The sequence below is a fragment of the Juglans regia genome, chromosome 7 (genome assembly GCF_001411555.2).
Source record: "Juglans regia cultivar Chandler chromosome 7, Walnut 2.0, whole genome shotgun sequence".
Taxonomy (NCBI): Eukaryota; Viridiplantae; Streptophyta; class Magnoliopsida; order Fagales; family Juglandaceae; genus Juglans; species Juglans regia.
This window is the reverse complement of record NC_049907.1, coordinates 36,535,723-36,679,901: the sequence shown is the minus strand read 5'-3', so window position 1 is coordinate 36,679,901 and position 144,179 is coordinate 36,535,723. Positions and strand designations below refer to the sequence as shown.

Below are 144,179 nucleotides of genomic sequence, written 5' to 3'. Positions count from 1 at the left end.
TTTGTTGTGCATTCACCAACAAGTGCTTGTTTTATTGGACTGGAAGGAAGCTAATAGAGACCATTTTTAAGATGCCCTTGAAGAATTATTTTCTTTGTGCTGCAATCCTTAATCACAAAGTGAGACGCATGAAATTCAAAAAAGACGGAATTTTCATGAGCAAACTTACTAACTGAAAGAAGATTTTTTGTAATGTGTGGAACATGAAGGAGATGTTTTAAAACAAAGGAACGAGCGGAAGTGCAAAGAATAGAGGAGTCGATGTGATCAATAGACAAACCTGAGCCATCACCAACATGCATCTGATTAGGGCCGTTGTAAGATTCTGCATACAAGTTGAGATTGGAGAGATCACTAGTTAGGTGATGAGTTGCACCAGTATCGAGGTACCAATTCTCATCGGGTGCATTTTGTTGAGAAGTATAATATGCTTGAGGCAACTAACATAGGGCTTGTTGAACAACATGGTCAAACCTGTAGTGACAATTAAGAGCACTATGACCCGCCTTGTTGCATATCTGGCATGTTGGACAATGACCATTGGAAAAGGTACCCTTTGATGGGGAATGACGACCCCTACCGCGACCACGTTGGCCACGACCACCAGAGTTATGTCAGCCACCAGAGTTGTTATAGAAGGGCCGTTGAGTTTTGCCTTGACTTGGATGATTGCGAGAAGCCATATTGGCAGAGGACATGGCAAGATCAGTAAGAGGCTGATGTTGCTCAAGACGTTGTTCATGTGCAAGAAGGTGTCCATATAATTCATCAAGAGGCAGAGGATCCACACAAGTTGTCACAAACGTGACAAAGGGATCATATTCAATCCCTAAACCTGCAAGCAAATAGGAGACAGTTTCATAAGCATTTAAAGGCTGTCCAGCAGCAGCAAGTTTATCACTGAGGACTTTCATTTTTTGAAAGTACTCGAATATGGTAGAGGATCCTTTCTTCATGGTGGCAAGTTGATAGTGAGTGCGAGTGATACGAGCTTGAGATTGAGAAATAAACATTCTTTCGAGAGAGAGCCAGAGATCACAGGATGTGGTGCAGCCCATGACATGCGAGAGGATATTTTCGGATAGGGAAGATATGAGGGTACTGAGGATGATTTGGTCTTGTTGGCTCCATAGTTGGAATTCTAGATTTGAAATGGTGACAGTGGTATTTGAGGTAGATGTTGGATTGGGTATGGTGGAAGGTGGAAGAGGGTTGCTGCCATCAACGAAGCCGTAGACGTGTTGTCCACGTAGATAAGGAGTGACTTGAGCACGCCATAGGAGGATATTCTCGTGGGTTAATTTGATGGTGATCAGATGATGAATATTGGTGAGGCTAGTGATTGGAACAGAGGTGGGATTCGAGGATGGTTGTGGGTTGGTTTCAGTAGAAGATGGTGGTGAGGATACAGGTCTTTCCATTGGAAAAGAAAAGAGATGCAAGTGTTGGTGGCTCTGATACCAAGTTAGAATACACAAATAAGTGATTGAAACATAATCTCCCTTGCCTTCTTTGCAGGAGTTGACGTTGCTATATATAGATTATAAACAAAGGAGTTTGTTACAAGAGGTGGCAACTAGATAAACTAGATTACAGCAGAATATTTTAAATACAAAGTTTGTTGAGATAACTTCATTATTTGAATTTACATTTGTTGTTGATCAGTTTCAAAATTCTCGGAGATAGCTTCAACAGGATCCTTAACATTAAGAAATGTGAAAGAATGGGCCTGATCAAATGATAAACTAATTAAAAAAGTGCGTTGATTTGTATTTTTTAAAAAAATTGGCATGATTGCGATAAAAAAAATATAACTTTGTTCTTGAATTTAATGTGATTTGTCTCTGGGTGCCAATTGTCTATTTGAATGTCAGAAGGAAAAAAAAAAAAACCTAGATTGGTTTTTCTTGTTTAAGCATGTTATAATATTAACAGTTGTCTCTTTGTTTATTTAATTTTAATTCGTGTGGAGAAGAAGATGGAGCGGAAAGAGGGTGTATTTTTAACTAAGATAATTAAGTCAAAAGGTGATCATATGTAATGCAATATATCTTTTTTTCTTTACTTGAAGCTTTAGGTAGGCAAGACTCTGTCTTTCTTTTTGCAATTTCTTAAATATCATCAAATTTTTTTTTTTTCCAGGTGATCTTACTAGAATCAAGGGATAGATTTGGCAATCGTATTCATACAGACTACTCATTTGGTTGTCCAGTTGAAATGGGAGCATCATGGTAAGTTCACTTGTTATTTTTTGTGGATCCCTTTCCAAACTCTGGATGTTGTAAATACAAATGGATTCATTGGTTATGCAATGAAAATTAAATGGTGTCTTTTTCTATAAATTCACAATGTTGTTAGTTCTTGTGGCACACTATCCAACATATTTGCTCCATTATCCATTATTCATGGGCAATCTCTGCATACTGGTATCAGCTTTAGCATCAATTCCCCTCTTCTGGATTCAATTCCATTATCTATAGTCCATTATCTATAGTTCAATTTCTATTTTCACCTCTTTTTAACAGATACTTCATAAGATCCTTGAAATATCAAAGACAACACAGTTACAGAGATGCTTCTACAATACTTTGTTGCTCAACCATATCTGGAAATTAATCCCACCATAAATGTTTCATCTCAATTCATTGTTTCTAGATGAATTAATGTTTTTTTTTTTTTTTTTTTACAATACTTTGTTGTTTAAAGCTCCCTGAACAGCAGCTTCCATAGGGCCGATAACTCTAGCTAGGTGAATAGCTGCATTTCTTCTATACCATTCACACTTTTTTAAGTTACAGTTATAATGATTAAGTTATATTTTAACTTTGATTTATTTACTGATTTCTTTCTATTGCATAAAACTCATTTTCAATATTATTCCAGTTATTAAGCCACTTGCTCTCCTCTAATTTGATGAATTTGGGTTTTGTAACAGGTTGCAAGGATCACTAGTGAAAAGTGAAAAAACATGATAGAAGAACATAAAGGACCTTATGAAGAGGTTAACAATTAACTCATTTTCAAAGAAAAATATTGTGCCCCAAGTAATCATGGCTTAAATTCTTGTTTAGCTCGAGTCTCACTATTCTCTCTATTTGAAACTTACAGATGGCAAAGAAGAAAAATGAAAGTATTTGCAGGAAATGGAAGCTTACAAGCAGAAGAAAGATGAAGAAGCTGTCAACCTCAGAAAGGAAGAGAAAGAGCATATGAGACTTTAGAAGCATGAGGCCTTTCAGCTTCTGAAGAAGAAGGAGAAAACTGAGAATATAATCAAGGTACGTTAACAAACAATCGTTAAAAAAAAGAAAATTAAGTCTTCACGAGTGAAGACATTTACTTCTGCTAATATAGTTTTCCAATGTGCATAAAACGAAAGAAAATTGGTAGAAGAAGAAGCAGCAGAAGGAAGACAAGAAGTCTAACCCTTGATTATATTTAATGAGATTTTCTCCAATATTTTGCAGTTTTTAGGATTGATGCAAAGCACTTATCTCTTTCATTTGGTGAATTTATGCAACTGCACTGCTCTCACTTGAGTCTTTCAAGTTGCTCCTGATGTTAAAGAAATGCAATCTTTTATTTTTTGTCTCAATCTTATATTTTATTGTCACAATATTTTATTTATCTCTTTCATTTTCATTTTTTTGTCAGTCTTTTATTGGAATGCTTGGATGCACTTTGAAACAAAATGTATCCTTCTGTTTTGCATTCCATTATGAAAAATAGCCGAATTTGTATGTCTAGGTCATCGCGTGTGCTGTTTATATTGTATTTGGAACAATTTTTCTCATAAGATCATCATATAATTTGGAATATGCTGCACGTGGAGCCTCTGTTTGAAACTGTGAAGGATTTGAGAGAAGCTGAATTCATTATCAAAAGACTTTTATCAATTGATTGGTATCGAGGGCACATAATAAAGAACCATAATGGCCACCAAGATGTATTCTTTCCACATTGCTATTTTAGGATTAATTTGGGTAAACTTCCAATGAATATTTGAGGAGAATAGGAAGTTATTACGGTCATCTTATGGTTGGATTCTCTTATTCTGGTAAAGATGCTAGGCGTTTCACTGCTGCTTGGGAACTTTACAAAATCAAGAAGTTGTTGTCGTAACTTCCAATAGAGTTTGGTATTAAAGTTATTATGGTCATCTCAATTTATTATTATAATTTTTTTAAATTTTAACATAAAATATAATAAACAATTCAATTTTTTCAAATCTCAAAATAATAATAATATTAAAAAATAATATTCTAATAATATTTTATCATCTCAACTCACTTCAACATTCATACACACCTTATATTTACAAGGGCGTGGAGAGAGTATTGGTCGTTGTTGTGGCCCAACGTATCTCGCCATCCAATCCCAACCCTGGCTCTGAAATGGTGAGTGATCTATTAAATTTAGATCTTGGTATTTACAACAGTTTTCTGCATCCCATTTTCTCTAATGAAAAGTGGTGTATAACTTGGTTTTAGATGCTCCAATCAAATTAAAATATCTGAGTCATATTGTGAAATACAAAACCATGATAGTCCAGTTCACTTGGTTTCTTCATATTCTTTTATTTCGAACTTAAAAACTGTTTATTCACTGAAGTGTTCTATGTCATTTAATTGTTTAAACTGAAACTTGTATAAATGTCATGGTTTTTGCTATTTGGATTTTAATTCCTATAAACTATTATTAACTAACAATAAGGCATCGTTTGTTTTCAAAAAACATCTCATCTCATCTCATATCATCTCATCTTATCTAATCATTACAACTTTCCTAAATTCAAATAAAAAATAAAATAAACAATTTAACTTTTTTAAATCCAAAAACAAAAATAATATTAAAAAATATATTCTAACAATACTTTTTTTAACTTTTTAACTTTAATCTCAACTCATCTCATCTCATCTACGAAAACAAATAAGGCCTTAAAAGTAATTGTAAATCTCCTAAAACTTTTGATCTACTTGAATGAGAACTAGTACTTCTACCACTTTGATTTTCTTTTTTCTTTTTTGGCGATTTTTTGCATTAAGTTTCATTTGTAAGTTTTGCTTCAAATTTAGTGCTTAATCTGACTCAAAGTTCATAACCTTATGCCCCAGTGGTTATCAATATCATAGAAAAAATTTCTGGAATTGAACTAATCAATGTCATAGAAAAAGTTCTATGACCTGGCCTTTATGATAGCATATTGAATTTGCAAGGTACCCTTGGGTCAACTAAGCAAGGAAAAATGGTACCGACAAAGTTTGGGCTACCACAGACAGTGGTCAAACAATTGGAGATATACACAACAGTTCTTCTGCTTGCAACCCTATGTCCTCCACACTGTCCTGAGAAGAACAATAGAGAAATCTCATTGAGGAGATCTCAAAAATCAGTTGTCAAAATTATCGAAGTGTTGTCTATGAATTAAACTCTCAAACTATTAATCTTTTTGTAATACAATGATAAACTAGCTAATATTATTATCAAAATTATAAGCTAATAATTAACCCCGATTTGAAATATAAGTATGATTTATGCTCTTGCTAAGATATCTCCATTAAGATAGATGAAATGTAAGGGACATAATATGATTAAAAAAAAATGAATTCTAGGTAAGTAATATTCAGGTTAATATGTACTTGTGATATTTTGCCTAATCACAATATATATGCATCTTTCACGACTTAATTTAGACGATAATCATAAAGAGATGTCATGCATTGCATGGTCTGCCACAAACAAGCCAACCAGCATTTTGAACTAATCTTTTCATTAAACTTGTATTAAACAAATTTAGCAAAATTATCAATTTGCAAAACTTGTATTAAACTATGGTGTATTTTGAATTAATCTTTTTATTTTCTAATCTATCCGAACATGTAATTGTTATACTTCAATAACATATCATTATCCAAAGATATTTGTTAAAACTTGTTTTTTGATTCTATGCATTAGATAATTTATTAATCATTTTTTAAAAAAAAAAATCATATAATTTTTGTAAAAAAATCTTTTTCACCGACTAGGCAAACGTCCCTTTGGACGTTGCTCTACAACTAGTATATACACAAATATGGATGATGTATGGCCTATCCTATTGGCATGGCGGCTTAACTAGGAATATTGAACATTTGACTTGGGAAAAAGGACATTATCATTCGTAGTCTGCTTTCCTTTCACTAGCAAGCTGGGAAAAGCTATGTTTTCTCGTCTTCACACTTCGCACCAAAAGCCCTTTTCACCCTATATATCTTATCCATAAAGAACGTACGTACGTACGTAACTTCATATTCAAACCCGAATGTATATGCTACCGTGCATACATTAATGTTTCTCAATCGAATAGGCCGCCAGATGGTCAATGTTAGAGCATCCAAATCCAAATTCAAGTTATAAATTATGAGTTTTACATTATTTATGTGACAGTATTAAATATTAAAAAATTATAATCTATCAGACTCAATTTATATTTTTATCTTTTTTTTTTTTTTACAAGTCTTAGATATATATTTTTTTATCCAAACTTAATAAGCATCTTTTCGCATCTCTCCTCTGTGATGTCATTGATTGCATCACTAAGGGCAGGTTTGGGGTCAAAAATAAAACACAAAATTTTTATCTCATCTCATCTCATCTTATCATTACACATTTTTCAAATCTTCATACAAAATATAATAAACAATTCAACTTTTTCAAATTCCAATACACCTTTTTCAAATCCCAAAACAATAATAATATTAAAACTTAATATTTTAAACTTCAAAACAAAACACAAAATTCTCATCTCACCCCCCAAACCTACCCTAAATATACGAGGGATCTTTTCGTATCTCCTTGCAATATTGCTAATTAAAAAAATATATGATCCAGTTATTGCTGAGGTGGTTAAATGAAAAAATAATAATAATAATATAAAAATTAATGTTACATGCAATTATAAAGTGTGTAAATATCGTGTAGTCATTTTAAAAAAGAATAGATATCTATTATTAAAAAATTATTATTTTTCATATTGATCCTGTATTTATTCATTTTTTTCAAAGTGATTGTATGTTATTTGCACACTTACGATTGTAATTATCATTTCTCTAATATAAAAGGATTGTGGAGTGTTTTTTCGCCTACCTTGCTTATTGTCAAAATGTTATTTTCTTAGTCAATAGATACTTTATAAAACGTGGGGAAGAAAAAACGAATCTAAAGACGCGCATTAACATGTACGAGAAACAACGATCCAAATTGAAAAGGATTTGTGGGCGAGAAAATAAAGCCAACTGTAAGAGGAAAGTCTCATCAAGTGTTGTGAAGAAAAAGCAAAGCTTTTAGTTTGTTTGATGTCGTCTTTTAAAATATATATGACATAATATATACGACATAATATTTAATTTAGATAATTAATTTAAAAATTTAACTCTTACATGTATTATATTGACTGTTTATTCTTTTTTTCAATCAATAACTAATATTTATTAAATTCCACTTACATACTGCATGTATATATAGTATTTTATTGGGTTCTTTTCTTTTTTCCTATTCTGTTTAATTGGCTGCATTCAACAATTGAATTACTCTAAATGGTCACTGCAAAGGGCGTTGATCAGTTATATATTATTATTCTCTTTTAATTGGGACTCTCAAGTTGTGTCAGATTACTACGGATCGTTATCACATGCATGCATGTTGTCGCTAATTAAGGGTCACATGATGCATGCATTAATATTACACACACGTAAATGTGTTTATATTTAAGGGTCACATGTAAAACACAGCTAGCTAATGGTCTAATCAGCATCCCATCATTATCTGGTGAATTAATTTCCAGTACTGTCATTAATAATTAAGGAAATAATATTTAATTTCTAAGATTAATGTGTGATTTAAATAGTGAATGAATTGAAATGATTTTAAATAAAAATTAAATAAAATATTATTTTTTAATATTATTATTATTTTAAAATTTGAAAAAGTTGAATTATTTATTATATTTTATATGAAAATTTAAAAATATTGATAAAATGAGATAAGATGAATTAATACTTTTACTATTCAAATGAAGTAGTCTCATATATCAAAAATCTATTTGGTTGCTCATTTGGGTACGATACTTAATTTGATTACTCTTCAATAAGCTAGCGGATTTACACGTTTAATAAATTAATTGGGTACTATATTTAATTAATACCTGTTTTTCATCATTATTAATTAAAAAAGAAATGTTAGATGTCATCAATAACTCAGCATAGCTTATTATATAATGAGTAAATCAAGAGTTCTCTCGACATGATCAAACTTATAACGTCTGAGATATTTTCGCTGGAATAATATATATTATATATATATCGAACGTAATCAATTAGAATATGGCCAATGCTACTATAACGTGTATCGACGTTGAACGTGCTCTATATATAGTCATTTACATTTTTTGTTTTATTTTTCTTAAAATATATTTGGTTGGTAGTTTTGAGGACTCAAAAATTGGTTGTAATTTTCCTTTTCCTTTTGTCATTCCAAAAACTTTGGCTACCATGTGACGCTTTTTATGACTTTTGAAAGGGATAGATATAGAGATGTTTGGATTTGCATCAGTTCATCTCAGTCCATCTCAATTCATCTTAACTCATTTTACTATTATTCATTACTATTCAGTAACTTTAACTCATAAATTTCATTATTATTTATAATTCATCTTATTATTATTCACAATATATTTTAACTCATTTTAAGCCATTTTCAAATCTAAACGTCTCAATAGATGGTCAGTGCTGGCTTCCCCAAATTTCCCTTCATTCATTCGAGTGGAATATTATTATATAAACAACCCTATGAATTTGACCGAACTGTCTGCATCGCTAGAGTGCGTAATCATGAAAACTACGTACAGCCAATTAAACTTATTACATGAAAAACTGAAGGAACGTACGTGGCGATCGAATACTTTTCTTTTGATTCGATCGAAGACGTACGTGGCAGTTAACTGATTTGCAACTTAGAAAGCAGTGATCTCAAGCAACTTGTTTTTGATGGAATGGTTTTAATTAATTTCTTGGTCAGAAAGAGACCATGGAGCTAGAGCTAGAGCTAGAGCTAGCAGACAGATTATTAACAAGCATTTGGTTATACATGATGCATTATCTTATCGTTCGTGTATTCACATTATTAATTTCTTCAGCTACATACCTTATTAATATTGTAACTATTTGCTAGTCAATGGGGACGGCCGCCCGGGTTGACATTTATCTTCATTTTCATCTATTTTCTCGCCACTACGTACTACATATATATATATATTAATATATAATTATTTTTTTCATTTTAGTTCGCTTAAAAAAAAAATACAGGCCGAAATATCGGCCGGTACCGATCGAAATATAGGCCGGTACAGGCCGAAATTTAGGCCGAAATGGCCGGTACCGTCTGGTACGGCCGGTATTTTAACTGGTACGAAACATATATAGTACCTGTACTAGCCGGACGGCCGAAACGAAAAATTTCGACCGTACCGACCGGTACGATACGAAATTAAAAACATTGATACGTACAGTACTTAGCTCATCATGTACACGTCAAATAAGTCCTATGCTGTATCATTAATTCTTGCATCCGAGCTTCCTTAATTACATTAAATAGACAATTATAATTAATTATCCAATTTTTAAAATCATTATTCTTCTATCCAAAACAAAATCCAGAAAATTTTATAGCAGAATTATCCACATGCTACGCATCAAATTAATTAAATGAATTGTTTCCTACCGCCTGGGTTTCTCTAATGCTAGGCTGCCCCACGTGCGGTCTAGGTAAAATTATTTTTTTATTTTATATTTTTTTAACATTTTGAAATATTTTTAATTAAATATATCAATATATTAATAATAACTTCCTTAATTAATAAATAAAAAAATTAATACATTAACAATCAAAATAAAGAGATGAAATAAGAGGACAACTAACATTATTTTTCTCTCTTTATTTTTGTTTTAACAAGATTATTTTCATCTATTAGTATTTTTTTCTTAATTTTATACTTTATTTGCTTTATATCAAAGTCACCAAATTATCTAAATTCAAAAGAGAGAAAAAAATAATCTTAAAAATTGAAGTTAACCGGTTGACTAGCTAGCCAGCCTTCAAGTATGAACGTACACCAGCCATAGAAATAGACACGTGGAAAGATCTGGAGGTGGTGCCCACTAGTCGACATGAAGCGTCGTGGATTTCAACCTCGTGCGTTGTAACTCTGTATGTGATCTCTCAGAGACGGCCACCCTCCTCCATCGCCTATATAAACAACCCTCTCCCCTCCCTAACACCCATTACCTGTGCACGCACACATTTACAAGGAGATTTTGGATAAGCTTACTTTTGGATATCAGAGAGCTTTTGATATATATACACACATAGCCAGCTAGCAATCATGACAGGGGGAGGGTTCTCAGGTCCGCCCGGCGGAGGCACCGAGTTCGAGGCGAAGATCACGCCCATCGTCATCATTTCCTGTATTATGGCCGCTACCGGAGGCCTCATGTTTGGTTACGATGTTGGTGTTTCCGGTGAGTACCTACATCTTTCAGATCTTCAACTGTCGCTTCGTCTCTAGCTCTCACACACGGTACTCACATGGTGCATATGCATATATATGATACTAGATCTATCGAGTTAAGCTTTTTGAGAGATTAAAGTTCATTCACAGATATTTTTTGGGTTTTAACTTATTCGTTCGCTTCCGAGAGAATAGGTTAATTAAATTGCTTTGGTCGGTGTCTCCAAAAGGCAAGAAACGACTGTACTTCTAAATTTTCATGAGATTTCTGGTTGTAGAAATAACTAAAAGCTAGCTTTCGTTCAGTCGCTTTTTTTGAAAAAAAAAAAGGTAGGTTCCTCCGATCTTATCCCACTGATCATCATCCACTTTTTTTTACCTCGTGCATGCTCTCACAGTACCGGCCTCCATCCTGCTTCCTGAATATAAACAAAGCCTCTGCCGCCACTTCCCTGAAAAATGGAAAAACCTTTTTATCTTGAAAATAAAATGAGAGAAGGGTACTTTAGGCCTTGCTTCGTCTTATTCGTTTCCGCCATCATCAAGCCCCGATGTTGACGTCCGTCACGTGAAGTTGTTTGGCTTTCCAGCAGATCATGAGCTTGATGTCCAATAGAATCTGCTGGTGGCTGTATCCGAATCTACGACACGTGCCTAATTTTCTATCATTGGCAAAATTATATATTTCTAGTTTCTACCCGTTGTTGCCATTGTTATGTTACAACAAAGAGTTTTGTACAATATTATTTAATGTTTATGATAACTCAATATTATTATTATTATTAAAAATTCGTTAATTAATTTACTGTGAAATTCAATCGATATATGTAGGTGGTGTTACGTCCATGCCCGACTTCTTGAAAAAATTTTTCCCGGTGGTTTATCGAAAGACTCTGGATGAAGACATCAACAGCAATTACTGCAAATACGATAACCAAGGGCTTCAGCTGTTCACATCATCGCTGTACCTGGCCGGTTTAACCTCGACCTTCTTCGCGTCCTACACAACCAGAAGGCTTGGCCGAAGGCTAACCATGTTGATTGCTGGGGTTTTCTTCATTATTGGGACCATCTTTAACGCTGCGGCTCAAGACCTTGCCATGCTCATTATTGGTAGGATTATGCTTGGCTGTGGAGTTGGTTTTGCTAATCAGGTACTACGTAATTCCTTTAATTAAATTTCTTTAATGTTGCATATATATATATATATATATATCTATGATACATGAGTTTGCTACTTTTATTTATTTAAATATGGGGTTATTTAATTTTCTTAGGTTAATCGATCGTTTTCTTTTATCAAATATGTACACTAGTACTACTCCCCTAAATGAATCTCAAAGAATACATAATAATAAAGAAAGAAAAGGGGGCCCAGGGCTTTGATATTTTCTTGCTTTAATTGTTTTTCAAACACAACTGATCATTGTCACCGACTAATTTTTTTCAACCTTCTCCTCCCACACAAACACACACACAGATATATTTATATATATTGTAGCGTATGAACGGACTGTTAGATGTGACAGAGACATATCGTATCTTTTCTAGCTTGACCTAAGAAACATCAATGATAAAAGATAAAAATTCCTTGGGAGTCATCCAGGGAAAGTCGATCGACTAAAAAACCCATCAATTTCTTAATTTGTATCGTACCTTAATTATGCTTTTGGTATAAAACTTTCTTGCGAATGTCCTAATTGGGATTGTTATATATATATAAATGTGAAAAATACTTTAATCATAAAAAAAATTATATAAAAATAAATTTATAAATTAATGTGATTTGATGTGATACGTTAAGTTATAAAATTATTTTTATTATAAAATAGATTTAATAAATTATATGAAATTATATTAATTTATAAATTTATAAATTTATTTTATATAATCTCTTTATATTTCTAATAATTTTTTATATATAATGTGCTATAACATGAAATTGGATCCCTGGCTTTTTCTTCCAACTTTCTTGTCTTTGCTTTTGTGTGGGGTGCAATATTTTGGAATAGTTTATCTCGTCCTTGTATTATTATTTGGACCTCATGAATTTCATTTCAACGACCATATATGTGTATGGGGGGAGGCTGTAGCTGGTGCATATAGAAAGATGCGCTCAAGCTACATGTGATGCGATCCCAACATGAGGATTCTGTACAGTGTACAGAACAAAAAAAAAAGGGAAAAAAATCCCAAGTTGATTCTGCGAGGAATCGGCCGCGCCTCGTGATTAATAAAATAATTGATTTGGGTGATGCGATGTCACCATAAAAAAAAAAAGGGATAAATTTCGAAACATGCAATCCATGCAATATATAATTAATCAATAATTAAAGTATTGGGTCCATGCGATTCTCTTCTTTAATATTGAATAAACTTTTTGTTACGAGCTTCAATTATATATAATTAATTAGAGTAATATATATATATATATATAATGAATATTTCTAAATATTTTGAATGAATGACACGTACAGGCAGTGCCATTGTTCCTTTCAGAGATCGCACCCACAAGGATACGTGGAGCTTTGAACATTTTGTTTCAACTTAACGTCACCCTTGGCATTCTCTTCGCCAACTTAGTCAATTACGGCACCGCTAAGTAAGTTCATTTCTTCTATTCACTTTCTATTCCTCAGAAGAAAGAAAGAAAAAAACTACATGATATGTAGTAGTCATGATCACCACCTGCCCCCCAAGTTTCGACCGACAATATCATACAATGAGTAGTAGTACTAGAAGTTTTGTGTTATTAATAATTTCAAGTGAAAGAAAACAATTCCAAGACATTAACTAATAGCGTTTAATGCAGGCTGCCATTCAAATTAGGTTGGCACAATAGTACAGGTGCCGGCCATACAGAGATCATTCAGCAGTTCAAAAGTCAGAAACACAAACAATTATTATTTTGTTCAAATCTTAAGGCGATTTTGACTTGTCTTGCTTGGCATATATACATGCTCTCCAAACAGTCACCCCCAAAGTCAATATATATATAGACATGAGTGGGACATGTGTTTGTTTTGAATCCTGATCCGGATGATCGATTTATATATATAGGACTGAGCTAGCAATTGCTGTTAAGTACTTGACAATCTAATTAGCAGCCCCGGCCCTAGTGTGTAATATACTTCACTTACTTGTTTTAGAAGATGAATCTGCAAAATTTGTGGACAATATTAAATGAAATAATTTGCCTTTTCTCCAGACAACATTAGTAATTTCCAATGTAAGTGCTGGCTTTGTTGCTAACCAGTATTGATGTTTTGCCATGCTACTACGTACAGAATCGATGGGGGATGGGGTTGGAGGCTATCGTTGGGTTTGGCTGGAATTCCTGCTGGTCTCCTAACCTTGGGGTCTCTCATTGTGGTGGATACTCCTAACAGTCTGATTGAGCGTGGTCGCTTGGAGGAAGGAAAAGCTGTGCTTAGAAAGATTCGGGGTACTGACAATATTGAGCCTGAGTTCTTGGAGCTTGTCGAGGCAAGTCGTGTGGCTAAAGAAGTGAAGCACCCCTTCAGGAATCTCCTTAAGCGGAGGAATAGGCCCCAACTTATCATTGCGTCAGCCTTGCAGGTCAGCATCCTTCACTCTGTTCTATACACGTACGTGTATACTCCCATAAATTATACTAATTTATCCTGATGTTCTCTGGTTTGAATTGAATGTTTGTGACAGATCTTCCAACAATTCACTGGCATCAACGCAATCATGTTTTATGCTCCAGTCCTATTCAGCACCCTGGGATTTGGCAGTGATGCTTCCCTCTACTCATCTGTCATAACAGGAGCTGTTAATGTCCTCTCCACTCTTGTATCCGTCTACTCAGTGGACAAAGTTGGCCGTCGCTTGCTCTTGTTAGAGGCTGGTGTCCAGATGTTCCTGTCACAAGTGGTGATAGCAATCATTCTAGGAATTAAGCTTAAGGATCACTCTGATGACCTCCAAAAAGGTTTTGCAGTCCTTGTGGTTATCATGGTTTGCACTTTTGTATCGGCTTTTGCATGGTCTTGGGGACCTCTAGGGTGGCTGATCCCAAGTGAGACATTTCCACTGGAGACTCGCTCTGCAGGGCAGAGTGTGACTGTCTGTATCAACTTGCTTTTCACTTTTGTCATAGCACAGGCCTTCCTCTCAATGCTCTGCCATTTCAAGTATGGCATCTTCTTGTTCTTCTCTGGCTGGGTTCTTATCATGTCATTGTTCGTGCTGTTTCTTCTCCCGGAGACAAAGAATATCCCCATTGAAGAGATGACTGAGAGAGTGTGGAAGAAGCACTGGTATTGGAAGAGATTTATGGATGACCATGAGGATGGAGGAGCTATTACTAATGGTGCCAAAAAAATTGGTCATGATAATGGATTTGATCCTTCTTCTCAGCTGTAAACTACACCAAGTCTACTTGGAATTAGTGGGGAAACTTACCATACAAGAACATCGACACTGGATACTAAATAGGTAGAAACTTATTACCAGTGTACGGATGGTTGATTAGTTTCTTTTCTTATTTTGATGTCTTTATGCTTGTATTTTTGGGTTCATTAGGAAGGCCATGATTGAAGATGCAGTGTTTATATCTTTGTTGTATAGCACCCCAAGCGTGCGAATTCTTATTAATTACCACTGAACATGGTGAATATTGGCCGACAACTCTTATAAACAAAATTTTTAATGTAACCTTGAGTTGTTGCATCATTGAAAGAACCTTGTACTCCCAAACTTCTCTTCGATGATCTTTTCCTTTTATGAGTTGCAGCTCATGTTCTTTTCACGGCCTCTTACTCATGTTATGATATGATAAGATATCTTAGCCTTCTTTTTTCTTATGGGGTTGAGTGAGAACTCATGCCATCTCTGGATATCCCTCACCAGAGAGGAGAGAGGACCAATATCATCATCATCCCAACAAGGGGATCAACATCTCTAAGCCTTTTTGAAGAAGGACTCAGATGCCTGCAATTGTTAACCCATGCAAGTACCCAAATACATAAAAATCATATCCAACAAACATATTTATACGGTTTAAATACATTACTATGCCTTTTGAGGAGCAAGCGTATGAACCTATACCAGATTGAAATTAATGAATATATAAATTGAAAAAGTAAATGCTAATAATCAAATGGCAATTGGAATTCTCTTTAAGATTAAGTCTATACTTCTCCCTTGTACAAAGCAATAAGATCCCAACCAAAATGAAATTATTGGGGTTAGGCAATGCCATGATCATGGTTCTCAAATTCTATTGAAGATAAATCCACACCCTACCACACCAATTACCCCCAAAACATTCTTTCCTTTCAAGTCCCTCAAACATGGCCTTCAAAGTGAAGGCAACAATCAATGCCATAGTTCCGATCGTCGATGCTTCATTTCAATCATTTTTTTTTTTGTTTTTTTATTTGTTTTGTAGTTATCTAAGCGGTAAAATTAAAGTGGAAATTAACAATATGGGACCTGATTTCTAAGTATTCTATTATTACTAACACTTATTTAAAGAGTAATAATGCTACATATAATAATGGAGTGCGTAAGTACCGTGTAGTCGCTTCGTAAAAGAGTGAAATTCACTATTAAAAAATTAAATTTTTTTTTTATGTAAATCTTATATTTATTTACTTTTTTTTAAATAATTACATAACATTTGCACATTCACGACCATCATTTCTCTTTATTATTCTTTCTCTAATTTTAGTTCGAGGGTGCTTCTTGTTAATTTAAAAAATAACAGTACAGCACCAAACGCACTTTTCTGATCAAGCTCCAACCGCCACTTCAAAAGCTATGCAAGTCCAAAAGATTTATAAGAGGTCCTACACAGACAGCCTCTCCAATTCTCTCAACCCATCCAAAAACAAACATATTTGGTTCCTTCCAGCTTCCACAGGCCATGTCTTTGCTGGAGAGTGCAGTAGTTGTGCTCATGGCGATGGCTGTGGTGCATGTTTCCGATGCAGCTGTGCACAAGGTTGGGGACTCTGCAGGTTGGACCACCATTGGAAATGTGGACTACAAGCAGTGGGCTGCTGCTAAGACCTTTCGAGTTGGTGACATTATCAGTAAGATTTGTTCATAATCAAATTGTCTACTTCAATTTCATTTTGGGTACTCTGTACTTTGTGAGTAGTACTGGGTTTTGCTTCTGTGATCGTAATTCCCCTTTACTTGGATGCTCATTTAGTTCTAATTATGTCAAAGTTATGCTCTAATGTGTGAGTCTACTTCCTGATTCTTCTCAAATGGGCTCTGTGAAATTCTGTCTTGCTCAGTAATTGTTCTATGGGGGCAGCAGATTCAAGTTTAAAAAAAAAAGCAACTTGCTTCTATGAATAAATAGATAAAAATAGGCAATTAATGTACACAGGACCAGAAGCAAAAGCGTTGCCTCTCTGTTTTGTTTGGGTTTTTTAAGGAACCTGATACAGTATTTATCTCCAAATAGGTGCCCCCCAGACATTGCCTTGAATATAATGGGTGTAGGCATTGTCTGGCAACAACTGCTTTCCTTCTTTGTGCCAATGGAGGAAAGTAGCATTATGCCATTGAGTGCATTATGATTGACACCATTCAAACACCCAAATGGCTATACGCGATAAAAATAAACTTTCCGTACGTGGAGGTTTCATGATTTGGTCGGCCATGATGTATGGTGTTTTGGCGCCCCATATGCACTCACTCTTTTCCATCAACTCATGCGCGCTTTCATGATAAGTGCTCACACTTTGAAATTCAATGCATATTTGGTAGGGTACCACATCCACTTTGTGCATTTGGTACAATGAATGAAGATATAAAGGAGATATTAGAAAAAGCTAGCCTTCGTTTTTGCTAAAAGCTAAATTCTTGGTATTGTCAAAGAAATTTTGAGCTACTGACTGTTTATATACAACGGTGTTTATCTTATTTATATGGTTAATGTTGTGACAGTTTTCGAGTACAACGCTCAGTTTCACAACGTGATGCGAGTAACGCACGCAATGTACAAGACGTGCAATGTTTCAATCCCTTTGGACACCTTCACCACCGGAAATGACTCAATTACTATCACCAGTAAAGGTCACCACTTCTTCTTCTGTGGCGTCCCCGGTCATTGCCAAGCTGGTCAGAAGGTTGATATCAATGTTATGCCTCACAATCTTTCGCCTGCTCCAACTCCGTCTGCATCAGTATCTCCTATAGCCCCTGCCACTGGCGTGCCTGTTCCTTCTCCAAGCAAGGCTGCTCCGTGGAATGTTTTGGAGGGTGGTTTTGGTTTGCTTGGGTTGGCTATGGCATTTTTTGCTCATTTTGTGTGTGGATATGCTTAATCAAGGTTTTTTGTGGAATCTCCAAGAATTTCATTGTTTTGGGACTTGCGAGGGAATAATTTAGAGTGTGGTAAATATTGATACTCATTGATCATTAATTAGATCATACATAAACGTGTTACAAATTTCCCATAATTGTAATTCTTGTCTTTCTGGACTAAGACATGATACCAGTATCCCTTGTAATATGATGTTATACAGAGATTCACAAGGTTTTGAAGTTTTTAATTGCGGCAACTAGGCTTTCCGATTGAATATCCCATTAGAAACTTCCTTCCAATTCTAATTTAATGGTTCAATAAAGCAAAGGAAATAATACCATTCTACAGTATCAACTATCAAGACCCCTTAACCATTTCACCATTCACAAAGGGCACATAACTCCTACCTACTTCCACCTATTTTGAAGTCTTCGTTATCCACTGTCCATATAAACTGTTTCAATTACCCTGCAATGGGTGAACGGTTTACTTATTCTGGTTTGTAACACATCATCAAAGAAAGGAACTCCAACAATAGAAGGCCTCTGTTGATTGATGGGCAAGGAGGAGCAAAACCTAGCAACCCATGAAAAGAACCCACGACCTTTATTTTAACCCCTCCCTCGCTCACTCTCTAGTTCCACCGTAGCTCAATTAGTATATAATGTTATTTTAATCATGAAAAGAGCTTGCTCAACTAATCTGCCAAGTCATCATCCTTCTCGGTTGTATATGATACAAAATTCAGATAGGTGTGTGATCCATTAATCCTAGGGAAGAATAATCAATTAACAATTCTAGACCTACACGCTTCATGATATATTTGTAAAGACAAAATGGGAGAAACAATTAGATTTCAGGGATAAACACAAAATTATGTAATCCAGGACGGCTGGACGGCAACATCAGCTGGATGTACGAGCTTGGAGCAGAAGACCATTGAGAAGCGGTCTTTCTGCATCCCAACTCCCCGTGGACACACTTGTATCACCGTGCCGAATTCTGCATTCAGATGATCATCCACAGGATTAAAAATATGAAAATAAATGACTGACAGATTGATGTTCCATCAGAAAAGATTTAACCCAGCTATGGACCAGTACAGCGTGAAAGCAAAATATAATTTTGACATGCACAAGATCTCAACATCCTCCCTCTAATGTATTGGCTTTAAACAAACTGGCAGCTTCACTTCCATTGAAATACACCACTCTAAAATCTGAAGCATTAAATATAATAGGTTTTAAAAAGCAATTCCCCCATCTCTTGCAGTTCACCAAACATCCAGTCTTTTTTTTTCTTGTTCCAGGGATGGAACAACAAAAATAAATAAATAAACGTATCTCAGGCATGCTAATCAGAGACCTCAAGGCACATCACTACGTTCTTCTAAAGCTCATCGCTGCAAGCCCCTGATACTTTGAAATCATGGATAATCGCTTCAATGATGCTATTTAATACAAGCATTTAAAAGACTGGTTAATGGTTATCAAACAACTTCCATGAAAGAAATACAAAATTTTAAAATACAATCAGTCCTGTAAAAATCCAAAACCGAAATGCATTTTCACTAGCCCTATACAGTTTTTTTTCTTTTTTTTTTTTCAGATTCTCCAACGCACAAATATTATTAATGTTGGTATATCTGACATGAGTAAAGCATCATAGAGACCTTACACTAGTCGATTGGAGCTCCACTGTATCCGATTCCTCGTTATCCTGCCATGGAAATCATCAAATATCAGTTCTATTGGCATCCACATATATCAATTACTACAGATCCTATTATACTGGAGAAGATAAAAATAAAAAATAAAATAAAATGAGTCTAACACAGTAGCAATACCTCAATCAACAAATCCTTTCGGGTAATCAGGCCAATCACACGAGATGGACGAGGTGCAACAAATATGTGTCTCAAACCTAGTTGGCGGAAAAGATTATATACCTGCACAATTAAGAAGACGAAACTCTTAGCTGATACAATTAGAAATAGACATAGCTCACATGCAGGATGGAATCATCACCTTCGTCAGAGACATATCTTCAGGCACAATGTATGGAGATGGATTCAAAAATGGGGCAAGATCTATGTACATTTCCAAGTCATCTGGACTAAGCTGTATATCATCTATAGATATTCCTTTACTGGAAGCAGGTTTGACAAATTCACTAGGGGTATGCCTGGAGTTTGGGGAACCATCAAAATCTTACAGAGAGCGAAGAAAAGGCAAGACTTAACTGTGGTATGAAACCTTCAATTACCTGATAGGCCTGGATCCAGGTCTAGGATCACAGGGCAATGGACTGTGCTGGAAATCTACCTTAGACTGCAGAAGTACCAGCAAATGACTGCATCATGAACCAAATACTATAAAGTTATTTTGTTTTCAACAAAAATTGAAAAAAATGATATCCTATGTACAGAAAGAAAACAAACTCAATATGAGATACCTGCGAAGCACAAGTCCAATGACAAGTGTTTCCCCAGTTCTTGTATGATCAATCACCTGTGTCAGTCAAAGTATGATAAAATTATTGAGAAATGGGCCAAAATATTGTTAAAAAAGGGAAAAGAGAGCAAAGTAGAAGATAATCTTACAGGAAAACCATTATGACTGTTGCTCCGTAAAATAGAAACTACATCTGCAACCTTAACAACACGAGGGAAGGAGACCACCTTCAAAGGTAGGAAATAAAGAACCAAGTGAGTTCTTTAGGGCATACACAACACAAGGAATACAATAGAAACATCAACACAGGTATGCAATGAACATTTCAAGCATGAAGTCCACCTTTGATTTGGCAAGAAAATGGACATATCATTTGACATTAAAGTTACTGCCTCATACTGCTTGGGCCGAAGACCAGGGAAGTTTAGGAGAGATAGGGAGACCCAGCAGCTGCCAGTCAGGGAGGGGATAAGCTTGCTCCTTCACAAGCTTCCCCGCACCAAAAAAAAAATGAAACTGATCCTGTATTAGCTTTAGTTTTTTGGGTTTAGAAGTTTCTAAGTTTTCCTTTTCATTGTGGGGAGAAATCATTTGACCTCTTCACCAAAATCATTCTGACTTTGTCCACACTTTTCTCTTGTAATGAAACAATCATATTACAAAAATAAGACCACTTTTCTTTCTTTTCAAATTAATTGAAAGGCAGCAGGGTTTTCTAGCCTCAGTCAAATCAAGTGGGCCATAACCATTAGGTTTTGGCCATTAGGTTTTGCATGCCTTATTCCAGGTATGCATCTTCAAGTCTTATTGGACCAAGATATATTAGTTCTTGATATCTATACACTAGTCACATGATACATCCTGTTTAAAAGTCATTGTATGTAAGAAAACTGAACTGAAGCATTAAAGTGAAATTCACCCTTTGTCCAGAAGCCTCCTTTGCAGTCATTTTTCGCATTTGGTACTTAGGTTTCGATTCCAGTAATGGAATGCCCTTGAGTCGTGCTTGTTCTTCATATAGACCTTCATTAAAAGCATCACCAACAGCCTGCAGTGGAAAAAGACTAAGTATTTTCACAGAGAAATTATTAGTAAAATGACGAGCATTAAAATACTACCTTTGAAATAAGAAGAACGAGCATGATAAGGGGTAAAAGTTTCAAGTTATTTGTTATCTCAACCATAATGACGCATAGAGAAACCGTCATCCGCATCGACCCTCCAAGAAAAGAAGCAGCTCCCAGTAAAGCATATCTAGAAAGTCCACCAAGAATTACACAAAGCACATCAGAAACAATAGGGACCAAGCATACAGCAAATCGTATAATATTATAGTAACCACCATTCTTACAGAAAAAAAGTGTTGGCAAGGTGCAGATAGAAAGATATGAAAAAGAAGACACCTAATTATGCATTAGATAGAAATGACGAGATAAAAAGATTATACTCTTTCTAGCTAATTGTTGGTAGCACTCAAGTTCATTTTGCGTAAATAAGGAAACCTAGTCCCGGAGCCACAGGACAGTTATCTATACCTAAAACTAGTATATTCAGAAGTGAATAGGAGTTCTTTTCATCATATGTTTAACACACAAAAAATGTTGGTCAGACCCACATGCAGACACAAGACAGGAAAAACCTTTTATGGTTCCCAACCAACAACATAGGCATAGTACAACACAATTAAAATTGGAAATATTATTTTTTGGCACAGAATATCTAAGTACATGGGTGGTGTACAACGAGTAACTCCCAAGTTATGAGCTAAGATTACATAACACAAGGAAATCCAGCAAAGAATTCTAGAGCAATCGCAAAGCAAAGAATTCTAAAGCTCGAATAGCAATGAAATATGAATCTGATCCAAAAAATTCACATGAAAGAAACGACCACATTACTCACGTTCCCTCTTCAATGTTGGGCTTCTTGTAAAAGTTAACAACAAACATGCCGACTAGACGCCCATATGTTGATCCTATCATTATTCCAGGTACAAATTGACCAGCTGGAACAGCAGTACCAAATGTCACCACAGCTAAGGCATAAAACATAACCTGCAATACATTAAAAGAAACTCAATACTGAAATTGTACAAAAATATAAATCTAGCAGAAAAACAGTAATAATATTGTGTGCATCATGAGAACTTAGAAAGTGAATTCAAATGTTATTGGAAGTCCTGGTTCAACTGCCTTGTGGAAAGTGCCCAGGCACAGTGTGATTATTTGTAGGAAACCATATGATTTTCTAATCTCTTGTCAGTTAAGTTTCACATCGTGGGTTTCCTTTCTCATGTGGCATTCTTTCTTGGGGTAGCATGTGGTAATGTGAGCCATTTTCCTGGCATACTCATTGCACACTATCTGGATATGAGCATGCACAGATAAAGATATGGGTTTGAACTAAATTTTCTTGTCTGGTAGGTCAGCCACAACAGTACTTCTAGTTTATTGAAACAAGGATTGGGGTGAAAACAGCTTTGGCTTTCAAATTTCAACATTAGGATTTCACAACCATAAGAAACTGAGGAATCAACAGTATCTTTAGATGAGACATAAGTATGAAACATAGTTACTCGAAACATGATACCATAAAGTAAGAAAGTGAAAATACGATAGTGCATCAACAGTATACTTGTCCAAAATATGGGTTGTAGTGGTATAGGGTGGCTGGTGGCTAGTGTTACAGGCGAGAGAAACTTGGAATTCACAAAACACTTGCGCGAAGGTAACAAAGCCTTTGTGGCTCAACAAGACTCCAACGTACATGGTAGATACCTGATTGTTACCGAAGATGGTGGAGGAGGCAGGCGGAGTGATCTAGTCATTCTGGACGAGTATGAAGGGCTAGGTTGGAAGAAATTTACCGTCAAGTTACGTAGAGCCGCTACTATTTTTTATCCATTCCTAATGATGGGTCACAGCGGGAAAGTCAGGAGAAGACATCCGATCATCAGAACATTAATTTGGAGGTGAAACAAACAGACCCAAGCACAACCGTGGTGGCGAGATGATCGTATGCAGCAACTTTGAAGATGGGTCACACTCTGGCTACTCAATTTGATTCTAGGGGCAAGAAGGGGAACTATGAAAGTGGCCTGGAGTCTATGTAGACCACGCAAGGTCAGAACCAGCAGGAGGAGTCTGACTATGGCAATATGGCTGAAAGAGAGATGCTCAGTACATTAAAGAAGATGAAAAACCAACTTGTTGAGTTGGAGGCAACGGTTGCTTTTTTATCTACGAAAATGACTTGCTTTCAGTTGGAGGTAACATGGCTGTAAGGCCCAATAAGAGGGTGTCCAAGATAGGCTCGAATTTGTTAAAATCTAATAAAGGAAAACAGAAAGTCGAGTTCGGCCCAGTCCCTATAACCCGATCCAGAAGAGTGTGAAGGGTTAAAAGGAAAATAGGGTCATTCGAAGTGGGTTCTATGTCGAGTATCGGTGTAGAGACAGCCGAAATGGAATGCACTCCGCCACGGGTCAGTGTTCTCCCCGAAGAAATGATGGCACCCTCACCGGAGCTGAGTGTAATGACGAGGCTTGAGGGAGATGTAGGGTCTGCCGAAGTGGCACAGAATGAATCGCCGAGGGGTGACATATCTCTAGTTCTCACTGACGAAACGATGGCACCCACGTTGGAGGTGAAGGCAATTGGGGTTTGCCGTCAACCCAAAACCTCCAATGCTGACCATGGCCTCACCACTCATGACAGAGAGAACCAATTTTTCGGTATCTCTTCAGACATCTTGTGACAATAACAAGGGTGTTGTTGAAGAGGTACGACATTTGAATGCAGGGAATGGTGTGGAGGAAATTTTGGGCTTGTCGTTGGTGCCTTGCGAGGAGGAATGTTTAGGGCCTGGTGTATACTTGGGAGCTAAGTTTGGGGAAGATGTTGTCCCCTTAATATCTCTTCCTCCGTTAGCTAGTTCATCATCGGATTGGGTTCTGTAAAAGGCTAACGAAATACAACAGTGTGTGGGGATTACATGTAGAGGATTTGACGACCAATTCACAGCACGACTCACTGCTATTGAGGCGGGTCACTTACTTGAAACGAAATCAAGATTTAAGAAGAGCAAGGAGTTAAAGCGTCTTACTTAGGCAATCAACTACGCCGCTAAAGGAGGTAGTTTAAGTTAAGGGAGAACTAGAGGGAGGGCAGGATTGTAGGAAGGGGTGTAGTATTAGTTTCGGGTGTAGTATGTAGAATGTAACTTCTAAGGGAGTTTCGGGTGGTGTCTTAGTTTTGTGGAAACAAGGGGTTGGGGCAGTTACAGTGATTTGCTTTGTTATTGGGAGGAGCGTTTTGTCCCAATCAGGCTTGGTGTTTATTGGATGGACTTACTAGTCATTAGGGGCACTCTATTATGGGCTAGGTGTTCTCTCTTGTATACACCCAGTGTACTTTGTTACGCCTATTGATATTAATAAATTTTTACTTATAAAAAAAAAAAAAAAAAAAGACCGCACAATAAGTAAAGAGAATAAATGCAGTACCAAAAAGGTCAATAAACTTTGGGCACTGAACTCATGAACGGTTTTTGCACTGAACAGATTCCTAATAGCATCATCCTGCCCAACAAATAATTTATAGAATTAGAAACCAAAGAGAAACCATGGGAATATAGCATGCAAAGCCAAAAAGGAAGAATTTTCAGAAATAATACCTGAGAATTGAAGAAAATAGTAGCAAGGTCGTTGTATTCCTTTTCCTTACTGCAGTAAAACTGAAAATGGCATAGACAAAGATAAGGGTTTGCTAAAACTAAACCAAGATTCCACAACATATATCAGAACTGTAAAATTTTAAATAAAAACAGAAAGAGAAGAAAAAGGTTGATATTCAAGACTTTTTTGTAATCAGTAAAGAACTTTATTAATGAGAAAAGTAGGCATAGCCCAAGATAATTCAAAACTTCTGAAATGAACTTCATATAAAACAAAGATTTTCTTCATCTGACACAAAAAATTTGGTCAGAGGGGAAAATATGTGTAAGACGAAACATTTGTACACACATTGAGTCAGCAACTTTACAGCCGGGTTTAAGGTACAAATTTCAGATTAAACTTGATACATGACTGATGATAATAGTTCGTACTTAAAAAAAAAAGTCACATGCAAACAGAGTTTATGCAAAAGGATGGCAACAAACAGTATCAGATCTTACATTTACATAATTCCCGTACATTCCAGGAGGCCTTGGGCATTCTATACCGGAATCAGGATCTGCTTCAGGGCATGGACTACATTTTCTTAGAAGTGGTAATCCAAAGGAAATGAATGAGGTTATCAGGGAGACAAGGCATGCTTCAATTATCTGTAAGGATTTGAATTTTTGATGGAGATGAAGGGTACAACTCAAGTTTAGATAACTGTCCATCATTTGAAGAACATATAGATATAGAGCATTCAGTTTCCATAACTGTTACCCAAAAAGCCTACCTTGACTCGGTTCCCTCTCTTGTGTAAATGATTTCGGCGCCAATAAGATATATAAAGAGTAAGCTGATTAAACAATGCTCCTATAAAGAAGACAAAAACATTAAACCAAAAATTTTAAGGAAAAAATCTGATGTGTAAGGCAGATTGCAAAACTTACCCAGCAGACCTCCAATAACTCCGATAACTGCCATTGGAAGTAACTCCTCGAAAGAGTAGTCTTCTTGACCACTGGGAATAGGATTGGTCAGAAAAGGAGCAAAACCTTGAGACAGATGAACATAGAAAAGCTGAAGTATAGATGCTAACTCTGATGTGTCCCATATTATGAAGCCACCAGAGCCAAAATGTCCACAATTTCCATTCTTACACCACCCCATTGCAGTACGCACCACAACAGCCACAACAGCAGAAGTAAAAAAGACACGCCACATAAGTTGACTCCTCCACCTTCAATTGTATCATGCAAGTCAATTTAAAAGTTCACATAGACAAATGGTTAAACTGGACCACTTCTAGAATGAAATATGCAAGTGCATGAAAGGAAGTGCATCCCAAGGAAACCAATGCAGGTGCATGATCTTGAACCATACTTTTTTATGACAAGGAATCCCAAAGACCATGCAAACGCAACATGTCTTTAACTCGGTTAAACCCATACCCGTGTAACACGTCCCCATCACACGGATCAAGTAAATGGTTGCCTTTTGCCAATGGGACGAGGCCCCAAGAAACTATTAGCAACCGGGACTCAAACCTTAGACCTGAAGGGAGCACACCACCAAGACTAAGGACCTTATCACTTGAGCCAAATCCTAGGAGTTTTTGAACCATACTAAAACAGATTTGTCAAGACATATATAGATGAGAAAGGGGCAAAAAGGCACTCTTTTACCCACCCACACATCCACTCATGCCAACATTAGTTACATAAATTAAGCACAAAAATTTCCTTACCAAGATGTAACCTCTTCCAATGCAAATAATACACCACCAACCGGAGCCCTAAAGGCTGCAGCAACTCCAGCTGCACACCCACATGTCACCTTTTGAAAACATTAGATAAACGTAAAATGAGCAAAATTCTGAGAACAGAGCATAATATCATGTCCAATATTTTTTGTATAAAAGATTACAGAGTCTGGAAAAAAGATTGTTAAGTTACACCCACAACAAGTGAACAAATCCAAAAGATGCTATCTCCTACCCTTTGCATAAGAATAGAGATAAAATCCCATTATACACATCAACGCCAACAATGCAAGAAATTCATAGCATGTGGAGACTCGGCTGCAAGACAAGACGACAAGCATGGATGTTTTAGACTAATGGATTAAAAGGCTTCAAGTTACTCACAAGATCACGGCGATCACGATCACTCTTGAAAACTTGCAACCATCTTGAACTCAGATGGTATTTGGTGGATCCACCCTGAATTACACAACATAAAAAGTAAATTTTAGTTTGAAAAGAAAACAGTAGGCTGCTGTAACATATGATTTTAAAAACATGGTAGAAGGTTAGAGTTTTTGTTCCTTTAACCCAGCCAGCACCTTTGATTATTAGGATTATCCATAGAAATTTCAACAAAAGAAGTCCAAAGAGTTTCCAAAGTAAATTCCACCACAAAAGTATTCTAATGTAAATTTTTTTAATCACAACCCAAGTATATAGGAAGTATACAAGAAAGACACATTTCTAGAATGAGAAAAAGATACAAGAAAATCATGGAAGTTTTTCCCATTGAAGTCTATAGAAGCAGTCTAATCGAAAAATGTATTGATAAAAGAAAGCTTTAAACTTTCCCCACATCCATCTGCATTCCTCAAAGATTCCATTGCTCTTTTATAGCTGCCACCTAACCCTTTCCATGAAAAAAAAGACAAATGCATAATTCCTCGAGGCATGACCTAAGCCAATCCAACCTAACTGAAGAAGTCACTCCACAGTGCACCTATACAATGAAATAAAAGATGATAACTGGACTCTGCACTCTTACATATGCAGCAACAATCAATCACAACGATGTGTCCCTTCCTTAAATTGTCCATGGCAAAAATCTTTCGTAGAGAGGTTGTCCAAGCAAAGAACACAGCTCTCAAAGGAACCTTTGTCAGCCAAATACTCTTCCAAGAAAATGGGTTAATTTTGTTTTATAGGTAATCAAGAAGTTTTATTCATAGTATAATAGGCATCGCCAAGTACACAAGACGTATACATGAGTAATATCTAACTAGGATTTACAGCTGAAATGGAAACTCATGGACATTTAGCCCTTTAAAATCAATCGCCCCTGCCCAAAGGAACAAAGTTTTAAAAAATAAAGCTTTTGACTCATCCATTGTCCTCTTGTGATCTTCAAAGCTTCTATCATTTCTATCCTTCTAAATACACCAACACATACATATAGGGGTCATCTTCCAAATTGTGCCACTTGTGAATTATCTTGGAGACCACTCCAACTTGCTAAGCCGCCAGCCCTCTAGGCATGACCCATGTTAAGCCCACTCCCACAAAAAGGTCTTCACCATTCTTCAAAGCTTCTATTAAAGTGAGGAAAAAAGACATTATAAAAAAATAATAATACTGAACATCCCACTTTTGGAAGGAGCCAAAAGAATCTTGTTTTTACCTCTTATATTTTGCTGAGAAAAATCGCTAGAAATCTCCACGTTGTCTGCCATACAAGCATCCTTGGCATGAGTAACACTGTACACATCTGTGGAGAATTCTTTGAGGACCCTATTACCACACCACATATCATGCTAGAATTTGATCCTAGATCTCCCACCTCAAATTTGATATGATTAGAAAATCTCCCCCAACCTTTCCTCATATTCTTCCAAAAATATTATAATATAAATTGTTTCCATTTATCCATATTCCTAACCATAACTGTTAAGGACCAGCAACACAGCTTGCACAGTTCAAGCATACCAAAAGCCAATCTTACATCGCAGATAGTGATGAACTTCAGAGAACTATACACAACATGTGGTTGTAAAACCGATGTTTTTTTGTTTACAACAATTGATTGAGCAAATAAGTATTGGAGTCCAGATTTCTAAAATCACACATTATAAAACAAACCTAGACTAGTGTTGGCAAAGCCAAGGTCAAGTAACAATAATGGTATAGACAACCCAATCACCTGAATAACATTCTGGCACCAGTCAAGTCAGCCAGATTATCCATGTCAAAGAAAAGGACCATCCACTCAGATAAATAAGTACCGAACTTACAAATATGACCTCCCTTAATTCAGAATCAAGCTGTTGCAACAAAATTAGTAGTGGGATATGAACTTGAAACTCACAAGGGAGAACAAAAATGAAAAATTGAAAATAAAAAATGGGTCTACTCTAATATATTTAGCTTCCTAATGAAGCAATAGTCCAGCACATAGAGCCTTATTTCCAACCATGTGGTATTGGCATTAGAATGTCCACCCTGCCCCCAATAGAAGAAAATCAAGAGCCATTTATTTTATCTGATGTTATAATAACCATAAGTTGCAGGTTAGAAATATTTCCGTTGTCTTCTTGTAGTAGGGCCCTCAAGCACATAATTTTCAAAGGAAGTTATCGCCATGTAACCAACAGCGTTTTCACTTCACATTTATAATCTTTTATTTTTATTTATTTTTTTATTAGGCGATAGAAACCTTATTCTTCACATTAAAAGGGACTGGTGGAGGGAGGGGAGAAGACAGAAGAATTTATTTATTTTCTTATTGGTAAGACACTAGCAGCTATGAGTCTTGCACTGACAAAGTCACCCTTCACCCCATTCCTACAGGATGAGAAAGTGCAATTTGACCAAAGCTCATCTGCACAAAGGAAATTTGAAAAGAAAAATGCTCTGCCTGGGTAAAATGTATAGTTAATTCTCAGCAATATGTGCTTACTTGTCCGAGCAAAGAAGCAATACAAGCACCAGTATGAACAAGAGGACCTTCTTTGCCTAAAGCTAGACCACCTCCCACTGATCCAATGCTTCCAAATATCTATAAATCACCAGGGGAAAACCACAATCAAAAACATTTATGAAGTTTAACTTTAAAATTTGAGAATGTCAAAGTAGACCATACCTTCCCAATCAAGGTTCTGAAGAGAAGAACGCCATGAATATCAACTCCTGTACAGTGGAATGACACTTGTTAACATATATGACACCGAGACAGCTGACGCATGAGTAGGTCTCAAAGGTGCAGCTTACCATTCAAATATCCTTTGATTTCAGGAATTCCAGATCCAGCTGCAGCTGGTGCAAACTGTGTTATGATATACACAGAGGACAAGACTAAAACTAAGTTGATTAGTACATATACGATAAACCCAGCCACATATGATTTTTGTATTATAGAGAAAGTCAATGCAAACTTCCAGCCGGCAAAGTTCTCAACAGAAAGATTAATAAAAACTGCAGCTAATCCGGTACCTGGAACGATAAAAAAGGAATTAAGATAAATAGCCAAACAACATATATGATAAACACCAAAGATATGAATATCTGTCCTCTAAAGTGAATGTACAAACATGATATTGAAATTACTGTAAAGAGTAATAATACCCTTCATTAAAAATAGAGTTGTAAAAAAGGTTGAAATTACTGAACTTATACATTGGGCTTTGATATCCTCACAATAATCTAATGCCAAAAGGATAACTCAAAATTGAAACAAACTGCATAAATTTCACTCTGTACTGGCATCTAGAAATGCCAAAAGGGGAAAAACCTATCTGCTTCCATCTTTGTAGTGCAAATTTAGATACCCATTATATCATTAGCTGAATGAGCAAATGCAAGTACCTGGCAATTTAATCGGAAAATAGAGTTGAAAATTTGAAAAAAAATCCAAAATCTTATCAGAACCAATGAAAGTCTGGAATAAACTGGACTAATGTACAGACCTACTATATATATATATATGCGTGTGTGTGTGTGTGTGTAATGTTTTCTTCCTCATTTTGTTTTTGCCGAAGTGCTTCGATTATAGCATACTAGCAATTGGAATCAAAACACGCACATTTTCATCCAAAGTATATTTGGTCCTTAATCTCCATAATTAAAGTATCTACAAAAATCCATTTCCAACGATGAGATAATTCACCAAAAATTACGACGTGAAAATAAATAGATCAATTGATGGAGCTCGATCCTAGTCCAAATTAATCTAATTAAGACAAAGACTAACTCGTAAATATAACGACAAACTTATTAAGCTCACCGATGCCAATGAGCAAAGCAAAGAACCACTTCACCACCACATAATATCCAACAAAAATCTTCCCTCTCTGCTCCTATAGATCTCAAAGCACACAAATTGAACTCAGAATCCAACTCGGGAAAAAGGAATTGACCACAATGTTTGAACTAACTCAGAAACCCGACCTGCTCTTCCCAATAGGCGTGATTCTCGACGACTTCGTACTCGAGGCTCTCGACGCCACTCCCATCACTCTTACGCAAGAGCCCTGTATCCCCGTGGTCGCCTTCCTCGGCGTTCGGGAGCCGCGACCACACCATCTTCGCGGTCTCGAATCCATTTTGCAGGTGATTAGAGAGCATGATTGACCAGTGCGTATCAAATTATAAACCCTAAGTTCACAAACCTAACATATCCCTTGGAATCCAATTCCCAAAGTCTTCTTCGAGAATTGAATTCCGTTGCGGCTTTCGAAGTTGAGTCTCCGAGAAGCGAAGAGAAGCAGATCAAAGATTGAAGAATCGTTTACTCCAAAAATACAATGAGAAGACTTGAGAAATTGCCTAGAGAAGAGAAGAGATGATTGAGAAGTGGCGTTGAACCTTGACAACTCTCTCTCTCTCTCTCTCTCTCTCTCTCCGTCTCCCCGTGTATTTGTTTGTTGGAGTCTGCCATTTGAACATTTCCTATGAAACCTGAAGTAGGGGGTACGGGCTTATTCGAGTACATCGATGCTTATTGTAGAAACGGTGCAATTTCATTTCTCTGATCGGCTTGAATCCTGATAGGATTCTTTGATGTACAGCTGTCAATGAGGCAGCGCAAAAACGTAAATTCGCTGCTGAGTACGATGACGTGGGCCACTTTTGTCTGGGAACTTGAGGAATGTCGCTGTAGGCGATAATTGCTCTCAGGTTGAAAGTTGAAACTGGGGAATGTCGTTTGGACCCCACCGCACTTTGAGGTGGAAAATTAAAACAATTTATTTTCTTTATAATTTAAAAAAGTAATAAAAAATGAAAACTATAACGAATACACGTGTTGATACGCCACGTGGTGGTAACACTAGTTGCAGAGGGTCAAAGAAGACCTTAATGGAGTGGACTTGTCGCATTAAAGACTAAAGTGGAAAGCCTCCACGCTAGAGCTCTTCTGACATTCATGAACCCCACAAGTCTCGTACTCATTCATGTCCACGAAATTCCCTGACTAGTTAATTATATTAAATAGTTTTAGGGACAATGTTGTTCACCGGATTGCATCACTCCAATCTTATGTCATTTTTTAACAACGGATGTGGGTCATGGGCCGTCCCGTGCACCGAGCCTACTCCACTTTCTTTTTATGCTACCAGTGCATGTTGGTCTTTGTCAGATTGCATTGAGGTCCTTTTCATGACATTACATGAAAGAGGACTTTGGAAGCTCGAAAAAAAATTGACACCAAAAACACTTTGTGAATGCTTCATCGCACGTTAATATTCATTCTCATGATTTCAGAAGATTTTATCTTGGTTTTATAGGGATGTATAATTATCAAAAGAGAAAAACTTGGAGTCAGTTTAAAATAGGTATTTGCACCAACCAATAATAGCATGCCATGTAGGCACTCTAGGAAAAAAAATGTTAGAGCCGCATCCATCTGATCCCCCTTTTTTTCTCTAAATCTCTCCCTCCCCTGCCTTAGTTCATCTGCACGCAAGTCTCATTTCTTAAAAAAATCCTATTTCTTTCCATCTCCCTCTCACCCAATCCTGCTCCTACCACAACGAACAAAACAAAAAGAAAAGATGGACAGCACCCACCAAGACTGAGGACAATCAAATTAAAAGTAAGTTAATATTACTGACCCAGAAAAAAGATAGGACCTCCACCATTTCTCACGAAGACCTTTGACATGGTGGATGACCCATCCACCAATCACATAGTTTCCTAGAGCAGGGGAGGCAACAACTTTGTTGTGCGGGATCCTTATTCATTCTCTACACATCTCCTTCCAAGATACATAAAGCACAACTATTTCTCAAGCTTTGTCAGGCAGCTCAATACTTATGTAAGTATCCTCTTCAACAGCTGAGATAAACAAAAGTATTCTCTTCAAGAGTATTCTTTTAAAGGATCTCTCCCCCCCCCCCTCTCTCTCTCTCTCTCTCTCTCTCTCTCTCTCTCTCTCCACGCTAGAATGTTCAATCGGTACCCTCTTTTAGTTGTCTTGTTTGTACAATAGCTTTGCATTACAAGCCGCAATTTTCTTCCCACTTATGATTTACTTTCTTATCTTTGTGGTTTTCTTTCTCTCTCTTCTTTTTTTTCGGTTTGGATGGGAAACTTTTTCAATTCCACCTTGGTCTGTCTCTACTCTTTTACCATGTATGGCACATAAAAAATTAATCTTACCTACCACTAGCAGAAAAACTAGTAAGGCTATCCTAATAGAAAATGGAATTCCGAATGTAATTGGTGATTTATTATTAATATTTTTCTTGTTTTTGACAATACTGAATACGGGATTTAATATTTCTAGGACTTTGAAAAGATTGATCCTGATAGATGGAAGTTTGCCAACAAAGGTTTTCTGAGGGGCCATAAATAACTTCTATAGAACATCAAGAGATGAAATGCAACTTCTCAACATTTCTCTCTTCAGCAAGCTCTGAGTCCTTGTGTTGAGGTTAGGCAGTTTGGAGTAGATGGAGAAATCTCATAAATGAGACTTGCATGCAGATGAACTGAGACAGGGGAGGGAGAAGGAAAAGAGGCGGATTGAGTGGGCACGACTCCAGCACTTTTTTTCCTGGAGTGCTTACGTGGCACACTATCAATGGCTAGTATGAAAACTTCTTTTAAACCCATCCGCCGCAAATTTTTCTCTTATCAAAATCAGTGGCTGGCGAATATCCTCAATTTCATGATCATCAAGTGTGGAACTGATAACACCATTAAAATTATTTGAAAGAAGATTAATATTTTTTCATTTTGACCATCATAGTTTTATTATTTCTTGGCGTGACATCAAATTAGGAAATAATGAGATGATGAATAGTACTTTTTTTTTAAAAATTTGAAATTGCCATTTTATTGTTTAGCACTTGTCAATTATAATTTATAAAATGATTGTTCAGTTTGTTCTGTTGCCAGTAGTGTTTTACCTCTGAACCTTTTACTTCTCTTCATTCCCATTGGCAATAATAAAAGAAAAGAAATTATTTACTTGCCAAGAAAACAATCAGATAAGTGCAGAAATAAATTAGTTCATTTAGATAACAGTAAAGGTTGTAGATGTCTAGTTAAATCATTTTATTTTGAGAGAAAATTATGATGCAGGATGCTTTGCAGATGATGACGACAGGTCCAACAAAGCCAGCAGTCACCACTAAGAATAATTTTGCCGTTCGAGGATGTGTGCGCATCATAAATACTTTGGCTTGTTCTTAGTTCTCTGCTTCTTACAAGTTCAACTTCACAATGGTTTCTGGGAGGGGTCTGAGGTAGAGAGCTCCGCGTACATGTTAGATATTGCTTTTCCAAAGTATTCCTTCGCTTGGGGTCTCTTGATCTGGTGAAATACAACGAAATAGTCAAAACAGCATGTTTGATCAAACCATGCAATTGTTCTCAGGTACTTCAAACTGATCACTTGCCTTAAATGTCGGAGTAAGCAGGCCGTTCTCCTCGGTGAACGGTTCAAGCACCAAAGTCACAGCTTTTACAAATTCAAAACCTATCAGCTGCAAATAAATTTGTAAAGTCATGGAGAAAATTTTAGGCAGAAATCTAACGAAGGTGAAATCAGACAGCCAAAGTGGCATAATACTGAGATAACTTGCCTGAGCTTCTCTCCCAACAGCATCCATGTCAGCCAAGATGGAAGCCCTTGTTCTTGGATCATTGCAAAGTTCTCCAAGATCTTGATACTGCATTACACATAGCCAGAGAATCACAAATAAGAGATGCATTTGCATTTTATCTTTTTTCCAATCTTTTCTAAACTATTTTTTCCAACTCAACAGTCAGCCCCATAATTACTTTTTAAGATGGAAAAATGAAGGCACATGCTGTTTTATGAACTATAGATATTTTAACAGAAAAATTACTCAATCCTTCTACTATAAGAAGAGACTGGATCTTGTTAATGAAAAAATTTTCAGCCTTGATTCATTCTCAAGGACTCTTTTCCTATATAGATCACAGACCAAAATTTTCTAACCAGAGAACAACCAATCAGATGTTTTCTGTCTCTTTGGATCTATAAGAAGTAGAAACAAGCAAGCATACAATGCCATGCATTGGATTTCTCACTTACAAACCATGTTAGCCTACATTATAAAGCAATTACAAGTTTCAAAATGCAACAAGAAAACAAGTCAAATTCATCAAGTTCACAAGTATGAAGGTTATCTCCCTTCTTTTATAAGTGGGCAGTGATTATCATCTCCTCTTTTTCCAGATTAAAAAGACCAATTGAAAACCTTAATGCCTTCAGAAGCAGCCCATGCTTTCAAAACATCTTGGTCCACACAGACAACAGCTACCAAAGAAGAATTCAGGCTATCACCTACCGAGAGCAACAAATACGCAGTTAGTGGCTCAAATGAGAGAGAGAGAGAGAGAGAGAGAGAGAGAGAGCCAGATGCAAAGTACCACTTTCTTACCATATACAAAGCACTGGGAAATGAATTTGCACTTTGCATATACATTCTCAATTTTCTCTGGAGCAATGTACTCTCCTTGTGCCAACTTGAAAATGTTTTTCTTCCTAAACCAATTGGCAAAATACAGTAAGCATTCACATCTTCTAAAGATCAGCATTACTATGTTGACGTCACAGTTAAAATCAATATGGATCTTACTTCATATATGAGCTCAGAGAAATTGTATTTTAATAAATTAACACAACCATCTAGTCTAGTAAAAACCTTGTGCACACAAGCTGAAGGCACTTCAATTGCTTCAGCAAAGCCAGTGCACGTTTTGAAGAAATAGCATAAACAACTGAAACTAGGGCATGTGCCTTGTTGTTCAATGAGAAAAACTCCCTCTGTTGAGGTGAACGGCCAATACAAAACTATAGATACCAGATTTATAAATGATGCTTTGGCATTACATGCCAACTAAATAACTATTTAGAAAAACTCTACCAGCCACTCATATAATGAAAAAGAACTATACTTATGGACCAGAAATATTTAACTCAGATTTGACAATATCAAGTCATCACAAACTCTTAGTGGGCACGCACTTGCTGAATGTTAAAGGAATGAAGAGACCAATTTCTTATTCTTTTTTTTTTTTTCCGACCAAGTTATTTGAAGCTAATGAACTCAATCTACCAGAAGTCCCCTTGCAAGCTTAAATTCCAATGTATATGCTGGTGGTGAACCATCCTTTCAAAAGCTTCTTCTAAGGAGTGGGCCTGCAACACATGTTAAGAGTACAACACAATAGCCCCACCCCCCACCCCCCCAAAAAAAAAAAACACAAAAAGAAAAAGAAAAAGTTGAAGGGAATGCGAGCTCTGCATCTAGAGAACAAAAAACATATATACTTGAAGGGAAGTTTCATCAACTGCAAAAAATATATGTTCTTAGGAAGAGGCCAACAATGTATATCAAGCATATCACACAATAAAAAATATACTAAACCCATCACAATTAGGAAGATGAAAAACATGGCATAGTTTACCTAATCCTAACTTGAGTAAGGCCAAATATTGAGGATGGTATGATCTTACCTATCAATAATTTTTAAACGACCACCAGGTAACCACAGCCCTATGTCTCCAGTATGAAGCCACCCATCTTCATCAATCACTTCTTTCCTATGCAATTGAATAAACCATTAGACGCATTGGTATTTGATGGATGTAATAATTCCCAAAAGAACCAGTAAATACATAAGTTTCATACGTCTGCACTTCATCTTTGTAATAACATTGGAAAACAATAGGACCCCTAACGCAGATTTCACCACGGGGATGCGGCTTATCGTCAGATGTGTAGTTCATTTCTGGGACATCCACAAGCTTTAGTTCTGAAACAGGCAATATGACATAAGATATTAGATTCTTAGCCCAAAGTAAAAGCAAGACATGACAAAAGGAAAAAAGGAAATCCCGAGTCAAGAGGTCCCAATTTTTTGAGAGGGCTTGGTAGTCTTAAGAATGGTTCGGGTGGGGGGTTATCTTAAATTTTAGTAAAGAAGATTAACAAAGCAGTAAAACCTTCAATATCCACTAGGTATATATTACATGTAATCACTGTTCACATCCTTGCAAGGTTTTTAGTTAGCTTTACGTTTTTACAACTTAAAAATTAGAATTGTTCAATCTTTTGCATATACATCCTGTCAGTTCTAACATGACATCCATAGAAGATCTCTAACCTGCTGCGATGAATTCTAATGCCTTACTTGCCTAGTGTGCTACACAGATCACTTGAATATGCTGACATTGAAATGACTAGTGGCAAATAAGGATAGGAAGATATGCCAAGAAACATATATATATATATATATAGAGAGAGAGAGAGAGAGAGAGCTAATATGCCCTAAAAAACATCCACAGACCCCACATACACACACACAGAGAGACCAAAAACAGATGTATATATGTCAGAACCAGTAATTGAACTGGTTTTAAATAATTAACCTCTCTTGTCTACATAACTCTGATCACCACTTGATTATCAAAAAAAAAAAAAACTCTGATCACCACCAGCTGGTATGATCAAATGCAATTAAAAAAGTCAGCCTGGCTTGAACAATTGAACCTTATATGAGAAAAACCCAAGACCAAACCCAACCAGCAATAATAGAAAGCTTAATGTTGCACAAGTCTCAAGCCAAAACCTTCTGTGAGTAAATATAGACGTGCTATCTTTAACAAAGAGCTTATTCTTATGAAGCCCTCAATTACGCATAAACTGTTTATGCATCCACTTTTGTGCCGGCTTATCAAATGACTGGCTATTTATGATGCAAAAAAGGTCGGTACATCCTATGCAGATAGAATTTCTTGCAGATATACTAAAGGATAAGAATTTTCAAATTATGTGAAACTCACGTCAATAACTCACCACAGGCCGGATTAGGGGCGCCAACATGGCCAGATAGACTGTCACCCTCCTCAATGGCACTTATGACACAAGAAGTTTCAGTCATGCCATATCCTTCAGTTACTTGACCACCAAAGCAGCTGCAACGTATAACATAATATTGAGCCTCATTTTCATTTTTATTTTTTGCACCAGTGGGGGGGGATTGTAAAAAAACACAATGCACTTGGTATTCAATACACCATTAAAAAACTTACATCTTTAAAAATTCCATGATATCAGGAGACAAGGGTGAGGCACCTGATACCATAAAACGAACTCGTCCTCCCAGCTTTTCCCTTATCTTATTGAATACCAACTTGTCCCACATGGGAGAAGGGTTCTTTCCTGAAATAACCAGATATATCACCATCAATAGACACCAAAAGGGTAAAAAATTTCTGTGTGAAAAAATGGTAAAGAAACAAATGAACAGGTTCATCCTCTGTGGCTGACACCAAGGCACTCATGAAAGAACAATGCAACTTTAAAGTTTGTTTATTGCAGAGAATGTTTTAATAGATTTGAAAAACTCTTATGTCATTAGATATTACTATGATGTTTGTTTCTTGAGTGAAAATCAATGTTCTAGCGGATGACCTTAACAGAGATTCTATCATGTGTGTCTACATGGTGGCAGCTAAAACTTGTTTCAGAGAAAATTGTAGGATAAAGAAGCTATATGAGATTGGGGAATGCCAAAACATTGCAGATCTAGTTCAATGCATGCTAAAAAAAAGTTGACAAAGGATTTTTTTTTTTTTTGGATAAGTAAAGTAGACAAAGGAATTCAATTTGTCAAACAAAAAAAACAAAAAACTAGAAAGTCTGAAACAGCAATGAATCTTATGCTACAAAGATACATAGGTCTAATTGATAATATATTTTACCACTCAATATTGCTTGCTTCTTAGCATTGTATGCAGCATTAAATAGCCTCTGTCGTAGCCCACTGGATGTCTTTACAGCATTTGTAATGCTGCACATCAAAGCATCCAACTGAATGAGTGAGAAAGTGTGTTACAGATTGTAAAAAACAAATTTCCAAAGCAACAGGCATCGATTTTACCCAGCATATATTCTGTTATACAGCCTAGGGACACTGCAGAAGATAGTTGGTCTTAGAGCAGCCATATCATCCATTAATTTCATATTATCCTGCATACAGCAGTTACAAACAAAAGGAGTGAGGAGAAAAGGTTAAGGCTAGTCTCAGAAAATTTAGGAAAATCAGTTTCATATCTAGAACGAATATAATCAAAAGGTCAGCCTGCATTTTACTTGAATGGATTGGCTCCTAAGTTCAATTTGGATGATGATTTATGTTTAAACAATAAAGTTTTCGTTCTCGGTATGGTAGCCAAAATTGCATAATTTCGCCCACTTAAAAGTTGATGACTATAACAAAAAATAACAAACAAAATAGACACTTAGAACCGCTGCAAGTAGACAACAGTTCACAAAATCATAAAGCACTACTCTTAAAACAAAGGTATACATATTTGCTCAGAACATATAATCATGAATGGCATATTAAATATAGAGCAAAGCATATTACATTGCAATGAATATTTCGACTCCTTTAGCAAGAATAGGGGCTCGAGGATTCAAACCATCTTGAGAAGAAAAAACACCTGCCGCTTCATTTAATATACCTTCATATATAGGTACGTACATACCTTTTGCGCATACCTATTTACATAGGTATGCATATTCATGTATGTGCATACGTATTTATGTAGCATATGTATTTATGTATATCTCAGAAAAAGAAAGGATGAATTCATACCCCCTGATAGAATCCAACAGCAACTCCTTGATATGTCATCGAGACCATGGTTACTCGTTCATATATGTGTGCCAAAGGAAGATATGATATGTAACTGGAATTATAGAAGGTAGTTTCAGCAAACACCAAGTAGGTCATTAAAATTCTCATAATAGAATATGTACTATATCATTAGACAAAACCACCAGTACTCACACATCTGATGGGAAGAATTTGGCACAAAGGGAGGTCCCGGCAACATTTGCAATCAAGTTTCCATGCGTCAAAACAGCTCCCTGTCAAGAATTCATACAAGGGAGAAAGAACCGGGTGGTTGGACAGCAGTCCATTAACAAATCATGTCTACAATCACTCAATAGGCCAGAAAGCTGAAAATGCTACACTAAGTTATACCTTTGGTGTCCCAGTTGTACCACTTGTGTAGCAAATGGTAGCAACATCATCAGGTTTTGGAGAGCAAAAAGGCTGAAGATTACTGCGGCCCTAAAAAGAAAGCATTCACGTAATTAGAAACAAATATATTTATCTACCAATCAAAGAAAGTCACGTTATCTTGTAAAATATTCATGTATTTAAGCAACAGGACCTCAATAAGCATTTTAATGACCATGTCACAATATGGCAGAGAAAAGCAACTTGTTTACTACATTTACGAGAAGATAAAGCCTCAGCTACCAAATAGTAGCTGTAAATTCTGCTACATGTTTGAATAGCAAAGTTGTAGATCATATTGGCTCTCCAAAATGTAGCCATGAAAATATGGCCGCATGACTGTATATTTTGTGCATGTCTATGAATCTTTTTATGTGTACATGCATTAGTGTGCACATAAATTAACAGAGAAAATAGCAAATCTCAGAAACAAATGGCGTGATCTCAAGAATAAGCTAAGATCAATTCAAAGATCTAGTATCTTATAAACCAGATATGCCTGATCCCATGAGTTCACTACTGTGACCTAGGACTATATTGACAGATTATAAAATAAACCTCCGCCAGAAAGATGAAGGTAGCAAAAAGAAAAAGGAGCAGGCTAAATAACACGTGTTTGCAAGTACCCAAATAGCTAAGAGTCCAATGAGGAGTTAGGCCCAAAACCTTTAACATTTTGTTGATAGGGAAGAGTACATGATTACCTGACTAAGAAGTTTTGAATATGTCACAACCTCTACTCCTGTTGATGATGGAAGCTTCGGAATTTGATCATCTATCCCTCCAACGACCTATGTAGTTGAGTAAGCAGATGAAATCAGATGAAATTACTAGCAAGAAAAGGATCGAAATCAGGGGCACAAGGTGCACATGCATACCACAATTAGGCGAACTGTTGGAATATCTAACAAAAAGCTCAACAACTGCAAAATCCAAGTGACAAAATAAGAAATAATGCAGAAGCAAGATGAGAATCATAAACCACATAAAGCAAAGAGATAGGTAGACCCAACAAACAAAGAAATTGTCTACAAACAAAGCAAACTACATGAAATGATTTTTGTTTGGCACCCGATATGAGTAGTTATAACACAAAATGGAACATGTTAAGAAGAGGGCTCCTGCATGTAGCTTGTTATTATCTCTTATCACCTTTACAGAAGAAAAAGCGCACACACACACATATCTAAAAGGGTTGATTGGCTAAATTTGTCATGATCGCCCTAGATTGGGGCAAGTGCTGTAAGACTGTACAGCATATGGTCAACATAATTTGTGGAGTCCAATAGGGTTGAGCTGGTTGGCTCCTCTCAGACATGTATCTTGACACATGCACAGCATCAATATATAGCAGACCATAAGGAACCTATTCTAAAATCACATTTAAAGGGGGATTTAATCATCTGGACTTGGCTCATGAACCAATTGAAGATTGCATCTCAATCCTTAAACAGGTGTGGCAGAATTTAAGTAAACTTTGACCAGCCCATGTTGAGATAGTTTAGACAGGAATTTCATTTGTGAGACAAACTCGATGTGATAATGTGGCGCATGTTGATATTTTATATGGGCTAAAAGTAAAAACTCAGGCAGCTCGTAGTAAGAGGGATAAGGGCACCCTCAACTAGACGGCAGAATTAGTGAAGTCAGGCAAAAAAGTCAAAAATACATAAATAAGGGATTACATTCAAGTTGAATATGCTGAATGGCAGTAGGCCATAAAGGAGATGGAAATAAATCGAATGTAATTGAAATCGAATAATTTATTGAGTTGGATTGAGTTGAGTTTTCCTTTGTTCAAGAACCAAAAATATATGTATCTCCTCCGAGTTTCTTATGAATAATGTTCAGAAAGGGGAAAATTTCTCCTCCTATCCATTACTCTTCTCAGATCTCAGTTTACATAGATTTATGGTCCTTTGCTCCAGAGTAAGCAAAATAACATATGATAGAATCTAATCAATCGATATGTATACCCTCCACCCTGCATTACATTTTGGTCAAGAATCCACAAGCCAATCGCCAATCCTATCCACAATATGCAAAGTCGTCATTGATTTTATTAAGGTTGTCATTTCAAATTTTACATTTTTAGGCCTAGTTTGATTTCACAAACCTTTCAAACCATCTCATCTCATCTCAACATCCAAACACCATTCAAACACAAATATTTTTCAATTTCAAATTTTCAAATTTTTCAACTTTTTCAGCTAATCATTACAACTTTCTCAAACTTCCAAACAAAACACAAAAAATAATTCAACTTTTTCAAATACCAAAACAAAAATAATATTAAAAAATTATATTCTAACCCTCTTTTAACTTTATAATTTTTTTATTGAACTTTTTCTTCTCATTTGCCAAAACCTCATAAAAATCTTAACTCAAACCATTTCACTACTATTCATAAATTATCTCACTACTATTCATAGATTTCTTATCTCATCTCATCTGTGTAACCAAACGAGACCTTAGCCTAATAACATACAAAGTCTGAACTGATGTCCGAAAGCCAATATCAAGTGAAACTGCTTTTGTTAGCCACAGCTGAGCAGAATCTAGATTAAACTCACAGTATTTAAGATTTGAGGCACACAAAATATAACTTGTAGAGCAGCATGATTTACAATGTACTTGACTGCATCGGGACCTGAAAAGTATACAATAATCTACAATAATTTTTTTTTTATCAGTGACAATAATCTACCATAACGTCTGCAGCTGCAAAACTAGGCAAGATCTTAATGAAAATATATGAAACGGCGTGTAACAAACCAAGAGTGTCATATAAAGGAACCGATATGAAAGAATATGCAGAGCAAGCATGATCAACAATAAGCCATTCAGGTCTGTTGATGAAGTACAACCCAATGCAAGACCCCTGTAAAATAAAGCAACAGTAGTTACAGACTGCAAGAAAATATCAAGGACATCGACTATCAACAATGAACCAAATTAAAATATAAACTTCAATGAAAAAAAAAAAATCATCTTCGATTATAAAATCAATTTTTCAGACGTTCACCTTTGGTATCCCATGAAAAATTAGGCCAGAACCTATAGCGGACCGAGCAGTACCTGCTTCTCCATATGTCATCCATTTGTACCTTGACGGGTGAAAAGTAATGCAAATGAATGAGGAAACAATATATGAAAAGTTTAGTGCTTAGCTTACATACCCAAGAAAAGAAAAATATACATACTCTCCAATCGTGCCGTCAACCCGAATCCGTGTTCCCAGATATTTGTAATCTCGGAAAGTGTCAACTGAGCGCCTATGTTTACAAAAAGGAAACCTTTCAGTTAATACATAAAATGAAAATAACACGGTGCTAGTTGAAAGTAGAAGAACTAAGGCTGTGCTTGTTTCACCAACACTCGGAAAAGAAAAATAAGAACCAGTTTTTGTTCAAGGAAATATTTTTCTATAAGAACCAAGACTTTTAGGTAACAAACATGTTATTAGATATTTTAGGAAGAAATTTCTTGGTAAATAGTATGTATCAATCAATTCATTAAGGTGTGTTTAGTTGTTGAAATCAACTCAACTCATCTCAAATCAATCATTGATGGGACCCACTACTTTTTCAACTTCCCATAAAAAAGTTAAACACATCTCAACGTACTTCATACATTCAAACACATATCTCAAACTATTTACATTCAAACACATCTCAATGGGACCTACAAAATACTATTATTCATAAATCAACTTAGATCATCTGAGATCATCTCCACATCCAAACACAGCCTTAGGTCTAATCTATTTCAATCAACTTTATTAATTCTAGAAAAATAACACTTCTGCCGACATATATAATAGGGGAAAAGGTTTTGAATAATGGAAACATTTTCAGGAAATAGAAGCAGCCTAAACAGTAATTTAGCAAGAACTCATTGGGGATGCTCACGCAAAATTATCATGAAGTGTGCCAATTTCAGGATGATCATGGAATCTACTCACAAGCTTCAAAGGAGAACGTACAGATCTGTCACAGCAAAAAAAGAAACGGCAAATGATTATGGGGCAGTATGGGGCAAATGGCAATCTAGTGCAACTAATGAACTTTGATTATGGAGCAATATAGGGTAAGGGTAATGTTATATACAATTCTGGAGTGTGCAGTTCCTACGTACTCCCTTTGAAAAAAAGTGGGGGCCACCATTAAAGAAATAATTTTTTCATGGAGGTCCCAGTTTTATCCATTTTTTCAAATGAAGTACGCAGTGACTGCACACTCCAGGACTACAAATATCATTTCTATATAGGGCAAATACAAGAGAGTGGAAAATCCCTACCTGTATACATTCCACTTCCCTGACTGCAATTTCTCGGGGAGCACGACACTGTAACCCTGCTCTGTTCAGGATTAATGCCAGCATTGGCTATATCAGTAATGAACTCATACACGTATACAACAAAGACATGATCACAAATAGTTGAATTGGGAAATCACTCTAAACTGGATTGCCATACATATATATATATATTATATATATATATATGTCCACAACTAAACAATTAGCAACAGACCAGAAGGAACAAAATTTGGGTATACTTTTGATCGCATGGTTACACCAACAACCTTTTAATTAGATAAATGGAGGTATATTAGTAATTTTACAGTCACAGATGTTTAGGGTCATGTAAATTCTGTTCTCGTTGACTTCACATTTAACAGAGATTTTTTATCTCATTGAATTAGGCCTGGTTTGAATAGCAAGATCATCTTAATATCTAAACATCACAAACACAAACACTTTTCAATTTTAAATATTCAACATTTTCATCTAATCATTACCTGATCATTACAATTTTCTCAAACTTCTAAACAAAACACAAAAAACAATTCAACGTTTTCAAATTCCAAAATAAAAATTATATTAAAAAATTATATTCTAACAATATTTTCTTTATAATATTTTTATTCAATTTTTTCTCTCTCATTTCCCCAAACCCCATAAACATCTTAACTCAAACTATTTCACTACTATTCACAGATAATCTCATCTCATTATCCAAACCAGGCCTTAGTCTCTAGCATCCAATTCTATAATTAATAAGCCCTAGTTTGGATAGTGAGATGAGATGATCTGCGAATAGTAGTGAAATAATTTGTGAATATTAATGAAATGATTTGAGTTAATATGTTTGATAGGATTTTAGGAAATGAGAAAGAAAAAGTTGAATAAAAATATTATAAATTTAAAATACTATTAGAATATAATTTTTTAATATAATTTTTGTTTTGGTATTTGAAAAAGTTGAATTATTTTTTGTATTTTGTATCTTGTTTGGAAGTTTGGGAAAGTTGTAATGATTAATATTTTTTATTCAACTTTTTTTTATCTCCTTTCCCAAAACACAATAAATACTTAACTCAAACTATATTACCACTATTCACAAACCATCTTACTACTATTTACAAAATTCTCATCCCATCTCATTCCCCAAGCATCCCTAAGTCTCCCAATCAATGAACTTTGATTAAACAAGAATTCTTGCAGGTTACAAACCATTTTCATTAGTAAGGTGAGAGTGTGAGACTCCTAACAGTAACCAGACGAAGATTACGAGGTTTCTATTTCTTTCTACTCTTTATTCCCATGAAAAAGCTATAGGCAAACCCGCCTATCTTCTCCTCACCCACAACCAGCCTCTTTGGAAGAGAACAAGCTGCTAGTATGTGAACAGGAATGGAAGATAAGACAATCAGGCAAGTGGATCATTTATGATGAAGGATGAGCTCATTGCCAGTGATCAAAAAGCATCTATTGTAGCTCAGGTAGTGACTACTAAGAATGAATGATTCATAAATGAGAATGATCACCCTAAACTTACCTTTATAAACTTAATATTCTAGGAAATGCTTAAATTATGTTGCTGATTAGTCCATCATCCATTTCTTGACTCAGCCAGTAAAGCGCTATACGATGCCTGTTACAGAAACTAACCTTCTAGACCATAAACCATACAATTTAAACCCATCTTAATTCAGAATGCTATATCTAATCAAGGAATTAAGAACTAGAGAAGAAAGAGTCCTCATTTCTTCTCCCACTCAAGATCTCCATCTCTAGTTCAACAATCTATTTGCTAAAATATATCCTGAACTACAAGTTCTTTTTTTTTTTTTTACAAGTAAAACTACAAGTTCTTTAGTAGAGTTTATCAAATCATATGGAATATATGGATTGCATCTTTCCCTTCAATATTCTTTATCCTTGAAAAATACTTTAACTACTCATGATCGGGAAATGGGAGAACGAGAGACCAAAACCCTTTTTGTTTTTATTTTTTATTTCTGAAACTATGAGACATAAAGACACTTCGTCAGAAGTTTTCATTTTGACAGAGCTTTACATCTGATGGCCATACCCAATCCGGAAACATGTCTGGGGGTTCGAAAAGCATGTAGCCAAAACATGAGACTCGTACCCTTTGTCTAAAAGCAACTGCAGTTAAACCTTTTGCATATATCTCGCATTCTCACACTAACAATTACCCTTCGCCGAAGTTTCATTGGTCTCAGAATTTTGCTCGAGTGTTTATGATCTATCTCCGTGGTAATTTGTTTTTTTTTTTTTTTTTTACTTAACAATATTTCAATGTTTGGGAATAAGAAACTTCTGAAAAATTCTCAAAATTGTTTCCCACTTAACCCAAACATCTTTTAGAAACTAGTGCTAGGATTATGACAGAAATCCCTCTGAAAGTGCCTCTTTGGCCTCGTCAAACAAGTCCAAAAGAAGCCCAAAAGTGCCACTTAAGGTCATCTGGGTTCCTAAATCAAAGAATTGGAACAAAGCAAGGTTTGCCTATCGTTATCTACCATTTCGATCAATGCTCACCTACAAACAGACATTTGGGTGTCCCGATTTGGACTCTTTCCTTTCCAGATTCCACAACAGAAAAAGGAACTAGCGGCCAGTCGGATAAAAACTACATTCGTGGAATCAATAATTGAGAATGTTGGAAGCTCAAACAAGATGTCAATCATTGTTTAAAAGCCTACATACCAAACAAGGACAAAAGATTCTGACTAAAATGGATATAATGTATTTCGGTAGAGTACTAAAAATTCTCATTTCATTATAAGCATCGATAAAGTAACATTTACCAAGAAAAGTACCAAAAGCTACCACATCGTTAAATCGATCGACATGTATCTTACAATACACCTACTTTTGCAATCTATTATTGCGCCTTCCCCACCACCACCACCAAAAATTCCGTAGCTCCTTTTTATTTTTTTTTTTAATTACAAAGTAAAAGCTACCACCTAATCTAAACAAATATTTCAAACACGAATAGAGAGGAAAATTGCTTGGCGCACGGCACCATTTACACTGTTCATGTGAGGGTCCGTAGTTAGTAGAACTCATAGAGAGAGAGTACCCATAACGAACTCTGTAGCGGTGGGATTGGGACGGAGCTGGGGGTGAGACTCGCCGTCAGCAACCAGGTGGCCGTGAATGGCTTTGAGACGACGCTGAGCTGTGGTGGAATCCATGGCAGTTATGTTTCGTTTGTCCTCTAAGCGAAGGACGAAAGTTTCTCTTGCTGGGTCAAAGTGATGCACTTTCAATTTGGTTCTCGGGGCTAGGAACAAAATGGTTGAGAGGGATGGGCCAGGTACGCTTCTCAAGGCGGGTAACGAGGATATGGCGGTGATGATGATTTATTTGTTGTATATAAATAAAAAGGATATTGAATCATTGATTATGCTGCTTGTTTTGTCAGAATTGGAGTCTGTAACTCGGTCCTGAGATTCGCTTTTTTTGGCAGCCGGCACAAAACCGGCAGCCATTGCTACTTTTTTTTCTCCAGGGTCTAGTATTCGTTTTTCATTTTAGGATAGGTTTATTACTTTCTTGTTATCCTCTTGCTACTTCTTTATTTTTTTTTATTTAATAATTAAGAAAATAATTATAAATAAAATTATATATTTTTTAAATATAAAAAAAATATTTAAAATAAAATAAAAAATTTAAATATACTATAAAATTTGGCAACCTATCTTTTTCTTTGTTAAAAGTTTTAAGATGGATTTGAATGTTGAAATGAGTTGAGTTGAATTGAATTGAGATAATAAAATATTATTAGAATATTATTATTTATTATTATTATTATTTTAAAATTTAAAAAAATTAAATTATTTATTATATTTTATATTAAGATTTTAAAAAATTATAATAATAAATTGAAATAAGTTGAACTTCTAAACCAAACCTTAGTTTATATTGAGACATAAATTTAAGTATAATGATACACTTACGTTTTATCGCCAACTTGTTTGCAACTCAGTCCATGTGGCCTTTTTTCTGTCTTTTCCTATGAGTGTAGGGTAGTGTCCTCTGAATCCATGTGGCCCGCCGTGCACGCTAGCCACGATGGTAAAAGACGACGACGTTGTTTTGTGTTTCTTGAGTGTGCGAGAAAGAAATGAAATGGGAAGAAACAGTGTTTCATTAATTGGTTCTATCTCGAAGGTAATCTCAAACTTTTTGATTGAAAATGAGAAACAAACACAGAACTTCCTTTAAATGTAAACCGAAATTTTTTAATAAAAAGAAATGTTTTAAAGATGAAAACAAAAGATCAAATTTCTTCGATACGATGAGATTGCCCATGGCTAAGATCGGAATGTCATGTTGCTTGACGTAGCGAAGATTGGTCGCTACTAAAAACGAGATCGGAATTTGCAGGTTACCAAATCAAAACCAGAGATTGGGGAGGGAGGAAGAACTTGAGCTTCTTAATAAAAATTTTTGTAGCAGACATTGTTTTAACTTTTCAATAAATTTTTTTGTGGTGAACATTGTCTTAACTTCTCAACAAATTCTCTCCTAACAGGGAAAGCATTCTGTAAACAAAATTTGAAGGCCCCTCTATCTTTCTAGGGAGGAAAGATACGAAACACTGCTATGGATACTAAATTCAATAGCCTATTTCTATTTTATTAAATACTAAAATAACAAAATAAAACACATTAATAACTAACTACTACTAACCAACAACTAAACTATAAAACCACAAGCCTCGGTGCGACCCGAACGTCATGTCCACCGCAAGCATCGGCATCTCGAGCCCTGACGGCACCATGCACGGACACAACAACCTCTACTACGCAGGTAGCACCTATGCGCGAGTACTGGTCATACGATATCACCGCCCGCGCCCCCCACTCTCGAATAGCTCTTGTCCCAGATTGCGTCCGATCTAAAGACTCAACACTTCACTTGAGTCAACAAAAGAACAGAAAAATAGAAAAACAAACACAACAAAATACTAGAATAGAACAACAAAGAAACAAAAAATCAAAACGAATGAACAGTGCACGATGTGTCGGCAGTGGCACGTGCAGGGAACTGGTCACTCGGGGAGGAAGACCGACGGTCAGTCTTGGAAGCCCCAAAGTCAGGGAGTCCAGAGAAGCCGAGAGTGGCATCGGCAGAGGACTCCGTGGTGGCGCGTGATGGGCACGCATCGACGAGATCTAGAGTTTTGTCCCAAGCATGCAGGCTACGCTCCTCTCCGATGAACCCATGCTCTTATCACTTTTTCAACATGCACATAACAATTTTTTAAAGAGAAAATCTCAACTTACAAATGAATCTTACAAAAAAAATTATAAATTATTGTAGTTTAATATGATACATTAGATTATTATATATTTTTTATTATAAAATAAATCTAACATATCACGCTAAATTATATCATTTTGTAAATTTATTTTTTATCAAATCTCTTTGTAGATCTAATACTTCATTATTTTTTTTAAAATAAATTAGAAAAAAGTTAAGAAGAAATCCTCTGTTGTATTACACTCCACTCAACTATTATTTATTTTATAAGATCACTTTAAAATGTATTACTTATTTTATAAGACCGCTGTAAAATGTAAAGGGCGTGATAGGTAATTTACATTTTCTTTTATTTTTTTTCTTTTATTTTTGCTCAACATTTTGGAAGAATATTCAGTTTTCGTGCTCCATCCATTTGAGCCGTCCTACTAAACCATCATTCTCAACTCTAGTATTCCCTCGAGCTTTTAGGCCATAACATTAGTCAAGATTGAAGTTTGCAGTACTTATTACCCTTCAATTTTCAGGCAGTACAACTCATTAGGGTTGTTGGCAATACTAAACATCATTTAAGGGAAAAAAAATAGTAAGAATTGTAAGGGATAATATCTCAAATCCAGACAGATCAGGTCTAACCCACCAAATAGTCATCATTAAAAAATAAAGAAAGAGAGATGAAAGGAAGATAAAGATGGGACAAGGGAGATCAATTTATCAGGAGGAAAATATAGACAATGTTAATAGAAAGTGAGAAATTGAGAGGTGGTCAAACACGCAAAAATGAGGGGAGTCACTCCTCACTACTGCAGGGAGGCAGGCAGAAAGAGAAATCAAATAAAAAGAGGACTTCGACTTCTTCTTCAATTTCTTCAACCTCGCAACAGGGGTTCCGAAAAAAAGAATTCCTCCAACAAATAGATTTCAGAGATCTCCATTATACAATGAGGATGAAAGACTACGAGAGACTATAAAACAAGCATATTATTATAAATTTCTCCTCTCCAATTGCCCCGTGAACATAGACAATATGTCGAACCACGTAAACCTATATATATCTCTCTTTATTTTTTCTGTACTTATTTTCCTTTCACTTTCACCACTATGGATATATGCATAGACACTATACAGCCACACAAAACCACTGCCAGGAGCTTCAGACCACACCGATCAAGGCTCAGATCGTCATAACATGTTGAGAATGACTTTTTCTCCTCTTTCGGCCTATTGTGCGACTTCTATCATTAACAAAAATGGCAATAGTCCACCCATCTAATTTCTACTAAACCCTATTTTCTGTGTTGGTTATTCAACATTCTGGCAGAAGAAACTGTCTTCATTCTTATCCTGATTATTGTTACAATCCGATTCGTGAACATTTACTTCCACGCTCCCTACAAAGGCAGGCTCCAAGAAAAGCAGCAAATAGCTTGCGTGTCACTTACAAATCCGATCTGATTTTCTTTCCCTCATTTGGAGAGGAAAAAGAACGACTGAATTGTACTATGTTTTAATAAGGGTTGGTAATTCATGTCATCGCCTAAGAAAACCAACAATAAAACGGGGTGACCAAGCATGTGCCACTAAAAAGAAACACAGGGAGGAAGAGGAGAAGAGACCTTGCTACAAGGAACGGTTTGAAATAAACAATATCATTTTTCTCAAGGAAAAAAGGAGAAAAAAAACAATACAAGTAAACAAACTTACTAAAGACTATAGTCATCAACTCTCGAAATGTATTTTTTGCAGATCTTTCACCCATTTTTTCTGAGAAATACTTTAGCCAAAAATAAATTCTATAAAAATAAATTTATAAACTGACGTGACTTGATGTGTTACATTATATTGTTTATTGTAAAGTAACACTAACGTATTATATAAAATCATATCAATTTGTAGATAGATTTGTTTTTGTGGAATCTCTTAATGGTCGTAATATTTCTCTTTCTTTTCTTGTGGATTTGGTATTTGCCGCTGAAGTTATGAGCAATGAGCATAACTCAATTTGCTGCTTGTAAAAATACTACTCATCAAGACAAGTTCTGCTTTCAAGGTACTTCAGCCAACCTTCCCTCCATATAAAACAGCAAATATATAACAAACCAAATCAACCCCGCTTTATGCACTGCAGGAAGGACTCTTTTGGCATCACCAATAAATCAACCCTTCTTTATATTATATTCAATAACAACATACCTGAAAGTCCAAGACAAGTTATCGCAAGCGGCTTGTAATCTGGGCAAGCCACAATCCACAAGAAGAGATGGAAACACTCAAAAGCAGCGAAAACAAGGTCCTTGCAGATCCGTGAAACAATCTTGTCGTTTATTCTTTTTGGACTATCCTTTTCAGGAATGCCGAGAAAAAAGGGACCACCTTCTTTTTCTCAACTCATTTGAACGATTTTTTATCTTGTAGTGGCACAATCAGTCCCTCAAACACATGGTTCATCTCCTCTAATTTGCATACTGGTGATCTATTTCCTATCAATCTTCTTGCACTAAAACCTAAACTATGCAGATGATTGTTTCATCATTTCATAACTCATATATCCCAACTTACAAGAATATTTACCCACAAAACCTGGAGAGTACCATCGCGATAGAACTGACCCAATTCTATGTCCCAACTCAGTATTCAGCTAGCCTTCTCAGAAAAGCTCCATCAATTGCTGCGATACATCTGCATCAAGTATGCAAGCATTAATTAGCATCCAGCACCATTCTTGCCAAGGGCTTAAGCAAATAATTATTCAATTTTAGAACATAAAGACTGATGCTTCTAGAAGATTTTATCCATATTAGGTTTTTATGCTGTCATATATTAATGATGACAATGAACTTTGGCATCCATCAGAGAATTGTAGTATTGTAGAGTGTGGCACACACTCAAGAAGTCAAGTTCTTGAAATGCAATGATGATAATTTCAGTTTCAGTTTCAAAGATTGCAAAGGGTCACCTAACCATGCATAACAGAATACATTGAGCATAAGTTCAGGAAGTAAATCACCACAATGGTAATACCTTGAATAATTTCTGGTGTCGTTTGGAACTCCTGCCAGATATTTTGATAAGAAGTAAGATCTAAATTCAGAAACTTAGCAGCAAGGAAGACGGCTCCAGCAGCAATATGATGAGATTTGAATTGAAGCCACAGTGAGCTTCGAAGTCTGCAAAACAAAGTATTCAACAACTTTAGAAGGCGATAATATTAAAGCAGCAGCACGTTCACCATTAATAAAAGCAGGGAGTGTGATACATGAATAGTCAAACCAACCATCTGGGGCAACACAAAAACAACATTCATTTCCTCGTACAATGAAACACACATTTCCACATTGCCAAATCATGTCAGCTACAAAGGTACAACAGTTATCCATAGCAGAAGCTAAAAGAAATAAGAAAATTAATCAGCCATTCATTTCAACTCAAATGAGCAAGTCAAGTTATTTTTCCTTACCAACTAAAAAAGCAGCAACTCAGGTAGAATAGTATCCAAGAATCTCTGCAGGATTGCTGATAGAGTACCAAAACTATAGCAAACAAGTTATACTCATCTAGTGAATACACCAAACTCCCAGGAAAAATTCTGCTGCTTGACCTTTTAACTCCAGAGATATACAAAATTCAAATGAGAAAGCAAATAGGAAGTAACTGTTCATTGTCATCAAACCTCTTAAAGCAAATGCACATATCCCGGCTTCTGGACAGGCTGGTTGACACGCATGCTTTCGTGCTAATCTAGCACGCATATAAGCCCCACTATAGAATACCACCCAAAATTCTCTATTGTAAACAGTATCACAGGCATAGATCACGATAGAAGCATCATTAGTATCATATTGAATGAAACATTAGGCACACCAAGAAAAAAAATAAACATTAGGCACGATCGCCATGTATCTTTTTTTATTTTTAATAAACAATTTTTTTTTCCTTTCATTGAAGTAGTCTTTAAAAGTAATAGATGCATAGCATTGCCCGTTGATAAGCTTTTCGAAAAAGCAGAAAAGCATGTTCTGCAACATGCAACAGAATGATTCTCAATAAGAGTTGCTTTTGCAGACGGACAAGGGGTTTTGTAACAAGGGAGGAGAGATAATTAGAGGAAGAAAAAAGGGCAAGTACAGACGTTACTGACGAGAATATGTGAGAAGGGGGGGGAGGGGGGGAGTCTTCTAAAATATTAGATACCAACTTAAGAGTGGTAAGGTTTCAACATATAAACCATTTTTTTGTAATGTTTTTTTCCTTGAAACCTCAGCAATATCAATTGAAAAACTACCCCTCGTTGGGATAGTCACAGTAGATAATGCATGTGTATGCACAATGAAAAGTTTAGAAGAATTTGCACAAAAGAAATAAGTCAGGGAAAAAGACAACTTTGCAACTTTCAAGTGACCAGGGACAGACTGAGAATATGGCTTCAATTCTTTCCTTTTTTCCCGTTTCATTCCCACAAGGAGAACCTTTTTAAGAGGGGGAAATTGATAACATTTTGAAACTAAGACACTCTCTAAACAACTTAGATGGTCTTTGGGGAGATGGCACAGCCCTCCTCCTTGCCGAACAACGGCCATGGAGATATTGAAGAAAGCATACAAATGCCGCTTTTCACTTTGAAAAAAATAAAGATGAGCAAATATCATCCCATTCCACTCCTTAAATTTGTAAATCCATAGATATGCAAACTTTGAGGAAGAAGAAAAGCATGATCTGATAGGGTGCAGCGTATTGGTGAAAGGACAGGCTTTGATATTTTAGAGTCCAAAATATCAAAGGCATCAGTCAATATACCTTGAAACAATTCTTCATTACTTTCCAATATCAACAACTTCAAAAGCTTATCAGGTTATTTATAACACACACACACACACATGTATATATATTTTTTATGAGTAAGAAAGAGTGTGTCGATATATATACACCTTAAGAGTGGAAATGGCAAAGTAACATTGACAAAAATGAAAATATGATTGTATTGATGACAATGCTGATTAAAATGGTTATAAGATTTCACAAGTAATTAGAAAGGAATAGTTCATTAGCATGAACGGATTGATTTTATTCTTCGTACCTTACATACTTTTCATCGATATTTAATATTAGGGCATCTGAATCATGAGGTTATGCCATTTTGGGAGATGGAGAGGAAATTGGTCATGCAGACACCTTTTTTTTTTTTTTTTGTAAGTATAAACATCAAATTATTGGAATTAATAAATGTGTAATTAGCCTCAAAAATACAATGAGAACTGTAGATATGGATAGATGGAGGCACTTATGTAAGGTTTATTTGGTGTGGGAATAAAAATCATAGTTGTGAATTTCGTACCGTACCGGCCAGTACAGCCGATATATTTCATACCGGCCGGTACAAGTACTATATCTATTTCATACCGGCCGATATTTCGGCCAGTGTTTTTTTTTTTTCAAACTACAAACTTATTTTTTAACCCCCAATTCAGATTAGACTATCTATAATTTATATATATATGTATTTATATATAATTTATTTATATATGTATTTATATATAATTTATTTATATATAGACTATTATTTTGGAATATAATTTTTATATATAATTTATTTATATATCGACTATTCCGAAATGTTATCCCAAAACGCTATTCCGAAACAGTACCGGTACTGAAATATTTCGTTCCAGTGCCTTGACCGGTACAGCATCTGGTACGGTATTCAAAACATTGATAAAAACGATAAGCAGTGTGAACATCAACATCAAAATTTGATGCATCATATGATAAAGCGTTAAGCTATAAGTGAAGAGTTCACAAAAATTTTGGCAAGCAATAGTAACAGCCATCAATGTTTACATCATAGTTTATAATGAATCAATGAGTGAATAAAAGAAGAAGAAATGACTCCCACTTCATGTTTATGCTTCTTTTTTATAAGTAAACAAAATTTTATTGAGAATAAGAATAGGCAAGAGTCTATGTAAATGAGACATATATAAGAGTGCCACCTATGCATGGTAATCTAGTGATACTTATGCTTCTAAGACAAGGAAAAAAAACAAGGAGATTATTTAGATACAGTTTATATTACATTAGGGCTGGTTTGGTTACACAAAACTAAACTATCTCATCTCATCTCATATAATCATTACAACTTTCCCAAGCTCCCACACAAAATATAATAAACAATTTAACTTTTTCAAATCCCAAAACAAAAATTATATTAAAAAATTATATTATAACAATATTTTATTCAACTTTCAACAAAATATCTCATCTCATCTCATCCTATCTCATCTGAACTGCATAACCTTAATAAGAATCTCTCTTCCCTTCTCAAGATGCGGGAAGAGACATCCAGTCAACTCCTCCAATTTTCCTCCTCCTTTAAAAGTAATATTGAAATGGCATAGTGTTCATTATTATGTTTTTCCAAACCAAAAGTCATATATAAATGTGTTTAATGAATGCCAGAAGATAATTCTGTTCATAAGATATGTTGGCAGAGTAAACACATAACCCTAACCTCCAATCTATAGGCTTTGGCTAAGTCATCACATTTCCCTGAGAATCTCAACACATCAGAACTATATAACTTCGTCAATTTAATCCATGTAGAAGATAATGGCCTTGACAACAACCACCGAATTGAGAAAAAAGTTTAAACATATTTTTACTTTCTAATTGACCTACCCAACAAAAAAAGACCAGTCTGCACCTGTTAAGCATCAATAGATCACAACTATTAGAAAAGACCATTTAATTTAACGACGCTGGTGTTACTCACCAGCCAACCACTAGCCTCTAAGCTACAAACCATGAAAATAATATAACATAAATGGCAGGGGGTAAGACTGTCCTTTTTAGCACATTGCAAAGGCTGATCCTTTCAGTAACAATCCATCCCAAGTGAGTGGTACTAGAGAAATTTTTAGTCAGCCATTCTTTTCAACGGGCAAGAGAAAAATAATAGGAAATCAAGTCTGTCCCAAACCGCAAGAAACTACTGATAGAATACATCAGATGTGGCACTTCTACATTAAGAAGCAACAGTTGGAGCAAGGTTTTCACTCACATAATGCTTGGTTAAAACTTAAATCAAATTCAAGTTCCTTATTATCAGAGAAGTTCATTTGAAGTACTAAGTACGAGAGGGTGAAAGAACACATACTTGAGTTTATCAAAACATCCAGACTAGTTTGGAAAAAAACAAAAAAGGGTGCAAAATTAAGCCAATGGTTCAAGGTTTCATGGCAGACAAAAACAACTTGGCAACATGTTTGGGTAAGCCCAAATATGCCCCTAGCTAACTGAACCCTAACCAGGTGGTAAGCAAACTCAAAGGCAACAAAGAGAGAAATTCCTACCCAAGAAGGTCAGTATGGACAGCAAGTGAAAGTTGCCATGCCTTAAAAGTGTAAGTTTGTGTAAGAAGTCTAGAGGGCATTCTTTTTTTTTTTCTCTCTTTTTTTTTTAGGTAAAAGTCTACGGGGAATTCCAAACAGATTCAAAGAAAAATGGGAGGAAAAAAAAATTAAAATGGTAAAGAAAAAATGGTTTTGCAGGTCCTGTGGCCATCCTTTTTTTTCTTTCATTGGCATTGGGTGTCTAGGAACAACGTCCCGACTGATCCTGGGGGTGCACAGACCCTCAGCATGGCATTTCCCGCAAGTGCACCTCAGGTAATTCTAGGGGACAATCCCCCAGTCCGATGGCCCCTAGAGATTGTTTGCACCCAAGGAATTTGAACCTTAGACCTGGGGGGAGCATACCCCCAAACCCAAGGCCTTTACCACTTGAGCCAACCCCTAGGGGTTTCCCATGGCCATCTTTAGTAGCCAATGACCAAAATCATGGGGTTTATTGGTGAAAAAGTCATCAACACCACATCAGCGGTTCAACTTCAGGTGTAAAACAAAACTTTCCAAGAACAGCATATCAATCCGCCAGGTAAGAAAATCATACATGCGAGCACGCTAATCAATCTTGTGTGGACCCTGCAATTATATGCATGCCAAAAGAATCAATATCCCATACGAGAATAACTACAGAGTAGTTTCTCAAAGAAGAAAATTATTGAGACAAGCAAAAGTCAATTTTGAATTGCCCAAAGAAAAGGGAAAAAACCAGTGTAGCCATCCCATTGGCCAGAACCTCCTCCAGAACCCAATCTGCTCTCTGGTTGACCTTCTTCTAAGACCCACTGCCCAAATCCTGTTTCCTACACTACGTGTTCAACTAAACTACTTCGAAAGGATACAAATTTATGACAATGGACAGGCCCAAACCACAAATGAAAGAAAAGGTCAGAGTCAATGCATTAACTAAGATCAGCAGGTTCAAGGTGCACATCTTCAGGTGAAATTCAACATGAGCTAACTAGACAGCCAATGCAAATATATTGCACTAGTAGGAAATATAACATTCGATTAAAAAAGAAGAAAAACTATTGAAAGCAATTTTTTTAGAACTATTGAAAGCAATAAACTTACCCTTCACTGACCAAGTTCAATGCCAAATTGACCAAAACAGTTTGTGAAAGACCTAATTTGTCAAGAACAGACGTAAGAGGAGCATATGGATGCTGCACATTAAGCTCAAAATTTAGAGTAGACAGTATCCTATGCTCAGCCTCAATCACTCGTTCCCGATAAAGCTCAAACCAGCCCTGTTTAATACAATACATATCATGTCAGCATAGGTAGAAGTTGCAGTTTCAAATTATTTTTTATAACCAAAAATACATTTTAGAAGCATATTAATGGACACAATAAACATGCAGTAGCAGGAGCCTTACTTCTGTACACAAAACGCCTTAACTTTGAATTTAAATGCACAACAGGAAATACCATTTAATTTAAAAGAAGGAGTGTCAAACATCAACGGTGTGGTTCCTCAAACAATTTTAGAATTTCTGAGCAATCAGAAACTGCTTTTGATGTGACATATTCTTAAGGTAAAGCCGAGACAAATCAGTCCTTCAAATTAAAAACATATTCTTTCTCAGTTCAAATTAAAACATAAATGTAACACAAGTGGTAAAGGCCTTGAGCTTGGGGGTATGCTCCCCCCAGGTTTAAGGTTCAAATCCCCTTGGGTGCAAACAATCTCTAGGGGCCATCGGATTGGAGGATTTTCCCCTTGAATTTCCTGAGGTGCATTTGCCGGAAACTCCTTGCCAAGAGCATGTGCACCTCAGGGATTAGTCAGGACACCATTCCTGGACACCCGGTGCCAATAAAATAAAAATAAAAATGAAACATAAATGCCAATGATTTGTTTTCCTTAATGAGGCTACTTACAGTAGGAAGCAAATGGGACAAGAAAGAAACATCCTGCCTACGGGAAATTTCACAAGATGCTCTCAGCACATTGTTTAAAGGGCGTGGAGTCTCCTCAGACTTTGCAGCGAGAAAAAGAGTGGCAGTAGCAATCAACTGCAAAAGAGATAGATCAGAATCAGTAAGTAATTTGCCACAAGATTGAAAAAATTCATTTCAAAGAAAATGTCACAGTGTGGCAGAAAATGAAGCAGCCAACAGTGTTTGGACAAAACGACATCTCCCCCCCCCCCCTTTCTTCTCAAGATGAGAGTGTGAGATCAAATGCTCAATCTCGTAAGGATAAACCAAGAACTCAGATCAGGATCATAGGAGCCATTGTCAACTGAAGCCAAATTTATAAAAATAAAGTACTTGAAAGAGTGAAGAATATTAAAAAATGTTGGAACAAGAACATAAATCAACCCATGAACAAAAATAAATACAACAAGAGCATCTCATCCTTTCAGAAGACATCAACATCCTTCATTATAAACTAGAATATTATCCAAGTCTCCCTTGAGATGAATGCTCTAAATAGTACAGGTTCTGGGAAATCATTATTTTCTGACAGTGCATGCACAATTTTATATAGGTCACAAAAGTAGAACAAGTTTTCCTACCAATATCTTACTGAGTTCTTGGTCATCTATTCTACAAAAACTTGTACAGATGTACTGCAAATTTTACTCATAACAGTAAACTCACAAATCTATCATGGGAAGCATGTGATTGTCGAACAAAAAACCGGTGGCACAGAACCATGGCAGTGCCAATAGTGGTTTGGGGCCTGCAAGATGCATGCCACAGAATGTCAGTTATATCAAACAACCTTGCAAAAGAAATAATAATAGTCCAGTTTGAAAAGAAGAGCTTACAATTCGAGTTGCAATCCAAGATTCTGAAGGAAGGTGCAGTACGAGTACCGCAAATGAGCTTCACGAAGAGCATCGATACCATCTTTTCTTGACGGGGAGTGTCTCTCAATCTCATCCCTTGACATGAAGGCTGGTTCATCATCTTCTAATTGTGAGCGGTCACGTTTAAAGTTAGTGGACATAGAGGCCTCTGCATTGGATCTTGTAGGACAGACTGCATAATTGCAGGTTGAAGGGGCCAAATCATATGTCCCAGGCAACACATAGTGTCTCCCACTACCTCCCCAAATAGAAGCTGAAAACTTTCTCCTTTTCAAAGATGGCACTCCCATGCCATTACGATTAGCATGAGTGAAATTTTCCGGCTTAACGTGATAAAAACTGTCATTATGCGGCCAAAGTGTCCCTGGGAAGTCATTGATATTCCTATAATTCCTATTGCTATAATTGTTCCTTCTATTCCTGTTGTTGTTGCTGAAATTGTTCCTGCTGAAGGAGGACCGATAGTCATCATTAGTGGTGCCTCCTTGCGAATGGAAATTCCATGGAAAAGACATTCCTGTTCCTGATATATAATAGAGAAGATAGAAAATTTCAGAAAATTTAAATGCAAATATGATTTGCTTTAACAGTTTAACAGTTACAAACCCAGAGTCCAATGACTGCCAAGCAATCATTAACATGTTTGCTTTTTGTTAAATTTACGTTCTTATTATTGTACTCTTCTTATTATAGAAAGTACAGCTAACGTTTCTTAGCTTTAGAAATTTATAAAGCTTAATTGGGTACCGTATTGACATTTTTTAAAAAGTTCTGATTATACGGCTCTTCATTAAATATTTGGTGGAAGAAGAAAATTTTCATTTCATATTAAGAATGTATGAAGCAAAGCAGTGAGATGTAGAAAATCTGGGTAACTAGACCCTGAACAATCAAGGGTTTTCTTGTATTTCTTTTTTCTTTTTTGGATCGGTCCTAGGCCCTGATAACTCAAGGGCTTTCTTACCAACATAGTTTTGTTTTTTTTATTACGGCGTGAAACCACACCAAGGCAAAGCCCACCCTTAAGGAATAAACACAGATACATGATCCCACCCACAAAAACGCAGATACTCAACCCAAGCCTGCACTTTGATCACTAGAATTGCCTTCTCACCAACAATAATCTACCCTAACATATATATATATAAATAATACGTATTAAAAAAACATACATATCAATAACAATCATAATAATAGTAACAATAACAAACCATAAACGACGTCAATTCCATAAATATTAGAGACGACGGTCATTAAAATTAAAAAATATATATTAAAATGAAACAACTCTAAATGAACAGCGAAAATCTCAAAGGAAAAAAGATCAAACCCCTGGAAACGAAGAACAACAGCCAAGAAAAAAGGTTTAAAAAACGAAGACAAAGATAAGAACAATATTTACCTGACAAGCGAGGAAATAGATCTGAAACTGCGTGAATTTAGATTAGGTTAGGGAAGAGACTAAGATCGAAATTGCGATGCGACTATGGTTTGGTGGAGGAAAGCGTGATAAAGGAGTCAGAAGAGAGAAAAGGAAGGCGAAGCTAAATGAGAGGATAAAAGCACCGAGGGGATGTAGATATGTATATATCATAGAAAGTAGCACCTGCGTGCCGCTTGCAGCTTACCGCTGCAAGTTACCGCTAGTGTAAAATTAGTGTTTTTTTTTATTTAATTTTTTTATTCATATTTTTTTATTATTTTAAAATAATAAAAATATATTAATATATTTAAATTATTTTTTTAATTATTAAATAAAAAAAATTAGTAAGTGATCAAACTGAGCGATATGATTAAAACGACAGACTAATTTTATTGATATCATATATGAGTTGGACCGTAAATATAAATATATATATATTACACATTTTAAAGAGACCGATAAATATATTAGGAAATTGGAATAAAATTATTAGCTACATATTACATATTAAATTTATCATATATATATATCATATATTTATTATCAAAAAATTAAAAAATATGTGATATAAAAATAATAAATATATTTTTTCTAAAATTATAGGGATAATAAAAGGGCGTTGGTTTGCTTTATCGGTATTCGGTGAGACTCTGTACCACCAACTACCTACTCAATCCACCTTTTCTTTTGCTGCTGTGATTTTCCGTATCGGTTTTGAACACCGATGCAGTGGAGGTTTGGTTATCAAAAATCTTTTAATAATATTTTTAGCTGTCATCTCATTTTATTTATTAATTTTTTAAAATTTTTTATATAAAATATAATAAATAATTTAATTTTTTTAAATCTCAAAATAATAATAATTTTAAAAAGTAATATTTTAATAATATTTTATTCAATTTTCATCTCAACTCATTTTATTTCAACTGAGTATTCAAATCTCTCATAGAGTTTGTGTTATATAACAACCCAACTCAATAATTTTAATATTGAAATATTAGTAATTTTTATTGAACCTAAATTATATTTAATTGATCGTATTGGATAAGTTATTGAGATTAATTAGGAGTCTTAATTAGACTCAATAACTAGGTTAAATATCATTTATTATTTATTGAATGAGTTAAACACATTTTATAATTTAAAAATCGATTATTAGAAATTTATTTCAATTTAAAATTATCACTGATTGAAATCCTTTATGCAGTCTCAATCACTGTTAATTCTACATTAAATAAACTACTAGAGTATATCTTTAATTTCAAACACACCAGAATTACAATTCTATAATCCTCTTCAGCTTAAATTTCCTAAACCCAACTCATACCATCATATAAATAAAGTCTTATGTATTGTACGTGCACCTACCTCTTCAAGTATGGCCTTTTTGTTTTTAATTTTTTTTTTTTACTTTCAGCATGTCGTAGCCTCATCTTTTCCACCATGAAACACAGCAAGATCACCATCGTTTCTTCCTCCCTCCTAATCACGACCACCATTGTCCCTCTATCACACCGTGATTGATTTTATATTAAAACTTTTAGTAAATAATGATACAAAGTAAACAGATTGATCATAAAATTATGATTAATATACATTATCTAGTAATATATATTATTAAAAAATCCAATTCTTTTGAAACTATTGTTTATGTATCACGCATGTCATGATATTTGCAAGCACGTCATTCATCATGTTTTATTTCGTATATTATAGTCATATATGTATTATGCATTTCATGTTACATAAAACACGAAAGATTTCATAAGATAAAGTGTAAGATAAGTTCAAAACAATTAATCAAATGATCATTCAAATGCACGGTACCAATGCAATTTCAGAATGGATGTGCAAGTCACAGATTCAAGCGTGGTCTACTATAGTATGTTAGAATACTATCAGCGACTCTCCTTGCAGCTGCGGGACGTGTGGTCAGTGCAGAACCTCATACACATAGTTAAGTGTGTTGGCCGGTCAAATTAGTCATATAAATCATACCAGTCAATTAATTCCGATACATTAGTTATGCATAGTATAAACATCAGTATAAGCAATCATGATTTTATTCTCTATGCATAAATTTTTTTATGAAAAACTTTATGTTAAGTATGTTTACGTTATGATGAGTTTCTTATTGAGTTATCGACTTATTTTAATTTGTTTTTATGTTTTTAAAACCATTTCAGATCAAAATATTTATGAAGGTATAACTGTAAGACGAGACTTAGTCTAGGGAGCCATGACAATGACCTAGATAATGTATAGAGATTTTAAGTTATAATTTTTTTTGCACGAACTTTAAGAAATTTTAATAAATATTTTCGCATACTCTCTATTATAATTTCAATATTTTTAATAAATAATGATTTTATTTATTACATAGAATCTCTGTATTTGGCACTAGTATAAGAAAATATGTTTTAGTCAAGTTCAGTGATAGTATTTTGGCTTTTCCAAATCTCTAAAAACGACTTTATTAATAACCGCCGTGGGGAGCGGGTGTTACATGTTATAACTTTAATAAAGTTGTCATGCAATCACAAATATTTAAAAATCTTTCTCAGTTTAAGCATTCAATCTCAAGGAAAAAAAAAAACTCTTAAAAAATTATATCCTTGTAACGTTAAAGAGACAACGTTTTGTATAACTATTTTACAGTGTTATTTTACAGAAAAAAAAAATGATGAGATCTTATAAAAGTAATGGTTGATATTTTTATAAAATAATGGCATTCCTGCAACTTCGATTTAAATTGAGAGTAAATTTGTAATAGAATTATTATGTGTGATATCTCATATGACATGGATAATAATGAGTGATGTATGAGATTCTATATTGTTTGAGAATAAGAAATTCTTACTCTTTATAAGATTGCAATTGTATCATTGATTAATTATTTTGAAGTATATGTCATGTGGTTTGAACCTCCTATTAGGATATTACATTATGTCTATAAAGAAATTTGTAATATAAATTCTTACATTTGATGTGATTTAATACAATACATCAAATATATTTTATAATAAAACGAATTTTACAATATAATTTATTTAAAATAAAGTTGTTGAAATTTGCATTTTTTTTTATAAAGGAAGTCATAAAAAAGTTGTCCCCAACTCCCAAGTCCCTATTAGGGGTGATTAACGGTCCGGTCGGACTGAACGGACCGACCGTTTCAGTCCGGACCGGACCGAGACTTGGACCAGTTTGATCTGGTCCACATTTTAGAGGATTGAAAACATTCGGTCCGGTCCACGGTCCAGGATTTTTTCAGACCGGACCGAATGAAAAATAAAATAAAATAAAATATTTTTTATATAATAATTGTACAATTAACAATATAAATTTTTAAATATATTATTAATACTTGTTAATATTCTATAAATTAACAATATTTTATATATATCTGCATCTAACCTATCACTATTAACAATATAAAATTTTAACTATGCTATTAACACTTGTTAATATTCTATGAATTAATAAATATATAATATTAATTAGTTAATTATATAGTAATTATATAAATTAATAATATAATTTTCATCTAATTTATTATCATTGACCATATAAAATATTTTTTTATTGAGTTTGTTACATAATCTACATTAATAAGTCACTTAATTTAATTTAATATTTTAAATATTTTTTTTATTAATTATTTAAAAAAAAAAGTTGGACCTACCGGACCGGACCGGTCCGGAAAAATGATGGATCGAAAATATTCGATCCATCGCCGGACCGGACCGGACCATTTGCAGCCCTAGTCCCTACCACTATTTCTCCAAGTCCACACCACGGAGCCGGCGAGTCCACGATGTATTGGTAGGCCATAGCCGGAAAGGGCCGAAACCGGGCCTAAATTAGACAAAGGAAGGATCTAATTTTAAACAAACATAGGCTTCAAACTCCTTGTCGGGCTGTCATAGTCATGTAATGTATCAACATTCCAAAGCCCACAAACAGCTCACTGCCCAAAATCTTTTATTCCGGTCAGCTAACTTCTACTATTGAAAAGCGTTATCGTTACAAAAAATTCTATAAAACTATATTCAGATATGATTTTAAATATAAATACATTAAATCTAAATGTAATTTGACAATCTAACCTATTATATAAAACCACGTTAATTTGTAGATTTATTTCTCTTTATTATATTGTCTAGCGTTATGTTGACCACTGAGTTGTTTATTCTGAACTACTTTAGTTTAGGGTCACTGGATCAGCTCTCACAGGCACACAGCCAGCGCCATTCACGGAAGCTGATATGAATATGCGATGCAAGTTTTGTAATTTACATTAATGTACAAAAGTCTCATAACAATCCATTTCTGTTATCTAAAGATCAATAAGCTTTCGAGTGATGATGGTCAAGTCCCACGTATTGTCTCATGGACTTAACTAACCAAACTTTTAAAGACTTTAGGGACGCACACCCAAATTCATGTCACACTAGTTTCAACTTTTGCTTTTTAGCACATTAGGTTTGACACGAAACATTATTGGCATGCATGCATGATGGGGACCGATGAAAGCTATAGACTGATGATCTGTTAATCCAGCAAAACATCATTTTGTAGTTTGCATCTATGCAAATCGTCAAACGTGGGCTCACAGGAATCCATTTTTTCTTCCAAAACATCCCTCTCCAATTCCCTTTGGATATATTAGACCTCTTTCGGCTCTTCTAATTCCTAGATCTTGATGCCTCGGCAGCCAAACCTCTAATGAATCACCACGTATATGATGTATATTTAATCTTCTTTTCATAATATTAATGGATAATCTTCGATGCCAGCTCGAACAGCTCCAGCCTCCATGCATCCTAGATGACATGATTGGGTACTTCACTTCGATGCATTTAAGGTACAAATAAATATGAAAGCGTGTTTTCAAAAAACGCATTAATATCAAGAAAAAGAAATATTATTTTCCATTTACTGCAGTGGAGAGTCTCCATCAGGCCAGCGGGGAAGCTCGACGCCCGACGGCCTTGTTTTTACTAATTTTGATTTGTAGGTTTTTCTTGGATTTGGCCGCACAACCTGTACTACTACTAATTAATGCATAAACCTCTATTCCAGGCAAAGCATCTAATTAAGTTAATGCTGCAGATCCAGCGGTGAAAGCATCTTTTAAGTTTATGCAGATAACTATAAAGAATCAAACAAATTAGTAAGCTAATTAAGTGAGTCACGTTGACCCATAAACAGATCGAACAAGTTACAACTATATATATATATATATATATATGTATGATCCGACTCAGCTTCATTGCCTATACTAATTACCACTCACAAGAGTATTAGCCCGACGTAAGTAGTATTTAAGTAATAAAAGAGATGTAGACCCCGCCCTCTAATTGAAGTCTAAAGTATGAATTAGCTCAAAACTTTATGATCTGAGACCCCACTTTTCACGTTTAGGGCACGTGACACCTAGCCACATGCAATCCCAACACCGTTACACATGCAGCCTGCATGGCTGCATCACACACATTGCACCAGAAAGGAGAGAGAGATCCCTCTCATCAAACTACTACCATGTGACCTGTTCAGAACCCAGATCCACCATTTTCCATTTCCTAAACCAAGCTATATATTTAACGTGCAGAAGTTACAGAAACACATGGTGGTACGTTGTTTCCACGCCCCACCTCTGCGCGTTTGGGGACCTGCAAAATATTTGTTTAAACCACAATAATAAGAAAGTTAAACAGCCATCTAGTGACTCTAGTCCCTCCCACACTTTGCTCTCGATTCAAAGTCATCTCTTTCTTTCTCTAAACACGTACAGAGAGATGATGTAGCGGCAAGAATCGATGGGGAAGAGAACGGAAAAAAACCCCAAATCCCATACTCTCCCATCCTCGCCGTCTCACTCTTTCTCTTCCTCTTCCTCCTCAGATTTCGAGTTTACCATTTCTGTCTCCCCTCGCAAAGCTTTCACCACTCTCTGCCCAGCCGATGAGCTCTTCTACAAGGGCCAGCTCCTGCCTCTCCACCTCTCTCCCCGCCTCTCCATGGTCCGCACTCTTCTCGCTTCCTCAAGCACCTCCTCCTCCGACACCACCACCACCGCCTCCCGAGACTCCACCGGCAGCTCCAACGACTCACACTCCTCTTTCAACAGTGACCTCGTCTTGCTCGTCGACTGCGACTCGTCCAGACCCAGCTCGGTCACCGAGGACGACGACTTCAAGCGCCTTCACAACCCTAAACTCCAAAGTCAAATCCATTTCGGCCACCAGATTAAGAAGAGCAAGTATTTCTCCTTCTCAAGATTCTCATCTGTATTCCGAAAAGAACCCAAAAACCGTGACCCCGATAACGTATCCGCGTCTTCCGTTAAAAGAATGAGCACCACGGCTAAAGAAGTTATCAGAAGGTATTTGAAAAAAGTGAAACCGTTGTATGAAAAACTATCCCAGAAACAGCAGCAGCAGCAGCAAAAAATGGGAGGAGTTCCGTGTACGATGCTAGCTACCGCTGTGTCTTTGCCGTCGAAAGCAGAGATATCTGCAAAAGACACGGAAATATCGGGCAAAAGTACGAGGAAAGAACAAGGCGGTGGATTTTCTCACTCTTTCTCAGGCAACTTGAGGTATCCAAGAAGGAGAAGCTGCGTTTCAAGCTGTCCGTCGTCGATGCGTTCGTCGCCAACTCACTCGGGGGTTCTTAACCGTACCGGGTATACGGGAACGGGCAGGGTTGGAGGGGTGAACTACACCGACACGTCGTCAATGGAGGAGTTGCATAGCGCTATTCAAGGAGCAATTGCCCATTGCAAGAATTCCATGATTCAAAACAAGTCTATGCTCAGTAACGAGATCTGATCAAATCTGAGACTGAATCAACTGAGATTTAATTTAGTTTATTGTGTAACGCCTCTGTGTTTGTAGTTTTTGTGATCTCAGACACAAAAGGATGAGGAAAAAAAAAGTGTTTAACCTTTTTGTTATTTTTTCCCCCTCTTTCTCGCCTGAGACCAACGTGGGGTAAAAGCTGCAGCATGCATGTGATGGTATTTGTTGGATTTGCTCGTAAATTTGGCATCTAAATCCAACTGATCTGTGAACCTTTCTGTTTCGTCTTTGGAACTTGTAATCGTTTTAGGTACTTCGACAACGAGTGTTTATCTCTGCACCTTTTGTCATTTCTTATTTTCTTCAGTTCAACTGTTTTTTTCTTTGGCTTATTGAGATAACATTTACGCCATTAATTTTTAATTACATTTGCCGTCTTTCTGAAACGCATACTAATCCTGCTGCGCATCGTACTGTTATTTTTACAAATTTGATCTGAAAAAAAGAAAAAAAGGAGTTCCAGATCAACTCTTCCTGCATGGATCAATATAAATCATATTATATAATTGTTGAACCTTATATATTGTAAGAAAAATCTACTCTAAATATTTAACTGATTTGGTTAATTTATATAATCTTGAAATTATTTGCCGAGAAAAAATAGTAGGTTCATATATTTTGTGCGATTAATGTACTAGTTTACCTTCTCTTATGTGCATGGGTTTTGAATAATTCTGATTATAGAGTAATAGCTAGCGTAATGCCATACATACAAACATAAATATATATATATATATATATATATTAGGGCTGTGCAGAAAATTCTATGACCCGATCCGTCCGTATGAACCGACCCGACCCGATCAAAAAAACTGGTTGAGGAAACTTGCGGGTCGAACCCGCTGAAACCGCATATTGACGTTTTAAATAGGAAATACAAATTAATCTGTTCACAGGTGAATTTAAAATGCTCTGTGGTAAACAAACCCTAGAGGAAGCCGACAAAGAAGGGGAGTGGGAGAGAGCTCGGAGAAGGAGACCTTTCCACCATTGACGAGTTTTTCCACCATCGACGAGTGAGTTTTTCCACTGTAAAACGAGTTCAAAGTGAGGGCAAGTAGGAAGTGGCGGTGGAGCCCTGGACTGAAGAGGAGGAGGTGGCTGGAGTGGTCTAGTGGAAGAAGAGGGTCTAGTCTGTTGGGCGGCTGCAGCCATTTTCGCTTGACCCAGACTTTTCTTTTGGATTCAGATCTACTCCTCATCTTCTTCAATATTTTTCTCACCTTTTCTCTACTGGTGATGATGAAGATCATAGTGCACCATTTCCTATGGAAAGCATTGATTTTTAGTACTATTTTCCTTTCTTTATTTCTTTCATTTGTTATCTTTACATCTTTAGCTGCATGTGCATTGTTATCGAGCTTTTGAATCGAATTTTTGAAGTGAAACCAAAGGCAAATGGAATGTGAGAACGAGAGAGATTCGGGTTTTGTATTGATCGATCTGGAGTTGATTCGTTTGGCTGCTTCCAATCTCTGGTCGGGTCGGCCCATATCGGGTTGGCTTGTCCTTGATTCGGGTCGGGTCGGATCGGGCCCAAACATGGATCGGGTTGGTCGGGTTGCAGTCCTAATATATATATATATCTTCTTATATTTAAAAGCATTTATAAGATATGAACAATAATGAACATAGTAATTCTTGTTTAACATTTTTATTCCATCAATGCTCTTGGTAGTTAGTTGTTATTACGATTTTAGCCTTACTTTTTGTACTTTACTTTTCCATTTATACTTTGTCAGCCACTCTTATTTGATTTGTCATTACGGTTTTAATTTTCTGATTTTGTCAGCTAACCCTTCATCTTAAGTCTCTAGATTTGATCCGACGGTAAAGATTAAAACATTGAAAATAAACTAAATTAAATAGATAATTAAAATATAAATATCATAGTATAAGTGGCTATAAGATATGAACAGTAATGAACAATGATGAACAATAATGAATATTAATTCTTGTTTAACATTTTTATTCCATCAATGCCCTTGGTAGTTAGGTGTTATTACGATTTTAGCCTTACTTTTTGTGCTTTACTTTTTTCATTTTCACTTTCTCAGCCACTCTTATTTGATTTGTCATTACGGTTTTAATCTTCTGATCTTGTCAGCCAACCATTTATCTTGAATTTCTAGATTTGATCAAACGGTAGATGTTAAAACATTGAAAATAAACTAACTTAAATAGATAATTAAAATATAAATATCATATCATATATTTAAAATTAATTTTAATTTATAAAATACTAATTTTTCATCATTAAATAAATGATGAAATTTTGCTAAATATTTTTAAGAGAGTAAGACTATATTTAACTAACATCTAATTTAATTATTCAAGAATTTGTGTTGTATATAGAGAATCACACTTTATTTACGGTTTGGACATATTATTTTCAAGAATTTTAATTTTTCTTTCAATTAGGCAAATGTGAGAAACCCGCGTTGCACGTTAAACCACTGCTAGTAAATATATATATATATATATATATATATATATATATACTTAAAAGAGATTATCGGTAAGTGAACATGAATGAACAGTAAACTTTGTTTAACACCTTTCATTTCGTTTATAGCTATGTGTGAATAGAACTTTATGGAATAGATGGAGAAGTCGATCTGGCCTGGTTGTCGAATCTCTCAACAAACAAATACCACTTCTTTTAACGATAGGTTGCCAAAGCAATAGAAAAATTGACACTTTGATTTCGCTACCGATGCATGATGGAGAAAGAGACAGAGAGAGAGAGAGAAGACGAGGAACCGTGAGAGAGAGAGGTCTGGTTCCAATGAATGCAGAGAGAGGAAACATTATGAAAGATAAACATGTGAGAGAGTGGGTTTGAGAGGGTAGAAAGAGAGAGAGCAGAAAGTGAGGGATCAGTTTGTGAAATTTCAAGATGAGAGAGAAAATCAGACGAAGAGGTGAAGGTTGAGGAAGGGACCGAAATGGGAAAGAAAAAAAAAAAAAAAAAAAAAGAAGAGATATATATGAATCCTTTTATAATTAATCCATATATATATATATATATATGTATGATCCACATATATATATATATATATATATATATGCGTAAGATTATTTGGTATATATATGGTTTTCGTGCCTGGAAATCATCCATGTATGTCATGTGCGTAAGAGTACTTAATGAAGCTTCGGCACCTCTTCTTAGCGGACAAGACGGTGATCATATTATTGTAGGCCGAGGGAGCTGGCCGCTGCCATGCGTGAAAATTCAATTAATGCCATTTTCAAGTTTTTATATAATTCGAAAACTCAGGCTGGTTTGGATTTAAAGATAACATGATATGATTTTAGATAAAAGATAAAAATTAAATAAAATATTATTAAAATATTATTTTTTAATATTATTATTATTTTAAAATTTGAAAAAGTTGAATTGTTTATTATATTTTATATAAAAATTTAAGAAAATTATAATGATAAGATATGATAAATGAGATGAGATGAGATGAGATGAAACACTTTCTAAATCTAAAATGGGCCTCAAAATTGTTGGGTATACTAAGTTTTTCTGAAGAATAATATAATTAAAGAGGATAACTTAAGATATTTTTATAGAAGATACTGCATGCATGAGATTTATATCGTATGATAAAATAATATATAAATAATTTTAATAACATAATAGTTTATAATAAGATCAATGTGTAAATATCACCTCATTAATTCATATTATTGAAAAATATCTGATAATTGTTTTCTAAATATTACTAATTTTTGCATTTGTAATTAATAGTAATTTATTGATAATTAAAAAATTTTTGGTGATAGACTCGACTTAATTATCATATTATTTGGCGGTTTTTGGGGTGTATGGATTCCGTTTAGAGCACGCTTTCCCCGAATATATATTATGCTAGCTAGCTTTGTCATTATCTGAAAAAATGCATTATGCACATCCACGTAATATATATAGAGTTTGCACGCAACAGTCTCATCTTTCATGTTTTGTCGTTAATATCTGGCCTAAAAGAATTTAATTACGTAACCTCTGTTATCTGAATTGACGAAACACGCATTTATCAGCACATTAGCTAGATCAGAAGATGGATGGCGTGCATGTTAGCATTGGCATTAATGATCGAGTGTCATTTTTAAAATTTGATGAATTTATATTTAAAATTATTGTATTGAATTCAACATTTACTAAAATCTTTAACTTTGAATTACCGTATATTTAAATTTATCTCTAAATTTAAAGACTAACTATTCACACTCTATAATTATTATTTTATTTACTTAAATTATTATTTCCCAATTTTGAGTCACAATATATTTAAGTTGAAAAATAATAATTTAAGTATCAAACATATAGTTAGTGTAATTGTAAACTATGAAAAAAAATAAATTAAAAATATTATTATTAAAAAAATAAATTAAAAATATTATTACATTATTATTTTGACTAATCCAATAGTTAATCCAATGTGGGGTTATAGATAGGGAGGTTTTGAATTTATGAAAAACACGTACTTTTCATCAGATTTTAGAGATAAATTTGAGGAAACCAATGTCAATGCTCACATGGTTTTAACTTGGTATACAATTTTGGTCAATATGTGCCAAAAAACCACTACATTAGATTAGACATTGCTATAAAATTTTAGATTTCAACTACAATGATTCAAAAAATTGTGGGAGAACAGTAACTTAACCAAACATTAATAATATTTTCTCACTCCAAACAAAATTGTGGGAATCCCTCTCGTTGAAATCCCATTCTTGTGAAACCCTCCCCATCACTCCCGAAACCCATCCTCGTTCTCTCAATTCTGAAACCCTCTGCACATTTTCTCAGCACTGCATTAGCAAATCCTATCTTCAATTTCTCTTCGCAACGCAATAAAGAAGTCTAGCAGTTTCTCTCGGCAAATGTCTTTTAAGTCATTGATCTCATATATATGAGCAAGGGGGTCTACGTTCACTATTAAGCCTACGCCCGTCCATTCGTTTCAAGCTTGATTCCGCCCATGGACTTGTTAAGAGTACTAGCAATGGCTTATTCATTTTTATCTTCATCTTCATATTTGCATAATATGTCTTTAAATTCATCTATATTGGCTTATGTATCTCTAAATTTTTACATAGTTATGAATAGTATTTCTTCAAGTTTGAAGAAGCACTATTCACTCTTCAAACATTATTTTTAATGTTTTTTCCTCTCCTACCCGTTAAAATCAATTTTGTGGAATTTGTATTAAGATGATTTTGATATATGAAATTTGTATTAAATTGATGATACAAAGTATTTTTTAGTACATATTAATATTAATTGATAAAATTGATCATTTTGATACATGAAATTTGTAATATTTAGATATATGAAATTTGTATTTTTGAGCACATGGTGCTAATTGTAAAATATATAAAAAATAATAATTTTACGAAAAATAAAAAATAATAATATTTTATTATTATTTGGTTTAAAGATGTATAATCCAATGTAAGAGTTTTTCTTGATATACAAAATTAATTTTCAAAAGATGTGATTTTGAATATGCATATAGAGAAACTAATGCTAGTGCTAAATCCCTCTGCACATTCTCTCTCTCACTCCCAAAACTCAGCCCCTTTCTCTCAGTCTCGAAACCATCTATGAATCCATAACTTCCCTTTCTCTCACTCCAGAAATCCCTCTCCACCGTTGAGCCGTATAAAAAGGGCTATTTAGATCTAGAGGCAAGTCATTTAAATTTCACAGTTTTTTTTTTGGTGATTTATGTAAGGAAAAAATAGATTGAAGAGGTTGCATAGGTAGAATGGAGGAAATCGTCTTAATAATTTCAATAACAAACTTGAATGTTAAATAGCCTTACAGAGAACTGAAATAAAAAATTGAAAGCAATAACATAGTCCACGTTTAATAACTGCTACATACATTGTAGGTAGACTAAATCAACAAGTAACAAACATCCCAACATAAAAGAAAAATACATATGTGGTAATAATTGACCACTTAAACAATACACTAAACATAAATCAACATTTCCTACCTTAAACTGAATGTTGCAAGCTTCAGTTTACATCAATTTCAGATTAGATTCCCAAGTGTTCTCGCATCTTGACAAAAGTGTTTCGCTTGAGTGGTTTTATCATTATGTCAGCCAACTGATCTTGTGTATCACATTGTACCAATTCCACAGTTCCATCCTTTGTAAGATCTCGAAGAAAATGAAAACGCACATCAATGTGTTTGCTTCAACCATGCATCACTGGATTCTTTGAGAGCTTGATTGCAGAGCTGCTATCACACTTAATAATACATGTCTTGTCTTGATTTTGATCCAATTTTCTTAACACTCTTTTTAACCAAACTGACTGACATGCACATGAGGTTGTAGCAATAAATTCTGCCTCTGTGGTGGATAAACTCACTACTGGTTATTTTTTGATGACCAAGAAATTGCCCCTGAACTTAATAAGAAAATATAACCCGAAGTGCTCTTTCGATATTCTAAATCTCTAGCATAATCACTGTCAGTATAAGCAATAAGTTCAGCATTTCCTCCATTCCTATAGAAAATCCCAAAATCAAAAGTTCATTTTAGATATCGTATCACTCTTTTTGCTGCTTGCAAGTGTAATTCAATAGGATTCTCCATATACCTACTAATCATACTTACTATAAACATTAGGTCTGGTCATGTAGAAGTGAGATACATGAGACTCCCTATAATCTGCTTATAGTAAGTCTTATCTACTTTAACTCCTTCATCTTTTACAAGTTTACAACCAGGAACAATAGGATTGAAAACAAAGTTGCTCTTATCCATTCCAAACCTGTGCAGTACCTCCAATGCATATTTCTTTTGACTAATAAAAATACCATCAGACTTTTGCAACACCTCAAGACCAAGGAAATACCTCATCTTGCCAAGATCAGTCATATCAAACTCATGCTTCATTGAATGTTTAAATTCTTCAAACATTGATTCATCACTTCCAGTAAAGATTAGATCATCCACATACAAGCTCACGATCAAGACTTTACCTTGCTTATTAATCTTGATGAACAGAGTGTGCTCATAATCACATTTCTCAAAAATTTCTTTCATGAAATAAACTTCTATACGACTGTAGCCAGTATGAGGTGCTTGTTTAAGTCCACAAAGTGGATTCCTTAGCTTGTAAATTTTTTCTTCACTGCCTTTCTGTACATAACTGTAAGGTTGTTTTACAAAAACTTCTTCATTCAATTCATCATGAAAAAAATGTAAATTTCACATCTAGTTGATATATAAATGGACCACCCCTTTTGAGCTGCAAGTGCTACTACCAAATGAATTATCTCCATTCGTGCCATAGGTGCCAAAACTTTAGTATAGTCTACTCCATATTGCTGTGCATAGCCCTTTGCTACAAGCTGAGCTTTGTGCTTTTCTACTTTTCCATTTTCATTCAACTTAGTCTTGTACACCAACTTTACTCCAATTGCCTCTCCTCCCTTAGGTAATTCTGTTAATTCCTAAGTCTCATTTTTGTTTATTGCTTCCATTTCCACATCCATGGTTGTTCTTCATTTTTCACTTTTTACAGCTTCTTCAAAAAGAATAGGATTAGCAGCTGTAAACATGGCAAGTTCCCATTCATTTTCTTCATCAGAAAGTCTCTCTCCTATTTCATAATTTCTCATCCAAACAGGTGCTCATCGATTTCTGGTTGCACTCAAGTTTTAAGGGCTGTCTGTGTTCTGAATTAAAGAACCTATCCCAGAAGCTTTAGCAATAACATCAATTATACTGTCTGATGCATTGTCTTATATATCAAGATCAGAATAAGTTTCACTTATTTCCTCATTCTCAGTTACTTCTTCTTTACAATCACCCCATTCTAAATCATATATAGTGACTTCCTTATATTTCTTATCTCAGTCCCAGTTCTTGTTTTCCTCGAATACAAAATCCCTACTAATTATGATCTTTTGTGAAATAGGATCATACAACCTATAAGCCTTTGATTCTTCACTAACTCCAAATAAAACACAACTGAAACTCTTATCATCTAGTTTAGTTCTTTTATTGTCAGGCACATGGATATGAGAAATACATCAAAATACTCTAAAATAATCAATTGAAGGCTAAATTTTACTCCAAGTTTCGGGACTTCGATTTAAAACAAGTACAGTCCAGTTAACTGCTTTAGGCCAGAAGGACTTTAGAATTTTCTTTGCTGAAAGCATACTTCAAACCATATTCATAATTGTTTTATTCTTTCGTTCCGCAACTCCATTCTATTGTGGCGTATATGCAGCTATTAACTGTCGCCGTATACCATTTTTATCACAAAAATTGACAAATTCTTGGGATGTAAACTTGCCTCCTCGATTAGTGTGTAGACTTCTCAGAAAAAGATTTGTTTCTTTCTCAACATGAATATTAAAACTTTTGAAAAAGTCAAAAGCTTCTGATTTTTCCACACAAAAATAAACCCATGTTTTTCTACTAAAATCATTAGTGAAAGTAAGCAGATACCTTTTCTTGCTGTTAGAGATGGGTTTAATTAGTCCACAAATGTCTGCATGCACCAATTGAAGAATTTCTGCAGCTCGCCAGGTGGTCTTCTTAGGAAATGAATTCCTGTGTTGTTTCCCTCCCAAACATTCTTTGCACAGCTTCGAGGGAGGTTGAAAATTCGGCAAGCCATTCACCATCTCTCTTTGTTGAAGAGTCTTTAACCCTTTAAAACTCAAGTGTCCATATCGATAGTGCCAAAGCTGTTCAATGTCTTTAGTTATTGTTTTAAAACAAGTGGAAGCTATAGGTTGGGATATAGCATGCAGGACAAACATTCTATTGGAAGTCATTTTCATATCCATAATCAAACCTTTCTGAGAATGAAACACTTTACATTTGTCATTTTGAAACAAAACAATATGTCCATTTTCTTGCAACTGTCCAATACTTAGCAAATTATTCTTCAATTCAGGTACATAAAACACACTTGTAATTATCTATATTAGACCATTTACTTCCAACTTGACATTGCCCTTTCCCAACATAGCCATACTTATGTTGTTGCCAAGCTTCACAGAGTCTCGAAAAATACCATCAAAGTCTAAGAAATACTCTTTGTTGCCACACATGTGATTGCTGCAACCAGAATCAAGAAACCACATGTCTTCTCGACTGACTTTGTTGGTATCCATATATGCAATCAGCAACATTTCTTCTTAATTCTCTGCATAATTTGTTTCTGTGTTCTTATTTGGACATTTCCATGCAAAGTGTCCTAGCTTATGACAATTGTAACACTCCACTGTGGCCTTATCAAAAGACCTGTTGTTGTGTCCTCTTCCTCTTCCTCTGTAGTTTCCATGACCATGATCTCTTCCTCCTGAGGAATCTCCATGAGTGATCTTCAAAGCTTGCTCTTCTTCAACATGTGAACTCATGTGTTGTTCATGTACAATTAGACTGCTCTGCAACTCATCAATAGTTAAAGTGTCGATATCTTTAGACTCCTCAGTAGAACATACAACATAATCAAATTTTGGAGTCATGGATCTTAAAATCATTTTAACAACAACAATACTTCCCTTATCTTCTTCATTTGCTTTCCTCTTGTTGGCTATGGTAAGAGGGCAAGCAAAATATTCATTCACAGTTTCTCTAGTTTTCATGTGAAGAACTTCGAATTCCTTTCTAAGAGCTTGCAAGTTTCCACGTTTCACTCGCGTTGTGCCTTGATATTTCTACTTCATGGAGTCCCAGATATCCTTTGAAGATTTCTTGTTAAGAATTGTCTCCAGAATAGAAAGATCTAATGCCTGAAATAGATAGTTCATAGCTTTCAAATCTTTCAACTGTTGATCTTCAAAGTGCTTCTTCTATGCATCAATGAGAACAACACCTTCTGCTGCTACAGGAATGCCATTCTCCACCTGGCCCCAATACTCATTTGATCGCAGGAAATTTTCCATGAGCATTGCCCAGTGATCATAGTAGCCATCAAACTTTGTAACTGTTGGTTGTACAAACGAACCTTGTGTCGTCATCCTTCAACTAAAACTACTCGTAGAAGACTGCTGCTTCTAAATAATTAGGCCCCTGTGATAGGGCTCTGATGCCAATTGTAAGGAAAAAATAGATTGAGGAGGTTGCACAGATATAATGGCAGAAATCGTCTTAATCATTTCAATAACAAACTTGGCTGTTAAATAGCCTTACACAAAACTGAAATAAAAAACTGAAAGCAATAACATAGCCCACGTTTAGTAACTGCTACAAACGTGGTAGGTAGACTAAATCAACAAGTAACAAACATCCCAAGCTACATGAACGCCATTCTCCACTTGGCCCCAATACTCCTTTGATCACAGGAAATTTTCCATGAGCATTGCCCAGTGATCATGGTAGCCATCAAACTTTGTAACTGTTGGTTGTACAAACGAACATTCTGTCGTCATCCTTCAACTAAAACCACTCATAGAAGACTGATGCTTCTAAATAATCAGGCCTTTGTGACAAGGCTCTGATGCCAATTGTAAGGAAAAAATAGATTGAGGAGGTTGCACAGATAGAATGGCGGAAATCGTCTTAATCATTTCAATAACAAATTTGGCTGTTAAATAGCCTTATACAAAACTGAAATAAAAAACTGAAATCAATAACATAGCCCACGTTTAGTAACTGCTACAAACGTGGTAGGTAGACTAAATCGACAAGTAATAAACATCCCAACATAAAAGGAAAATACATACGTGATAATAACTAACCACTTAAACAATGCATTAAACATAAATCAACAATTTATGTGTAGGATGTGGTTGTTTAGTCTTTGTTTGGTTTTTCATGTTTGTTCATTTTCTATGTGCTACTGATTGGGCAGGTATAACTTTTTTTTTGTCCAAAATTTTCTCTTGCTCGAAGGTCTAAATTGGGTAGGTATAATGCCTCTTCTTGCATTATCTGAGATGGAAATGACTTTTTTTCAGAGGTGCTTTTTATTCTTGCGTGTTGAAATTAAGCATTATCTGGGTAGGTATAATTTATCTTCTTGCGTGTTTTTTTTTTCTTTTCTTGTGTTATCTGATATTGGAGGTTGAGCACTACTTGATTGAGGTTTTTTTTTTTTTTTCCTTCTTTGCATTATCTGATATTGGAGGTTGAACACTGCTACTTGGCATTTTTGTTAAGTATGAACTGATGTGTAAATTTCAATGGACCTGTAGTACTAGATTGGACTTTTAGTCAATGGATGCTCATGGTTTATGATTTTAGTTAATATCTACTAATTTTAGCATGCTTTAGTCAATGGATGCTCATGGACAGATCAAAAAATGGATAATTGGCTTGAAGCTTGTGACTACTATGGGCCGTTTTATAGCTAATTGATTTGTTATATTTCTATGTTTTATGGTTTCTGTTTAGTGAACTACTGTGTAATTCAATGGATGTTATGGTGACTTTTCTTTTGTTAAGTATGAATTACTGTGTAATTTTCAATGGACCTATAGTACCAGATTGGAGTTTTGGATGCTCATGGTTTGTGATTTTAGTTAATATCTACTGATTTTAGCATGCTTTAGTCAATAGATGCTCATGGACATATCACATAATGGCTAATTGGCTTGAAGCCTGTGAAAATGACTAATTGGCTTGAAGCTTTTGACTACTAGGGGCCTTTTTATGGCTAATTGATTGGTTATATTTTTATATTTTATGGTTTCTATTGTAGTAAACTACTGTGTAATTTAATGGATGTTATGGTGACCCTTTCTTTTTTTGTTAAGTATGAACTACTGTGTAATTTTCAATGGACCTATAGTACCAGATTGGAGTTTTAGTCAATGGATGCTCATGGTTTGTGATTTTAGTTAATATCTATTGATTTTAGCATGCTTTAGTCAATGGATGCTCATGGTTTGTGATTTTAGTTAATATCTACTGATTTTAGCATACTTTAGTCAATGGATGCTCATGGACAGATCACAAAATGGTTAATTGGCTTGAAGCCTGTGACTACTAGGGGCCCTTTTATGGCTAATTGATTGGTTATATTCATATATTTTATGGCTGCTATTTTAGTGAGCTACTGTGTAATTCAATGGATGTTATGGTGACTTTTGTTTTGTTAAGTATGAACTACTGTGTAATTTTCAATGGACCTATCGTACCAGTAAAGTGTTTTATGGTTTTTGATTTAGCATGCTAATTTTATGGTTCAGTAAAGTGTTTTATGGTTGCTATTGTATGAAGTTTGAGTGGGGTTTGTGACTTTGTTGCATGGTTATTGTTTTATGAATGATAGGTTCACAAATAATGGACAATCCCTTTTTCATCACACTCTTGCAAAGTTGTGGAGAAGGTATTAACAACCCTCATGGCTAGTGTTTTGCACGATAATGTTGAGGTTGAGTTTGAAGTAACACAACTCGAAAGGGAAGTAAGGGCACAAACTAAGAAATCCCAACGGAGTGTGTCCTTCACCGTGGAGGAAGACAACCTCCTTGTATTAGGGTGGCTCAACATTTGCATAGACACTATCGGGAGACTAACCAAAAGTCCACCCAATTGTGGATAAGAATCTATGATTACTTCAATACCTTTAAAAAATCTAACTAGCTTGAATGTTCTATGTGCTCGGTTACTAATTGATGGTCAACCATCCAAAAAGTCACAAACAAGTTTTATGGTTGTTTAGCCGAAGTTAAATCAATGCATCCAAGCGGTACAAATGAACAAGACAATGTATGTTTCTAATTATTATAAGTTTTCATTGAAATATGTATTAATATTTTTATAATTGTTGTTTAGATTGATAAGGCAAATGTAATGTACCAATCGACACAAAAAGCTGCCTATAATTTGGACCATTGTTGGAACCTATTGAGGCACCAACTAAAGTGGCAAGTGCATATAGATAATTTGCCAACAAAGAGATAGGGAGGCTGCTCTACCATTCCAACTGCCAATGCCAAAGATAACAACATTTGTGAGAGTATGTTTGTCAATGCGAAGAGGTCATTAGGCAAGAAAACTGGAAAAAAGGGAAAGAAAAAGGAATCGTAAAGAATCTTCACCTACTGAGTTTGATGAAAGGTTAAGTAACATGGAAAGTGATAGGAAAATAATGATGATTGAGCAATGAGAAGCAGTAATCTGGGTTGATAGGGATAGGACTTAGATGATAGAACTTAAGAAGAAGAAGAAGAAGAAGAAGATGAAGATGGAAATCATGAGTTTGAATGTTGATAACATGAATGCGTTGTAGCGAGAATACTTCAGATCACTTCAAATAGAAATTCTAGAGAAACATAGGAATGGATCACTACAAATGTAGTAGCTGGAGGAGGGGGAAGTGCACTGAAGAGTATCATAAATGGCAAAACCTGGTAATCCCTTGATTCTTTTTTGTTATTTGTGTAATCTAACATGCTAAAACAAAATTTGTTACAAATCAGTAAAAAAATCAACACTGTATGTAGGTGTAGAGTTTGTAACTGCTATTTTTGGTTAATATATTGCACAATTTTGTAATTCTATTTTTGATCAACACTATATTGCACAGTTTTGTAATTCCAAACTTAATATTGCAGAGTTTAGATATGTGGCTATAAACAAATTAATACTATAAAACTATTAAAGTTTGTCTCATTTAGTTTATCTTATTAAAGTCTGCATCCCTTTTTGCTGTGCCAACATTTATGGATGGCTGTGTTTTTTCAGGTACTACTCAGAATAGTTTTTAGCTACTGAAGATCTTTGAATACCTAAAACAGTTATGTGGATGGTTTTTGTAACAACTCATGTGGATTTTTTTTGTAACTTAGTATTACATATTTTTGGGTTTTTTTTTGGTTTAGCATAGAAGATGTGTGTAACTCATGTGGATGTTTTTGGTTTTTTGGTAATTGTCATTATGTGTTGTAATCCGAGATTTCTTTTTATGCTGTTGTTAGACATGATATGTTGCTAGAAATGGTGTTGGAAGTGCAGACATAGTAATATCTGTACGTGCTGGTGTTTTTTGTAATTAAGATGTAGGTGCAGATTTATGTAAGCGTTGGAAGTGTAGACTTAGTAATTTCTTATAGGCGTTTATGTATGTGCAGATTTTTTATTGACATGAACATGAGTATGTTACTAGATATTTGGTTAGTAATTAAGAAATTTATATGAAATTCTAGATTAATTTAATAAAATATTTTTGGTTATTATCATTAAATGACATTTGAAAATATGATTTTTAATATTAATTTAATTAGAATATAATTATTATTAACATTTCATTAGTAAAACTATAAAATATAATAAAAATAAATTAAATAAAAAAATTATTAAATTAATAATATTTTATTATTATATAGAGAGTAAATAAATAATCTAATATAAGGATTGAATTTAAATGAAATCGATAAATGTAAATTTATGTGATATTAGTTAAATTTTAAATATATATTTAACCAATTCAATAAAGATGCTTTGAGTAATTCTAAATAAAGTGGTGAGTTGTGTAAATATTATGTATTTTTGTTTAAAAATTAAAATTTATTATTAAAAAATTAATTTTTTATATGTATATTATATCTACTGATTTTTTTAAAAAATAGTGCGTCATATTATACGACTTCAAATATTATTTTTTATGATTTTATATTGGACGTGAAGTTCACGCGCACTTTTTGGGATCAATGAGTTTGGCAACTGCATTATTTGCATGGGGGAGGGAGAGAAGTCATGGGAAGCAATAATGATCGGTACTGGTACGGTTCATGATTGAGTGACCCAATCAGGACCATTGATTTTGCTTTGTCTTTTAGCTGCTCCGTCAAGTTCCTGTCGCTTCAAATTTTCCATCAGATCGAATTGATAGTTTCCAACAAGAACATTGCTATTCATAAGCCCATACATCACACATTAAGATTTTTTTTATTTTTTTTAAATTTTTTTAAAGTTTTTTTTGGTTTTATTATTCTTAAAATAATTGAATTATTCTACTCATAATCTACATATCACACATTTGATAAGAGAATAAAATTAAAGAAATCATAAAAATGATGGTGTGTGGTGTATGAGGCTTAGGAATAGAATTTTTCTTCCAGCAAATATCACCAAATAATCGGCCGGAGATATTTTTAGAAAAAAATAAAAAATCTACGTGTAAATACATCTATTAACAAGAAGAGCGGCGCTACTCGTTTATACCGCTAATTTCACTTGTAATTTTTTTTTAATATTTGTTAATATATTTAAATATTTTTAAAAAATAAAAAAATATATTAATATACTTAAAACTACTTTTTTATTATTAAATAAAAAAAAATCACTAAACAATCAAATTGAGCTGTAAATTTAAGACGGCATAATAGTTTTTATCCTAAGGAGAAAGTGGAATTTTTTGCATTCGTTACTATTCATTTTTATATTTCATGTCTATAATTTTTTTCATAAGATTTATGAATATTTTTCATGTGTAGAGTGTAAAATAATAAATAATAACTAATTAGCATAATTTTTCTAACAAAAAATGATATATACAAGAGAAATCTCGAAATATTCTTTGTAAAAAAAAATGTATTCTACTGTAAAATATTTTTTTTAATTTATAAAATCTATATTTTTACAAGAAACTTATACAAAATTTATATATTTAGAATTTATACTTAGTATTACTTTTTATTAATCTATTAAACATATGATTGATTTTTTTATAAGCATAATAATTTAAATTTACTTCGTAGTACGTAAGTGATTATAACATCGGATAAACAGCACAAATTTTTTTTTAATTTATATTTGATTTATTGGGTCATGAAAAATATATATATATATATAGTGAAGCAGACGGAATTTGGAGAAATTTAGCCACGTATTCAATGGAAGTACAACCATTAACTGTACTTTGAGTATAAGTTGTACCGATCTAATGCTATTCTTTGCATTTATCTTAAATTTTATATATTTTAAATGACCTTATAAATTAATTATGAAAATAAAGAAATTATTTGGCATGTGATACTCAAGCGGATAATTAAGATTGTGAATTTATAAAGTTTAAGATAAAAAATAATATTTTAAAAAAAAGTTTCTAACATTAAGCTTTATAAATTAATCATATGCATATCTATATACTATATAAGATAATGATAAGTTTACTATCATTCTATTACTTATTTATTATTATTATTATTATTTTATTTAATAATTAAAAAAGTGATTATCAATAAAAGAGAAGTACTAGAGAGTATCTACTGTAGTGGTGCACACAATATACACTACGTGAATGCCTCTCATCTACTTTTTTTTTTCCTTCCTTCAAATGCAGCGGCTTCTCTCTCTTATCTCTCTCATCATCTCCGCTCTCTCTTATCTCGATCTCTCTCTCTCATCTCCGCTCTTACTCTCTCTAATCTCCGCTCTCTCATCTTTGCTCTCGCTCTCGCTCTCTCTCTCTCATCTCTGCTCTCAATCTACTCTCACTCTCTCTTATCTATCTTTAATTTTAAATTTAACAGACGTGTAATGTAAATTTTGATACATAACATATACAAAAATAACTGTTATGAATAGTGATTTCTACCGATAATATTTCTTTATCTATATACCAGCTGCTAGCTAATCTTTCTATCCATTTTGTGTCCCAGTCCCACGAAAGTACTACTGCTTTAATTTGGGGGACCCAGGCAGTGTATTGGCCATGGCTGCAGGGCGGCCGATTGACTGTGTAGGATGCTGCGAGTCAGTATAGCTTATCGTTATACTGTTCCATGATTGTGTAACATGTTTGTTTCTTTCGAAAGAGGCTAGCTAGGCGTATAAGTGGCATGAATGGTAACCTATTCTTACGGTACTACCACTCCCAATTCTTTTCATAGATTGTCAATCGTTATCGATGAGTAAAGCAACAGGAATACGCCGGGAATTGATCGAGCTGAGATATTGAGATGGTTTTCGATTCACTTAGGGCTGGTTTAGAGGTTAGCTAAAAATTTTGTATTTTATTTTAATATTATTATTATATTAAAATTTAAAACAATTAAATTGAGATTTAAAAAAATTAAATTATTTATTATATTTTACTTATAAATTTAAAAAATATGTAATGATGAGATGGAATGAAATGAAAATTTTGTATCTCATCCCATCTCTCAAACTTGCCCTTAATTGGACTCATCCCTGTAAATTTGGTTTTGAACTATGGAAAGGTCGACCAAGGTCATCAACATCTCTATAATATGTACAATCTGTCAAATCATTTAGGCTATATTTAGACGTTGAGATTAATTGAGATTAGTTGAGTTGTGAATAATAATATTTTATAAATCTCTACATTGAGATGTCGTTAATTTTTTTTAAATTGAAATGAGTTTAACTTTTTAGATTGAAATATATGAAGTAGGTTAAGATGAATTTAACTTTTTTTATAAAAATTAATTGAAAAAATTGTGAATTCCATTAATGATTAATTAGTTTAAGATGAATTGAATTTGATTCAATAACCAAACAAAATCTTAATCTAGCTAGCTAGGGCATAAGAGGCTGCCATGCATGACTACACACACACATATATATATATATATATTATGTGTATGTATGAAGCTGGTTTAGGGAAATACGTTATATGCATGGCTTCCTTTGTTTCGGGAATTAATCTCTCCCTTAATTAGGTTTTTATTTTTTTAAGTAAGAAAAAGATCAGTGTAATCAAAGGTAGCCTTACTATTCAAAGTGTGACGGCCATTATAACACTAGTACTAGCATATTTGAAATTAAATTCAAAATTTAAGACACGCCAAACTACGTTAGAGTAACTAAAAAATCTAGACCATTAAGCCACCATGCATGCATGCATTCTTGATGTTGTCTTGGTATAGCTAGCTAGGAATAAACTACTTTAGCTTATTTTAATAAATAATCAAGAAAGTAGAAGCTCCTTAATTGATTATTAAAAAACAAGGAAATAGATATATAAGACAAAGGGATTGTACGTACTGGAGCATTATATATTTATTTGTTAAAATAAAAATAAAAAAATAAGTGGCCACAAAAAATGGCGAAAGAGATTCCAGCCAGAAAATATATAATTAATAGGATCTACTTCTGGTACTGTACAGCGATGATATGTCAAATTGTCGAGTGACAGAAACAAATTAGGATAATATATATCTTGTCAATTTATAGTATGCAAAAGCACATGATGATCACACGTGAGTTTCATTGTTACATATGATTCGATTAGGCTGAGTTTTGGATATGGAGTTGAAATAAAATGAATTTAAGATAAAATAAATTAAAAATTAAATAAAATATTATTTTTAATAATAATATTATTATTTTAAAATTTAAAAATATTGAGTTATTTTTTTTTTATATTTTATATAAAAATTTAAAAAAATTATAATAATGAGATAAGATGAGATGAAATATTTTTATTATCTAAACGAGACTTAAATCTAACCCGCATTAATATTCTAAACATATAAGTACTATGGCGCAAGTCTTTTATAAAAAAAATAAATTATACTATAAAAAAGTGTAAATTTTTTTTTTTTTTTTTTTGAGTCCACTTTTTTAAGATATATAAAAAATTTAAACATTTTGAGCTTATACCTATTACTCTTGCGATCGAAATCCATTTTTCTCAAGAGCCAAGCTACGTACGTACCGATCCCTCACCATCTAACTCTAGCTAGGCGCTTCACGTTGTTTTTGTGGCCGGCCTTAATTCGGTCGAGAAATTTAGGTATTGTACGTGTTGAAATAGAAGGGTTTTGGAGAAAATAATACATATATATTTTATGTGTATAAAACTATACAAAATGGGCCTATATATAGTTGATTATGGCCAAAGTAAATAAGGAAATATAATGAAGGAGGAAATATTCTAACCTAGAGTTATTACAGGAAATTAAGAATATTATCATAATATTCTAAGAATATTAGATATAATCTAAGATATATATGTATACACTAACATCCTCCATTAAACTCGTGATGGCAAAGTCAATAGAAGTTTGAAAATAAGATCATCAAGCTAACCAGGTGGATGTGATTTCGTAAAAATGTCAGTAAGATTATCTTCGGAGGGGACTGAGAGTAACTGAAGGACACTGTGCTGAAGATGATGGCGGATGAAGAGATAATCAATTTCAATATATTTGGTATGCTCGTGGAACACATCATTGTGCTCAATCTGGATGGCACTACAATTATCATAGTGAATAGGATAATAGGTTGATTGAGGAACACCCATATCTTTCAGAAGCAAGCACAACCAAGAAAGTTCAGATGTCGTATCAGCGAGGGCACGATACTCAACCTCAATGCTAGAATAGGCAACAATAGATTGTTTCTTACTATGCCATGAAATCAAAGAAGTACCAAATAAGAAACAATAACCAGTGACAGAGCGACGATCGGTGGGATCACCAGCCCAATCAGAATAAGCCTGTAGCTCAAGGGATGAGAAATGCATACCATGAAATAGAGTGCCCTTGATATAGCTTAAAACTCGAAGAACATCAACAAAATGGGTAGATCAAGGCGCGCTCATGAATTGACTGACCAGATGAACAACATATAAAATGTAAGGCCTGGTGACAATAAGATAAATGAGACTCCCAACTAAATGTCGATAAAGTGTTGCATCTGAAAGTGGGGCACCGTCAGTGGCTAGGAGTTTGGTATTATACTCAAGTGGACTAGTGGGTATCTTGCTATCTGTCAACCTAGTTTTCGAAAGTAAATCAGAAGCATATTTGGCTTGAGTGAGATAATAACCGTCCTGACTTGAAGTAACTTCAAGACCGAGAAAGTAGTTAAAGTGTCTCAAATCCTTCATCTCAAAATTCTGACTAAGAAAAGTTTGAAGATCTCGAATACGAGCAATATCATCACCATTAATAATTATATCATCCACATAGAGAAGAAGAATGATAATACCTACACCAGTAGTACAAAGAAATAGGACAGAATCTTATGGGCTAGAAATAAAGCCTTGTTAAGAAATCACTGACCGAAATTTATCGAACCAAGCTGGAGAAGTGTTAGTGTATACATATATATCTTAGATTATATCCAATATTCTTAAAATATTATGATAATATTCTTAATTTCCTGTAATTACTCTATGTTAGAATATTTCTTCCTTCATTGTATTTTCTAATTTATTTTGGTCATATTCAACTATATATAGGCTTATTTTGTACAGTTTTATACATAGAAAATATATATTATTTTTTCCAAAACCCTCTATATTTCAACAGTGTACGTACGTAGAGAGCAAATTAAATGTGGTTAATTTATGTGAAGAAAATGAAAATGTACGTGCTTTAATTAGATGGTAGTGTTTGTCTGATCGATCATCAGATGAGAGATTTTGCTGCACCGATCCATGCTTTTATGGCCAGTTCATGATGAAGTACTTACTCATGTTCCATATATATATAATAGACGTTAAATATATATTTAGAGTAATACTCTCCACATGCCAAAACTAGATTTAGATTTTCTGATAGGATTAGCTAGAACTATAATTTAATTCGTAGCTAGTCATGTTTGTTAAGATATTATTTTATTGTATTCTTAAGAGAATTTAAGCGCGCAGCAACTTTTAATTAAGACAGTTAATAAATTAATTATCATAACTTTCTTCTTTAACAGTGGATTGTTTTGGTGTTTTGCTTTCACCAACAAAACCACATCGTTATTTTGTGTGTTTTTCTCGTCTGTTCTCTCAGTGTATTTTGAAGTTAAACTCAAAATTAATTATGATGTCATTATCAAAAAAAGAAAATATTCAGTGCAGAAGTGGAATGAATCTCTATTTTGTAACAAGCTGTCTCCGGTACTATTGACTCAGGTTGGTATAAGAGAAATGATAGTTGCAGTCGTGAGTGAGCAAGCATTACGTAATCATTTTGAAAAAAATAAATATATATGAGACCTATGTGTAAAAAAATTAATTTTTTAATAGTAGACATTATTCTTTTTCAAAGTGACTGCACGGCACTTGCACCCTTCACGACTGCATGTAGCATTACTTTTGGATTAATGATAGTGTTTCACTTCTATTAACAAATCCAAAGATTAATTGGCGGAAAAATAGAAAATTAATTAAGAAAAGAAAAATGACTGACTCAAATATATAAACACCCCCTAAATGACTATTATAATCAACTGCATGCAATTATTTTTGGGTACGTAGTTCCACCTGACCTCTTTCTGCAAGGACGAGACACTCAAAGAAATTAGCACAAATGGCCTGAGACAACAAAACATCATAAATCTATATGCCATTGAAAGTAATGCAGAGCGAGGAAAGTTGGCATGATTTTGGTCCTCAGCATCCATATTATTCCATTTCTTAGGTTTCAGTTAGCTCTTACAAGTGTGACTCCCCCCAGTCTCTTGGCAGATCCAGAAGTGTTGCTGTAGATACTCGAGGGCTATGTTAAAATGTTTTGAACTGTCTCCATTTAATTTGTTGTATCGATCTTGAAGTAAGACCCCCCAATGATCATAACGCAACATGCCAAAAGGCAGTAACAGATCGAATTCATACTTCTGTCCTTGGTCTTGGATCATTATTGTTTTGAAAATTGCATTTTAACTCAATGTCTGGGAATAGTACATCAGAAAGAGACAGAAAGAATAGTCAAATGCGGAAAGCAATGCTAATGAGGTATTCTGCATCACATGCATTATGATTGACTGTGATTGCACTTTGGCTGTTTGCCAACTTTCTTCATGTCGATTGGAAGGTTTTTATTTTTCCTTTCCAAATTTTATACTCTCTGGCCATCAATTTCATTTTTTACATACTCTGAATTAGCTAACATAAAAATTATTTGTAATTTAAATTTTTTTATGGTTAATGTAACAATATTACAATGAATAGTATTGTGTTTTTACATTGACTTGTACGTATTATAATTCTTATTTGAATTATTCTATCTTCAAATCGGTATGTAGATCACATAATTTATATCGTTTAAATAAAAAAAAATTGATTTATAAGATTCAAATTTTAAAATTTATTTTTTAAATTAAATTATACTTCATACACAATATGTTTTAGAGACCTTAAAATAGGCTAAACCCACATACATCCCCCATGACATGAGTAAAAAAAAAAAAAAAAAAAAACATGCTTTTAATATCGATCCATTCAATCTGCAAATGGATTCCCACTTGAAAGCGCCTTCCCCAAACTTCTCCTTTAATTAACAAAAATTTGGTCATGGTCAGAACTCTCTCTCTCTCTCTCTCTCTCTCTCTCTCCTACCAAACAGCTAATGCATCATGCACAGAGCCTAATGATGCAGTAATTAAAACCTAAGTGATCATGTTACCCATGCATCTGGGTATTGCATGAGACTAGACCAAACCCCTCTCTCCCCTAACCCTAAGCATTAGCAAGTTGCATCCCTTTATGTTAATAGAATGGTGTATGGTCCCCCCACGCCACTAATCTACAGTTTAGCCACATTACATTGCTGTTCATAGGGCTCTTAAATTATGCACAGTGCACCACTTGGGTCTCTCTTCTTTTGCATATAAAGAAAAGATATTTGCTCAAAACCCCAAAAACTTTGTGCCCCACTCTGACCTCTCCCATAAAAGTAACCAAATGAATACTTAAATCTCCTTGTCCCTCCAACCCTTTACTCTTGTCTGTAACAAGAGTTTGTGGTACTTTGGTCTTCAATTCTGAAGGGCCCCACTTAAATTTTAAGAGTCCAAATGCATCTCAATGCAGTGTTTTGACCACCTGCATTATGACAGAGTACTGTAATTGCCAATAAGCTTTGATTTCAAAAATCCCCAAGCTTAGAATTGTTTGTCTGCAACCAAAAAAGTGAAATAGTTATTGTGAAATGCTGGTTGGTCAATCAGAGGGCTAATCTTGGCTGTCCATTACATGTTCTGGCTGTAAATCTTCCACATCACTACCTCCTTCAATTATTAGGACATAGGAGGGCCACAGACTGAAACTCCAATATACAGTAATCCAAAGACTACCACTGCTCTATGTTTATTAGCTGTATGTCTAGGTTTAAGTATATTAATTAGAGCTGTCCAAATCTTAATGGAAGCTTTTCAACAAATGAATATAATATCTACCACTTGTAAACTTAATTTCTCAGATGACAGGAAAACCCATCCCCAGTTGTTGAAAATAACATGCTGCACCAACAATGATGAAGCTCTTCAAAAGGGCAACTTGGTCAGTGAGTGTAAGTATCTTGTAGATATCGTAGATTCAGCTTTCACATGGCTAGAAATTACTCTCATGTGACCACATGCTGCTCCGGACTCCTCCCATGTTATAATCCCTCTTATAAGCATGGGAGTCAAACTACAAAGCTTAGCCACCCTTTAATACTCCATGACCACCACTTTACTTTTTAGTTGAAAAGATAACCTAATCTAAAGCTTAGCCACCCTATTATCCCTTTGCTAAAATCTTCTGGCAGAGTTTTCAATTGATCTCATCACTAAATTCAGATATAATAATATATTCATAATATATATATATATTATATATTCAGAATTGATAAATGAACCAGCCTAGATTATTCTATTGTAACACCATTTTTTAAAATCGAGAGTATTAATCCACAATTTCATGTGAGGAATCAGATATGGTCAGCCTGGGGGATGCCATTTATTTTTCACACGTTTTAAACGATATCAACGATTCAACAATAAACTCCATGGATAACTCCATATTAGTATATATATTACCCTTTTATCTTTTATTTTCTTGTCTTATATTTTATTTTATTTTTGCATTTAATTATGCTCCCCACCTCACTAAATAAATAAATAAATAAATAATCTTTGATTCTCCTTCCTTTTGTGGTACTAGAAAAGCAAGAAGAAATTGTAAAAGTCTGTTTAAAATTGCATACAAAAATGCGGTACTGAAAGCCTTTTTGGTCTTGAGTTCCCAAGGTGTCCATGTGCTGTTCCTATATTCTAAACACTAACTTGGTTCACTTGTTTCGACTTCACCAGACCACATGATATTTTATAATCCCATAGTCTACAATTTTACTGAAATGACAAAACAAAGGGATTAAAATATTATATATTTATATATATTTATATATACAAAGGGATTAAAAATATAAGAAGCCTCAAAGCATGTCCTTTCCTTTATAAATCACAATCTCATGCATCCGATCAAACACAAGTTACAACTACACAACCTTATTCCCATTTTCTCTGAACCCAAACACGGCCAAAATGGTCTTCCTGGAAACTGTTCAAACTACTTCTAAATCCACTGAACAGCCTTCAAGTCCCCGGATTTCTTTCTCTTCTGAATTCCTTGATGAGAAGAATTTCATCTCCATTAGCCCAAATCCCCTGGGCGTGAAAGATGAAGAAATGGAGATAGATAAAGCAAGAAATGCAGAATTCGAGTTCCTATCAAGCAATACGAGTAGCCATAAAATGTTAACTGCGGACGAGCTTTTCTTTGAAGGGAAGCTCCTTCCCTTCTGGCAAATACAGCATGCAGAAAAGCTTAATAAGATCAGTCTCAAAGGGAAAGACACAGAGGCACAAGAAGTGCTGGAAAAGGAGAGGAATACAAGGGTAGGTTGGTTTGTTGATGATGACCCATCTCCAAGGCCACCAAAGTGCACTGTTTTATGGAAAGAGCTATTAAGGTTGAAGAAACAACGCGCTTCCTCTTTATCACCATCTTCTTCCTCATCATCTTCTTCTTCTTCTAGCTCCCTTGCCGACATAACTACACAAGATGAAGGGAAGCAAGGCTTGAGGAACAGAGAGAAGCATGTAAAGAGGATAAAGAAAGGATTGGAGAGGACAAGACCAGCTAGTATTAAAATAAGGCCTATGATTAATGTGCCGATTTACACACAGGTGAAGAGCACTTCCTTGCCACCTCTGTTTCCACTCAAGAAGGGAAGACTAGAGAGGTGAAGAGGAGAAATTGGCAGCTAAAGTTCCATTTGGTCTCTGCAGAGTTGTTCTATATATGTTCATCACTCTCATTTCTTTTTTCTTTTCTTTTTTTTTTCTTTTCATTAGATATATATATATATACTTCTCTGTTTTCGAATTTAGATTAATGTTAATTATGGATTTGAAGAGTGGACAATGTAAATGCTGGCTATTTTTGCTTGTCGGATGATATTAGCATTAATTTTCGTTGCATATTCCCTTTTCTATCACCTGGAAAAAACATGTATCTGTCTCACACTGATAGGGAAGTAAGAAGTGAGAAGTCATGCCCCAGTGCAGGATGGAGGACCTGTGAATATGTGGGTCTCGCATTCAGGCATACCAGACACAGAGTTTGAATTTAATTGTGGTAGAAGAGAAGTGTTGACGGTTTGCCCTTTATGAAAGGTGAAAAAGGAACTGAAGGAGCAAATATTATTGTGCATTTGAGAATACAACAGCTCCGAGTACATCTCACTATCTCAGGTATGTATAATCTGTCTAATTCTTTAAAAAACCAGTTGCAAATAATGAATCTGCAAAAGCTGATTCAGTCCAACGCGTAAGATATTCTGTTATCAAAGTCCCTCTAGGGAAAACCCAGCAAATTTAAAACAAATTAAAAGATATCAATATTCATAGCGCAAGGTAACAACCAAGTGGCGACAGAAAAATAAAAAGAGAAAATGGCCTTGGAATGAAGCCACTTGCCATGCGAAGAGAATGGAACCATGTCATATTAGAAATACGTGAATAAGTAATGTTTTACAAGTATACAAAACATGAACAGATACAATCCACGACCTCACTGAAAACAGAACCTGTAGTATATTAGCGAACAAAACTATACAACAAATGAATAAGGTATGATTATATATGCACAATCACATAAATTTTAAAAGCATGATCCAATTACATTTGACTAAAAAAAAGAAACAACCATTTCGAGTGTAGAGTTTTGAATGCTCCAAATTGCTTTGGAGAGCAGAGCAATATCTACCCCAAGTACAAAAGTCCAAGCTTGGAGAACTTGCATAAACAACTTCCAGCAGACTTCTTGTAACAATAACAGCTCTTTTATGGAATATATCGATACGTGAATCAATGGTCAGAATCAAGTTTCTGGAGAAAGCAGCCAAGTCGCTCTTATCATTAGATCCTGAAGTACTTGCTCAAGAAGGTGGGAGAGATGCAAAATTATTTCCAGGAGAAGTCCTATCAGTAAAATAGAAACAATCAGCATAACCAGTGGTGGATGAGATATGGATAATAAGACTAGAGAATGTTCACACTTACTTGAGGTTCAGCCCAGGTTTTGTAAGGATACTTGGAACTAGACCAGTCAGATTGTTGTTCTGTACGAAACTGAAAGACAGAAGAACCAAGTCAAGCACATAATACATATAGTTGCCACGTTTTTAGTTGAATACTAGCAGAAAGAATCCCCCAACAAAATCATATTAATGTCCCCTCATGTTGTCAATCAATGGCATTTTCAGCAGCATGTATAAAAATGGAAATGATCTCAATCTTCCAGAAAAGTGAAGAAAAAATTAGCACAACAGTGAGTCGCAATTTTAATAATTAAAGTAGAAGGTGAATATTTACATCTGAAAGCATGGACAAATTAACAGGCGATTGCTACCCAGCGACGAATAAGATAGATTACATGGAAATCCTACAGTATCCAGATGTAACTTAACAGCAAAATAAAAAAGCAGATGTTTCAGTTGTGGTTGTTCTCATCCTGATACAGGATCGAGAATCGAGTGAAGTACAGGAAGTACATGGGTAAAATCTAGTTAAGATATGCAGCACCATCTATAAAGGTATTTACAAGATATGTTATCTATATATAAATGTATGAATATGTAAACATACATACAAAGTATGCGCATATTAGAAATTAAGTTAGAAAATTCCAAATTTTTTTGATAGGTAAAAGTTAGAAAAATTCCATCAAAATCCACTCGATCCTTTTTTTCTTCACTAATTTGTGATGTAAGTTACAGATTGCATGCAATGACATTGTCTCATCTCATAGTAACAGAGGCATATTCTAAGTTTTTGGTCAAACATGAGGAGTATTCCAAACTCAAAATAAAAAGTAAACCAACATTTTTGTGTCCCATCTTTTGTGCGAACTTACGTGCTAAAATAAAGCGCTAAATCAATGATTTAAGATGAGATCCAACAAGGGAACGATCAATAAGGATTGTTTAGACTCCTGAAGGCTTCATGTATCCCTTCTTTTCTCAGCTCATTTTTTCTTAATTTTAGTTTCCCAGCCATTTCCTCTCAAGGCCACATACCCAAAGTCAAATTCCGACATATCTTGTGAATATGTCTATTGGTTGGCAGTAGCATCTTTGGTTAATTTAATAGTCTAAATAAACATAACCCATTGCTTTCAACAAAGTTCAATTTGTAAGCAAGCATCAGATATGCAAAGAATAGAAGAGGCACCCCAAGTTTCATTGAGCCTCAACTACAAAGGTACAATGTTTCTAACATGTCATCTAAACCACCGCTCAAAGTCGTATGAGATTCTGAAAAAACAATCTATATGAATCTGATTTTGATAGGAGATATCTTCAATATGCTTTTAGATGTATCATGGTGGTGGACATCCAAAAGGAAATAGAAAGGATGGGCTCCTGATGCTTGAAAAGGGAGATCGAATGGTCTTGAGCCTCTTTGGATTATGGACCTCAAAGGATCACTAGAAGATTGTGTTTTAAAGGCCCTCAAGAGCTTGGACTCCTCCTCCCTCTCTCTCTCTCTCTCTCTAAAACTTCTTCTCCTGAATGAGCCTCATATGAGTGAGGGTTTCAAAACCTGGAGGTGCAAATTCACTAATTCTGAAAGTAGAAATCATCCCCTCTAGTATGCTGGCAAGCTTCCCATACAACCACGCCCAATAATCTGATGAGTTTGGTTGTGTCTAAGCACGTTATCAGGAATGGAATTGCAAGACCATTAAGAATTTAAAGAAAATGAGAAGAGATTGCAGGAATGACGTGGTTAGAAGTTCTAACAAAAAAATAGAACCAGTAGAGATGCAACAAACAAATATCTTATTTGATATGGCTAAGCCAGCACCAGTTAACTTAAAAAGGATTTACGGAGTTGATCCTCAGTAGTTGACACCAGGCCTTTAGTTGTGTTGCTGTAGTATACTAATGTATTGATACATCAGTCATGGTTAGTTTTGGTTTGATACAAGGGATGGTGACTAATTCTCATTTTCTTTGATACTTTTATCTATCAATCTAACTACACCCAATGTACCAACTAATTAGGATCAGCTACATGAATCCTTTGCTACCATACTTAATCCATGCAATTGTATCTTGTATCATGAATAATCCAACGCATTATAAGAACCTCAGCCATAGAGCCATGGCTCAATCTGATCAAAGTTTTACAAGGACAAAGGCAGTAGTGGTTTATCGTGATGCCTGAGAGCCGAATGGCTATAACTAAACCTTTTAACACAATATTTGGACTATAATGCATCAATGACATAAGACAAGTGCTCAAATTATAAAATAACATGAATTAATATGCATGCACTAAAAGGGAGAGGGGGAAAGGTACACCGATTTTAGAGGAAAAAACACTTACAGTTCACGCAATCCGTCAATGGTCCCAAGTGACGAGGGAATTTCTCCACTGAACTGATTGTTTTCCAAATGCCTTCAAGGAAAATGGTATCGAAAGTAGAGAAGGAAAACATCATTAATCACAACAATAGTAATATCAAAAGGTCTCAGGATCTAAACATTCAGGTGATACAATCCACACAATGAAATATTTATAATGAAAGAAGCAGTCAGAGAAGACAAATGCCTTCAACAACATATGCACAATAGAGACCATAGGTTTCACGTCATTGAAGCACGTAATACTATCATAGAGGAGGCTCATGTGGTAATTGCTTCTTATGAAATCATGCTATCTTTTAATGTGCTCAATAAAAAATGATGATAGCCAAAAAAAGCTTACAGCATCTCTAGCATCTTCAATGAACTGAGTTCAGGAATAGGTCCAGTCAAATTGTTATTGCCAAGAAAGCTGCCAATAGCATTAAATTACCAATCATCAAATCCTCATCTAACAATCTCATTAATCAATAAATTCATCATCTAATACCTACATGCCAGTCAATGCTGTCATGTTGGCAATGCTAGGTGACAGCGTTCCTGAGAGACCCATGTTTGTCAGGTTTCTGGAAACAACAGGAAAGTGTGAGCTTCTTGTTATGGAACAAAAAATGCAAGCATACAAATTATCGTGACATAGTGAGTCAAGTCTTACTCACAAGGTGATCACGCGAATCTGGGGACCTTTGGAGCAGGAAATGCCGGTCCAAGAGTACTGGCGGGGTAAACAAGGATCACCATTCCAAACAAGTGGAGGATTCTTGAGACTGTCTTTTACTTTTTCCAAAGCTATAACTGTGACAAGATATGCAATTCCCTTTTAAAAGGATCATATAATTGATGACGATTGTCATGAAGTGTAATGTTGAACATTTTCAAGAGGTTGGGTGCTGGGAATGTATGAATTCAACTACCCCTTCATCCAGGTTAAACACATCTCACTTTGCGGGGTAAAAAAAAAAAGACCTTTCTGAACCATTAAGTTCATAGGGCACTGCTTACTGCACCACAGCCAATGATTTAGGTCCAAGTAAACAAAAATAACATATTTTTTATGAGTAAATAATGAGGACGTTATGATGAAACTATCAAGTTGCATCAGAATGAAAACAAAAAAAAAAAAAACCATACCATCTCGGGTAGTAGTTTTTCCTTCTAGAGTCAGCACCTCAAAAACCTCTCCCGCATTTATCAAAGGACCAATGTTTGAACCAACAGCAGGGGTCAAAGTTATCTTTATAGCACCGGCAAGTGGCCACTGGGTTGCAAAGACACAAGCACCAGCTGGAGTGACATTCAATTTGCGGTAATATGATACATTATTTATGCTTACATCAAACACCCTTGAGCTCCAATTACGATGATCTGCAAAGTATAGAGCAATGTAGTATGTTGAGTTTGGAAGGGAAAGTGGAGGCCAGTTCAACTCCTTTGGTTGTACTTTGGTAGTGTTCAGATCCGTCTCAAATATCTTTGAAGGGGGAAGATTCCAGAAAGAAGAAACAGAAATGTTCCTGTTTCCTGCTGGTGTAGAATAATTTCCTCCAAATGGCACCCAAACCCGATCGAAATGATCATCGGGATAGCTGGTGCACAAAAAAAAAAAAGATTAATAAATGCAAAAAAAAAAAGAAAAAAAAAGAGTTTAATCATTGTTAATATGGTAATTCACACTTTTGAAACCTACTATACACACGGGCACGCACACGAAAACTTTCTCAGACAAAATTATTTCATGAGTTGCTAGTTTTGAATTGTCTCTTCTTGGTGGGTTTAATGATTCAATCAAAACAATTTATATACCAAAAATTGTAAAATGAAGAAATTTTGTTAGTTGATACAAAGTAAATAATAATGACAGAACCTAAAACAATTGAGAACATCAGTCTCTCATCTCCTTTTCTCCGATGATATGTTGATTTTTTGTGATCCGGATCCCGATCGGATTTGCTCCTTGAGAGCCCTCCTACTTTGGTTGGAAGCTGTCTCTGGTCTCAAGGTGAATTTATCAAAATCTGAAATAGTTCCAGTTGGCTTGGTTAATAATTTAAGAGAAGTGGCTGCCATCTTTGGCTGCAAGGTGTCATCCTTGCCTATGAAGTACCTTGGACTTCCTTTGGGGGCTCCTCATAAATCCAAGGCAATGTGGGATAGGATTGTTGACAAAATCGAACGTAAACTGGCGGGTTTGAAGAGAATTTACTTGTCTAAAGACGGTAGAATCACACTAATCAAAAGTATGTTATCAAATCTCCCAATGTACTTTTTATCTTTATTTCCTTTGGCTACAAGGGTGGCGAATGGTCTAGAGAAGATTTTTCGTGACTTCTTGTGGGGAGGGTTAGAGGATGAGAAAAAATTCCATTTGATTAAATTGGATAAAGTCTGCACCCCTTTGTCTTGTGGCGGGTTTGGGGTAAGAAAATTGAGAATCTTTCACAAGGCCCTTCTTAGAAAATGGTTATGATGGTATCATCAGGAAGGGGATGCTCTTTGGAGGAACATCATCGATGTTAAACATGAGAGCATTTGGGGAGGTTGGTGCTCTAATATAGTAAGAGAGGCTTACGGCATGGGAGTTTGGAAATTTATTTATTTATTATTGTTATTTTTATTGTCGGGGGAACCTTACTAAGGCAGGGCCCTTCGGACCCACCCTTGCAGAGTAAACCCCGGTCCTGTGTATCGCACCCTCGGAAGTTTCCCTACACGGAACTGGTTAAATCGCTGGCTTTTAACCCCTAGGGGTTGACTCAAGTGGTAAAGGCCTTGGGTTTGGGGGTATGCTCACCCCAGGTCCAAGGTTCAAATCCCCTTAGGTGCAAACAATCTCTAGGGGCCACGCCATAAGAGGGGTTTACAGCATGGGAGTTTGGAAATTTATTCGGAATGGATAGGAAGATTTACTCCGTAATTTCAGACTTGAGGTAGGAATGGGCACGCGAATTAGATTTTTGTGTGGTGATGTTGCTTTGAAAAACGCTTTCCCCTCTCTTTATAGGAGTGCCTCATATAAGGGTGCCTTTGTGGCTGATAATATGAGCATCTCCATTGATTCCCTTCAATGGTCCGTGAGACTTAATAGAGCTGTACAAGATTGAGAGGTGGGAGACATTGCGATTTTTACAGCGTGTTATATGCGTTGAAACTACAGGCAGGAGGGGAGGACAGATTACTTTGGACACTTATAGGGAACAAGAAATTTTCAGTCCGATCATATTACAAGTTATTGACGACTCACTCCTCCAATGTCTTCCCATGGAAGAGCATTTGGAGGAGCAATGCTCCCCTTAAGGTTGCCTTTGGCTGGCTGGCATCCCATGGGAAAATATTGACTATTGACAAGCTGAAAAAGCGTGGCCTCTACATAATGGATTGGTGCTTCATGTGCAAACACAATGGTGAATCAGTAGATCACCTACTTTTTCATTGTGAAGTAGTCAAGGCTTTATGGGATGAAATCTTCACTAGGCTCAGTATTGCATGGGTAATGCCTAGGAGGGTGATAGATTTATTGTCATGTTGGAGAGGGATTCGGGGCAATTGTCACATTGCAGCTGTTTAGAAGATGGTGCCTCTATGCTTAATGTGGTACAAATGGAATGAAAGAAATGGTCGTTGTTTTGACAATAGGGAACGCTCTCCGAATGGTTTTAGGGCCTTTTTTTCATATATTGTTGCTTTGGGCTTCATCTATTGTATTGAATGGAACGAGTTTTAATGACTTTTATGCTACTTTCCGTAGCGCGTAGTTTGCAATTAGGTTCTTTCTTGTATATTTCATGTGTACTTGGGCATTGTCTAATTACGTGGATTAATAAAATCTATTTTTACTTAAAAAGAAATTAAAACAAAAAAGCGGATATGGCCGACAGATTAAACTTCCTTTCTTATCTGAAATCCTAAGCTTACATACAATTAGACAGAATCCCAAGGGGTTGGCCTAAGTGGTGAAGGTCTTGGTCTTGGAGTATCACTCTATTCAAGGTCTAAGGTTCAACACCTCATGGGTGCAAATAATCTTTTGAGGCCCCACTCCTGGGTGAAAAACCAACAATTTAACCAGTACCTTGTAGTGAAACTTCCGAGGATGTAGTGCACAGGACCAGGATTTACTCTGCAGGGATGGGTTCGAAGGGCCAAAATTAGACAGACGGCTATTAAACTAAAATGGTGTAAGTAGTAAATCCAATAAAAACTTCATATAAATTGCTTAATAATATGTCACAGTCCCCGAATATTGAAGGACATGGGCTATGGGCCTTGAGCCAGTTTTATTTACAATTTCAATTCAGCATGTATTTGAACTACAAGATAGCTAGTGGGCCTTGGGCCTTAGTTTTATTTCCCTGTATGTTTTTAGTGTTAGCCTAGGCCAATTGTAGAGGTCATCTCCTTAATGTGTGAGCCAAGGGCTCTAGGGTTTGATCATTCAGAAAGTTAATGAAAGTCTCTATTCCTTTCTCTTATCTTCTTCTTCATTTCTTCTATGGAGATGCTACTCTCGAAGTGAGCAATTTTAGTCTATTTTTATTCTTAGTAACTAAAGGTGTGTTACAAGTGGTATCTAGAGCCAGCCTTTCCTTGGCATCGGCTTCATCAATCAATGGAAATGAAAAAAATTCTCTCATCCTTACTCAACATCAAGGAGCTAATTGAACAATCACAACAACGTTATGAAATGATTTTGCAGACATTTAAATATATGAAAATAATTTTGAAGAATTCAAGAACAACTTCAATGAAGAGTTCAAGTATCTGGAACACCAACTTTGTGCATTACAAGAAAAAGAAGAACTTAGTGCGTTGCAGAAAGAAGAAGAACTTGCTAAAGTGGCTGATCCAAACGAGATCTCTCTTTCCCCTGTTCTCATAAATCCCTTCGAAAATCTGGTAATCTATTTTCAATTGAAAAGAGAAGCAACCATCTGCTTGGAAAATATCCCAAACAAATGGCCACGACTCATATGGCATCCGCCATGGCCAAAGTGCATCACGTCTACATTGAACCTTCATCCACCTACGAATCCTTCCTGAGCTAAACACATCGTGTACAAAGAGTCCGCACAGCCTCCACGGACCGATTTATTCCCTTCACCTCTGCGAAAGCATTTCTTCGTTTCGGTAGAAATTTTTGAACCCAAGGAAGAACTGGCTCGACCCAAGCCATATTCGGAATGCAAAGGAGATTATTCTAGAATTTTGGAAATTATTTTTTTCTACTTCCCTCAAGGCCATGCTGAGACGGCTTTTGGCTAGAAACTAGTAGGTGGGAATTGTGCAGTGCCATATGGAGGGTTTTCGGCATTCTTGAGGGATTTATCTCCCTCCGAATCTCTCCTTCTCTCTCTCCGAATCTCTGTGATGCCGATCCTTATCTCGATGACTAGAAAACCCTCGGCCGTTCATTCTCAACCTCCATCATCGTCGGGCACCCCATCTTCAACATGGTTCATTCCCAAGTCCAGTTCTATTCCATTCGGAACAACGTCGGCGTCTGCAACGCCCACTTTTGCTTCACCTCTGTTCAGAGCTACGCCGTCTGCGGGAGCTATTTTCATTAACATGAGGATGGTGATGAAGAATGTGGTTGTTGCCACTTGGATTGTGGTGTATGAAGTATTTTATGGGAGGATATGGTTGCAGAGGAATGCTGATAGGATGTGGTCTTCCAAGGCGAATAGAAGGGTGGTGACTTTTCTTGAGGTAGCGTTGGTTTTTGTGTTGTCGGAGCCTCTAGCAGTGGCATTGTTTATTCTTCCGTGGCCTCAAAATTTTCTTGAGGAGACGAATTGGATGATCTTTTATATGTTGAGCAAGCCCTTGAAGGCCCTCGAAATACACATTGCGAATTCGGCATCTGGAATGGCTGCGAATGATGAGTGTAAGCTGAAGTTCTTGGACCTAAAAATGAAGAGGAACTACATATTCATCATTTTCAAGATTGAGAATCAAGTAGTAGTGGAGAAACTCGGAAACCCAGATAAAACCTACGATGACTTCAACGAGTCTCTTCCTGCCGATGAGTGCCGCTATGCAGTCTTTGATTTTGATTTCATCACTGATGAGAATTGCTAGAAAAGCAAGATTTTCTTCATTGCATGGTCACTGGACACATCAAGACTGAGAGGTAAGAAGTTTTTTCCTACCTTTTTGCTCGATGTATTGCCGCTGAGGGAGATATGTCCGAACGAAGTATATATAACTGACATTCTTGATGCCGCAAAGTCTCTCAGTAAGTCTTCATTGCAGTGGTTTATAACAAAAATACAAGATATACGAGTGAAAGTATTCATGGGTTTGAGACAAGTTGTTAAGGGTGTTACTAAAAGAATTGGTAGGGGTTTGCACGAATTGGCAGCCAAAGTAGACAAGTATGCACAGGGTATAATGGGTCCACTAGGATCAACTCTTTTTGAAGAGCTTGGATTGTATTACTTTCGTCCTGTTGGTGGGCATAATATTGAGGATCCGATATGTGTTCTTCAAGAAGTAGCATCTCTGGATTCAAGAAGTAGCGTCTTGTTGGTTCATGTAGTAACAGAGGAAACTGAGGGACCAGAACATAATCAAAAGAGTGAAATATCAGATTCAAGCAATTTTTGTCCATTACCGTCTAGGATCCACTCATTGACATATAGTGATTGCGTTGTGGAGGCTTTAGCTGTGAAGGCAGAGAAGGATAAAGATATTGTGATAGTTCCTACTGGAATGCAAATGGAGTCTACTCTTCAACCATTACAAGAAAAATTTCCAAACAAGTTTTTTGACATGAAAATTGCAGCTCTAGTTGAGATAATTCTGAAGAAAATTGAGAATTTGTTAGCAAATGATGTTAGAAGGCTTCAAGAAGCAGATACAGCTGCCATTGTGGAAGATGGCAAGGATGAGTTTGCAAAAGAGCTTTTTGACCAAATGTCATCCCCATATGTTGTTTCTTTCAAGGTTATTTGCATGGGCCTTGCAGGACATGGTGTAGAAGATGGAAATTTTGATTGGATCACGGATGATGAGCTGGAAGTTAATAATTTTCAGTTTCAAAGGAAGGGTGGCAGCCAAACTGCACCTTGTGGACAAGGTGCTTTTATGGGGGACGGTTTGTCACAGTTCTCAAATATTGAAGGACATGGGCTATGGCTTGGGCTAGTTTCATTTACAATTTCAATTCAGTATGTATTTGAACTACAAGATAGCTAGTGGGCCTTGGGCCTTAATTTTATTTCCCTATATGTTTTTAGTGTTAGCCTAGGCCCATTGTAGAGGTCATCTCTTTTATGTGTGAGCCAAGACTCTAGGGTTTGATCATTCTGAAAGTTAATGAAAGTCACTATTCATTTCTCTTATCTTCTTCCTCTTCATTTATTCTATGGAGCTGTTTCCTTCGAAGTGAGCAATTTTAGTCCATTTTTATTCTAAGTAACTAGAGGTGTGTTGCATGATATCATAAATCAAGTTCATATAGAGAGCTCGTAACAATCTGAAAATAGAAAATCTTAGTAAAATACGTACCGAATGATCGATCCCGAAAACCCAAAAGCATGCCTGGCAACCAACCCCAGACCATACTTGCCAAAATCCGTCGAATTGTAGAGGGAGTCTCCGACTATCAGAAACTCCAACGCCGTTATAAACGGGTCTGAATCCGTATACGTATTCGCCGCGATACACAGGCTCATGAATTTCCCCTGCGCAACGAAAACCCCTTCAAAATACGTTGACATTCCGTTGGCGTAATCCTCCGTGGTGTTCACCACTCCCCATAAAGTCCCGTCGATTATCTGATCGAACACGGGCGGCGAGTCCTGTTCGTTGATTCCTCCGTAGAAGTAGGTGGTCCGGATCAGGTACTTGGCCCCGCGGTAGACGGGGACGACGTAGCAGAACTTCTTGCGGAGGTTGTTCTGCAGAGGAAATGACCGGACGGTGGAGAGAATGGGATCGAGGACAGGGGTAGTAAGGTTCTTGGGCGTCCCACCAGAGACGAAGGCTGCGTCGGGAAACCATACTTTTCCGTCGATTGTAGACCCGTCAGTAGCGCCGCAGTCAATAAAACATCCTGAGAAAAAGAACATGAGTTGTCGAGAGAGATGGGGAGAGAGAGAGAGAGAGAGAGAGAGAGAGAGAGCTAAATTACCTCTGAGGGGAGGGGGTGGGGGCTGGGAAAGTGAAAGGGGGAGGAAGCTGAAGAAGAAAACGATGAAGAGAACAGACATGGTTGATGAATTGGCAGTTGAGACGGAAAACAGAGCCTTTGATATATGTTTGACATTTGTTTGGTCGAGGGTTGAAAGGGTCGTTGGAGTTGGAAAAGAGGAAGGTGCATGTCGGGGGCTGGTGGTGGTGGCGGGGGGCCAGGTCTCAAATGGTGGTACTCGCTTCTCTCTTTTGGACTTGGTTGGGGGCGTTAGGTGGATTACCAAAAATGGAGCCGTTGCTTGCTGGAACTGTTCCCATTTGCTTGCGGGTCCAGCCAAGCTGTGGAGGTCAAACTTCAAAGCTGGTTCAAATCGTCGACGCGTGCAGCACTACACGCGCCAATATCTTCACCATACAATTTTCCGTACAATGTTCCCATACCATCTCAATTTATTTTATTTATATAATTATTATAATTTTTTAAATTTTTATATAAAATATAATACATAATTTAATTTTTTTTAATTTTTAAATAAAAAATAATATTAAAAAATATTTTATAATAATATTTTATTTAACTTTTAATTTTCATCTCAATTCATATAAAAAAATAAACGATAAAATCCATATTTTTAATATCATATTCGTATAATTTAGACTTGGCAAAATGATACATTTGATTATCAAATTCATTTCAAATTATCTCAATTTATTTTTAAAATTTTTTTAAATTTTAACAAAAAATATAATAAAAAATTTAATTTTTTTAAATCTAAAAATAATAATAATATTAAAAAATAATATTTTATCATCTTAACTCAATTCAACTAAATTCAACATCTAAACACATTCTTAAATTTTAAACTTATGTTTCAAATAAATCTGTGTATTTTCACATCAGTTCAATAGAATTGTTATCCCTTTTTTATTAAAAGAATATAGGTTTTCTTATATTTTTTTTTAATAAAAAAAAAAACCAAATGACCTTCTCGATGCTGGTGGAGAGAGTCTATGTGGCTATAATAGAATCCTTTTATTATATTTAAAAGAAATAAATTTACATGAAATGGGTAATATTGACAACAAATACAATAAACAATCAATCAAGATGCTCGAAAAAATTATCTAAATTATCCTGTGAAGATTTCATAATACGAAGTTATGGACCAAATGTTAATGTTGTATTTCGCATATTTTTAGTCAAATCCCAATAATTGAGATCTTCGAAAATGAATTTTGTACAAGGTAGAAAATACTGTGACTTTGAGAGGGCGGCCTCGGGGTCGAGTAATCTTCGATGTCAAAATTAATAAATATTCTTGGAAGATAGCAAATAAGTAAGAGAGTTTATGGATCAGATATAATTTTTTAGTAAAAAAATTATATATACCATACTACAATCTCACTAAATATGATGTGACATATTTATCACCATTAAATAATTATTTATGCATGCTTCTTTATCGTCTAATGGCGATGAATATGTCACATACCACTTAATATGATCAAAATAGGATAAGAGTGTGGTGTATAACATTACTCTTTTTAATACCTGAAGCTTGCTATTTATACCGTGTATGAGGAGGGTGCAAATAGTCTTTTTCCTACAAAGTTCATGCTTCTCTTTTTGTACTTACTGTCAGACTTTCTTTAATGCCGTGTGACTCTATGTCGGCTTCATAAATCTGGCATGTGACTTAATCAGTAGCATCATTAATGCGGTATAGTTCCCTAACTTCTAATCCTATTTATATGAGCCTTAGATGACCTGATGCTAATGAATCAAGAGTCCTGTGTTTTTTGTACATTTTATGCATATATTGTTCCGTAAGACGACCGCAGTATGTCAGGTCAATCTGCCTTGTCGACTGGAGAGCACCTCTACCTGATTGACATTCTGTTCCTTACTTGGATAAGAAATCCCTTGGATCGGGTTTTTGGGCTAAGGCCCGATAGGCTTTTCTCGGGAGGAAAATCCACTTAAACCAAAATTTTAAATTAATGGCTCCACCGTGAACTAGAGTGGAGAGTACAATAGTACATGTCAACGTCATATAATCTTAGGCTACATTTGTATCCTTGAATATCTCATAATTTTATAAATAATAGTAAAATTATTTAAATTAAGATATTTTATTAAATTTTAAAAAATAAAATACAAACCTGAATAAAAATATTATAAGTTAAAAAATTATTTAAAAATTATTTTTTAATATTATTTTTATTTAGAAGTTTAAAAAAATTATATTGATTTTTGTGTTTTATTTTTAAGTATGTAATGATTAGATAATAATTAAATAAAAAATTTAAAAATTTAAAATTAAAAAGTATTTAATGTTTTAGTGATGTTTGATAAGAAAATTATAAAAAATTATAAAAATTTATCATTGCATCTCATTACGCCTTAAATGTAGCCATACGATTTATCGAAGATGATGATGATGCAGTTGAAATCCGAAACAATCTATTGAACTATTGCTTGCCCTAAATTGTAATATCTCAGCATATTTAAGAATGTTAGTGAAATAATTTGTATTAATATATTTTGTTGAATTTTAAAAAATAATAAATAAAAAATTTTTTTTAATATATTTTTATTTTAAAATTTTGAAATTAAAAATATTTTATATTACAGTGACATTTTAGAAGAAAATATCTAAAATATCCAAGAATATTTAAAAATAATTGTATTCTAAACCGACCATAAATAATAAATACGCCGGTCAAACTTCAAAGTGAGAACCGTGGGGAGGTCATGCGTGCGGATGATAGCGAGTGAGCTGCAATAAAATGGATAATAAGCTTGCGTTTAGACCGAAAGTGATAAAAGATATTTTATGAATAATAATAAAAAAATAATGATAGGATATTAAATAGTAATAAATAATAATAAAAAGTAAGTAAAAATTAATAATAAAATATTAAATAGTAATGAAATATTTTTAATTTTAAAAATATTTTAATATTATTTTTATTTTAAGATTTAAAAAAAATAAATTATTTTTTATGTTTTATTTAGAAGTTATTAAAAATTAAAAAATATTTATATTTATTATATTTAAATATTAAAATGAGATTATATAAAATAAAATGAGATAAAATCATCTCTATCGAAACCAGGCCGCAGGTACGTGAGAACGTCCTTTATGTTATAAAGAAGGAAAGTAGTATGAAGTTTCTGATGAAATAGTAAAGTCCATTATTATTATTATAATTACCTCAATGTTTAGATAGTACTTGTGGTCCCTTGTGGCCTTACCTTTTTGGTCACATTTTCACTAGAAAAAAAAAACTCCTATGCAAACCCACTTGCCTCGGATTTGATACTATTGGCATGTAGTTATGTCTTTCGTTAATGATAGGCACGTTGACATCTTGAATGCACACAATCTTAGGTTGTCTACTGTCTCAATTAGTTGGCGGCGATAACTGAGATCGAGATTCAAATTTCAAAACCTCTTCCCTCATTCATGGGCCCTATCTGTTCTACATTACCTTGGGAGCCCAACGCTGCAGCGAAATCTCTGAAAATTGGCCCCCTTTTTCTGAAATCTCCGCTCCTAATTGCCAGCAGCATTGCTAAACGATAATTCTCCAGACATTGACAGTGGCGGATCCGGAACTCCGATCTCTAATAAAATCAGCACGCATTACATTTATTCTAGGTTGTAAAAAATAAGGTGGGCCAGGCCTCTCCCCAATCGGATTTTTGTGTACCTTCCAATTACGCCGTGTGACCACACATCGAAGGGACCACATGTAATCAGCATCCGTGTAACACTAATACCCACGTCCTCGTATCATCACGTGCACTAGTCCGTTGGTTGGTTTTACTTGATAGTTTTGTACACAAATCATCTCAATACCGAAATTTCTAATATCACACCCAGATCAATAGATGGAACAGAGTTTTTTATAATATCTCAATCAATTTCTTATTACATTTTCGATGTGATATTACTTATACCATTCAATTCAAAGAGGTAAATATATTTCAATCAAAGGAGTGTCTTATTTAATTTCAATGTCCCACATAATTAGTAGATTAAATCGTAACTTAACGAATTTATTCGTTTCATTCCCTCATATCATTCGATATTGGCAGGCCACGAAGACAGACCAACACTCCCAATATCCAAACCAAACGTGCAACGAAGCGGACCCAATGTTCTCGTGGGTCCAGCAATCCCACTCACACGTCAGGCATGCGCACGTTAGCTAGCTAGTTTCATACCCTTTCCGCACGTTCTGTCAAAAAGCCTCAGGAAAGTCTACATACGCACACCGTATACACGTCCCGGAAAAGCGAAAGGGAAATAATAATGCGGCCGGTTTAAACCCGACACACAATTCGCCACAAAAAAATATAAAATAGAGAAAAATAAAGCGAATGGAAAAGAGAAAGAGAAAGAGAAAGAGAAAGAGAAAGAAAGAAAAAAGAGAAGAAGATTGCGTTCTTCTATTTGGTATTCCTAATATACCCTTCTCCTACCCCTCCCTATCTGGTTTTTTCCTGGGTTTACTATTCAAATCTTTATTTTGGATCAGGAGGTAGTCTCTCCCCCGAGACCATTTCCTCTTGTTGTTGTTCATGGAGCATCAGAGGCGCCAAGATCAGAGCCTCCCGGAGAGGAAGGGTCAAAAGCGGAAACTCGAGGAGCAAATCGAGGAAGAGCGAGAGATCTCCGTGCCATCGGGGGACGCCAGGAAAGCCCTACTCTCCGAGGTTGGTGCTCAGGTTGATATCCTTAACTCAACCTTCTCTTGGAAGGAATCTGATCGCTCCGCGGCCAAGCGCGCCACTCATATCCTCGCCGAGCTCGCGAAGAATGGTTTGTATTCCTAAACCACATCTCCGATCTGGTCGTATATGCATATCCTCTAATCTCTTGAAGTTTCTAGACGTTTCTCTTCTACTAAGAATTCCGTTTGCGTTTCTATCGCTTATTCTTTTCTAATTTTATCTTTAATCATGATTTTTATTTGGGCGCAGAGGAAGTTGTGAACGTGATTGTTGAGGGAGGGGCGGTTCCGGCGTTGGTGGAGCATCTTCAAGCGCCGCCTTCGAGTGAAGGTGACCGGAGTCCAAAGCCTTATGAGCACGAGGTCGAGAAGGGAAGCGCTTTTGCACTAGGCCTTCTTGCTGTGAAGGTAACTTGTTTTTGTTCGATTTTACTTGAATCCTTTGTTTTCGAGTTTCCTAGCTTCGTGCATGTTTTATTATGTGAGATCTTGATCTTTATTTTTTTTTTAAAAATATACCAATTCGATGCCAATTGAAGTCGTTGTTAATTGCTTGCGATCTATATTTTTCCGCAATGTTTGTGAAAGTTGAAAAGATTAGTTATGATGTTTAAAGTTTCGTTGGAGCTAGACAGATGAAGAGTATCATGAATGGTTGTAGGATTTGAATTGCGGTAAATGAATCAATTACTGCGAGTCTTCATACTTCATACTCTGGTAGCAGTTGTTGCATGCACTGTCTTTTATTTATGGCATCTGCAACAGTTCTATGTGTGAATGCTCTTTTAGGATCTTAAGAATTTTTTTTTTTGTAAGTTAGGATCGTAAGATTTTTTTTTTGATAAGTAAGATCGTAAGAAATTATATTGTGGCATACATAGAATTTCATGAAATGAGAGTTTTAAGTGTGGCATACATAGAATTTCATGAAATGAGAGTTTAGAGTTGCAAGGATTTGTAATAGTCAAAAAATAAATTAGGGTATCTTGGGCCATTCAATGGCAATTTATCTTTACATCTAATTTATTGTTATTATTGGTATGCAATACATCTTGAATGTTGCATTTTTTTTTTCCTTAAAAAAAAGGGGCATCAATTTATTTTTATTCTCATTCCTTGCGATGTTCCTTGAGATGTAGAAATGATCCTAAGCTGTTACTTTTGGTTGCCACAGCTTTCATTAGCGTATTCATTCAAGATTATAGTTATTTAATTGTATGGATTATTTACATATTTAAATCATTTTTAGATTCATGAGTCCATACAATTTTATTATATGACAAAGCTTATTCTTAAATAAAAGTGGTCTAGCTATATCATGTATAACGTTTGTTTTAAATAACTCAATATTTATTTTTACCTATCAATAAATAAATAAATTAATAATTAAATAAATCTAGTTTTTTTTTTCAGAAACTATTTCCTTACATATCTTTGTTTGTGATTCTTTGCCTCTATTTTGAAAGGAAAAGAAAAAACAAAATTTTTCTCTTCATATTACATTTGATTGTAATTGTGCAACAAATAAACTTGGTTGGAACTCCAATGCTCCAAAGTCATAGTGAAGAAAGCATGCTAATCATTAATGCTCTCTTTCTTTTTAATTGTTTTGGCTTGTAACACTGGGTTTTGTTTAGTTTAACTTTCATGATGCATAAAGCGTTAATGATATTGCTGTAAAAATGAAAAAAATACACTTAGTTTCTGACAATACGTGTTAACGTTTTTTTCATAGTGTTTGATAGGGTATGTGTGAGGTTGGTGATTTATGTTGACATGTCAAGTTTGGATTGTGTCAGGTTGGGTTTGGGTCATATATGAATCAACCCTACCTATCCTATTTCATTAAATGAGTCTGATCCATCAACCCTAATTCATTGATTTCATAGGTTCATGTTGGGTTAGCAGGTTGTGTAATGGCCCAAGAAAAAAGCTAAAGTCATATTTAGGATTATACACCAAATAACTAGTCTTGGTTACATATGGATTGGAGTTCTTTGGAGTCATTATAAACTGCAAGAACTCTCTCTTAGGCAATGGGCGATTCTACTCACCACTCTCATATTCTCCTTGTAGGATATTTTTTTTTTTGATAAGTAAAAATCTATATATATATATATATATCAAAAAAAGTAACCAGAATACTGAATGTATACAAGAGAACACCTTGCCCATAATAGAAAACCCCTAACAACCCAAAAAGCCCTTGACTAACAACCCAAAATACACCAAGCCCGACCTCAAGCCCTTGCTTACCGTAGAACTAAAACTCTACCCAAAACACTCCAACCACTTGTTTTCCCCATCTTCACAATGCCCTCCCTTTAGACTTCCCTCTAGATGAGCTACCACCCTTAGCGTCGTAGTTGATTTCCGAAAAAAGACGCTGTAACTCCCTACTTTTCTTGAAACTTGATTTGGTTTTAAGCGCGTGGTTTGCCTCGATCGCAGTAATTAGTTCTTTAAATTGGTTTTCACATCCTCCATATGAAATTCCCACGAACTGCTGAATCTCGTTAACTTTAGTTAGAATTCAATCCGCTATTGGAGGAAGAGAGACTAGGGGAGCCACAATATCCCTAGACACAGTATCCACCTGCACCAATTCTAAATCTATATTCAAATCCCGAACCTCCTCAACAACTCCATTGGTTCTCTCCAATGGTATGACATCAATTCTCTTTACCTCTGGTGACCTTTTATGCGCAACTTCAGTAGGTCCCGTCACCAATGGTCTGACACCATTTTCCTTCAACTCTGACGAGGGAGCCATATTCTCTTATAGTATAGAAGTCACTTGAGGCGAATGACATTCCATTGCAGATGTCTCTACGCCGATACTCGACTTAGAACCCACTTCAAATAACCCAAACTTCCTTTTGACTTGCCATTCTCTTCTGGATCTGCGTATAGGAACAGGGCCGAATCTGATTTTCCGTTTTCCTTTATCTGAGTTTAAAGGATTCGGGCCTATCTTAGTCTTGTTCCTCACAACCCTGTTGCCTCCAGTTGAAAGAAGGTATATTTTCATAGACAAAAAAGCTATCGCTGCCTTCAATTTGACAAGTTGGGTTTCCATCTCCTTTAAGGAATTATGCATCGCGACAAGCTGGTTCTGTGGCGTGATCTGCAAACCACTTCCATCAATCCCCTCACTATGAACCCCCAAAAGCATGACCGGTCTTCAGAGTTGCTGCATATGATCGCCTCTCCACCGTGGATGTACTTGGGTCTTTATGATTTATCTCCAAGTTGATGTTCTTTTATTCTGCTTTTGGTTTTCCTTCTCCACCGTGTAGGGTATTATAAGTTGTGACAAAAATTTTCAGCCATACGTGTTGGTGTCATGTTCGGGTCCTGTCAAATCGAGTTCATGTTGCATATGAGTTAACCATAATCCAACCCATTAATTGAATAGATTGGACACCCTAACCCTAGCCTGCTAATTTCATACTGGAATATGTCAGATTAGTGGGGCACGCCAATAATTGTCAAAATGTTATTGGGCAGGACAAATCTTAATGATAATAGTTTCTAATCGTGTATTTGCTGAACATGTGTTCATTTTCTCTTATTTGTTAACAGCCAGAGCATCAACAACTCATAGTTGATTCTGGTGCCTTGTCACATCTAGTGGATCTGTTGAGGAGGCACAAGGGTGGTTCTATCTCTCGTGCTGTGAATAGTGTCATTCGTAGATCTGCTGATGCCATCACCAACCTGGCTCATGAGAATAGCAGCATTAAAACACGTGTCAGGTTTGCTGGTTTTTTGTGCTACTCAATGCTTGGGATTCAGATTTTTTTTAATTACCATCTGAAGTGGATATGGATATACAGGAGGGAAGGTGGTATTCCACCTCTTGTTGAATTGCTTGAGTTCACCGATACCAAGGTGCAAAGAGCTGCTGCTGGAGCACTTAGAACCCTGGCATTTAAAAATGACGAAAATAAGAATCAGGTACTGGGCCTTTCTTTTGTTGAAGAACTCGGTTTTATAAGTTTGAACATCACTAAACCATATAGTGATGTGACTTTGCAGATAGTTGAATGCAATGCACTTCCTACCCTCATTCTAATGCTTCGATCTGAAGATACTGCTATACATTATGAAGCAGTAAGATCTTAAGAGAATTATATTTTTAGTATAAACTTTTGAAATTTGCAGTAGTGTTAAAATTTGTTGTTTGCACTTGCACTTCATATTATCTACATCATGAGATCATTTTTCATGGGTCCCAGGTTGGTGTGATTGGAAATCTGGTGCACTCATCCCCGAACATAAAGAAAGAAGTTCTTCTTGCTGGAGCATTGCAACCTGTTATTGGACTACTTAGGTGTGTCCTAACCTTGGATTGTTGTATTTATTGTATGGTTTCTTGTTTTTTTGGATGTGAACCCCACAACTTATACTGTTAGAAAAGGGAAAGAAAACACATTTTGCTTTGCAACTTATGAGTTTTTAACCATGTAAAACAGTTCCTGCTGTTCTGAGAGTCAAAGGGAGGCGGCTTTATTACTTGGACAATTTGCTGCAACGGATTCTGATTGCAAGGTGGATTATATATATTCCTTTTACTAATTATAAAATATATACACACACACACATATATATATATATATTCCCTTTGCTTTATTTTTCATGCCTAGAGTAAAAACAAATGCTTCTTATTTGTTTAATTGCCAAGAAGCAGAGGAAATTAAACTTAATTGCTGGCTGATGATTTATTTCAGGTTGAGCTGGTTGTTTTATAACTCTGAAGTTTTTTGCTCCCCTCTCTCTGCCCTCTTGGTTGTTAATTAATTTTGGCTATCATTATTCTTATTCTCCAAAATCATCTCTGATAATGCAATTATTATTATTTATTAATTTGCACCTTGAGGATTTTTATCTTCTCTTTTATTAAAAAAGTGAAAATTCTGCAGGTTCATATTGTACAGAGGGGTGCTGTCCAACCTTTGATTGAGATGCTGCAGTCTCCTGATGTACAGCTAAGGGAAATGTCAGCTTTTGCACTAGGGAGGTTGGCACAGGTTATCATTTATCTATGCGTGTAATTTTTACCAAACACAATCCATGATTGGGCAGCAACATATTGCTTCTTTATTATCTTTTACCTATAAAAAAATTGTTTGATTAAGAGGCATTTAGGTTCCAAGGGTATAGGAGAAGTGATCTGATTTTGGGTTGAATAAGAAGAAAAGTGAAAATCTGTGGTGGTTCTGGGCTGTTAACAGTACCCATAAATATTGGCATCCAGTGAAGCAAGAGACAAGAACCCACTAGACAGTCTGGCCTAAATATTCAAGACTCAATATTCTATAATTGAAGTCTTTATTTATGGAGTACATTGACGATGTGGGGTAGCCCGCCCGCACTCCCGGGATTAGTTGGAATGTTGTTCTCGGACACCCAATGCCAACTAAAAAAAAGTATTTCTTTTCTCAGGCTGTAGTGTTTTGAAATTCTTTCTATGGTTTTTAAAATACATTAGCCTAATAAGAAACCATACAGTTCTGTTTATGGTGCCTATTGGGTAAAAGCCCTACTAAAAATATAAAAAAATGGTGCCATATATTTATTTTCTGCAATATTTCATAGGGAATATGCGTCAAGAGGCCCCCGGGGGGGGGGGGGGGGGGGTACTATCAGAACCCTTGTTGATTAAAAACATGCAAATTTTGTTCACTCATATGTTCAAAAGTACCTTAACTAGTTGTATTATAATGGCAAAATGCCTAGTTAATTGTTTATATAATTAAAATGCCTAGTTACTTAATTAGCTATGCACGCTTAACAATTCTTTGTATATGATAACCATAAGAGAGTTTTTTAAGAAAATTGCTCCATGTAAAATTTCCTGTTTGCAAGCCTTGATGGGCGTAGAGCTTTTTGGCTTGAAAATTATATTTACTTTCAGGACATGCACAACCAAGCCGGTATTGCTCACAATGGTGGTTTGGTGCCATTACTGAAGCTTCTTGATTCCAAAAATGGGTCTTTGCAGCATAATGCTGCATTTGCTCTTTATGGCCTTGCAGATAATGAGGTAGAGTATAATTTATGAATCCTTATAATTTTAATGGCGCAGAACCTGGAACATGTTGTTATACACCATTTTAAAATGTTGTGTTTATTTATTTTTTTCTATAGGATAATGTATCAGATTTTATTAGGGTGGGAGGTGTTCAGAAGCTGCAGGATGGAGAGTTTATAGTCCAAGTACGTTGCGTATCTATTAATTTACAATCTTAGCTGTCTTGATCAGGTTTCCTGTAAATGCCTTATGCCACTGATGCCATATTGCATACAAGAACATAACATGTTTGCTTGTTGATCATTACAAATCGGGATTGTTGATGTTCCTTTTTTCTTTTCTTGTGGGGCATAACTTAACTGTACAAGTTGAAATTGGTACCTACAGGCAACAAAAGATTGTGTAGCCAAGACATTGAAAAGATTAGAGGAGAAGATTCATGGACGGGTTTGTGTCTTCTTATATTTCATTTTATGTATTTTTTGACTTTCAGGTTGTTTTTATATTTCGGGAGGAGATTGTGTAGAACGGCATGATAATTGCTGTTTGTTCTCAAGTATTCATAATATTTATGATTATTGTGTTTAAGGTTTTAAGCCCTTAGTTTTCTCCATGCAGGTTTTGAGCCACCTTTTATATCTAATGCGTGTAGCGGAGAAGGCTGTCCAAAGACGAGTCTCTTTGGCTCTTGCTCATCTTTGTTCCCTAGATGATCAGAGAACCATATTTATTGATAAAAATGGTATGTCATATACTCAGTAATCTCCTTTGTCTATTTCAATCTTTTTAAGTTTCCTTGCACGGAAACTTCTTTTAGTAATTATGTTCGTGCTGTTTCAAAGTTCCTGATTATGCTCACTTTCTTGCTTCTTGCAGGGTTGGAGTTGCTTCTTGGGCTTCTTGGGTCTTCTAGCCTTAAGCAGCAACTTGATGGTGCAGTGGCTTTATTCAAGTTGGCCAACAAAGCGATGGCTCTTTCTCCTGTGGATGCAGCTCCCCCATCTCCGACACCGCAGGTAGGTCTCCCTTCTTAAGCTTATTTTTTTGTGATTTTTATCTTAAAATAAATCTTGTCCACGTTAATGGGAATAATAAGAGGCTAATATTTCAAGAGAACAGTTTGTTAATATAAATTTAGATGGCTTGAGTTTGGTGTCTTGTTTGAGCAAATAGATGTATCCCCTTAAATTTAGGGGTTTTAACTGGTGGACAACGAGGATGTTTGCTTATCATCTTGACCCAACTCAACTAAGCTTTAACTTGGGATGCTTTCTTATTATTTTTATAAGTAGGATGTTTGCTTATTATACCTATTGTTAATGCAATCATTGCAATTGTTTCAGTCACTGATTCCTAACTAAACCAGTGCATCTCTCTTAATGATGCTTTTTGGTACATTATTACTGTGACACCCTCTTGGCATCATAATATTTTTTGTGAGTAAAATTATATTATTGATAAAAAAGGATTTACCTAAGTACTAAGTATAAAAAAGGTACATCTATTGAGAAAACGTAAATAGTTTAAGAAAATCATGGAAACTAAAACTAAAAGAACATTAGTTTGCAGCCATCCAATGATAAAGCATTCTAAAAAAGAAAATCTTTTAACTCCACTGATCTCCTATGATCCTCGAAGCTTTGATCATTGCTCTCCCCTCCAAATGCACCACATTAAGAAAATTGGGATCAAATTTACAAAGTTTTACTATGATTCTCCACCCAATGGGGCGTGACCCAATCCAACCTGAAGCAAATACAAAACAACTTTCCATGAAGTCTAAGCTACTTCACAATGTAGTGATGAATGATCCATTGTTTCCCCATTCCTCTTACATATGTACCATCAAGTTTTCACTATAATCTGTTGCTTCATTATATTTTCTATTTTCAGGTGTAAGTATTTTCCTCAATCGGGTGCTTTCTCCTTAAGGCTAGAAACTTTATAGCACATGTATAAGGAGCCTAAATCCTTGGTGCTAAAAAACACTGCTCCTCTAATCGGGTGCTTTTTCTAGCATACACCTTGTGTGCTTCGATTGTGTACCTCTGCACACTTAATAAAATTGAGTCTCATATTACAAAAAAAAAAAAAAAAAAAAAAGAAGAAAGTTTTTTCCCTAGTTCCACCATCCAAGCAAATGGAGCCCCCCCAAATTGCTATGGAAAAGCACTCATGGAACTGGTTTTACAGACCTATCAGCCTACCATTTATATGTGGGCTGAAAATTTACAGAAGGGTGTTGATAGTTTGGTATTTAGTTTTCTACTGCTGTTATTTATGCGGGGATTCCATGTTGACCTCTAAGAACATGTAGTGATTTTTAGGCATATAGTGCTTTTTAGGGGATCCATGTTGACCTCTAAGGAGGCTTTTGCCTATTCTTATTATCAATAAAATCTTATTTACTGATAAAAAAAATACTTCTCCCTTGGCGCATTGGTGCCTCTTGCATGAATGCGGAGCATGAAACCTACAACTTTTGTGTATGCAAGATAATAAGGATAGGAATAGCCCAAGTACACAAGATGATATACAAGAGATAAGACCTATCTAAGTCGAGGTAGAGGAAACAAGAAAATCATGAAAATTCAGGCTATTAAAATCTAAAGCCATGGCCCATAGAAATAAAGTACAGAAAAATAACGCTCGAAGTTCCTCGTGTGACCGCTCCTTGTTTTCTAAAGTCCGATCATTACGTTTTTGCCAAATGCACCACATGATGCAGCTTGGGATCATCTTCCACACCTCCTTAATTTGTGGAGCACCTCTCGGGAGAGTCTAGCTAGCCAGTAACTCCATCTCTGTTGCAAGCATTACAAACGAAAACTCCACCCGACTAAACACTTCAGTCTACAAGGTTTTACTGTCTCACAATGTAACAAGAGATGTTCTATTGTCTCGCCTGATTGCTTACACATACAACACTAGTTTAGGATGACGACCTTGCGCTTCCTTAGGTTATCGGTAGTCAGCCCCGTTTGGATTCAGAGATGAGATGAGATGATTTGTGAATAGTAGTGAGATTTATGAGTTGAAATTTGTGAATTGTAGTGAATAATAGTGAGATGAGTTGAGATGATCTTCTAATCCAAACCGGCTCAGTTAAAATCTTCCCCATGGCTGCTACCCAAGTAAAGAGGGCTGCTTTAGGAGGCGCCTTATTCCTCCAACTTCTCTTCCATGGAAACTGGATGTTTGGTGAAAGAGTAAGGGCTTTGTAGAAAGAGCGAACCAAGAAAGCACCCTTACCCGCCGGTGTCTACCATAGCCTATCGGGTTGTCCATTTGGCACCACAGAATATAATAGGCTAAAGAAAGCCTCAAAGCTTTCCACTTCGCAATCTTGCGTCGCTCTACTAAATGTGACATTCCATTGGACTTGGTCCCCTGATCGAAGCATGAGGTCTGCTACTGAGGCTTCTTGATCACGTATCACTCGGAATATAGCTAGAAAGGAGTCCTTTAAGGCCTCGTCCCCGCATCATTTCTCCCTCCAAAATTTTATCCAGGAACCCTCGTCCAATATTAATTTGGAATGGCGGTTAAACACCCCCCCCACCCACGCCTGATGTGCTTCCAAACCCCCACTCCATTAGCCCCGCTTACCTCTCCGGTACACCAACCACCCCACAAGTTTCCATATTTGCAATCAACAATCAATTTCCACAGGGCTTCTGGTTCCATGTTATACCTCCATAACCACTTACCTAGTAGGGCCCGATTGAATGTTCTCAAATTTTTTATACCCAACCCACCTGACGAGATCGGCCCGCACACCCTATCCCAATTGACTAGGTGGTATTTGAATTTGTCCCCCAACCCACTCCATAAGAAGTCACGGTATAGTTTTTCAATCTGTGCCGCCACACTAGCTGAAATAGGAAACAAAGACAAGAAGTATGTAGGTAAGTTAGAAAGGGTACTCTTAATAAGAGTTAACTGACCACCCTTTGATAAGTACAATTTCTTCCATCCTGCCAGTTTCCTTCCTATCTTCTTGATGACTGTATCCCAAATGGATGAAACCTGAGAAACAGCTCCCAAAGGTAATCCCAAATAAGTCATGTGGAGAGAGGCTACCTTACATCCAAGTATGCTAGCTAGCTGCCGAGTATTGCTGACGATCCCCATTGGCACTAACTTTGACTTATCGAAGTTCACTTTCAAGCTCAACGTTGCTTCGAAGCATAGTAAAAGTACCTTCACTGACTTCAACTGGTTTTGATCTGCCTCACAGAATAACAACGTATCATCTGCAAAAAGTAAATGAGACAAAGAAATAATGCCCCGATTGGGGTCACCAACTGAGAAACCAGCCACAAACCCATTTGTAACCACCGCCGAAATCATCCTACTGAGGACCTTTTGGTAGTTGTTCTTGTAATTTTTCTTTGAAGTTTGCATTTGGTTTGAATTGCCTATGATGACACATAAATCCTTCCTGCAGGTCTATTTAGGGGAGCAGTATGTAGACAATCCGACATTGTCTGATGTTACATTTCTAGTTGAAGGTTTGAGAGTTTATTTCTATACATGTTTGCCTACTTTAGGCTGCACTACATGTAATAATGTGATTGTAATGATAATAATAAAGCTCCTTTTAGCACGTACGACCTGAATACGTGTCTTTACTCGCAGGTAGACGGTTCTATGCTCACAGAATCTGCCTACTTGCTTCTTCAGATGCATTCCGTGCAATGTTTGATGGTGGTTACCGGGTGAGTATCTGTGGTTGATAATAAATGCTCCCCCTCCCTTTTACTTGCTGGGAGTTTCTGTGGGTGGGTGACTTATGCGCAAGCTGAGCTCCTTTTGTTTCACAAGCTATTTATTTTGAGCCTGGGATGATTCAGGTTTTCATGCTCTTTCAGCTTTTATTCGTTAGTGGGAATTCAGTTTTCAAACCTGTGTGGATGTATGTTCTTAGTACATATTTTAATATCTTCCTTTTTGCACATTACAGGAAAAGGATGCAAGGGACATAGAGATTCCAAATATTAGATGGGAAGTTTTCCAGTTGATGATGAGGTTTGCATGCTGTAGTTTCCTTTTTTGAGAAAACTGTATTTGGTGGAGTTTTATAATTTACTGGTTGTCCATTTTCTTCAGATTCATATACACTGGATCTGTAGAAGTTACATTGGATATTGCACAAGATCTCCTCAGAGCTGCTGATCAGTATCTCTTGGAGGGCCTTAAGCGACTTTGTGAGTATACAATAGCACAGGTGAGTAATGGATGTTGGTTCACACACATTCCAATGATGCCTTTTTGAATTGTGAAGTGGCCGTCTGTCTTGTTCACATTTATTACATATCCCAGGATGTATCATTGGATAATGTGTCAAGCATGTATGAGCTCTCAGAAGCGTTCCATGCGATGTCCTTGAGGCACACATGCATCCTGTTTATCTTGGAGCAATTTGATAAACTGAGTGCAAGGCCGGGGCACTCTCATCTGATCCAGCGTATTATACCAGAGATTCGTGATTACTTTGCTAAAGCACTTACTAAGCCTAATGCACATAACCTGCGGCTGTAGATTGCTGCCCTTCTATTCTTGATGATCTCTAACCAAATACGATGTACAGAAATGGTAGTTGTTGCTGTTGAGCCAGTAGAAGTTCCTAATTGGTTGATTGTAGCTCGTAAACTTTCTGAGGCCAGATCCTGTTGCTTGTGAGCACGCTAAGTTTCTTCTGTAACGCCATAGGCTTAGATATTGCTGAGACAGCTACCTTCATGAACATTATTGTTCCTTTTTTTATGCACCGACCGAGTCTGTGACGGTGATTGAAAGATGCATCTCTTCTGCAATAATATTGTATCGTATCTTCATTGATTTCTTCTGTAAATATCCATAATATTGTTTCGAGAAAATTATCTATTAAAGCCAGGCCGTCGAAGTTACTTGTTGATTCATTGATTCAATGCGTGGAATATATACATTGATAAGTGGATTCATTGACTCAATCCAAAATACCTTTATGTAGTCTTAAGTCCACTATGATTTTTCGGAAATCTTCAGCTCGAGCAATTTTCACTTATTTCTTTATGTAGCTGGCTCAGCTTCATGAATAGCATACCATCAACTCTCTCTCTCTCTCTCTCATACTTGACTCTCCACCGTAAATCTTCGCTGGAGGGAAGGTGTAGCTTACTCCTCCCTCTCCTTCTCAGCCACTACATTGCAGTCTTTCTGGTTTGCTACTCCTGTTTGTCTCTGGTTTTATGTTGTTTTTTCTTTTTCTTTTTCCACTAGATCGGAAATGTCCGATCTGTCATTTTTCAGCCGTTGGGCTACCAAATGCGCTTGACCACTGTGCTTGCCAGTAGTCGGTCTTGCCAAACGACCACTACGCGATCTACACGTGCTCCCCAAGCTGTGTGGCTTTTTGACGCGATGAAGCATTTTTTGGCATCCTATCACCGCATATGTGGCACAATTGGACTCCCCACCTCCGGATCTCGGTTCCTCTGCTTTGTCCTTGCTGGCATGTGTGGCATAGACGTTGGCTCCGCCGCGCATTCCTCTAAAAGGCCACCAACGACTTGAACTGTCAAATTTTAGCTATTTGACTATGTTACAACTTTTCCTAATTGAGAATTTAGAAGAAAAGAACGTGAAGATCTTCTTCAATGACTCTGACACATGGTTGTAGTGCTACTTTCACAGATGTGGATCACAACCGCATTCGACAAATCCATCAGTTAGATTTTTAAACCGCTATTGCAACTGTCCCCTCTTTGGTTTGACCAAGGAAGAAGGGCTTGGGTCCAAGCTATTGCCTCATTGCCTCGTTTGTTTTTTTCTCTATTGTATGCACTGTAATTTTTGTAAAGGGGTTTTTGTCAGATTTCCTGCCCTCTCCTCTTATATTCTGTCTTCTAATTCAATGCAAGTTTCTTGGAACAAAAAAGAAAACTGGTTATAGAAATTTTCGAGCGACATGACGCCAAACAAAAATGACAATCCTGGCGTCTCTGATAATTTCACGTACGCTGTCTTCATTTGGCAAAGCGGGAATTGTGTTTTAAAGATGAGATTTATTTCCTTTTTGTAAGAATATATTAGGGCACTGAACGCTTTTCGACTTTCTATTTAGTAACATGGTAAGACTGGATCCATAAATTGCATTTAAATTAACAATATTTGCATTTTGAAGTTTATACATACGAAATGATTTTGCATACTTGAATTGGTATATCTTTTTTAATAACACGAAATTAATATTCAATTCAAACTAAGCAATGAATGGATTTTTTTTCCCCCTTTTTGTAAGAATATATGAGGACACTAAACACGTTAGCTTAATTTTCAACTATTTTACTAATATGGTAAGATCGGATACATAAATTGCATTTAAATTAAAAATATTTTCATTTTCAAGTTTATATATATAAGTGATGATTTTGCATACTTGAATTGGTATATTTTTTAGCAACACGAAATTAATACTCGATTCAAACTAAACAATGAATTGATTCTTACTCGATTATATTTTAGAATATGATTCCCTTTCCGGCTATCTTGTTTCAAGAACCCTCAAGAATCAATACCTTTACCTCGTTCTTTGGTAATAATTCAATTATTCAAATATGCCAGTCGGGTACTAGTCTTCTAGATAATTGAGAATTCATAGATGGCAGTAGTGCTTCACTACTGCACCCATATGTGCTATATATTGCCCTATATAAGTTGAAGATGGTGAATGTGTCTCAATCCATCCATCCTTTGGGTGATCATTTTATTCCATTTCCTCCCCTTAACTCTCTTTTCCCCAGCTCTAAGATATCACAGTCCACTAAGATTGATCCCTCTCTAATATGGCTTCCATTACCAAGGAGATTGAGATGGAGATTCTCCCATGCATTCATCCGCATCTACAAGGACGACTCTATTGATTGACTCTTGGACTCTCCCGTTGTGCCCCCTCCCCTTGATCAAGATCCTGAAACTGGCGTCTCTTCAAAGGACATCATCATTTCACAGGACCCTCCTATCTCCCCTTGTCTCTACCTCCCAAAACTCGACCAAACCCACCTCCAAAAGCTCCCCATCTTGGTTTACTTCCACGGCGGAGGCTTCTTCTTCGAGTTTGCCTTCTCCCATGACCACCTTCGGTACCTCAATAGTTTGGTTGCTCAAGCACAAGCAGTGGCTGTTTCGGTGGAGTATAGGCTTTCTCCTGAGCACCTCCTCCCCATTGCTTACAAAGATTGCTGGGCCGCCCTCCAATGGGTTGCTGCTTCCAACTGATCCATAAATAGCACTACTGGCGATGTCGATTACAAAGAGCCATGGTTGAATCACATTGACTTTAAATGACTTTTCATTGGTGGAGATAGTGCAGGAGCCAACATCGTGCACAATATGGCCATGTGAGCTAGCATTGAGAGCTTACCTGGTGATGGTAAAATTCTAGGAGCCTTTCTTACCCACCCTTACTTCTGGGTAGGGGTGGGCAGCGGGGCCCTCCCCCACATGGGCAGACTGGCGGGGGCGAGGTCCCCCGCCCTGTATGGAGAGGGCCTAGTGGGGGTGAGGGGCGGGATGACCCTAGCGAGGCCTTGCCCCGATGGGGTAAGTCTCATATTGCTTAAGGAAGACTATTATATTGCCTTGGCCTCCTATATAAAGGTTGGCTTAGGAGGTCAAGACAATCCAAAATCTAACTTTAATGAGTTTAAGTTCGTTTTATATTTATAACTTTTAATTTATTATTTAAATTATATTATAATTTGGGTCTAAAAAAATATTTTTAGACCAATTTTTTTTTTTTTTAAATACAATGTGTTGGCCTAGGCGGGGGGTGGGGCGGATGAGGTTTTTTCCCCCACCCCTGCCACCCGGGGGCAGGGGAAAAACCCCAACCCGCATGGTGCGGGGCGGGGTGAGGTGGAGGGTACCCCCCACCTCGCACCATGCGGGTATCACCCATACTTTTGGGATTCAGACGCAATATTAGGGTCAGAGATGGATCAGCCCAATGCAATTCACATCAACAAAGCTGTGCCCAACTTGGTTTGGAACTTTGTATACCCATCTGCACCTGGTGGTATTGATAATCCAATGATCAATCCCAAAGTTCCAGGAGCGCCGACCTTGGCTGGACTTGGGTGTTCTTGATTGCTCGTGACTGTGGCCGAGATGGACGTGATGAGGGGTCGAGGTGTTGCTTACTATGATGTAGTCCGAAAAAGCAACTAGGAAGGAGAAGCTGAGTTGGTTCAAGTGGACGCACGGAGAGGATCACACTTTTCACATCTTGCATTTTGACAATCAGAGTGCCAAGGATTTGATTAAACGCTTGGCTTCTTTTCTTAATAAGTAGTTTATTTTTTTCTTGAATTATGTTTTGGAAGGTGGGCCATTGTTTGTTGGTAAAATACACAGTAATAAGATAAAAAGCTAAAATAAAATTAAAAATTGAAATGAAATTAGTTTGGATTGAGGTATATATGAAGGGTTTAATATGCCTAGTGTTTCTCCATGAGGTATATATGAAGGGTTTTTAAAATTTCCAAATGGCCTATATATCTCAGACTCAATTTTCCCTTTTTACCAAATCTCATTATCCCTTTTATTGGCTCAACTTTTAGTAGTACTTTGCTGCCTTCCTCAAATTCTAGTTCCCGTCTTTGCTAATTCGTATATTTCTTCTGCCTCTCCTATGCAGTGGCAAGTTTATTTTGAATAATTGAAATTTTCTCGAACATGTCCTGGATAATTTCCTATCCCATTATTCTGCGCTCTCCAACTTCATCCCAATAGAGAGGTGATCTATACTTACGTCTGTAAAGAACTTCGTATGACGCTGCCAGAATACTCTCCTGGTAACTGTTATTATAAGCAAACTCAATGAGGGGTAAATATTGCATCCAACTGCCCTTAAACTCCATAACACATGCCCTGAGCATATCCTCCAAAATTTGAATTTCCTCTTCGATTGACCATTTGTCTGATGATGAAAAGCGGTGCTATAAGTTAGTTGAGTTCCCAACTCCTTTTGTACATTTCTCTAGAATGCTGAGGTGAAATGTGTATCTCTGTCAGAGACAATCTTAGATGGTACCCTATGTAGTCTGACAATCTCTTTCACATACAACTCTGCCAATCTATTAGTGGAGTATGTCATCTGAATGGGAATAAAGTGAGCTGATTTTGACAGTCGATCAACAATCACCCAAGCCTTGACCTTCCCCTACACAAAATCCATCCCTATCTCATCCTATGTCCAAATTGGTATAGGAAGTGGTTGAAGTGTACCTGATGGGCCTTTGATGTTCTACCTTAACTTGTTGACACGTCAAACATTGTGCTACATAATTTATCACTTCTTGTTTCATACCATTACACCAAAAGTGTTGTTTCAAATCCAGATACATCTTAGTACTACCTAGGTGAACTGTGTACAGTGAACAATGAGTTTTTCTCAAAATCAAATCCCTAATCTCTCTGTCATTATGTACACATAATCTTCCTCTAAACCTCAGGGTGTCGTCATCTGATACTGAATAGTCAAGTCTCTTGCCTTCTGATACCTCCACCTTTAACTTCATTAATTTTGTATCACTAACTTGAGCGACCTTAATCCGATCTATCAATGTTGAATCTAAGGTGAAACTACTTAATTTAGCTTAGGTATCTCTGATCATCTCAATACCTACTCGCTCCATATCCAACAATATGTGCTTTTGGGACGTATACATCGTAGCCAATGTACTAGAAGATGATTTCTGACTTAACGCATTTGCTACAACATTTACCTAACTTAGATGGTAATTAATATTGCAATCATAGTCCTTCAGGAGTTCCAACCATCTGCATTGTCTCATATTCAACTCTTTTTGTGTAAAGAAATATTTCAGGCTTTTATGATCAGTATAAATCTCACACTTTTCACCATAAAGATAATGTCTCCATATCTTCAAGGCAAAAACCACTGCTGCAAATTCCAAATCATGGGTCGGGTAACTTTGCTCATAATTTTTCAGTTGTCGGGAGCCATATGCAATTACTTTCCCATATTGCATTAAAACACAACCCAATCCCTTAAGTGAAGTGTCACTATATATGACAAATCCTCCATCTCTCGAGGGAACTGTAAGTACTGGTGCAATCGTTAGTCTTTTATTCAATTCTTGGAAGCTCTTCTCACACCCATTCGTCCATAAAAACTTCTCATTCTTCCTTGTCAACTTTGTCATCGGTGCTGCAATACTCGAAAACCCTTCTACAAATCTTCTGTAGTAACGGGCAAGTCCTAAGAAACTTCATACCTCATTAACATTACTAGGCTTAGCCCATTTCACCACTGCTTCAATCTTTGCTAGATCCACTAAAATTCATTTTCCTGATACCACATGTCCTAGGAATGCGATCTCTTGTAACCAAAACTCACACTTCTTGAATTTCGCATTCAGTTTCTTTTCTCTCAATACCGTAAGGGCCATCCTCATGTGGTCCTTGTATTCTTTACGACTCCGAGAGTAAATAAGGATATCGTCAATAAAAATAACCACAAGTTGATCCAAATAGTCCTTAAATACTCTGTTTATAAGGTCCATGAAAGCAACAAGGGCATTAGTTAAACCAAAAGGTATAACAAGAAATTCATAATGCCCATATCGTGTTCGAAAAGTTGTCTTCTGAACATCTGTCTCCTTAACTCTCATATGATGATATCCAAATCTCAAGTCTATCTTGGAAAAGACCTGTGCTCCTTGTAGCTGATCAAATAGATCATCAATCCGAGCTAAGGGGTATTTGTTCTTAATAGTCATCCTATTCAGTTCTCTATAGTGATCAATAATACATAATTGCATAGACCCGTCCTTCTTTTACACAAAAACTACTGGAGAACCCCATGGAGAAACACTGGGGCATATGAAACCCTTATTTTTGTAAGTTTTTCTTAAGTACATTTAGTATTTTTATATGAAAAATTCGTTCTTAAGGATATTCAAGACTTCTACAATTGTCAAAGTCTAAAATATATAGTTAAACTAATGCAACAGACTTCTAATTGTCATATGACTTGAACTAACTTTATGTCTACACATAATTGAGCTCAAAACTGTATCTCGCTCTCTAATTTGAATAGGTTGGAAGACCATAGCATATAGAAAAATCAAACTTACCAAATAAAAAGCTTAAATAGTAATTAATATTACCGGTGAAGATTTATTATTCTCGTCCGATTGTTCCATTGCTAAACAAAAAGCCGTTTAATGAACGTCGTAATGATCAAACCCTAGTACTGGTGCATGCGGCCTCTGAAACTAATTTACTCATTTGGCAAAACGGGCACAATTATCATGCGCTGTGTTCATTAAGCTTGATGATGTTACCATCCATGTCTCTCACTGTACGATTTCACTCACAAGGAAATAATTTGCCAGAAGATTTGCAGGATTCCGGCCGAAACCTTCTGAGAATTATCATGTCGTATATATATATATATATCATATAATGTACTGCTTACCAATTAAGGGAGAAAGTTTAAGAGGAAGTTACGCTTCATATATAGTTTATTTTTAAAATTAGGAATGGAAGGAAATAAATTAGATCTCCTAGAACATCTAATGATTTTACCACGTAGAATATTATATATTCAAACCTCACTCATGTAGTTTGAAAATATTAAGTTGAAGTTTTATACCCCTAGATGTTGTAAGCATGATCTCTACGTATAAAAAATAACCATGAAAGCAAGTATTTTTAATTTTTTTTTTACCAAACTTCAAAATGGGTCATTCATTGTAAAAGTCAATGACAACCATTTTTGACTGAATTGTATAAACGTCTAGATAATTTTTTTAAGAAAAATCTATTTTTTTAGAAGAAAAACCAGTTAGGTAAGTAATAAGTTATTTTTAATTTAAAACAAATACAGAAATTTATAAAAAAATATATTTGTTTTAAGTTTTATCTGATTCAGCCAAAAAAGATTGTTAATTGGCCAGTCATGATATGATGCAATTCTTACTAATGCAGGAGGAATACTTGGAGGATAAATTAATATAGAGTGCGCAACTGTCGTGCACATATTTTAATAAAAGTGATAAATTAATATAGAATCTACATAAAACAAAATAAATTTTTTAATAGTAAATTTTATTTTTTTCAAAAAGAGTATGCGATGCTTGTATAACCCATGACTATATATAACATTACTCATCATCCCGCATGCAAGATTACAACCAATGTTTTAAATTCGGTTTCAGCGATCATTCTGGTTTAAGCATTGTAACAGAATATTTTAATATTAGTATGTTCCAGTGTACCTTTTTGGGATCAACTTTATAGGTATGTATAAATTGACAACTAATAAAATAAATACATGTATATGTGTGTACTGTGTATATATATGAAATAATTGACTATTTATAAAATGAGTATATATTGACAACATTAAAAAAATTAGAGATATTAGTGTCAAAAAATAATATTAAAAAAATCACAAACTTGAAAAAAAAAAAAAAAAAAAGAACATAAAAAGAGCAGAGAAGTTATTAAAAATAATGATATTAAGAAAAAAAAGAGAATGAGGAGAATATTTAAAGTTACAAAAGGAGGAAGACATGCAAGGAGTTTCCTCTCGGCCACTCACTGCATGGTTATATATATATATATATATATATATGTATGTATGTATATGATGATTGCTGGCTGGCCTCCCATTGATGGGTAATTGCGTCCCACAAATTGGTTGATGCAAGAAGTATCGATAAATTAGTTATGAGATAACTGGGAAAGTGACGTGGTAAAAGAAAATTTTTGCTCTGCTAGGGTTTTGAAAAAATTACCGATGGCCGCCGAGGCCCCCCTTGTAGAGGGGGTCCCCCTGCAGGTCCCCGCTCCTTTGCAGATCTACTTCAAGCATCCCCTTAGTCCCTCCTAGAAGTGGAGATAACGATGAAACCCCCGAAAATCATTGACAGAGAGTTCTGTTTCCTCTTCTCCTGGAAAGAAATCGACAAAGCTGCTTCATCATATAGGTTCTCCATGGTCATCAAGTTCCTACGCAAGAGGCCTTCTTTAGACAAGATAAGAGCTTTCGCCCGAGCAAGATGGGGCCTCTCTGGTACGTGTCCGGTCTCCTCGATGAGGAGACTTTGAAATGATTTTGTGAGAATGACAAACAAAAAAGATTTTAACAAGGCATTCTTGAGAGAATCTTGTGAGATGGAGGGGGTTCCCTACCGTGATTTGCAATGGACTCCTGACTTCAATGAGGAGTCCGAACCTCCCTTGGTCCTATTTGGATTTTTTTACCAGGATTACTGCCGCACTTCTACCACAAATTGATGCTCAAAATCATCATGGCAGGGATCGAGAAATTTATCAGACGTGATAACTCTACTAAATGCGTCACACACATTGACGGTGCTAGAATCTGTGTGGAAATGGATGCCTCCAAACCACCACTCAAATCCTTTTGGATTGGTCATCCAGGAAGACATTTGAGTCGATTACAAGAAGTGGTCTATGAGACCTTGCCCACGTATTGCACAACATGTAACTAGCAGGGCCATAACCACAACACTTGTAGGCAAAAAGGGAAAAAACAGAACACAACAGAGGATGGGGAATCTAAGAAACGCACCTGGTAGGAGCACCATGTCAATCAACCTACCATCTCGCCAGAGGAGGAACTCAGGGAACGAGAGATCCAGCTGGAAGAACAACCTATGGAAAATGAAGGGGCACTGGTGGAATTTCTGGAGGAGGTAAGGGATTTGGCAGCTAAGACCCAAATCAATGATGAGGGGAAATCGAACCTGATTGAGACCCACAAAATCGAAAGTCCTGCTGAAGATCTAGAATATGCCATGAACTACCAGAGAAGCTTCCTTCTTCAATGGGGGAGCTCGAAGCCCCTTTCATCGAAGATACAGGGGATATCCTACACGAGCAAGACGATCAAATGAAGAGTCAGCAAATCGTTAAATCGACATACTCTGTGCCGAATCAACATGCAGATAATACCGAATTAATAACCTTGGCTGTAGAGGAAGAATCAAGCTAAGATTGGGAAAATCCCTTGAGAATACTGAGGAAGAAATCGAAGAAGCACAAATCACAGCCCTTGGCAACTATCGCCAACAAGAAAGAAATGGAGATTCGGAATGATGCAGGAGGAATTTCAGACTCAGAGATCTCGAAGAAGATGTGAAGAGGAGAGTTGGTGTTTCTCTTGCGCATTGCCCACGACCTACAAAAAGAAAAAAGAAAGTGAAAAAGATGGGTGGGTTAGTGTCGACAAGAAAAAAAAGAGGGATCGGGATGGTGTCTCCTGCGTTAGAATGGAGGGGATAAGTGGCTCACTATCAGATCAAGAAAGTGAGAGAGATAAATTAAATGATGATATGCGCAAGGATTATTTTACAAAGGCTGAGGAGCCCAGAAATCGAGTGGGCAAACTTCAGAAAAGGAGTTCTATCAAGGTGGTAACTCGCCCTACTAAATTTAATTTATGATCAAACCTATTATTTTTTGGAATATTAGGGGAGTTGGTACGTCTAATATGAGGTTGAGGAAAATCATCAACAATTTTACTCCTAATATATTAGCTTTAGCCGAGCCTTTGTTAGAGGATAGAATCTTGTCTCTCTTGGGTAAATTCAAATGCAACTCCTTTGTTACTAATGAGGTGCATGGTGGCAAAATTTGGCTACTGTGAAATTCAGAAGTCTCGATACAATGGGTGGCAAGCTCAAATCAATACATCACTGTGAAGGTAGAGGATAATTGTCAGGTTTTTCTTCTCTCCATCGTATATGTAAAGTGTAGTCAAATGGAAAGAAGAGCACTTTGGGTGGATTTGGAGACCACGGGGAATGCCACTCTCTCGTGGCTTCTCTGTGGGGATTTCAATATTATCAAAGATGATTCAGAAAGAAGAGGTGGCCACCCACGACCTTTCTCAACCATGGAAGAATTCAATCAGTGTGTCCAATCTTGTGGTCTGATAGATTAGATATGTGCTCCAAAGGCACAAAAATGACTTGGTGCAATGGTTAAGGCAGTTTAGCTCGCAGCTGGGCCAGGTTAGATAGATGCTTTATGATACTAATTTTCTCAACTCTTTCCCTAATGTTTTTTACCAGGTACTGGTGCGCACTACTTCGAACCACTCTCCTCTGATTACTGAGATGGGAGTGGACCTCTTCAGGTATGGCTTTAATCCTTTTCGCTTTCAGTATATGTGAACTGACCACTCTGATTTCTATAGTTTTGTGGAGGGGATATGGAAGAGTGAGGAGATTGGTTATGGGTTAGTTAATCTTTCCTTCAAATTGAAAAGTGTCAAGGTGGCCTTAAAAGAGTGGAATAAAATGGTCTTTGGTAAGACTGACACTATTATAAAAGACTTACAAGACCGTATTGAAAACCTGGATAACAGTCTCCAAGTCTCCTTTAAGGCCGAGGATGATAAGGACCTCTTAAAAGTCAAGTTGGATCTTTTAACTTGAAGGGATAAAGAGAATACTTGGCTTGCTCATCTGACCAAGAAGAGTTGGCTTAAAGATGGGAACCAGAATTCCAAAGTCTTTCCTGCTTTCTTGAATACTAAAAACCATAAAAGAGTGTAGAATATGTGTTTGTCAGATGAAACTATTTTAACAACCCCTTTTGATATTCATAAATCCGCGACTGACTATTTTCAAAAACTTTTGGGTTAGACTAGCCCCCGTGTCCTATCGGATTTGAATGACCTGGTCTCTCCTATTATTACTAATGAGGAGAACCTGGCCATTGGCAGAGCCCCTACCACAGAGGATGTTAAGGTGCCATCTTTATCATTCCTATTGAAAGTAGCCCTGGGCCTGATGGCTTTGGCTCCGGTTTTTTCAGAACTTGTTAGGGTCTGGTTAAAGACAACCTTCTTGCTGCCACTCAGGATTTTTTCCAAAACCACTTACTCCCTAGGTGTTATACTGCTTATGCAATTGTGTTAATTCCTAAGATGGACAAGCTTTCTAGCTTCGACAAATTTTGGCCTATTAGCCTTTGCTCCGTAGTTTATAAGATTTACTCTAAAATTATTGTGGCTTGCCTGACAAGTTTTCTCCCTAAAATAATTTCGCAGGAACAAGGGGCTTTTATCCAAGGTCGTAGTATCTTTGAAAGCATTAGTTTAACTCAGGAAATGACCCACTCCATCCATAGGAAATCAATGGGGGGGGGGGGGTAATGTTTCAATTAAACTTGAAATGTCTAAGGCTTATGATCAAGTGGATTGAAAGTTTTTGTTACATGTTCTGAACAAGTTTGTTTTCAATCTTCATGTTTGTGATTTGATGAATGCCTATATTTCCTCCTCGTGGTACTCAGTCATGATGAATGGTACCACTATGGGTTTTTTTAAAAGAGAGAGGGGTCTTAGACAATGGGATCCTCTATCACTTTACCTTTTCATCATTATGTAAGAAGTACTTTCCCGTCTCATTAAGAAATATTTTGGGGTAGGAAAAATCGGCTGATTTACTCAATCTAGAGGGACCCCCCCTTATATCCCACCTTATGTATGCTGATGATATTGTTATATTTGTAAATGGTGGTAAGAGATCTATTCGAGGACTAATGGAGGTCTTGAACAAGTACGAGGCCTGGACAAGTTAGGTCCTCAACAAAGAGAAAAGTGCCACCTTTTTCTCTAAGAGAATTTCGGTTTCTAGGAAATATTCCCTCCTTCGTCTCACTGGCTTCACCAAGGGTCAGTTTCCTTTTCAGTACTTGGGGGTGCCCATAGTGGATAGTAGGTTGAAAACTTGTGATTTTGGTGACTTGCTGGGTAAAGTAAAAAATAAGATTGCGGGCTGGATATGAAATTACACTCTGCTGGTGGTAGAATTATTCTCTTGCATCATGTTTTAGCGAGTATGGCCACTCATCTCCTAGCTGTGTTAGAGGTTCCCAAAGTGGTGATTATTAGCCTGAACAAGCTTCTGAGCTCATTTTTTTGGGGTGAGTCTGTAGGCAAAGCTTGTAGGAAATGGATTTCATGGAAGAATATCTGCACCCCTACTAATGAGGGCGGGCTGGGGATCAGGGACTTTGGGGATGTTCAGAGAGCTTTACACATGAAGCTTGCCTGGAATCTTATTAAGGGAAAGTCGCTCTGGGTGGAATTTTTCAGAGGCAAATATGTCAGAGGAACTCACTTATCGTTGTCGGATCTCTCTAAAAGGACCCGTTTTTGGAAATCGATTGTCTGCAGTATCTCGAAGATTCTCAATAGCTCTAAATGGGTTGTGAGAGAGGGAAACATCTCCTTTTGGTATGCCAATTGGGATACAGGAGGTCCCCTCAATAGTCATTTCCTTGTGACTGCTCATCCTTTGCTTAAGATTAAGGACAGTCGTATTGAAAATGAGTGGGATATGTCTCTTTTGAATAGCTTAGTGGGCCATCAGAAGGCGAGCGAGCTATACATATATTTGGCTAGATGGAAGGAGGGCAATGATGTGCTGGTGTGGTTGAGAGATAAGGAGGGCAAATTTGCTACCAAGAGTGCCTGGGATTGCATTAGGGTCCGGGCACCTCCTTTACCTTGGGCCTAGTAGATTTGGCATGCCAATCTTCTTAAGAAGATTTCCATCATGATGTGGAAGGCCACTAATAACTGCCTGAGTGTTGATGAAAAGATTAAGATCTTGGTGGGCATTTCGATGGCTTCCAAATGCAACTGCTGCCAAGTGGGTCATATTGAGGATTCAAATCATGTTCTCTGCACGGGGGACCTTCCTAGATATGTCTGGCAACTAGCAGCTATTCAAGTTGGGGTCCACATGCCTCCGTTCCTCACTTGGAAGGAACATGCAAATTTCTGGTTTTGTCGCGCGGGTAGCTCCTCTCAGGTACGTAATATTCTTGGTCTTATTCTCTCTATTATCTCTTGGAAACTCTCAGAGAGACGATGTAAAGCCCGGTATGAGGACAAGGGCCATAAGACTCAGTTGGTTTGGCATGCTTCTAAAGTATGGCTCCGCTGTATCATGGACTAGATTATGAAAATTTCCTTGGTCTCCAACAAGGACCTTAATATTTTGAATAGACTGTAAATCCTGGTTTTGTCTCCCAAGCCGAAGAGGGTTACGGTGATAAGATGGACCCGGCCCTAACAGGGTTTGGTTAAGTTTAATACTGACGGTAGTAGTCTTGGGAACCCAGGCCCTTTAGGCGCCGGGGGTGTTATTCGAGATGCTAATGACAGTCTCCTTCTGGCTTATTTTGTCTCTCTGGGTCTGGATACTAATAATTTTGCCAAACTCAGTAGCCTTTTGGAAGGAATTCGTAGATGTGATACTCTTGGGTTTCACCGTATTCAAATTGAGACATATTCCCAATTGCTGGTAAATTGGATCACTAAGGATGACTGTCATACCTGGTACTTAGAAGACTACTGGGATGAACTTCAAGAATACCTAAATAGGTTGGATTATATCGTGAATCATATCTTTTGTGAAAGAAATACTGTGGCTGACTTCCTAGCTAAGTGTGGGGTTGAGGGTTTGAACTCTGAATGGTCTGACAATCATATATGGTCTAGTCGGTTAAGAGGTCTTCTTCACATGGACAAATTGGGTTTACCTCATATGCGGGTCCTGTAAGGTTTGTACCAGGTAAGTCGTTTTTTTGGCTTCGTTATGTTCTTGTTTCTCTTTTTTGGTTTTGGTTTTGGTTTCCCCTGCAGGGTTACCATGTACTTGGCGTGTTTTGATCAAAACAATATTGTTATTCTAATTAGTGTTGTCTTTTAGACTGGATTTTGATGCCTGGGTTCTGGACTTTATGTAACCACCAGGTGTTAGGTTGTAGTCACGGTTTTCCTCTGTCACAAGTGAAGGCAATCAATAAATTTGGGGTATCGTCCTCTTCTTATAAAAGAAAAAAAGAATGGTTAATTGGTAATTTGGGCTTTAACCTCGCATGCTAGCTATCATAGTAGGCAGATGTTTAGATCATTAGTTGATTAAAAATTTCAACAAATCATAAATATTTTAACCTTTCAATCTTATTTACTTTTCAATAAGATGTATCCAATGAATTTTAACAGAATATAAGTCAATATCTAAAACAATCAATAAAGGATGATCTGCACAGCCTCGAAAAGAAAAGGAAATTAATGGCTCGATGAAAGTTGAGAGGGCAAGAAGACGTTGGCTTGCTAGCTAGCTGCACATTTAACCAAAATGGGTCAACTTTCTTACTCAAAAAATGAATCAAATTTAAATGCAATTAATAGGCAAAATGAATGGGCTATTAATTTCGGTAACGTTCGAGCATTATATGATCGGTTTGGATTGTTTTGGAAAAATCAACATATCATACTTAAAACGCGTAAAAATTGTGATGCCAGCGATGACGGGATTGATCCATGCATGCATGCAGCTTCAATCTACTGGCCGGAAATCTTTGGATTATAGATTGTTATCGCATTCTAGATCGAACTATTATCATCTCCATTTGTCTGTTTGCAGCTTCCTTAATTAATTCATTTCTGATAATTTTAACAAAGAGGATGCTGCCATAGCTATTTCTTCCAATGGCTGTGCATGCGCTACCTCATCTCATCTTCCCTGACTTCGACATCATATCACATAACAATGACAAGTCATATGCACGCACGTTTTATTTTTCTCCACACACACACACACACACACACATATCGAGAATTAATGCATGGTTAAGTCTGCATCACAAAATGCATGCGTGGCAGCCGACAGAAGATACATGAGGATAAGATTAATTCATGTTTCACACAGAAATCCCAGAAAGTCGGCCATATATATACGCTGAATATGTACAATGCTGCTGCTTTTGTGCTGAAAAGATAATGGAGATCTAGGAACAGTACTGAACAATCATGCATGTGTTTAGTTTTATTCAACTGATCTTTGTGTATATATTTCTCAGTTGACTGCTTGCATGCCCTCGAGTCGGATCTGACGGCAGCGGCCTTTTTTTCCCTAAATAAATCCAGATCGAGAATATTAGCCTTGGTTTTATAATGTTACACTTATCATTTCAATATATATAGGTTCCGACGTTGTTCATAAGTATCTCAAACTTCCTTTCAATTATTCAAGATTTAATTGTACTAAAAAACCTACAAATCAGTTTCCTAAGAATAAGAACTCAATAATTTTTCAAAGATGCCAGCAGGGTTCTAGCTAGATAATTGAGAATTCAAATAACCCAGCAGGCCGGCTTCGCAATTGCACCCATCCTATATATATTTCCCTTTAAGTTAAGGTGGTGGATCTGTCTCAATTAATCCATCCATCCTTTGGGCGATCATTTTCTCATCTCCTCCCCTAACTCTCTCTTTTCCCTAGCTCCCAATATCACAATCCCCTCGTTTATTGATCCCTGGCTCTCTATTAATATGGCTTCCATTACCTGCAAGGAGGTAGAGATGGAGATTCTCCCATTCATTCGCATCTATAAGGATGGCTCTATTGAAAGACTCATGGGCTCTCCCCTTGTGCCCCCTTCGCCCGATCAAGATCCTGAAACTGGTGTCTCTTCAAAGGACATCATCATTTCACAGGATCCCACCATCTCTGCTCGTCTCTACCTCCCAAAACTCGACCAAGCCCACCTCCAGAGGCTCCCCATCTTGGTCTACTTCCACGGCGGAGGCTTCTTCTTCGAGTCTGCATTCTCCCGAGACCACCAGCGGTTCCTCAACAGTTTGGTTGCTCAAGCACAAGTTGTGGCCATTTCTGTGGAGTATAGGCTGGCTCCTGAGCACCTCCTTCCCATTTGTTATGAAGACTGCTGGGCCGCCCTCCAATGGGTTGCTTCCAACTCCATAGATAGCAGTACTATTGGTGCCAATTACAGAGAGCCATGGCTGAATCACGGTGACTTTAAACGATTTTTCATTGGTGGAGATAGTGCAGGAGCCAACATCGTTCACAATATGGCCATGCGAGCTGGCGTTGAGAGCTTACCTGGTGATGTTAAAATTGTAGGAGCTTTTCTTACCCACCCTTATTTTTGGAGTTCAAATGCAATATCAGAGTTGTCGGAGATGGATCAGGCAAGTCACGTCGACAAATTAGCTGTGCCCAATTTGGTTTGGAACTTTATATACCCATCTGCACCTGGTGGTATTGATAATCCAATGATCAATCCAACGGCTCCGGGAGCACCGAGCTTGGCTGGCCTTGGGTGTTCTCGGTTGCTCGTGACTGTGGCCGAGGTGGATGTGATGAGGAATCGAGCTCTTGCTTACTATGATGCAGTTCGGAAAAGCAACTGGGAAGGAGAAGTTGAGTTGGTTCGAGTGGACGGAGAGGATCACGCTTTTCACATCTTGAATCTTGACACTCAAAATGCCAAGAATTTGGTCAAACGCTTGGCTTCTTTTCTTAATTAGTTTTTTTTTTTCTTCTTTTTTTGGGGGTGGGGAGGCTTGTTGGTGTAATACAGATATAAAAGGAATAAGATAAAACTTATAATAAAATAAAAATTTTTAAAAAATTTGTTTGGATTAAGTATATTTCGATTGTCAAAGTTTAAAATAAACCAATAATACTACGTATAGCAAGAGTTTAAGGCAGCCGCTAGCTAATTGATAATAATTTAGACCAAAACTGATCGAAGTGATCAGGAGGAATGGCAGCGTGCAATTAATGAAATAAAATGGTTCAAAAGATTTGAAAGGAAAGTGGTCAAGCAAAACGCCAGCTGCCAGCCAATACTACACTTTTTATTTTTTATTTTTTAACAAGTTAAGCATTGCATAGATCCGAGGCCGCTTGCCACGATAGTGCCGTGTGTGATGGATGGAAACTCCTGATTCAGCGGTGTGTGAGGCTCATGTGCACTGTAAGCTGCGCACGCGCGAACCATACGCGCTATTAGTTTGGACAGATTTCTTTCTCCGTCTGACAGATCGGTAGTTGGAGAGACCATTTGAGAGGCACCTAGTGATCAAAAAATGCATGCAAGCAGCAGATCAGAACAACTTGTTACTATTATTGAAAAATGTATAGAAAAACTAAAAATAAACCTATGAACTAGGGTTGGGCGATCGGAGGGGAGGAGGAGACAAAGCTCCATTCCCCTTTGAGTGGCGACGCTATGATGGCTGGCTTGGGTGAAGAGAGAGAGCTCCGGAGAGAAACGGACTTAAAAAAAAAAAAAAAAAAAAAGACCGCCAGCCAATACTACTTGATAAAGCAAGAGTCATTAAAATTTCTTTTTTCTAATTAAAAAGAAGCAAACTTAAATGCATGCAATCAAATAAGATTATAGGTGCTATATATATACACACACACACCAAAGTAATGCACATAAAGTAAAATTAAATGATTGGCTATTTTTTCTAAAGAAGAATCACAAATTAATACACATGACTTTTTGAATGAAAAGAAGTGAACGGTAAAACATAGCGAAATTAGAAAATCTCATATAAATGCTATATTTATTTATTACTTATATAAATCAACATAAATTAGGGATGAAAACCGACCCATTTGGCGAGATTTTTGGGCAAAATAAATGCCGACCGATGAGAGAAAAGGGGGAGGAGCAACTGACTGTAACAGGTCGATGGGGAGCAGAAATATGACCAGTTGTCTCGATGACGATGTTTCTCTTGCGGTTCATAGTCGATTCAGCAGTGAGCTTCTTCTGAAAGAGTACAAAGAGAGAGTGTTGTAGAGGAGAGAGAGAGAGAGAGAGAGAGGTGAATCGGGGAAGAAGAATAAGACGATCTAATTTTGAAACGACGCCGTTTGGTTTCAGACGTCATTCTATTTAAATTTTTTTTAATACATTATGAACGAAACGACGTGGCGTCATTTCATTTGTATTTAAAACACAATTATAGGCTTAAAACGACGCCGTTCCACTTAAACTTATGTAGAACGACGTTGTTTCGAGTATAAAATATATAAAAAAAATATAATTTCTTTAATTGGCCAGTTTAGCGATTTGAACCTGGTTCAAATCGGTGCCAAACCGGCCGATATCGATTTTCTCTATTTTATGCCGTACGCCAACCGGTTCTCCACCGTTTCGGCCGATTTGATCGGTTTTCGGCCAGTTTGGACGGTTCCTGTACAGCCCTAACATAAATTACTCCCAGTAAAACATTCATTTTGTTAATTTTCTTTTAAAGTTTCAAATCTCATGATTTTCAAAATATCAATAACTGATATTATGAGGAGAATTAAGTTTTTTTGTAGGTCTTTCTTAAATATATTTAGCATTTTCTTTTCATTTAAGCCATCATCATTCAAATTTAAAAGTAGATGTAACCAAATTTTTTTTGTTGAAAAAATACCCACAATGTTAATTTAATTTATATTAGTTTATCCTACTGGTTTGATTAACATTGAGCGTGATTTATCAATGTGTGATTAAAAGAAATTGTAGTTCATTCATATGAGGTACTCTTTTGATTTTCTAAGCCAGAATATTTAAAAAGAAAAAATCTATTCATTATTTATTTTTTCATCATGATGTGATATTAAATGATAAAGTAATAAGTAAAATATAATAAATAATTTACAATCATCTAATATCACATCATAAGATGATGAGAGGATAATGAGAATTAATCCGAATAAATCACTTATTTTCCATAAAAAAGTCTGCAGAGATATAATTATAACGACACGATCTGAACAACAAGAGGTTTTAGAAACAAAATATTAAAACATTTACGACCTACATGTAGGAAACGGAGATAAAAAAAAGTGTAATTTGTGACTTAAACTCCACTCAATTAATTAATTGAGAAGATGGTATAAAATTTTAATTAGTAATTTTGTTTTGCAAAACATAGGAAATTTTTTTAAATACTACCGTAATGTAAAAGCTAAAATAAAAATAAATTTTATTTTTAGATAAAAAAAGGTCTCACTCAAAATTTTCATCCTAGGCACGAGGCTCTACAACCTATTGAGCCGGCACCGATGAATGGATGAATATTATCGGAGTTTTACATAATTAATTTACTCTTACATTAATTTACAAGTTGTTAATATATTGTAATTCAATAAATGAGTTTGATTCAAAACTAGTTAATCGGAGTCTAGGATCATGAAGGAATAACGATGATTAAGATTTAGTTAGAGTTAGGATAGATTAATATTTAGAGTTGGAGAGGGTAAAAAGGCTCGGCCCAATAGCCCAAAGTCCCATGGGCCATAGGAGGCCCATCGGGCTGGCGAAGCAAAGATAACATCTCACGAGAGGCCTGTCCCACAAGTAAAAGGCCTGTTCGGCCCGACCCAAGAATAATGAGACACTAAAAGAAGTAGCCAGGGGTGACGTGCATCGGCCTGTCAACCACCTTAGATCATCACTAACACGTGGCTACCAGAAGGCATGTAGGAGAACCTATAGCCACCATCTCCTGGGAAAAGGAAGGTGGGCACCACCATGACAGGCTGAGAGGACGCAAACGCCTCAAGTCCATAGAAAAAGGCTATTAGGAAGTGTGCGAAAGAGGCAACCATGACTCGTACTCTGAGGAAAGAAAGGTGGGGGCTACGAGGACAGGCCGAGGGGACGCAAACGCCTCAAGTCCTTAGAAAACAGCTGTTAGGAAGCGTGCGAGAGAGGCAACCGTGACTCATACTCTGAGGAAAGAAAGGTGGGCACCGCTTTAGCAGGTCGAAAAGCAACCAAAATGATGATCGTAAAGCAATAGTTATGGGATGTGTGCCGAAAGAGCAACCATGGTTCACTCCGGAGAGAGAGAGAGAGAGAGAGAGAGAGAGAGAGAGAGAGATGGGACTCGTTGGCCCTAGCTAAAAGGGCGTTGAGACGTAAGTAAGAGCCCAGCGCCGCATTAATCATTTCCTTTAGGGTAACTAATTCATGTGCTTGAAGCATGGGCATGATGGGACAACTCCTAGGAAATGGAAGCCAAGGACACCCCAAACCTAGTATAAAAGTCAACTCAAGGTATATTCAAACTCATGAAATCTTAAGGATAAAACACTTCCTAAAGAAAAAACTAACTTAAGCATTAGAGGGTCCCCTGACCACCCTCGAGGTCTATTCTATATTTGTATTGTTGTAGGTCTAGTGATCCACTCCCCAACTATTCGAGAAGACCTCACGATACGTATGAAACACGTCCGAAACAGTGGCGTCATCTGTGGGATCTTCCTAACAAACTAACATGTGCTTTGTACACCGGAGGTACTTTGTGGCAACTTGGGCTCGGTGGGCTCATCAATAACCATGGACAAACTACAGACAGAGAAATATGAGTTGGTGAAAAGGTTGATGGCGTAGGTAGAAGCCCTTTAGAAAGAAAATGAGGCTTTGCGAAAAGGCCCCCATAGATCAGCGGGAGACCTAGAGCCAAGTCAACCATGAGGAAGAGTCACATAGAGTAACGATGGAGGACGACGAGGGAGATAATAATAATAATAATAATAATAATAATAATAATAAAAAGGATGTAGCAGGAGCTCCAAGATAAGTACCAAGAAATGGCGAGAAGAGTAGGAACATCCTCCTCGGTGGACCAAATGCTTTCCAGCACTGGCTTGTCTTACAGTGCGAGCGTGATGGCGGTGCCACTACCACCAAAGTTCAGAGTCCTCCAAATAGACTTGTATGATGGGTCTAAGGATCCGTTGGAGCACTTGGATACTTTCAGGGCATACATGACCCTGCATGGGTTCCCAGGAGAGGTCGCCTATCGGGAGTTCCCTTTGACCTTGAAAGGAGTGGCACGTGCCTAGTTCGCATCCTTGGCACCAAACTCCATTCACCATTTCGAGGATATGTCACGTATTTTCCTCATGTCTTGGCCAGTCGTAAGAGGCGACGACTGGCAGCTTATCTCTTGACAGTCAAGCAGCGAGAGGACGAGAGCTTGAAGTCTTACATGTTTAAATTCAACAAGAAGCGTATGACGACAGACAACCTGGACTAAAACATACATTGGCGGCTCTCCTAAGAGGCATCTGGCCTTGAAGTCCATTCATGGCAGAGTTGACATGTAGGACACCCAAAACGTTGGGGCAATTCATGGACCAGGCCGATAGGTTCATTAATGCAGAAGATACCTTTCGGGTTTTAACTGCCCCAAGAAGAACATAGATGGAACAAGCCGACAAGAAGGCCAAGGCTCTGACACAAGCTAAGCCAGCAGATAAAGATGGATAGAAAAGGCAAGAGAGTGGGCGCGATAGACCCTTACCAATGAAAGCTGCTTGTCCTCGGCACGGCTGACCAGCATTGACAATAGAAGATGCTAGGCACCCTCCCAACCTGGGAGGTAAAAGCACTAGAAGGAGAAAACCGCTATTGCCGCTTTCACAGGACTACTACCCACAACACATCAAAATGTAAAACCTTTGATGAAAGTAAGGGGGATCCCTTCGGGCAAGTAGGCAAGACCGACGAGGCAATCAAGAGTGGTGTTGGGGCTGAGATGACCGAAGAAGGATGAATATCGAGAGCTCGAGAAGGCAGGAGAGGCAGGGGGTTCAGTGAGACCAATTGCGAAAACCCCCATGTCAGGGCCCTCCATTAAGTGAAATTCGAATCATTGCATTTGCCGGGGGAGGGCCGACATCTTTCAGTAGAAAGGAGCACGTAAGAAAAGCGCGCTTTCAGGAGATATATGTGGCGGAGCACCGACCAAGGAGGGAGAGTGGGGAGCCCCCCGTCATCACCATTGAACAAGTTGATGAGGAAGGGATCCTCCACCCACACGATGATGTGTTGGTGGTCACCATGTTGGTTGCCAATTTTACCTTCCGAAGGATCCTCATCGATAACAGCAGTTTTGCAGACATCTTATTTTGGGAGGCCTTTTGCCGCATGGGTATTGATCCTACTTGTCTATGGCCGGTGCCCATGCCATTGAGGGGTTTCACAGGAGACGTTGTCCAGCCCATGGGGTAATCACCCTGTTAGTATTGGAGGGAGAACACCCCCCTGTTTCTTCCATCATGGCAGATTTTATAGTAGTGAAGTCACGTTCCTTTTCCAATGCCATCTTGGGACGCCCTATTCTGAACAAATTAAGGGCCGTAACGTCAACCTACTATTTGATGATGAAATTTCCAACTGCCACATGAGTAGGAGAGGAAAGAGGAGAATAGGTGTTGGCTAGGGAGTGCTACATGTAGGAGATAAAGCCCACTAAGATGGGCATTCATGCGATAGAACTCCCAATCGAAGGAGAGGTTTCCATCCAAGATCCCCTCGGACTACTCTCACAGGAAGGAGATGCCAAGAACAAACAAGCATTGGTATGAGCGAAAACAGGTGAGCCGCTTGAGTTGATCAATTTGTTC

General features: G+C 36.1%; 11 protein-coding genes and 1 pseudogene across 15 annotated transcripts; 8 read left to right on the top strand and 4 right to left on the bottom strand.

The window, feature by feature from the left end:
- Positions 1-10,244: 10,244 nt before the first annotated feature.
- Positions 10,245-15,322, top strand: LOC109010449 (sugar transport protein 13). Its single transcript, XM_018991292.2, has 5 exons — positions 10,245-10,553; positions 11,375-11,697; positions 13,021-13,145; positions 13,831-14,122; positions 14,225-15,322. Exons 1-5 carry the CDS (start codon positions 10,418-10,420, stop codon positions 14,930-14,932), a joined length of 1,584 nt encoding a protein of 527 aa, XP_018846837.1. The 5' UTR covers positions 10,245-10,417; the 3' UTR covers positions 14,933-15,322.
- A 1,049-nt stretch (positions 15,323-16,371) lies between these two features.
- LOC109010452 (mavicyanin-like) lies at positions 16,372-18,081 on the top strand. The gene is made up of 2 exons (XM_018991296.2): positions 16,372-16,605; positions 17,474-18,081. Exons 1-2 carry the CDS (start codon positions 16,437-16,439, stop codon positions 17,851-17,853), a joined length of 549 nt encoding a protein of 182 aa, XP_018846841.1. The 5' UTR covers positions 16,372-16,436; the 3' UTR covers positions 17,854-18,081.
- A 342-nt stretch (positions 18,082-18,423) lies between these two features.
- Positions 18,424-31,601, bottom strand: LOC109010450 (chloride channel protein CLC-d-like). 3 transcript variants are annotated; one of them, XM_018991294.2, is made up of 23 exons: positions 31,129-31,601; positions 30,965-31,037; positions 29,953-30,174; positions 29,825-29,871; positions 29,642-29,740; positions 27,091-27,165; positions 26,692-26,780; positions 26,044-26,184; positions 25,895-25,965; positions 25,738-25,817; positions 25,463-25,612; positions 24,962-25,021; positions 24,792-24,866; positions 22,190-22,341; positions 21,406-21,541; positions 21,207-21,335; positions 20,437-20,514; positions 20,289-20,344; positions 20,100-20,186; positions 19,862-20,018; positions 19,681-19,782; positions 19,507-19,553; positions 18,424-18,836 (listed from the first exon to the last, which is right to left on the bottom strand). In XM_018991294.2, the coding sequence occupies exons 1-23, from the start codon at positions 31,303-31,305 to the stop codon at positions 18,740-18,742; spliced, it is 2,400 nt and encodes a 799-aa protein (XP_018846839.1). In that variant the 5' UTR covers positions 31,306-31,601; the 3' UTR covers positions 18,424-18,739. The 3 variants fall into 3 exon arrangements, with proteins under 3 accessions (XP_018846839.1, XP_018846838.1, XP_018846840.1); XM_018991293.2 differs by having other exon boundaries at positions 25,895-26,184; XM_018991295.2 differs by having other exon boundaries at positions 19,512-19,553; positions 25,895-26,184.
- Positions 31,602-34,175: 2,574 nt separating this feature from the next.
- Positions 34,176-48,099, bottom strand: LOC109010453 (long chain acyl-CoA synthetase 6, peroxisomal-like). Its single transcript, XM_018991297.2, has 23 exons — positions 47,654-48,099; positions 44,554-44,614; positions 44,166-44,243; positions 43,458-43,529; positions 43,280-43,361; positions 43,030-43,135; positions 42,828-42,904; positions 41,133-41,177; positions 40,959-41,045; positions 40,216-40,305; positions 40,018-40,097; positions 39,823-39,916; positions 39,103-39,191; positions 38,924-39,012; positions 38,252-38,381; positions 38,016-38,134; positions 36,849-36,972; positions 36,674-36,760; positions 35,595-35,698; positions 35,412-35,497; positions 34,770-34,856; positions 34,584-34,670; positions 34,176-34,498 (listed from the first exon to the last, which is right to left on the bottom strand). Exons 1-23 carry the CDS (start codon positions 47,766-47,768, stop codon positions 34,403-34,405), a joined length of 2,085 nt encoding a protein of 694 aa, XP_018846842.1. The 5' UTR covers positions 47,769-48,099; the 3' UTR covers positions 34,176-34,402.
- Positions 48,100-51,916: 3,817 nt separating this feature from the next.
- On the bottom strand, positions 51,917-61,619 carry LOC109010454 (cyclin-T1-5-like). Of its 2 annotated transcripts, XM_018991298.2 has the most exons (7): positions 61,464-61,619; positions 60,020-60,584; positions 59,850-59,931; positions 59,124-59,258; positions 58,314-58,489; positions 52,864-53,009; positions 51,917-52,521 (listed from the first exon to the last, which is right to left on the bottom strand). In XM_018991298.2, exons 2-7 carry the CDS (start codon positions 60,574-60,576, stop codon positions 52,490-52,492), a joined length of 1,128 nt encoding a protein of 375 aa, XP_018846843.1. In that variant the 5' UTR covers positions 60,577-60,584; positions 61,464-61,619; the 3' UTR covers positions 51,917-52,489. The 2 variants fall into 2 exon arrangements, with proteins under 2 accessions (XP_018846843.1, XP_018846845.1); XM_018991300.2 differs by lacking the exons at positions 51,917-52,521; positions 52,864-53,009 and adding an exon at positions 57,284-57,818 and having other exon boundaries at positions 61,464-61,610.
- A 5,203-nt stretch (positions 61,620-66,822) lies between these two features.
- On the top strand, positions 66,823-68,682 carry LOC109010455 (probable membrane-associated kinase regulator 1). The gene has a single exon (XM_018991301.2). It carries the CDS (start codon positions 67,307-67,309, stop codon positions 68,318-68,320), a length of 1,014 nt encoding a protein of 337 aa, XP_018846846.1. The 5' UTR covers positions 66,823-67,306; the 3' UTR covers positions 68,321-68,682.
- Positions 68,683-92,464: 23,782 nt separating this feature from the next.
- LOC109010458 lies at positions 92,465-93,738 on the top strand. Its single transcript, XM_018991304.2, has one exon. The coding sequence runs from the start codon at positions 92,569-92,571 to the stop codon at positions 93,271-93,273; it is 705 nt and encodes a 234-aa protein (XP_018846849.1). The 5' UTR covers positions 92,465-92,568; the 3' UTR covers positions 93,274-93,738.
- Positions 93,739-93,998: 260 nt separating this feature from the next.
- LOC109010457 (leucine-rich repeat receptor-like serine/threonine-protein kinase At2g14510) lies at positions 93,999-105,364 on the bottom strand. Of its 2 annotated transcripts, XM_035692641.1 has the most exons (10): positions 105,094-105,364; positions 104,469-105,015; positions 98,293-98,545; positions 98,091-98,217; positions 97,619-97,754; positions 97,454-97,525; positions 97,303-97,371; positions 96,922-96,993; positions 94,591-94,659; positions 93,999-94,509 (listed from the first exon to the last, which is right to left on the bottom strand). In XM_035692641.1, exons 1-10 carry the CDS (start codon positions 105,170-105,172, stop codon positions 94,467-94,469), a joined length of 1,467 nt encoding a protein of 488 aa, XP_035548534.1. In that variant the 5' UTR covers positions 105,173-105,364; the 3' UTR covers positions 93,999-94,466. The 2 variants fall into 2 exon arrangements, with proteins under 2 accessions (XP_035548534.1, XP_018846848.2); XM_018991303.2 differs by having other exon boundaries at positions 94,000-94,509; positions 98,091-98,545; positions 105,094-105,363.
- LOC118349068 lies at positions 101,717-103,660 on the top strand. The gene has a single exon (XM_035692642.1). The coding sequence runs from the start codon at positions 102,324-102,326 to the stop codon at positions 103,035-103,037; it is 714 nt and encodes a 237-aa protein (XP_035548535.1). The 5' UTR covers positions 101,717-102,323; the 3' UTR covers positions 103,038-103,660.
- A 4,126-nt stretch (positions 105,365-109,490) lies between the features above and the next one.
- On the top strand, positions 109,491-121,799 carry LOC109010456 (ARM REPEAT PROTEIN INTERACTING WITH ABF2-like). Its single transcript, XM_018991302.2, has 18 exons — positions 109,491-109,927; positions 110,089-110,246; positions 113,424-113,596; positions 113,678-113,798; positions 113,880-113,954; positions 114,080-114,174; positions 114,317-114,392; positions 114,764-114,871; positions 115,759-115,887; positions 115,992-116,060; positions 116,263-116,322; positions 116,494-116,617; positions 116,752-116,891; positions 120,326-120,389; positions 120,517-120,596; positions 120,842-120,906; positions 120,988-121,105; positions 121,201-121,799. Exons 1-18 carry the CDS (start codon positions 109,687-109,689, stop codon positions 121,417-121,419), a joined length of 2,115 nt encoding a protein of 704 aa, XP_018846847.1. The 5' UTR covers positions 109,491-109,686; the 3' UTR covers positions 121,420-121,799.
- Positions 121,800-123,704: 1,905 nt separating this feature from the next.
- On the top strand, positions 123,705-125,212 carry LOC109010505 (annotated as a pseudogene).
- An 11,961-nt stretch (positions 125,213-137,173) lies between these two features.
- Positions 137,174-138,314, top strand: LOC109010506 (2-hydroxyisoflavanone dehydratase-like). The gene has a single exon (XM_018991361.2). The coding sequence runs from the start codon at positions 137,279-137,281 to the stop codon at positions 138,275-138,277; it is 999 nt and encodes a 332-aa protein (XP_018846906.1). The 5' UTR covers positions 137,174-137,278; the 3' UTR covers positions 138,278-138,314.
- Positions 138,315-144,179: the final 5,865 nt, after the last annotated feature.

Excerpts from the sequence above, each read along its gene's own strand:
- LOC109010457 (XM_018991303.2), bottom strand. The coding sequence starts at position 105,172 with ATGTCTGTTCTCTTCATCGTTTTCTTCTTCAGCTTCCTCCCCCTTTCA. Across the intron at positions 98,546-104,468 it reads TTTTCGGGATCGATCATTCG|CTATCCCGATGATCATTTCG; the intron begins GTACGTATTTTA and ends TTTGTGCACCAG. Across the intron at positions 96,994-97,302 it reads TTGAAGATGCTAGAGATGCT|GCATTTGGAAAACAATCAGT; the intron begins GTAAGCTTTTTT and ends TTTTCCTTGAAG.
- LOC109010458 (XM_018991304.2), top strand. The coding sequence starts at position 92,569 with ATGGTCTTCCTGGAAACTGTTCAAACTACTTCTAAATCCACTGAACAG.
- LOC109010506 (XM_018991361.2), top strand. The coding sequence starts at position 137,279 with ATGGCTTCCATTACCTGCAAGGAGGTAGAGATGGAGATTCTCCCATTC.
- LOC109010449 (XM_018991292.2), top strand. The coding sequence starts at position 10,418 with ATGACAGGGGGAGGGTTCTCAGGTCCGCCCGGCGGAGGCACCGAGTTC. Across the intron at positions 11,698-13,020 it reads GAGTTGGTTTTGCTAATCAG|GCAGTGCCATTGTTCCTTTC; the intron begins GTACTACGTAAT and ends TGACACGTACAG. Across the intron at positions 14,123-14,224 it reads TCATTGCGTCAGCCTTGCAG|ATCTTCCAACAATTCACTGG; the intron begins GTCAGCATCCTT and ends TGTTTGTGACAG.
- LOC109010453 (XM_018991297.2), bottom strand. The coding sequence starts at position 47,768 with ATGGATTCCACCACAGCTCAGCGTCGTCTCAAAGCCATTCACGGCCAC. Across the intron at positions 44,615-47,653 it reads CGCTACAGAGTTCGTTATGG|AGCAGGGTTACAGTGTCGTG; the intron begins GTACTCTCTCTC and ends AATCCTGAACAG. Across the intron at positions 39,192-39,822 it reads CTGTTGGATTCTATCAGGGG|GATAATATGAAATTAATGGA; the intron begins GTATGAATTCAT and ends TGCTGTATGCAG.
- LOC109010452 (XM_018991296.2), top strand. The coding sequence starts at position 16,437 with ATGTCTTTGCTGGAGAGTGCAGTAGTTGTGCTCATGGCGATGGCTGTG. Across the intron at positions 16,606-17,473 it reads TCGAGTTGGTGACATTATCA|TTTTCGAGTACAACGCTCAG; the intron begins GTAAGATTTGTT and ends ATGTTGTGACAG.
- LOC109010450 (XM_018991293.2), bottom strand. The coding sequence starts at position 31,305 with ATGCTCTCTAATCACCTGCAAAATGGATTCGAGACCGCGAAGATGGTG. Across the intron at positions 31,038-31,128 it reads ACGCCTATTGGGAAGAGCAG|GAGCAGAGAGGGAAGATTTT; the intron begins GTCGGGTTTCTG and ends TGAGATCTATAG. Across the intron at positions 26,781-27,090 it reads ATCGTGATCGCCGTGATCTT|GTGACATGTGGGTGTGCAGC; the intron begins GTGAGTAACTTG and ends TGTTTTCAAAAG.
- LOC118349068 (XM_035692642.1), top strand. The coding sequence starts at position 102,324 with ATGCCGATCCTTATCTCGATGACTAGAAAACCCTCGGCCGTTCATTCT.
- LOC109010455 (XM_018991301.2), top strand. The coding sequence starts at position 67,307 with ATGGGGAAGAGAACGGAAAAAAACCCCAAATCCCATACTCTCCCATCC.
- LOC109010454 (XM_018991298.2), bottom strand. The coding sequence starts at position 60,576 with ATGTCTTTTCCATGGAATTTCCATTCGCAAGGAGGCACCACTAATGAT. Across the intron at positions 59,259-59,849 it reads ATGCTTCCCATGATAGATTT|TTGATTGCTACTGCCACTCT; the intron begins GTGAGTTTACTG and ends TCTCTTTTGCAG. Across the intron at positions 53,010-58,313 it reads TTGAACTTGGTCAGTGAAGG|ACTTCGAAGCTCACTGTGGC; the intron begins GTAAGTTTATTG and ends TTTGTTTTGCAG.
- LOC109010456 (XM_018991302.2), top strand. The coding sequence starts at position 109,687 with ATGGAGCATCAGAGGCGCCAAGATCAGAGCCTCCCGGAGAGGAAGGGT. Across the intron at positions 110,247-113,423 it reads TAGGCCTTCTTGCTGTGAAG|CCAGAGCATCAACAACTCAT; the intron begins GTAACTTGTTTT and ends ATTTGTTAACAG. Across the intron at positions 116,061-116,262 it reads ATGGAGAGTTTATAGTCCAA|GCAACAAAAGATTGTGTAGC; the intron begins GTACGTTGCGTA and ends TGGTACCTACAG.